The sequence below is a fragment of the Netta rufina genome (assembly GCF_964035555.1).
Source record: "Netta rufina genome assembly, chromosome: 1".
Lineage (NCBI taxonomy): Eukaryota > Metazoa > Chordata > Aves > Anseriformes > Anatidae > Netta > Netta rufina.
In genome coordinates this window covers 148313184-148455928 of record NC_140123.1, presented here as the reverse complement: position 1 = coordinate 148455928, position 142745 = coordinate 148313184, and the positions used below count along the sequence as shown (strand labels likewise).

Sequence of the window (142745 nt, the reverse complement as noted above, 5' to 3'; positions counted from 1 at the left end):
TTTGACATTCCCAGTAACAGCAGCAGTAAGGTAACATATACAGTTTTAAACATCCATTAATTCCATCTGTGGCATTTTGACAGAATATGGGTTATAGATACATTTGTTTTAATACAGTTTTATTTTTCTTTCTCTTGCAAAGATGCAGTTAATTGCAATTTGTGAGACAAAAGATTTTAAAAGCAGTTAAAGCATACATAGGCTCTCAAACCATTAATGATTCTTCCAGGTAATTATTTGCAACAGTATAGGTAACTTCTTTTTTCCTCCATATAATGCAGTATGTAAAATTTAGCATATCAATAATACACATATATCAAACAGTATGTAAAAATCTCTGTTTTATAGTACAACGGTGCTATTTTATAGTTTGTTATATGAAAGGGTCTGGCCAAAACGGTAATAGGTAAAAGCAAATATGGAAATATGAAGCCAAAGAATAAAAAACAAAATAGTTTTAAGAATATTCATTTAAATGAACTAAAATGGCTTTAGATTCCAATATGAAAATAACTTTCCCGTCTTAAAAAAAAAAAAAAAAAAAAAAAGATATTTTGCTTTTTTCCTTTTAGATGTTTAAATAATAGTGTTTTCTCTTACAGTTATATGAACAGAATATGAACAGAATTATAGATGACTAGGGTCAGAGAAGATGATAAAACAGTCCTCAAATGACTTCAAAGTGTAGTGTGCCAGGGCCTAAATCTTTCTCAAATACCATCATTCTCTTCAAAAGTAACAGAAGGTTAATCATGTTCTTTACCATTTCAGTTCTTCCCAAAATCTGATGTGACTGAATTGACTGTTAATTAGGCCACTGCATCTCTCTGTAAATCAGAAAAAGCTAATCTAATCACAAAATTACAGTGTTGAAAGTCTTCAAGAAGACATGAACCATAACGTCCTTCAGACTGCTACTTAAGCTAGCATTTCATGCATTCTTACAGGAGACACATACATATTTCCAGATAATCTCTGTCATAAAACCTTGGCATGTAATGTACTGTTTCTAACTTGAATAGTACTGTTTCCTATGCCCCACTTTTGTAAATCAATTCAGTGCTAGATTAGCCATGCAATAAAGGTGGATAGATAGCCAACAGTGTTCCAGGGTGAACAACAAAAGTCTGTATGTGAGAAAGGAAGAGGAAGCAGGGAAGAATGCATGGCTCCATCCTGTGCATGGCTCCACATGACTTCTTCCATCTCACCACCCTGCACGCAAGCAAGCTCAGACAAGGGAAGAAGAATCCCTTGGTCAGCTCTAAAGAAGGCATAGAGAATAATGTATAAAGGAAGCAATTAGGGAGATGTTAGATCAGATCTGTAAAGGCAATATTTCTCTTCAAAGGCTCAAACTTGCCTAACCTTCTACTACATGCAAGGGAGTAGACAACCGAATTGATTAAAATACAAATCAGAAGAATTTCTGTAGGTTGTATGTTTTACAGCTCTTTAATAGTTTCTTGTGAAACATATAGGAAATTTAGGTCTTAAAAGTCTAACAAATTATTTGCTTGTTCCCATTTTATTCCCTTAGGAAATCTGGGTTTCATATTTTTTCCAAGAAAAGTGCAATGTATTCCTGTGTAATTCTTTAAGCCCTCTACTTTCTGTGAAATGCATGTTTATATGCACAACAGGCTGCTATCACATTGTAAAAGCAGAACAGTAAATGAATAAAAAGAATCTGCCACAGCTGTCACTGACTGAGATAGGTATGTTGAAAAAAGGAAGAAGGTACAGAGAAGTAGGTGGGAAAGGTAACCTAAATTATTTACTACCAATTCAATACAAGGAGGTAACAATTCTGATACCTATCACAGCTCTTAACAGACTTTTTTTTTTTTGGTGGGAGGGATGGAGAGGGAAGTGGTTTTAATTTCAATAGCTGTTAAGAATTCTTAAACGCATTCTAAGAATAAGACATTATTTTGAAGTCACAAACATAATACATACTTCCATTTTGTGTACCTTGACTCCTTCTGTCCCTACCTGTTCTGAAGTTCTATGAGGAGGAGGGAGGAAAGCCATGAGCACAAAAAGCAATTTTCAGATCTCTGTGGTGGAAAATTTCTTCATAGGTAACTTTTTGCTTATGCAATGTTAAGAAGATTTTCTGAATAGCTATAGCTATTTGCCATTTAATTCCTGTAAATTAATCCAAATTTTGTTCTCATCCTGAGATTCATGCAATCACATTCATGACATCATGTATCTCCATTGAGAATGTCTTTCATAGCAATACCTGACATCAGAATTTGACAACCATCTAAACAAATTACAATTATTGAAGGAAACAACAACAAATAATGAATAGCTTCAAACGAAACTTCAAAACCAACACTTGGCATTGCTAGAAGATAAAAAATAAAAAGTCACAAAATGGAGACTAAATCTACCACTGTAGAAGTGAGAATGCATAGATGGAAAATGCATACTTGCATGAGAATTCTCCAGTCATATGGCAGTGAGCACATGATATACCAATCAGTGTGAAAGAAAAGGGCTGCATGAGCTTAATAAGCTCAATAAATCCGCTACTTAAAGAAGTTGAAACATGAGCCAAAACATCTCCCTCCCAAATGTACAAGTAGTCTGACTTGAAAAACTTCTTAATTAGAGAAATTGATGGGTTCAACTGGATTTTCAAAAGCACTCCAGTTATTTAGGACCAGGGCTCCCACTGGATACAATTTATTCTCATAAATCACTTAAGTGATAAAGAAAATCCCACTGGCCATCCTTCCATGTCATGTAAAACACATGACAGAAGTCACAGATTTTTGCATTCTAGAATTGACATAAAACTCCAATTATTACACAGAATGTTGCTAAAGTGCAGAAGTTTTTTTTTAAAAAAAAAAAAAAAAAGTGAATTAAACTTCATTATTTTCAGTTAGATCAAAATGGACTTCACATCTAAACCCACTGAAGTTAATATATCTTTTTCATTAAGATAGCAAAATATGAGCCTTGTCTCCATAGTAACCATAATTAATCATTAAGTGTTTCAATGGCAAGTGAATAAATTCTATATTCTCCTGTAAATGTACATGTACACGTGTGTGAAAGACCTGTATGAGTCTTATTTGTACCATTTAATGAAAGAAAAGAAAATCGAATAATGGGATACTGCTTTTGGTCCCTGTACATACAGTAAAGTAGCTATATTTTTTCTGAGACAGATTACATTCCCAATACCTTTTCTAAGATAAACAAGTAAATTAGTGGTAAGCTTTCTTTACAGAAGTAAATTCCATTAATAAGTAGTTTCCAGTTGCGCCATAAACTGCTTTTTGAGTTAGCATCAAGGATGTTGATTAAGGAAGACTTTAGGCCAAGCAAGCACCGTGTCTTCTCGGCTCTGTTTTAACAAGCAAGTGCATGATAAGACAAGTTCAGAAAAGCGTATGCATATTTGCTTTACCTTTTACTGATTTGGCCAAAAATGCCAAAGTGGTGCTATTGTTTTGTTTAAGAAAGTACTTGACTAAAATATAAAAGAAAGCATAAATATTTTTTTAATGTATGAAAATTACAATTATATAGATATGGTTATTAAAATAGAAATACAACTAGCCATAACTTTTCAACTTTTTATCACTTGAAAATGGCAAAGAAATCTTAAAGTAATGGAAATGGGGCAGGAATAAAAGTCAAAATGCCACAAAAATTCATAGACTTGAAATGCAGTTCTGAATCTTTACTCCAAGTCTGAAATACAGATGAAGAAAAGCATTTAAAGTCAGGGAACAATGGATATGAATGAAAGCCTGTTCAGATTACTGGATATCCTGTATTGTACCAAAGATTTTTAAGCCACACTCTAGACTGAAATCAGTTTTGAGTTTGGCTTAAAGTCAGTGGCATGATACAGTCAAGATTTTCATTGAGCACAAGTTTTTCTTTATACTTGATTACCTTCTCATTTATCGCATGCCCCCAAAAGTAAATATTCTTTAAAAAAAAAAATAGGACAAAGAAATGCATTTGATGTTGACAAGGAATGAAGAACAAAATGTTCCTAACGTGAAACTGATGTTATTTTTAATTCTCACCAGTTTCAAATTGTGAGAAAAAGTTGAAATATATGGCTAACAGTCTGTGAATTTTATTTTTTTTTAAGTTTATGTGGTCACTATGAACATCTTAATGTGCAAAATTACACATTTCATTGTTTTGTTTTGTTTTGTTTTAAATGATAGTAAGTTAAGCCCAAATAGAGATTCTTGGAACCTATAGGCTAGATAGAATACTGATGTTCTGATGAAGGTATAATCAATATATTTAAAATGTTTTATTTTTAGTCTGAAAAGGAATAGTAATAATTTATTTGGGGACTCAACCTATACTGGTCCCTCTTTTAAGGATACTGTTCAGTAAAAACAAGCCTTCCAAATGCCAAACTTCTATACAAAACCAACATTAATTCCTCCCTCCCCCAGCAAATCTTGTTAAAACACTATTGCAAAATAAGTTTTATTGTTTGTCTGTTTGTTTAGGGGGGATGTTTTGCTTTGCTTCACTTTGTTTTGATTTTGGGGGGCAGGGGTAAGGAGGAGGAGATGAGGCCTTCAAGTGATTAAGATTTTTCCACTTGGATACAATCCACAAAAAATAAAGAATTTGCCTTCATGAGATTACTAATTATCCAATTCATGTGTGGAAGTAGCATTACAAAAAGTAACTGGATTAAGATTCAGTTTTAAAAGAGGAAAAATGTCATTGACACAAAGGTTTTACTCATTCTAAACTTACACTATACATTTTGCTTGTCACGGCATTGTAATATTCTACTGGACTTAAACTGTCCAAACGCACAGTATCTGATATATAAATGTTTTGTGTGTTTTTTTTTTTTTTTTTTTTTTTTTTTTTTTTACATGAAGGGTGTTATAAGAATATCTGAAACTTGATTACATATAGTACAGTAAAGAGATACCAGTCTAGCAGAGACCAAAACAAGAAGGACCTCTCTGATGCTTATATTACATTAGGAAATCTTACATTAGTTGCATAAAATGTGTGTGTATGTGTGTATATATATATATGTATATTTATATATATGTATATATATATAAATTGTTATAATGTATGTGCATGTGTGTGTGCATGTCTATTATGCTTTTCCTCTTTTTCCTCTCATGCAGAAGTTGAATTTATTGTTTTTTACACATTACTTATGGATTATATTCAATAATCCAATTGGAATCTAATTTTAGAAGAGAAGAACATTGCGTAATATGGGTGTCACAAGTTAGATCCTATATTTGTTTTTCACACCTGATTTTAAGACACTTCTCTGCTGTCATAATGCAAATCTATTAATCTGTTTGAGTATGGATGTAAAATACAAACTCTGGGTACTTTATTTTGAAAATATAGACTTAGGAATTTTATTTCATTCTTCTCAAGATGACTTCTGTTAAGTGAGATTATTGAAGTATAAGCATCCCTTCAAAGTAAGAATAATGGGTAATACAAACAGAGAAGAATGAAGATTTCTGACATTTAATAACATGACTTCAATTATTTAGTTGTCAATTAGATACTCTTTGTAAGTAGAACATGTCTCCCTGTATTACCCTTAAATATTTGAGAAGTGGAAAAGACTTAGTACTGTAAATTCCTGTATTCAAATTTTTGTAACTATTTTGATATCTCTTCAATAACTTTTTATTTTGCCACCTTGGCTCACAATAGTCATAAAATCATGAACATACTTCTGCTGCTAAACATTCTTTCCCACAAACAAATATTATATACACCCATTTACAATATTTACATTCACACTTGATAGATGTTCTTAAGAAACAGCATAAATATGGTTGGTTGATATTTTATTTTAGTTTTTCACCTTTTAAAGGTATGAACCATTTTTTTAATTAAATCAAAGACATTCTACCTTACTGTATTTTACATTCGTTACTACCATCTCATTGCTTGAGAAGCAACAACAAAATACCTGATGAACAAAAACAACTGCCTTCTATCTTGGTAAATAGGATCATGCTTCATGTACTCTTGTGTTAAAGAAAGGTTTAACCAGATAACTATAATTACAATTGATTTCATGAAATTTGTGTTTTGTAGTGAAATATGTAACTTTGTACATTTTAAAATCAAATGAATGTTCCATTTTTCCTGGTTTATTGTCATTAACCAATTTTGTGGTATGAAAAAGTCCACTTCAGTAACGATCAAAGGCAAAGAATCCAAGACCAGTAGACTAAAGTGCTATCAATGTAAGGCACAATGGCCTTATTTCATGCACAGGATGAATTCCACTTTTTTTTGGTTTTCCTTTTTTATTATTATTTTTTTTTAATTTTAGATTAGAATTTCAAATCAACTTGAAATAAATACTATATAAGAAATATAATACTCTTCACCATTTCCACTTAGAGACAAGTTTGAATATAATAAAGCACATGCAAGCTACACTGCATGATACAGTAGATAAAACTTACCTTTTGATTCATAAACATTTCTACAGAATTAGTTTGAATGAATTCTATAGAAATCCAGTGCAAGATGAAAAAAATATATATTGTTAAAGTTGTATAATCATAATAGTTGCCTGATTAAATTGTCTCACCAAACAAGTCATAAAGTGCTCCACTGAAAGCATACTGATACTTCATAATATTCTGAACGACTTTATCTGTAGTCTGATATTTCATGTTGCTTTTATCAGAATGTGATTGTGCCATTTTAGTTTCTTAATGCTTGGAATCTTTGGGTTGAATATTAAACATGTTTATCAATCCTCAGGATTTTAGGAAACAATTAAACTAGAAGAAGCAGCACCACCTGCTGCTGATAATCATATCATACATGGGCTTTTTCTCCTACCAAATTATTTGCATAAGACATGCAAAAGTGCTAAATGAACAGACCAATAGCACTTATTTTTCTGGACGTAACCCTTCCAAATAGAAATATTAACTATCCCCACTTTCTTCACTGTTGGGCTTCAGCTGGTATCCTGACTAAAACTGGGGTTTCCATGATGCAAGCATGAATGTGGATACATGAATTTCTGATTTCACTACTGAATAATGCTACTATTAACATTTCAAGTCATTATCACCAAACAGTGACAAGTGTTAAGTGTTCATTAACTAAAACCAATTTAAACTCTCTATTAAAGTTCTAACTGGATTTATTCTTTCTTTTTTATTTTCTTGTGCTTACTCATAATACAATGTCACTACTTGATGACAAATAATATTTCATACTGTGTATGTAACATCATTGTGTTGCAGAATCCCCCAAATACCTCAACAATGTCTTTGTTGCGCTATTCTCCCCATTTAGCACTTAAAAGCTTTTCTAGTAATGACCAATAAATCAAAAAAACAGAGCTCCTAATATGTACAAATATAAAAAAAATCAAGAATTTTTGCTAGTTTGCAGTTCATGTAATGCCATCTTGATGACTCTCTTCCCCTCTCTCTACAAGCTGTCTACAACACTAAACTCTGCTCCATAAATAATAGTGTATTCATGCTTTTAAAGGCTTTTATATGCTTTTATGGTAGGTAAAGGTTGGAAGAGGTAGTTGACTGATTTTCACTTTTATCTACTTTGATTTCAGTAAAGGGCTTTGTCACTCTGTATACATAAAGGCTAATGCACCCTTTGGTTTGTAGAATGTACTGAAATGTTTGAAGCCCTCTTGGTATCAGGTCCAAAATGTGAAGCATTACTGTTAAGAGGGTATCTTTCTAATGTATTTGTATGTATAGCTTACACCTCTGTGAGGTCTAATAAAGGATTATGGTTAATAAAAAATGTCTTGAAAATTCCTCCACCACACAGATTTTGCAGTAATTTAGTTTTCTTTTTTCTTTTCTGACATCTCTGACATTTCAATTCTCAAAATACACCAAAACCAGGACACACCTAACAGAATGAGCAGGCTTCACTACCAAGATAGAACTGACATAGAAAGTTAAATGGTGGCTCAAGAGCCTTGAAAAAATAAAGTGTCACCAGAAGGAATTATGGAATCTATAGGCAAAATGAAAGGTCATGAATGAACAGGAACAAACTGGTATCTGAACACTGGTACATAGCCACTTACTCAAAAGCTCCTTGATATATGAGAACTAGGTAACATATACTGAATCTTTCAAAGATTTCCAAGGGGGTACTAAAGTATGCCTTATAACTCTGTCAGTTCAGTTGTTCTCAAGAATGTAATCTGGAGGTATGTGAATAAATATTATATGGCATCTTGCAGAAAAATGAAGATGATTGTTGTGAAGTTATGCCTCAAATCTTCTGGGAGTTCTGTAGAAGAAAGAACAAGCATGCAGAGTGATCTTGGGTTTAAAAAATACTTGTAAATGAGGTCCTGCCTCAAAAGATTTTATAAACACTAAGCTGTCATGGAATGAGAGGGATATTCATATAAGTTCATATATGCACACTACTAACTTAAAAAGAGAGGGATAGGGGGAGAGACAGAGAGAGAAAGAAAGTAGGAAAACTGGCCAGTCAGTGGTGGAGGGGGACCGTATGTGTAATCCTGCTGCTATCTGTTTCCAGGGCCCATGCTATTCAAATTTGCCTAGACAGAAAAGGGGTAAACTGTAAGAACACTAAGTTTATGGCAATATTAAAGCAATCATGTTGCCTTGATAAATGCTACCTGTTCCCAGTCATCTTCATATCCTTCATGTGCTTGAAAACAGCTTCCAAGATTTTTTCTGTAACTTTCCCTGGGACTGACGCCAACCTGAGCTCCCCAGGTCTTGGTTGTCTCAGATGGGTGCAATATTTGCATTTTTTTTTTTTCAGTCATCAAATGTCTCCCACAAGTGCCATGACCTTTCTAATACGATGGAGAGCAACCTCACAACAATACTACATAACTCCCTTGTATGTATCCCATCTGCCACAAGTGCTTGGGTATCTCCATTTGGCTTAAGTACTCCATAATTCTGTCTTCCTTCTTTTGTTGTGGGCAATGTTTCACCCACAGATATTCTGCTAGTAGACTCATGGTTCTGGGAGGCTTGTGGACAGCCTAACCACTACAAATGCAAATAAGGCGCACACACACACAAAAAAAAAAAAGAGCCTCTGGCTCAGGAAGTCCCTGAATTATAAAAAAATCAAGGGTAGGAAAGTTTCACTACATATTGCCTTCTTCTAGTGTTTTTCCCTGGACATTCAGTTTGGTTACAGTGTGAAACAGTTTCCAGGACTGCTTTCCCTATCTTATCTTCACTCTGATTTCCCATATTCTTATATTGTTACCCTACTGACACAGTAGCTGTCCTATTATCTAAGTACACATTTTGTAAGTCCACAACCCCTAAAGTAATACCTTTCACACAAAATTCTCTATTTTATATTCAAATATTCACAGCCAATAATTTTTAAACCCACATTGTCTTTCATAGTACTTGAGAAACGTATGGAGATTTCAGTTAAAAAATATTCACCCAACAATAATAAACGTATTTTAATTCTTGCTGTCTGATAACGAGATACAGAGGCCACAGCAACTTGTAGATTTGGCAACATGGCTAAGAAACAATTTAAAAATCCATCTGTATATAAACTTAATCACAAATTAAAAAATTTTTAAATGTATGTATTGCATACATTACCACAAGTTTCCAATCCTGCATGAACAGCATGTACTTGTTAATAAATATGACTGTATGGCAATGTTAACATAACCAAAATAAAAACACTCCACAGGGATTAAGAAAATGTTGAAGCAATGACTAATAGCTCACACAAATCAAAGCCTTAGTGGCCAACTCTTTTCTTCAATCGTACATTTCCTCAGATGCAGGTAGTTTAATTTATAGAACATTTGATTAAAGAGTTCTTGCAGATTAACCAGGTTTGGTTATTGGCTTACTGGGGAATTATCTTATTTATCTCCTGAAATTGAAACTGGTTTTGGATCACAGCTAAGGATAAAAATCAATCTACAAATCAATTGCTACTTAGAGGCAAGAGGACTTCCGGAAGCTTAGTAAGAATTAGGACTATCAATAGCAGCTGTTTAAAATGTCATGGAAGAAATTCATATTTTACTAGTATAAAGTCGATATTGTGTATGTAAATTTAAACTGATATTTTTTTTTTCCTTGGGAGAGTTTATTCAGCTACTTGAGTTTTTTTTCCTTTACTGTCTTAGTGTTGTTTGGTTTAAAATATCTTTATACATAAATTACCTTAATTGTGGCTTAAGAATTTATGTTTTTACTTACTATATCTCTGTTAAATATCTAGATTACGTTGATTAGTAATGATTCTAAACCTTTCATCTCAGTGAAAAGTAGCTACCTCTGAGAAGTATGTTTTACCAACTGAGAGGGTGACAGAGCTATTAACATTTGTAACAGCTTGCACATGGTGTGCTACATATCAGTGGTACACAGATTTTATGCAGTCTTTCTGAAAAGAAGTCAAATGTCATGTCTATATTTTGACAACCAAAATGTAGAGAAGCAACTGATTAGAACAGGAAGAGAAGCATTAGTCAAACTGAGATAAAACAAAGATGAAAGCAGGATTTCCAGATTACCATGGGCTTAGTTTTGTTTGTTTGTGGAGTGTTTGGTCTTAACCTTTAATACAACAACCATTTCAATTAAATTAAATTTACCATAAATTAAATTAACCATTTCAATTAAAATGCACTGTCTTTGCACCAGCCACCAGGCCCCACAAGACTCTCCTTCTCAGCATGTACTCTATTCTCTAGGATTTATTCAGTCTTTTTGCTTTTGTTTGTATTATTTTTTTCCCTTCTCTTCCATATATCATACATGTATTCTTGCTACATAGTGACCTGCTTCAATAGAAGCAGGAAAAGGCACTGGCACAGGCTGCCCGGGGAAGCTGTGGATGCCCCATCCCTGGAGGTGTTCAAGACCATGATGGAGGAGGCCCTGGGTAACCTGTGGTGGCATCCCTGCCCATGGCAGGGGGATTGGAACTAGGTGCTCTTCGGGGTCCCTTCCAAAAAAAAAAAAAAAAAAAGCTGGTTAAGTCTGCCCAGAGTTGGGCACTATGTCAACTATGTCAAGAAGTGTGTCAAACCCTTCAGGCTGAAAATGGAATCAAATCAGATTTCCCTTCTACACATATTGCAATTATCTTGCAATTTTGGAAAAAAAAAAAAAAAAAAAAAAAAAAACACACAAACAATGTCAGCATTTTTGGGGTTCCTGATAAGCATTAAAAGCATTAAAAGCGTTAAGCATTTCCTGAGCCTCTCAATAAGATCAAGGCTTAAAGACTTAATAAGATCAAGGCTTTGAAGACTTAAAACATTATACAGGATGGTATCCAGATCCTACTTTGGATTACAGGTGAGGGAAGTACAACACATCACAATACTGTTAATCACTTCTAGGTCTTTTATGTTAAAAGCATATAGAGCAGGGAAATTTATTTTTTCCTCCATTAATAAGCTCAAAGAAAGTTCTTGATTTTTGTCCAATTTTGGCCTAGGTGTTGTCAATTTAGATATCTATTTTCTTTAATTCTTTCAAATAGTTTATGTTACCATCACATCCAAAATTTGTATTCTAGTTCACATTACATTGGTCTGTTACCTATGTTTGCATACTCTTGACTTCAGAATCTTTATTCACACTGTGCTAAAGAGATACATTTCTTAATTTCATGTTCTTCCAATCCTTGGTTTTCTGAAAAGACTTTATATTATTTTTGCCTTTCCTGCAGATCTTCATCTGTATATCATTATCATTGCTGGTACTTCCCAGCTTCAAATATTTTTTAGTAGACATAACTCATTCCTGGCTCTTAAAGCCAAATTAGTCAGTAAATTTTTTGGTAATTTAGCATGCTGAACACAGTCCTATACTGTTTTATTAAGCACATCCCATTATTGTTTCAGTAATCAATAAACAAGCAATTGACTTCAGACAAAACACCTGAATTAGCTTTTTCTGCAAATACAACTTACTGTTAAACACTTTTCCTGCTGTTCTTTTTCTATCCAAATAGCATGAATTTTTTATGCAGTTTTTTAACTTAGGTCAAATACAGACTGTTTTTTGATATGCCAGCCAAAACACCAACAGCTTCAGTTAATATTAGAGCATCTCCTCCTCCATAAAGTTTCACTTTATGCTCTTTCTATGTCAGTGTCCATGCTGTCTGTAACCACAGATACAAGATAACTTAATAGCTGAACTTGCAGTGTACTAACCCTATCACTACACAAGGACTTCAGTGAGACAAGCAATTTTGTCATTTAAATCAATGTTTCTCCTTAATAAAACCTATATTATGAAAATTATAATGATACCTTCATGAGTATTTGTCCATGTCATGTATTGTAAGTCTACTCCTATATTTTATCTATTATAATATAATAGATATCTATAATATAATCTATTATATTATACAGGTATATATTTATTCATTAATGCATGATATGCCTTTAGCTACTTCAACAGAAACCTATGCAATTGTATTTTATTCTTTATGCTTTTGCTCTCTCTTGCTTCTCTTTTTAATTCCTTCACTAAGGTTTTTCAATCATATTTAATAAGAGGCATATTTAAGCCTCATTTTTTTTTAAGGATTTTAAATTGCTATATGCATTTCAAATTAATAACAAAGTATAAACTTCATGCTTCCTATATTTCACATAACTTTCAATTCTTTGCCATGTCAGGGTGTAAAATCCTTGATTTGATTTTGTTTTCCTAGTTATCATTCTTATGTATGCTGCCCTACTTCTTTTCCCTGTTCCTTTACTTCTTCCTTTTTTCTGTTCTCTTATCTAATGCAAAAAAACATCTATTCCATGTATTTCCTCTGTTTTTTGAAAGAGGATTTTTACAGGGAAAGGTTTTTGCACTGCCTCCTAAAAACGGACAGACTTAATTTTTTTACACAGCTGGATTTTTTGACAAAGTATGATTTTCAGGTAACTGTCTTAATGAAGCAGCTGCCAATGCCATTTATTAAAGTTAACCTCCAAGAAGATACCTTATAATCCCATTTAGCTAATACAATATATCTGAGATAAGAATATTCTGTAAGTGTGTAGTTAATGTTTCATCTGAAAGCACTTTTCCAATGTATTGGCAATTTATTACCTCAGAAAATGTAATTTATTATGTATCTTCTTTTAAAACCATCCCTTTGGGCACATCTCAAGCATTCATTGGTACTGTAAGCACCTTATTTCTCTCTTTTTCAAATGTTGATTCATGACTGCGCATGTTTCTTTGTACAAAAACTTGTTAGTGCCAAACATTCTTTCCCCATCCCTTTTGCTCTAGTAATTATACATACAGAGAATCTCTCTCGAGAGTATTTTCCATGCTATCTGGCTTCTGCGTGAGACAGTAAGTCTAGGTCATGAGGAAGAAGCTTTGTCCTCCCCTTTGCGGTGCTCACTACTCCTTCAAGCTTCCCAGCAGCAGATAAAAACAATAATTTATTCAGTTAAAGCTGAAAATTTCCAAAGAATCCTCAAATGGCGGAAATGAATGGCAACGTTTTAATTCTGTTTTGGTTGGACAGAACAACTTCCCCAGTATCATTCAGCCTCCAAGTATCAGATTGACCCTGGTACCCTGATTAGCAAATCAGTGTTTAACCCATGCCACTATGGTGCCTCTCCAGGATCTTTGATTTCTTTCTGATTTGTTATTGTTGTTCCTTAAATTCTCTCAAGCATTTGAAATGGTAACAATCAAGAGCATCTAAGAATTTACTTTGATTTAGATACTCCTAGCATTATCATCACTTAGAACTACTTCCAGCTACCTCTAACTTCAACTTCCCTGCTGGCAAAGGAAAATTACCAGAGCAAGAAGGCACAGTGTTTTCCTTCCATCCTCTTCACAAATATATTCTCCACCTTTTCTTAACTACCTGCATAGTACAAGTGGTCCACAGGTCTTACTACCTTCAATTGCACAGGATTTTTCCCATTCTCTCTACAGTGTGTGGCAAAAGCAAGCACACATACCTTTTCTTTGAGGGCAATCAGCTAATAAGATCTGGAACAGTATTCCTGAAAATTGCTGGAGTTTTGGGATATGAACACTTCATGAAGTTATAAAGGATTTTGCTCTTTTTCCACCACAAATTTCTCATTACTTCAGGCAAGCTCATAAAGTTCTTGTACCCAAGAGTATCTAGTTAACAAATTGAAAGTGACAATATTTTTGTATTATGAAAACATTTCAAACTTTCATGGACCATGACTGTAAAGAGCTAAGGCCTGGCAATAAAAGCAATGAGAAGAAAATAGCCAGTGCTGTGTTCCTTCTATTTTAAAAGGACATTACATGAAAACATAATCCCATTAACCTGATCCTGTTTTCTTACTGATTAACAGATTCTGAATTTTGGGGAGATTAATTCAAGCAACTGTAAAATTTACCAGTTTTTTAGAATTACATGGACTTACATAAGCACAAGCTTATGTAGGTGAGGGATATTGCACTGCACAAAAAGCTGGTAAAAATGTAATGTAAGATAAAACTTTGAAAGGTTCATAAATCTATCAGGTCAACAATGCAACAAATCAAATGTAACTTGCATTTGGAATGTCTATCCCACTCTAAAATATTCTGTTCAAAATTTGGATAAAAACATTCTTCAAGAATTTCTAATAATAGGGAGGATTCTTTCCTATCCAGCTTGCCCCCTAACACAGGAATGGCTATTACTTGTCCAGTTTAAGTGTACACATTTCAAATTTTCATGGACCATGACTGTAAAGAACTAAGGCCTGGCAATAAAAGCAATGAGAAGAAAATAGCCAGTGCTGTATCCCTTCTATTTTAAAAGGACATTACATGAAAACATAATCCCTAATGTAGTTACATAATCTAGTTACATATGACTAGAGATAGTACATGGGAAGAGAAAAGAGGGAAAAAAAAAAAAAAAAAAATGAAGGAAAAATGTTAACCTCAAAAGTTTCAGAAAACTGAAAGACCACATGCAAAATTGTAAAAGCTGAAACATAACAGTAATTACATAATACCCTACGATGAAAGCCCCTCTAAAACTCTCAGTTTAGAAATGTGTCATGTGGTGCCTCAGATTACTGAAGACTGAACTTATTATCAAGGTGGTATGCCATATAATTTGAACATAACATAAAAAAAATGACAGCAACTAGTACAGATAATTACGTTATGAGATCATGAATGAATAATTCTTTCTACTTAAGGAACATCTCAGATTGTTTTTCAGAAGAAAATGAAGCAGAATTATCTTCATTTTGCATCAGAGGAAAGTGAAGGACAAAATTCTAGTTAATTTGTTCAAAAATATAACAGAACCAAGTGCAGCATTTGAGAATTCCAAGTCTGTTAAAAACAAGTATCTTGTTACAGGTATTCTATTATTCTAGACTTGGGAAATAAAGCCTCATATGTAAGATAGCTCTGATGATAAACTTACTAAAATCAATAGGAAGTAATATCAAGGCCTTTGAAATGTTTATGACATCCTTTTCTAGTTACATACAGATTATCTATTATACATTATGGGACAATGCTACTTCATACACATAAATTTGCTACCTTCTTCTTTAATATTATATTGTGTTTCAGTAGCTTGAAGCCACTGATTCAACTTTGTCAATAAAGAGTTTAACCTGTGTACTAAAATACTTAGATAAAGTTAACCCATACTTTTCACAGTAACTTCAAAGAAAAATTAAGCCATTACATTCATTTGAACATAGTGTTATGTAAGCACATCATGTCTATATATATATGGAATATATTTATGCAACTTTCAGCATACCAATTTTAAAGTTAGGCCTGGAAGTCTCCAATTGGTGGAGGCTCCAAAACTAGTGTTCTGACATTATTGTGGAAGTCACATTGAAAGCACTACATAGTGTTAATCTTCATTTATCACAGACTTCTTAAAAAGTCCTCCAAACAAAAAGAGTCATTGTTCTTTTTTGAACACTGTAAACTCTTCTTTGCAGCTCTTTGGACTGAAATCTAGGTTATGTAGATATTCCTGAGCAGGTTAACTTTTATTACTCTTCTGCAAAAACATAGCCTCATTGGTCTCCTGGTAAAACATTCAGCTACCACAAGAGGTGGTAAAGGGGCTTGGTATCTCTCTTTAATAATCTCTTGAGAAATCAATGGCTAGATAATAAGAATTAAGAATTTACATCATGTAAGCAGACAAGTGACATTGAATTGGGAGGAATCGGCACCTACCCCATATTTCTCAACACTTGTTCTTTCAGTAGGGCTACACTATAGATATTACCATTCAGCAAAAGGGTAAAAGCTTTAAAACAGTCAAAACCAGAAAAACAGGCTAATTCAAGAAGATAACAAACAAATACTTTGTGAATCACTGCTGAGATCCCTCTTATAATCACAACGTGGTTGGTAAGTTTTGCAATGTAATTATGAAGGAGAAAAGAGAAGGCTGCAACAGACAAACAGTCTCTAAAAAGTATGCACTAAATTACTATCTGACTAAAGTTTCCAACTTTAATTGAAAAATGAAATGCTTAAAAAAATCCCAGCATGAAAACAACTCCTTAAGTCTATGGAGAATAAACCTATATTCATGTAAGAGGACTAACAGACAATGTAATAATGTATCAAGAAACAAACAGAAATAACAAAAAACTGAATATTCATCCATATTCTTACTGGCATTCACAAAGGTTTTTTATGCTTAATCAAATGAGTCTCGGACAGTTTTTGAACAGGAAAAAGATGATACACAAAATTCATGTGTCAATTATTTATCATGCACTTTCCTCAGAAAAGGAATAAGATTTTGATCATTTTAAAGCCCTGAAAGTGACTTGTCTGTTTACATATTGTGTTAGGGAGAAAGCAACGTAAAAACATGTAAGCGTCTGATTATTGACTGAAGGAAAACTTTGTCTCACATTAAATTCAAAATCTGAAGAAGATCAGATTCATAAGAAAAAAATTATAGTGCACATTTTCTTACTTAAAATAAATAAATAAATAAAATAAATAAAAATCAGACTACTGCCCCAATCTTACATATGGAAAATATAGTATGGAACATTTCAAGAATTTAATTTGTCATTAAAAAAAATATTTTGACATGAAGTATTATGTGTGTAGTTTATGTATTGACAAATCATCATTTTCAGATGATAAAAAAGAAGTTTTAAAAATCTCATTTTGATGTTCTAGATCATGCAGAGGAGCTAATTCATAATGTGAACTCGAAGACGAATGCTGCAGATCCAGGGAAATCTCTAAATGCCTAATTAAAGCTCTGGGTTTAAAGTAGTAATTTTGGTCATCCATATTAGAAAATGTACACCTCCAACTCTAGAATTTGAGACACTATGGGAGACTGAAGTAATTTCTGATTTCTATATTAGGATCCATTTCTGCTAACAAAAACTTTTAGCTTTACATTAGCATCTACTTGACTCACTAGAGAGAAAATAGAGAGAGGAATTTACAAGAAATTTCCATCTTTCTCCTCTGTGAATTCAAACTTATACCTTTCACCTACATGTCAGCATTGATAATTTCACTTTCCAGACCTTCTCTGTACGCAATAGAAGATGCCTAAAAAGTCTCTGAAAGTATCATCATTTTGTCCTGCTGTACATAGGATGAACTTTCCCACTGAGATTCTTCTTTTTACTGTCAACAGAAGCAGCACGAACATCTAAATGTCTGCAATTAAATGAGACAAATCTTTTAAAATCTACAACATATGTATGGAAGATGATTATCATAGCTTTTAGCTGTTGATGGTAAATGTTTTCTAATTCCTTTATACATCAAGCCAGCCATAGGCTATATCCTGTTAAAATTCTTACGTCCTCTGTGAATCTCACAGGATCATGGCCTGCCATCTGATTAGTTTTTACAGTTGTACTGATTCCAAATTTACAAAAAACTCACTTGATATGTGAGAATATGTTCTCTGGTACCCTCGAAATGATAAATTACTTTGTAAGTATCTACTCAAAGTTTGAGAAAAACATGACAACTATTTTAAATAATATTGCTTAACCTTCCTATTAGCACAAAATCTAGGATGGAGAAATCATGACAAGCCTCCTGATATAGCAATTTAGAAAGCCTCATCACTTGTGTAGCATGATGCTTTGGATCCAAAATTATAACTCCTCCACTGAGGAATTTCTCGCATACTAATACAAAAAGACCACACTGAAGAAAAAAAGTCTTCTAATACTTTACACATAGATTTAATGATACAATAAAAAAAAAAATCATCTTTAGCAAACAAGATTTATTCAACTACTTATACAGTTTCCTGATGAAGATACGTTATATGCTAATTAAAACAACATACCAGGAACTGTACATTAACTTCCTTCAAATCTTTAAAAAATGTTCCTCTGAACTGTAGTGAAATGTAACATAGTAAGCCTTAATTTATATCTGACAAACAAGGAACAATTTTCTTTGTGCTGAAGCTGTAGCTGAAATTTGAAAGAGGCACAGATTTCAGCTTCATTCAGTTTTTTTTCTATGGCAAATATTAATTTGGGTTCAGTCACCAGTGCAAATTCTCAGAAAGCACTCAAATCTACACTCAGCATGCAAAAAGTTCTGGTCTCTAAAATACTGTTTTTAAGTGCTTGTCGCCTTTCAATAACACAGAAATCAATGCAAGTTCTTCACCTTCATAGCAATAGAAATCCTAAAAGTTTAAACACACTTATTACAGTGCCAGAGTAAATATATTTGCAGCTAGAAGGGTACTTCACTGTTACATTTGTTGTCGATTGGAAAAAAATCATCTTGTTTCTCCCCTTGGAGATCCAATGGATGTGAAGCAGCCAAAAGCTTTTTAATTTTTGCATAATGAAGAATAAAGGAAAACCAGACAGGAAAGGAAAGTGAAATAAACCAGTGGAGTGGGAAACTAAATAATAGAAAATGTCAGGTTGCTGTGAGCAAGAAAGAGGTACAGTGATATCAGGGAGAAACTGATGCATGGGGAAAGTATATACCAGGGATGACTGACCAGACTATGTCGAAGGAAGCTTAAGCACTCCACATTTGGTTCCTCTCCTCATTGATTTGAACAAATTCTTCTTTGCTTGCTTGCTTGCTTACAGCTCTGCCTTCTTATTTTGGTCCCCTCCACCCTCTACTCCCACTTGCTCTGTAGCTTTACTTCACTTAATTTGTTGCAGCAATTGTAGCCTCAATATATTCAGCTCTGTTAGCTTCAGTGAATTTGGCACTCACCTGAATGTCTAATATGACAGACACAGAACCTCAAGAGAGTTTTGATAGGAGCTGCAGCTCCCTGACTTCAGTATAGCTGAATGTATGACAGCTCAAATGTGATGCAAGTCTGACTAACAGAATAATACCACTCGGATGTGCAATGTACATTAGGTGACAGCAGCTCTGAATATTTCAAATGCACATTTTTTCTAATAGAAAACTAAAAATAGCCCAGCTATAAGCCTGCATAAGAACCCTATGCAAAATCTAACATGATCAATGGGAACTTTTGATACTAATGAAAGTAAAGAATGTCCTTTGGTTGACTGCAGTTTGGTTTTGTTAGTTTTACAAAAAAGATATTATTATTATTCTGCAAAGCAAGCATTTCTACAGTCCACCAAACTTATAACAGGTAAGTATAAACATAACTGTGGAAAAAATCCAATGCAGTAATTCTGAATGCATTCATGTCATTCAGTTCAGAGAAAAAAGCAACCATTTCAGTTTTGGGGTATTGTTTTGAGACTGAATATTTGAACAAGTGATTGCTCTGTCTACATTACCAATTAGAGATTTATATCCTACACATGACAACTGGTCAAGGCACCGTTAAAAGAAAAATCTTGAGTCTGTGCACAAGAATAAACTGGAAATTCATCCTTCCTGACATTATGAAAAACACACTCATGATATGGCACTGAGCTTTGGAGTTTCATTCCAAGGCTCATGCACTCTGCAAAACTCCTGTCAGCCAATTTTACATGCCAGGTGTCTTAGAGGAAACGGGATCCTGGAAAGGAAAACCAGTAGAAAAGAAAAGAATACTGGGTTTACTTCATGTAAACATGATGAGGTTCTTTAATACAGGAAAAAATACAGGCCAAATGCTTCAGGTCTTAAATTGAGCAAAACTTCTTGTACAGTCAAGAACTTTACTTATTAGAAATCACAGATTTTGGCTCAGCGTGATTGATGCAAGACAGATCTGGAGAACTGTGTAGCTGACAAAAGAAATTATATGAATAATACTATCATCACATTCCCCACATTAGCAAAGCTCATAAACACATAGGCAAAAGAAAAAGGGGGAAAAAAAAAAAAAAAAAAAAAAAAAAAAAGGAATTTAACCATTTACTTAAGTGTTTTTTGAAAATAAGACTATGTTTGTTAAAAAAGTGCTATTTCAAATTTCATATGAAGAACATCAAATAGCAGAATCCAATAATTTACGTAAAAACCACCACTATAGCCATACCTAAATTTGCTTAATTAAAACCTGGTAATCTTCTTCATTCTTATAAAACTACTATAAATTTAAAAAAAAAAAAAAAAAAAAAAGTAATGACAAGAGAGTCCACCAAAGGGTGGAGAGACACTATGGACTTTAAGAGACTTGGCAAAAAATAGTTGTTCTTGTGTGCTTGAGACTTTTACTTCCAGTTCTTCAGAAAATAGGAGCAATTGCTGAAAAAAAAAAAAAAAAAAAAAAGTAAAAGTAAGAAAGAAGATAAATTCTAATGAACTGGTAAATATTTTACGTAAATATTTTACATTTGAATCAAGAATGAGAAGACAAAAAGTTATTTTTACATTATTTTATCCTTGCTGTATCCCATGACAAGGTATGTAATGGATACAGTTAACTGGCCTCATTTCAGTTACTTTTAGAATGCAGGGGAACCTACCAACAATAAAATGAGATAAAATTCACGTATCTGCATTTTCAAATCAACAAGAAAAAAAATGAGGATGCGGTATCCCTAATTCTGAATACTTAGAAAATCACAACGCCGTGATTTATTTCATAATGTATCTTTTTTTTTATATATACTGCAATTTGCATAATATAATAAAACTTTTAAGGCATACTCCAATTAAAAAAATATTTTTTCTATCATTTCTTAAGTGTTTTAATTTGTGGGTGTATAAATTTGCAAGAAATAGTCTGAAAACCTATTTTCTTACCTATTTCTGCAGGACGAAATTCTAAGATGCTTGACCAGAATGAGACATCTCCTAAGGAAGCAGCTGAATTAAAGACACAGTAAAAATCTTAAGATTTAGCACTTGCTACTATATGCAAGCCCCATGTAATGCCTTTTGCCTGGTCCTTTTCACTTGAGGTTATATTTCTTGTCACTCACAGACCTTTATCTGTTGAAAGTGCAGAGAGGATGGCAGTTAAGAATGCAAACTTGCAGCATTTAATATGATAGGCGAACGTTTATCCTGAGAAGTTACAAATAGTTCAGGGGCCAACAATTTTGAAGAAGGGAAGCTACTCAGAAATATGATACAGTGTTACTGAAAACCAAAATTAGGGAAAAACATAGATAGCTTCTGTCAGTGGTTTTGCTGGAATTTTAAAACACTTAAATAAAAAAGCATTTTCATATTATATATTAACAAACAGCAACAAATTTAGAGGTCCAAGAACTAGAGATGAAGTTCTCACAAAGTCTTCTAATAAGAAATGGGAGCCCAGTTTCCTGGGGCAATTCTGAATAGCCCCAGCTGTTGACATTTACTGAACACTTTCAGTTCCCTGCATTCACCTGATCTTAAAGCATTTGGCTGTAAAGAGATAAGGCTTCCAATGTGAAAGATTTTTTTTTTTTTTTTAATATATATATATATTTGTAAGTAAAACAGAATTGCTGGAAAAGGTAAAAAGAGGAAATGTTTTTAGGCCATTTTGAGGGAGGGAAGAAAAGATTATCAAACAAGAGGAAATGATTGTGTGAACAGGGTGAGCCACAAACACTAAAGAACTATTATAAAAGGAAAACCAAACGTATCTCATTACCATTCAAAAAAAAAAAAAAAAAAAAAGATGGTGGAAGGATATAAAACGCAATGAACAAAACAAGATTTTACTAGTGCTGATTATTTGAAAGGCCACTTTCACCTCCTAGTGGTGAAAAAATCAAAAGCAGAGTAGAGTTTTAAAATAAATATCCACAATGTTAGTTCCAACCACTGCATCTTAAATGTAGTACAGCTGCAGGCATTTACTATAAATTTTTTTTATTTTTTTTTTCAAACTATAATGAGAAATATTTGATGGGAAGACATTTCCTTTCACTTTAGACATTAAAGAGATGTTCTGTAGACACAGGAGATATTTCAATAAGTGGGGATAGTAGAAGAAAGTGAACTTGTTAAGTTCAGCTCTTCCATAAGTATAAAAAAAAAAAATAAAATAAAAAATGCAAATACATCAATAAAGCAGTTGGAATAAACTTTAAAACCGTGTTAACAATTATAAAATATGTTTTCCTTATTTATCAATATATATATATATATCAAATTTCTGACATATGAGGAGAGGCTGAGCAAGCTGGGACTCTTCAGCCTCCAGAAGAAAGGTTCAAGGGGGAATCTTATCTAAGTGTACCAGACTGCAAAGTAGCAAAGAAGACAGAGACAGTCTCTTTTCAATCGTATCTAGTGAAAGACAAAGAGGCAATAGGTGTGTGAAACAAAGGAAATTCTGCTCAAATGTAGCAAAAATCATCCTACTATAAGGGTAGCCAAACACTGGAATGAACTGCCCAGAGAGGTAGTGAATATAATCCTTTGAGATAATCAAAATCATTCTTGGACATAATCAATCATCTTTGGAGATAACCAAATCCAGTTGGACATGATCCTGAGCAAAGTGCTATAGCTTACCCTGCTTTGAGCAGGGTTCCTTCTTACCTCAGTGATTCTATGGTCCTGTAACAACAGAATAAAATAAAATAACTTCTCTGGGGAAAACTACAGCTGCCAATTAAACTAATTCCTTAAATCTATGTTTATTAGAGGAAGGGCAATGAAATTACAGATATTTTAGCATTATGTTTTTAATTGGAAAAATCTAAACAGAAAACATATCCTATATCACTTTCCAAAATCATCTAAATTCAAAAAACTCATTCAAAAAGAACTTTGAAAGGAAGAATTCACATACATTTCTAGGTGTAACAAACAGCAAACAGGCCATCTTAAAATACTATCAAAGCAATTTATCTGTATACTTCATTTTAGCAGAATGACTGTCATTCTTTACATCATCTGCAATGGGATAGCCTAAAATAAATGAAGAATAGGACAAAGCACTCAGATGATCTAACACTGTTATGTACCATAGAGCCTGTACCATCATTTCTGACCTATTTGGAAGCATTTCACAGAATCACAGAATTGTCCAGGTTGGAAGAGACCTCAAGATCATCAAGTCCAACCTCTGACCTAACACTAACAAGTCCTCCACTAAACCATATTGCTAAGTTCAACATTTAAATGTCTTTTAAAGACCTCCAGGGATGGTGACTCCACCACTTCCCTGGGCAGAACATTCTAATGCCTCACAACCCTCTCCGTAAAGAAGTTTCATTTCATTGTTGACCATTTGGGATCTTCTATTCCCCAAAGTTATGTTGAATTGTTACCAAAAAGAAGTTGATGGGCATCTAAGAGAGCAGCTACCTCTTCATGATATACTGAAATTTATTGATAATTTACTGTAAAAGTGGAATCCCATATACATGTATTGCATAAGAAAAGATAAGCAAAGAACACTCCTACAGCATCACACCTTCTAAACTGAAACATCCAAATTCTTCTACTTTGTTGCCAAGCTTCAGATAACTAAAATGTAGGCTGCTGGCTGTCAGTTAAGTTCGAGTTGTCCATGCTTAATGTTGCAGAATGATTAGAGACAGCTAGAATGTGATCAGATTTCAGTTTGAAGAGCTATTTGTGTTAAAACTGTGTACATCCCAGGACTTAAGTGTATTAAATGAAGATGTTTAATATAAGACATAAAGATCTAAAGGCACCAATTTTGCTAGGTATCCCTAGCAAAATAAAATGAAATTATAAAGAAAATTAAAATTACCAATATAATGAAGATTCACCAAAATTATAAGAAGAAATTTTAATTACTTCCAAGATATTTCATATTTGATCAACACACACATTCCAATAGGGGATGAGCCTTCCCCAATATTTTTAATATCTTACTTGACCTACATTTTGAAAACAACATTGAAATACTCATATTTCTGTGTTTTGCAAATTAATAAAATTCTCCTGGAAGTTTCTAGTCTAATGTCCTTGAAAGCACTTTGATGGAGAAGAAAGCATTAACCAGCTGCTGCTTCACAGATGCTGAAAAAGCATAGAACAAATGATACTGATTGTAATGATATGTTGCAGAAGCGATAGCAGTGGAGCACTTCTGTTGAAGACAGTCTTCCTGTTAAACAGAAGACCAAGCACAGACTCTTCCTCTTGTTCTGTATAATATGACTAGTACAGATTGCAAATCTCTTTAAAAGCCTACAGGGTTTCTGACTAATACTGAAAAGAAATTAGAAGAAATCCAGCTAAGGGCCAAACAATATGAGCTGAATCTCATGTGTTATTGGAAATTACATAAAGCTTTCAGTTAGCTAAAAGGAAATAAGAATTGCAATCAGAAAACATCCAAGTACATATTTCTTAAATTTAAGTTAATTTACTAAAGTTATTTTATTTCCTCAACTTCAGCTGCTTGAGACAAACTTCCAGTGACAGCTACAGGTCTTACTTTTCAATAAAGCTAATTTCCTCACTTTTAACAGAATCATCAGTTTTACTTAAAATGTATATGTGATTGAAAATGGATATTTCCTTCTGCATAGAAAGTATCAACACCAAACAAATACCAATCAATTATTAGTCAAGAATTCACTTTTCCATTGGAGGAGTGAAAAAAAAAAAAAAAAGGAAAAAAAAAAAAAGCATTCTTACATGAGTGGTTGTTGGTCTTGACTAAGAACTTAATTTGACATGGCACTGAATAAATATTTACTAATCTTGGAGGAAATAGAGAATGTTGACACATCTTAGGAGAAATAAGCCATTTCAAGATTGAATCTCAGAGTCAAATTTAATCTATACAAAAACACTAACACTGATAGTAACACAACTTTTAAGAGGGTAGTAAGTTATACTGAAATAAACTACTTCATGGAGTCTCTCAAAATTCTCCTTTGTACAACGATGATAAGCATGCAGACAGGAATTTATGCAGCTGTTTTATGTGACAATTCTCTGAAGAAATCTAGAACTTATAAATTTGGAATGATGAAACATGTTTCCAAACATAGTTAAAACAAATTAGAATTTTTCATTTCTGAACATATATTTAACATTGTTAATATTACTCAAAACTGATGGGAATGGCAGCACGACTAAACAATATAATCAATGGGTATACTTTTTTTTAGCAGAATCGAGCATGTTAAAAGGGAAAAACAACAATTTTCCAACACTGTCAAAAATAGCAGTTTTGAGATTACTGACATCTTGAAAACAGATAATCTTTAAATCTTATTAAGATCCAAAGTGCAATTCTAATTAATACTTGAGTGCCAAATCAAAAAAAAAAAGGAAGGAAGGAAGGAAGGAAGGAAGGAAGGAAGGAAGGAAGGAAGGAAGGAAGGAAGGAAGGAAGGAAGGAAGGAAGGAAGGAAGGAAATGAAAGAAAAAGAAAAAGAAAGAAAGAAAGAAAGAAAGAAAGAAAGAAAGAAAGAAAGAAAGAAAGAAAGAAAGAAAGAAAGAAAGAAAGAAAGAAAGAAAGAAAGAAAGAAAGAAAGAAAGAAAAGAAAGCAAGCTGGGGCAGTTTCACTTAACTCTCAATCCACTACATCTGCCACAAGACATCAGTGACCCTTTGGGCTTAAATGCCAGGCAACAACTGGACTATCTAACTATGACAAATATCACTTCTCTGTGCTGCATATGCCATGTTTTGGAAAGGTGATATCACATAAGCTTCCCCAAAATAAGACCAGTTTTGCTGAGTCTGCAGGTATCCATTAATTATCACCAAGGCCAAAGGCACTGCCAGCTATGATACATATTTTACCAGATTGAGGCAGATTTAAGGTTTTACAACTTCCTCCCACCTCTTAGCTGTAAGGACTGTACTCAGACTTCAGTTTGCACTAGAAAGTCTTCGAAAGCACTCACATGACTTTAAGGTCCACTTTTCCTGACAACCTTTTTTTTCCATCTGCTGATGGCATAAGTGCAGTAAAACTTTAGTGACCTTAAGTGGTTTTGCTGCACTGAGGAAAACTATATCTTGGCATCTACACATAACACTAGCTGAAGGATTTCAAAGCATGAAATCCATCTTGCTGGCTGCCCTCTGCCCAGGAAGTGGACTACTTCCTAAAGTCTAAAAGTAAAATAGCTGGTTAAAAGGTGAACCCAGATTTTTAAACCATTTACCTGCTTTCTTTTATTTAATTAGCTTTTTTTCATGTGACTCTTTCTCAAATGTACTATGAGTGAAGAGCCTGCCCTCCACTTGTCCCCATGACAGTCGCCATGCCTCCAGCCAGAACAGATCATCCAGCAGAAGCTAAGTAACTCTCAGCAGCAAGAAAGAAAAAGAATTACCCAGGATGCTGACAAAGTTCCACACAATAACTGTGGAAGAAAAATCTGTCAAGGGCAGGTTTTCTCTTATGATGCTCTTTTTGAAGATTTTCTAAAATACTTCCTTCAACCACAAGTTTTCTACTACATTTTCAACAAATAAATAAATAAATCAACGTTTCAATCAAACTATGTTTTCTCTCAATATAAGTCACTCTTACCATGTCTGGAATTGTTTACTCCTATAGCTGATTCTTGCACGTTTATTGATCAGGAAAGGTGCTTAGGAAAGTTTATTGAAGGACAGATTTGGGCCTGTATGGTATGTATTCTTAAACAAAGAAGGACATATCAGAATAAAACAGAACAGAATAATCAGAACAGATCAGAATAATGAAATAATGCAAGAAACTAAATTTGGTAGCTTGGTGCATGTTCTAACAACTGTTATTTTGATTGTTTGGGGCATGAAATATTACTAAGTAAATTATTTATTAATGAATTGCCGAAACTACACATTCATCCAGAAAAGAGACAACAATGTCTCCGGTTCAAAGCAATTTAAAATCATGGGTTTAGAAACTTATTTCAATATTGCAATAGCAAGGAAAAATAAGATACACTTATGTATATAGCCATGACTTAGAGGTTGTCAGTGATGGTAATTCTATAGCCCTCCCTGCAATCTTTTCCAGTATTTTTGCATCACACTCAGAGAGAAATCCAGAAAATTCCAAGAAAAGAATAAGGTTATTCTACTAACTACAAAATAGCCAGACACAGTTTATGCTTCCAAGTGCTATGAGTTTATTAAAAAAATTCCAAAGACATATTTTTGTACTACAATTACGCACTCACATAGATTTGGAGCCCAATTTAGATCCAGTCTAAATTTATGTTTAAACAGCTCTGGCCTTCCCAATGTACGCTGATTGAGGCTAGTTTATTAAGGACTGAATTTTTGAGGGGTTTATGGTTTTGTTTGTTTTTGGTGTTTTAACCAATTAAAAATATTATTAAATGAAACCAGTACATCAAGAGGTTGTACGAGATGCTAGAATAATATAAATTCTTGTAAGTGACTTTGTTGTTGCTGTTGTGTTTGTGTGTTTGTCTTTCAAATTGTTTATGTCAAGGCTGGCTTGACCAGGTGTTGGGACCTCCCAGCAGTATACAAAGCTATCTTCTTGTCTCCTTTTGGCAGCTAGATCAGTTGATCCTATAAGTTCTCATTTCTATACCTGAATGTTAGGTGTTTCTATCTGTCCTCCAGCCATGTGATCTTTCCAGAAATAAAGAAATAAAATAATTAAATAAAGGTATACTATTGAACATTCTTTCTCCATTAAATGTTTATGAATTTTTTTATGCTTATGAAAAATATCACATTAGTCAACTATTGGTGTAAAATGTGAAGAAACATGACTATAAGCAGCACCATTGTATAACATGATTATACAATACAAAAGTGTCAACAAATATATGGGCTCTATGATGTTAATGCCACCATATCTATAAAATCCATGCTGGGCTTTAATTTTGTTAGTTTTAGAAGACAAGGTCACCCAGCAGCAGTGATTTATAACAGCCTTTCCTATTATTGGTGTCTGTTCAAGGACAGAGAGGAATCATTTCAAAAGTCTCAGTCAGTACCTTTTTTTACCCACACTAAATTTATATGTTGAAAAACAAAACATAAAAAGTCGATTCAAGTCTAAAGTCAATTCAAGTCTCTGATCATAATATACTAATTCAGATGCAGTAGTCTCAGCAAACTATATTTTTTCCCTCAGGCTGTAACTTGTTATGTCACTAAACTTTTGGTGACTCAGAACATCATATTGTACCAACACTGCTCTCAAAATGCAAATTGCTAATGACTTCTCTTAGACCAATATAAATCTGGAAAATATGTGCAATTCAATGCAGCATTTCCAGGAGTACCATCAACATCCTTCCTCATAAGTCTAAAATAATGGCAATCAAAGTTTTATTTCATTCAGTTATTCAGCTACTGTCATGCTGAATAGGTATGATGTAACATTTGGAAAACATTGTCACTCTTGCATATGGTACACTACTTAACAGAGTTAACATACTTTATTTTTATTTGAACAAATATCAACAGAACAGTAAAAATCCTCCTCCTCCCCCTCCCCCCCCCCCCCCCCCCCCCACTGCACACACACTTTTTTTTGGACATTTTCTATTATTTTTAGGACTTTGCTGTTTTATAATATACCTAACTGTGAGCAACAGCAAAACACATTTGAATTTTCAGGCTCAAAGTTGTCAATATATTAAACCCATACATGCTACTAAATAAAAATAACAACATAACAATGAAATATACAAAATGTAAGAATTCTTTAAGTTTATAACGTTGGCATGAATTATGGTGTAAGTTAAGTTTTACTTTGCTTAGAGTAAAGGAGGTTGAATTATTGTTTTGCAGGCAATTATGACAAAATAGTTATGACAACTAACTGTGTAATTTATGCAGTAAATTCAAGATTTTACATTAGACTGAACTGTAGAAACCCAACCATTTAGTTTGAGAAAGGTTAATAAGTGACATAGTGTTACACAGTGGGCTTGAATAGGAAATCCTAGTTACCCAGGACTGTTGGAACTGATCATGGATTGGCCAGAAGACAAGGATTTCAGAATGTTGCCAGAGGACGAGGTGATGCATGCTCAAGAGGGCACACTGTATAATAAATTAGCAGAGAATGAGAAGCAATGTGCCCTGTTCACTTATGGGTCCTGTCGTGTTGTGGGAAAGCTTAGAAGGAGGAAGGTAGTAGTGATGGCAGAAGTGAAGGCCATCTAGATGGCTTTAGATACTGCTGAATAAGAAAAGCAGCAAGTGCTATGTCTCTCTATTGACTCATGGGTGGTGGCAAATGCCCTGTGAGCAGTGGAGGCAGAGCAACTGGTAGTGCAGAGACATCGAAGACTTAGTTTTGGTGGTAGAGAATCATATTAGAGAATACTTAAACAAACAGGCCATACATAAGTCCATGGACCCTCACAGGACTCACAGGGCCCACACAGAATCTCACAGGGCCCACACAGTACCCATGTGCTGAGGGAGCTGGATGATGATTTGAGGTCACTCTCATTAATCTGTGAATGGTCATGAAAAATAGGATAGGTGGCTAAGGACTGTAGGAAACCAAAATCACTTATCTTCAAAAAAGGAAGGAAAGAAGATCCTGGAAACTTACCACTTCTGTGCCTGGGAAGGTGGTGGAACAACTAATCCTGGAAACAAATTCTGGGCATGTGAACAAAGAGAATGTTATCAGGAGTAGTCAGCATGGTTTCATCAGAAGGAAGTCATGTTTGACAAGCCTGAGGTGAAAAGACTGCATATATGAAGGGACAGTAGTAGATAACAGACTTAGTAAGGATCCCATAAGATCCTCACAGCTGATGTATTGACTGGATGAGCAGACTGTAAAGTTGATTGAAAACTGGGTGAATAGATGGGCCCAGAAAGTGGTGAGCAATGGTACAAAGTCCAATTTGAGGCCAGTACATAGTCTTGTACCCCAGGGATCAATACTGGGTGCAGTTCTCTTCAACATCTTCATTAATGACCTGGATGATGGGGCAGAATGTACCCTCAGCAACTCTGCTCACAACACAAAACTGGAAGGAGCAGGTGATACACCAGAGGACTGCGTGGCCATTCTAAGGGAACTTGACAGGCTGGAGAAATGGGCTGACAGGAATCTCACAGAGTTCAACACAAGAGGAATGCAAAGCCCTGTACCTGGTGAGGAATGCACTCCATGCTGGGTGTTGACAGCCTGAAAACAGTTTTACAAATGAGGACCCGTGTCTCCTGGTGGCGAGCAAGTTGACCATGCACCAGCAATGTGGCCTTGCCACAAAGAAGGCTAATGGTCTCTGGAACAGCATTAGGAGGAGTGCTGCCAGCAGGCCAAAGTGATCTTTGCCTCTACTCAGTGCTGGTGAGGATGGATATGGAGTATTGTGTCCAGTTTTGAGCTCCCCAGTACAATGGAGACACAATGGCATACTGGAAAGAGTCCAACAAAGGGCTAATAAGATGATTAAGGAATGGGAATATATCTCTTATGTGGAAAAGCTGCAATAGCTGTGACTGTTTAGCCTAGAGGATGCAGAGAGGAGATTCAAGAAAGTCTACAGGAAAGAAAACATAGGTTTTCCTAGAGACAAACCCATAGGGCAGGGCAGCCCCAAACCTAGTATTCAGTTTCAACCCAAATAAATGGTTTTATGATTATTGGAACTAATGACACTTAGTTTGCTTCAAATTTATGTAATTATTACGAGCTTCAGTGGAAGCTTTTCCTGTAGGTGAAACTCTCATTCACATTCATTCCCTGCAGTCTAAAAAAGTATAAGCTCAGACATAAACTTGTCCTTCAGTTGGGAAACTTAATGGGTCTCTCTTCGTCCAGCTACTTACTTTAATGAAACGGATAGGAACATTCCTACCTCTCCTCTACTCCCTGAACAAATTTGGTTGAAAGTGTCAGAGAAGCAAAAGCTGACGATACAGTCCTACAAAATCTACACATCGTGTGGCTGCCTAAATCTTATTTCCATAAGAGGTCAGCTAAAAATACTCAGGTGAATGTCAGAAATTTTAACATTCCATTTTTGTGTGAGAACACTGTGAATTTCTTGTGGAATATCCTTCTTGTGCTCAGTTAACTCAAAGCTTGTTTCATCTCACTATATTATATACAATGATCTTAAGGGGACAATAGGAAAGGATGTTCACAAGAGCCATGATCAGCTGCATTATTTTCACTCAGTGAAAACTGAAAGATATAATGTCAACAAGAAATTGCATACAAATTATCAGACTATTGACCATGGGGTAGAAGAAGACTAGCATCATTATCAGTTCATGAATTTTCTCCCCCATATTTCTAGATCAGATAGGGTTAGGGTAATAAATGCAGCTTCTATTCAGATACAATGTTAGGCCACAAGTATATTTCTCAATTAATAATCTACAGGTAGGAGGATTACCTAGGTCTAGTGAGGTACATGAAAGATTTCCTGTGCAAATGCTTACTTCCCATCAGTTTATTGAACTAGCCTGATATACAACTAAGAACTGAGTAGGATGATGTATATCAGATGTTCCCCAGAATGCTTCTAAAGAAACTTTTTGATTGTTTTTGTTTTTGTTTTTAATCAATGTAGGGTTATATTATAGTTGAATTACACTAACATAGTTTTCACAATTGGGGTTAAATTAAATGCCATCTAATACCATAATCTTAGCAAATTTCCCTGATTACACATGAAATCACCAAACTAGAATTGGGAAAGAGCTGTTGTAATGTTACTGGTCATCCTATTACAATGTACTACCTGTGCCCATTATGCAACAGCAGTTGATGAGCAGATATTTATTGGCATTAAAACATTGGAGGTGCATTGATGGCAACAGAACAGTGTAATCATAACACAGGGCAGTAACACAGGTCCAGTGCTGCAAAACACAAGTTGCCTGAGTTAATCATTTCCTATACTGTCAACACGTTTAAACTAGAAATGGGTCTAAGTACTTTGTTGATACCAATCCACTTTTCTTTTTATTCTACAAAAGAGGATGAAGAAAATGTGATTATTTACCAAGTCTCACTTGCAGCAGGGCTTTGTCACATCTTCCATGAATAGCATTCCTGCTACCAGCAGTCTCTCACATTCAGAAGCACTTAGCACAAACATATTTCCACAGAATAAATTCTTAACTAAAAAGTATTTTTATGGCTGTATATATATGTGTATTTTACATGACAGGTCACACTTTAACAGCTGCTCTGGTTAAAATGTGGTAATTGTATACCTGTGAAAGCTTCAGACAGGCTTTATTTGAACTCTCTTCTTACGTGCTTGACTAACACGTTTCTTTCTCAAAGTGACAAATGAAACCCATGAATAAATTACACTAATAATTATATAATAAAATAATATAAATAATAAAAATTATAATAATAACAATAAAGTTTATAATCATTATTTTAATTATAATTATATAATTAAATAGTTGTATAATTAAATAATTACACTAATGTTATTTACCTCACCCAGATCCCGAATCACCATTACACATCAGGCAAGCGATGCTTAAAAGGATGAGATTATAGGATATAGCTTTTTTGTCTTAGCTAACTGCAGCTCCAGCTCATCTTTCAAACTTTTCCATTTATAACTTAAATTGCCACAGTTGGATTACTACTCACTGCCTCATGATTTTAGAAGGCCAAATTCTCCACACTGTTGCAAACTCAGAATATTTTCAAGGACTGAAAATAAGTTGAAGGGCAAGAAAATGCATTAACAAAGAATAAAATATGTTCTATAATTTCCTAAAAAGAAATCTAAAATCTAAAAAGAATCTACAGTACTTTTTATGATAAATGCAAACATGTTGTATTGGTGAGAGAACCCTAATTCTGAATATAAAATATACAGAGATGGTAGAATATGTAATACTACTGGAGGAGTGATAATAGGTAGCAAAAAAAGATGAAGGTGCAGGACTATTCTGTCCATGCTGGACAAAGGACAGTTCTCTCTATTTATCAATAGTACCTCTTACCTGCATTTCCTAACATTATTCTTGCAGCTGAGAAGAAGACTGGCTCCTTTTTTATTCATCTACACAAAACTTATTTATTTGTGACCTTTTCCTGTAAACATAACTTGTTTTTAAATTGTGTACCTTTCTTAAGGTGCATGGTCAGCCTGGAAATTATAAAACAATCATGTTTATTATCTCCAGTATCAGTGGATCTATATCTTGTTTAATCATATTTTGCTTACACAATGTATGAAAGGAATGCTAAGGAATCAACCTTGAGTTGAAGTTGGAAGACAACTCTGGAATTTCATGGAAAATGGCTTCACGCTTCAGGGAATAGGTGTGAAATCAGTTCTTTGTTTGGTAGGCAAGTCTCAGTTTAATCACAGGTTCATATAGGCACCATTAGTAAGTTATAAATGCATTCATGTAAGTGTTCGAATTAGGAACAAGATTCACTATGTAAATAATGAATCGGCCGCAATGCCTAAAATAAAATTTAAAGAAAATACATGCAGAAATATTTTTTTCCTCTGCTTTACTACCAAAGGCTTGGGTCAGCATGTTATATACATTTTATAATATGATGTTTTGACAGTTACAAAACTTTAATGAAAGATAATCTTTCAGGAGTCTTTTGTGAACTATATTAGGATCTATATCAAGAGCAAGAAACTGCAACTGTACAGTGGTTTCCTAACAATCAAATTTAAGCAAGACTGACAGTACATATTCAGCATTGAAAAATGTATCTACTAACAAAAGAAATAACTGCATAGGTGATTAAGATCATACTCATATATTTGAGGATGTGATTAGAGCCCAGTATTTGATCTTTGATAGCTAAAAATCTCTGGAGGGGAAGAGGACAAAAGAACTTATATTTTTAAAACATAACAGAAACAGACAGACTTCTATTTTTAATGTTTTTCATCTGCCATACGTCAGTATGCAAGAGGTATTTATTATATTTGATTTTGCATATTTTTCAGGTATATACTTTCAAATGTTATGAACTATTCATTAAATAAGTTTTGTGAAGATGAAGAAAAAAGAAGAGTCTTCTTTTCAGCTGCAAGAATCATGTTAGGAAATGCAGCCAAGAGGTACTATTGATAAATAGAGAGAACTTTCCTTTGTCCAGCATGCAGGGGTCACATCAGGAAAGGACTATTAGCCACAAATTAACCTAAAAATTTAGCAGTAATGAAAGGAATCACTCTTACTCATACAAACAAAACATAGAAGCACTCTTTTCCAAATGGGATATATCATATGATCAGCTTGAAAGGGAAAAAGCTACATTTATTTCATAACATAACCTTTCCTCATCAGCAAGACCTACAAACATCTCTAAATTGCAAACCAATCTTACAGTCTATTGACTTGACACTTTCCATCTTTGCCAGCTGGCTGTAGTGATCTTCTAGGCTTTTCCCTTGGAAGCCTCCAAAGACATATGTTCTTCTGCGCAGGGTAGCACACATATCCCTTTGCTCTTTTGCATACCAGAGTGCTCACAGTTAGGATTAATATTTACATACATATCTGGCTGTCTTCCTCATTTTTTATAAAAGTAGGCAGTTTTTTCCAAGATCCAATATTACCAGACACTTAAAGGTGATCTCATATAGCAAAATTTATCACTGACCTTTGACTGTATTATTTGCTTTTTGTCACCCTCTTGTCAAGACTAACATGGCTAGGATTTGTGGATTTCAACAAGCTGCCTTTCATTTTTATTGTTATTAGTATTATAAATAACTTGACAAAGAAACATTTACATTTCTCCATGTGAATCCCCACCCCCCAAAAAAAAAAAAAAAAAAAAAAAAAAAAGAACAAATACTCAGACACTGGTCTGAGTTCTATTCAGTCTAATGCCAACAACATCATTTTATTATTTTCAAGCTTGTGACATTTTAACATGTAAGATCAGATATTCCATTGTCTGGCCAAGCTGGAAATAACAAGCCAATACAAAGATCTCTACGAGACCTATTTCCAAGTCACAGAACACTCCAAGATAGCACACTTTAGAAGAAAACTATGCTTTCATTTAAGTGTACATTTACACACATAACTTTAATGAAAAGCTTTTTCTGATCAGTACCTGAAGTGTTCTGCATTTATATTCACTCTGCTCTACCTATGAGCAACTTTGGAAAAAGAATATCTAAATAGTCTGTTTTTCTGACCAAGGAATGTAGAAAGTTGCATTCAGACTTTTTAATTCTTAAAACACTTGTACTGTAGCGCATGGTATATGCAGAATATGTTTATCAACACCACTTACAAATGTGATTGATTTGGCTCCCACACATGAAACTTCTGTGCAACAGAGACCCATTATGTTTTCAATTTATTGTATATCCAGGCACATACACAGACGTAACAAAACATGTCATTTTCATTTGCAAGCTGAGTTCAACATATATCATTCTTTCCAAAATAAATGATGGAATGCATCATCAATATAAATGGCTTATTTCTATTTCTATATTTAAAACTATAATTAACAATTACTTCAGGCATAAAAACTGCCCGCTGTCAATTTTACTACACTTTCACAATTCTTGTTTATTATCTGATGACCAAATTCTATTGTTTCCTAAAACGAGTATAAATCTAAGACTAATTATAAGTTTTAGTTCAGAGATCTCTTTTGGTTGATAAAATGTTTATGATTTAGCAAGCCCCATCTCTAAATGATTAAAAGAAGTAGCCAGCCAGTGTTAAAAATGATAGGAAATGTTATGTAAGTTTCTCTTGATAATTAAAACCAATTTTTCATTAAGCATAACAGCTCTCACAGAAATATGTAAAGCTAATGACAATACCTAGCAAAATGCAGAGCTTGCCTATTTCTAATTAAAAAATACTTAAAGGAATGCAATCAAGTACGTCATCGGAAGCACGATTTTGCACAATCATCATGTGGCAAATACTGCAGGGACAATCTTGTTCAATATAATCAATGTCATATGTAACTATCTAGCTTTTGCACCCATTTTAGTATGCTGATGATAAACAATTTCCTTACCATTCTAGAAATGTTTGCCTGTTTATGAAAGAAAACTCAACAACAGGAAAAAGTCCAGATGATTGCAATTGATACATTTTTCTAACACCAAAACACTGTTGGGTTTTAAGATTACCTATGACTTCATCTACAAAAATATTCAAGAGATTATGTAATCAGAAATGATGCTGCAATGAGAGTGACAAATAGGGGCCAGTATGCTAGTGCTCTTAAGCACCTAGACTATAGAAAGACTATTAAAATATTGTAATTGTATGAAATATTTTTTCTTTAAACTTATATATTTGAGGAAGCAAATGGACAGCTTGGCATCTACCCCAGACATCTTTGTATCTTACCATATAGTTCTTCACATATTAATCCATGATTTCTCTAACATATATATTCCATTTTCAGCTAATGTTACATATTATGCATAAATCAGAAATTAGATCAGATTCAGAAGTCAAGTAGGTCCCATTCTTTGTACCAAATTGTCAAGAACTGTGGACCTATTCCACATAGGTTGACTTTTCTGTATTTTCTCTGACTTCTGTTTCTCTTACTGCTTAATGACCCTATGGAATGCACTAAATATGCACTTGCTGCACATTCATTAAATATGAACAAAAAAATGGCTCTTCACCATTTCTGGCCAATGAATATTTTGACTCACTATTACGTATTTGTAGCTGTGTATGTGGCTCTCCATTACTTGCCACCAATGAACATAAAGTTTCCACATTTGAAAGTCCAGTAACATATTTTGTGAAATGGTCTATGACTTTATTAAGTATATTAATGTAAAATACATTAATTATATTTTAGAATTAAAAGTCATAAGAACTGTGTATGAAACAGGCATCACAAATGCCAATGTTTAGGAAAGTTGTTAATGATTAAAAGTTTTTTGTGCAATAAACAGTGATATTGCATGGCAGATATTTTTGACTTGCAAGACAGAAAGAACAAGTTCATCACTTCAGGTTAAAAATACTTATGCTAAGTGTTAAATTCAGAGATTTCTTCATTACGGAAATTAACAAGAAAAAAAATCATTAGAAAAGATCAGAAAGAAAACCATCTCTCCTTGCTCACTTACAGGTTATGTTCTTAAACTCGTTTCCACTCATTTTTACATCCTGGAGAAAGCATTTGTATTGATTATTCCAGATTCTTTGGTAGATGAACTAATAAATCAGAGACAATTCGAGTTAAATATACATCTGCTGGAGTAGGATCTATGAATTAAAAGAAAGTTAAGATAATTTTATACTTAATTTAGGAACCATAAGATTCCACTGAGATGTAAAAATTAATTCAGAATTATAAATCACAGAATAGATTAGGTTGGATGGGACCTCAACTGATATTTTAGTCTAGCCCCTGCTCTAAGCAGGGTCAACTACAAAATGTTGTTCAAGGTCTTGTACTGGAGAGTCTGGAACTTCATACTCTACTCACTACTCTAGATGTAGCCTCATAATGGCTGAGAAGGGAAGAATCGCTTCCTTGACCTGCGGACAATGCTCTACCTAATGTAGCCTGGCATGTTGTTGTTTTTTCTTACAAGGGCATATTCCTGCTTATAGTCATTATTATAGTCAACCCACCAGGGTTGCAGAGGCTTTTCTGCAAAGCTGCTAAATAAAAAAATGCTTTTGCTAATGGTCAAGAAGTGAGCCATTTTCTTCTTCTTGGTATGTTTGGAAACGGTTTGGAGAATGAGCTGCCCCATCACCTTACAATTTAGAAAACAAATCTTCTTTTCACACTAAAGATACTTTGTTACATAAAAGATCAAATATGGAGCTCCAGTCACACTCTCATATCTAGGTTCATAGACCTACTCATGTACATAGGCAGTTGTTAACAGGACAAGTTTTTAATGAGTGATTATGTATAACACACTATAGTATAGTGTACTATAATACTTATGGTACCCAAGGTCTTTTTCCTTCTTCCAAAGTCTTCCTTTTGCTGCTAATAAATTTATAAAACACATCTTTGCCCTTCAGACCCCTCACCAGATTCAGCTCCAACTGGACTTTGCCTTTTCTAACCCAGCTGTATATGCTCAGACAGTATCTCTATAGTGCTCCCAGATCACCCAGGTCTTCCATTCCACTCATGAGTATGTTCGAGTTATATCAGGAGTTCCTTGTTGATCAATGCAGATCTCCTGCCATATACTGTTGACTTTCTCTGCACATTCTGATGAACTGCTCTTGAGCTTCGAGGTGGTAGCCCAGCTCTCCTAGACCCCGCTTCTCTCCAGGACCTCATTCCATGGGTTTATTCCAAGCAGAACCTTAAATAAGCCAGTCTGCTGTTCTGAAATTAAAAGTTGTGATCCTCTTTGCCCTGCTGTCTTCTCTCAGAATCTTGTACTCTACCATTTCATGGTCACTACAGTCAAGGCCACCTAAACCTTCAAATCGAGTTCCACAATATTGGTGTTATGTCCACCACAGTGTTACCTTTCATCATTTCTCATTCACCTATATCAAGAAATCATCTTAAATGCACTCCAAATGTCTTCTGGACTGCTTCTGCACTGCTGTATTGCCCTTCCAGTTGGCAGAAGTGTACAGAATTGACAGTAGAATCCTATCTTAAAACTTGACTTCTTTGCCAGGAATTGCCTATCATGTTTATTTAAAATTAAGATTTGCAATTACAGATGGCTTCTTTGAATCAACAGGTAGTGGTAACCAATTCTTGCTCATGACTGTATGCTAGTCATATCTTAGAAACTGCAAATCAGCTTCCAGTTGAACTGAATCCAATCTTAGCAGTTCAGAAAAATATCCAATGGTTAAAATTTCATTAAACTGTAAATTCTAAGCATGAACTCTGTTAAATTATTAGAAGTTCAAGATTGTAACACTTTCTACCAGCACTATTATGTGTATGTAGTATTTCAGAAGCAAAAATAATTTCCAGTTTATCTACTTTATTATCAAATATATATTGCAGCTTGTTCAAAATGGTAAGTGTTCTGTTCTGTGTCAAATGACATTACTATACTATCTTAAAAAATAATTGAGAAGACTGTCTCCAAATTTATGTCTGGCTCTGTCATATGTAGGTGAACAGAAAAAAATCAAGAAAAATTATTGACGTATGAAAAACTATGTAATAGAATATTACATGTCAAAGAACATGTTCAAGAAAAGAAACAAATTCCTTTAAAATCTGCATTTACATGTAAATTTTCAAATGTAATGGATTTCCCTTCTCTTGTAACATTATTAATGGAACAACAGAACTTCTGGTCTAATCCTGCTTGTTTATCAGGCTGCTGCTGAACTTATTAATGCCATCACTGTTAGCATTCATAGTAATTCTGATAAGGCTAGAGGAATGAGTCTTCCTTTATGCATAAAAGGCAGGATGTGGAGAAAACTTTCAATCTCATTCTTTGAAAAGGTCAGAGAAATGTAGACTGAAGAGTTAGTTTCCTGAAGCCTTTCTCACCAGGTCTTGTTCTACTTTGTCTTGCTTTACTTTACACATTTGTGAGACACTGAAGAAGAAACAATCATTTGTTCTAAACTGACTGTCAAAGGTATTTCCTGTAGCTATATTCCATTCTTATGTTCAAATTCTCAATAGAAAGTACAGACAGGGAGTAGGATAAGAGAAACTACTGAAGAACAACAGATTCCATGTAAAATTTTAAATGAGAGTAAGCCCCATTTATTAAAATGTACTTCCAACTCTTCTACATAGTTCTGCCATGTGTTCACTTCTCTAAGTCAACTAAGCTCTGCTGGAGTCTGATCTGCATAAAAATAAATAACATAGCTAACAGAGAGCTATCTTAGAAGTGGTTGAAATGATGGTAGCACTTCTAATATTCAAATGCTAGTTTCCAAAAATTTGGAATTAGGTTTTTGAGTAAGCAATGGATAAAAGTAATCTCCACCTCACATTTTGGCCAAGAAAAACATTTCTCAAAAATCTAGAGGTAAGAAAATGGTAAAATTAATCTCTGTCTTTCATTTTGATCAAGAAAAAAAAACAAAAACACAAACATCTAGATGAGATTATAAGCTTGTATTATTTCTATTTAATATTAAGGCAGTGCTGAATTTTTAATGTATAATTTTTATATATGTACATATATATATTATTTTTTGCAATAGGCAAGTTATTTTGAATGACAAGCTGGCTTAAAGTGCAATACAGTAAACAAAGATTCAACAGACTGTGGAACAAAACCTACCATTGAGTTCAGATCTCAAATAGAACAACACTGGCAAATTGCTATACATCCAATGAGAATGTACATTCTGTAGAAAGCATCACTGAGTCACCCAGCTAAAGCTGTAACCTACATTGGTTCTACTCTTTGTGTATATGTACCACTTCCACTTAAAAATAAATAAATAATAAAAAAAGAAAAAGAAAAAAGTACACGCTTATCCTGTGTACTCATCTGCCTCATGTACACATGTATAGCAAAAAGGGCAGTGAACTCTTGCTCCTTTCAATGTCACTTACAATTCAATGTCTACATCAGGCAGTGACAGCAAAAACAAACAAACAAACAAACAAAAAAAGAGTATGTTATAGGATGTACGCCGATAACATCTCAGAGAATCGGATGTACTGTCAGCAGTTAATTATTCTTTGAATATGAATCAGTGAGGATTCAACTGTGAATGGCAGACTGCATCTCCCAAAATGGTGAGACAGAGTAATATGAGCTGCAAACAGTACTTTTATTCAAAATTTGACATGTAAATAAATGACCAAATTGAAACAGTAATGTTTGGCAAAGGTAACTGCAGCAGTACATTTCCCAAAGAAGACAACTGATGTTGCTTCCCTTTGGGCAAAATGACCCTTGGTGTTCAAACAAATGCTAAACACAGGGATATACTAGGCTAACCATTTTTATTTCTTGCCAAGAAATGAACCAGACTTTACAAAATGTAACTCTTGCTAAGGCAAATCTTTCACAATTCTTTATTATTGCAAATAATTTTCTGATATTTTTGAGTTCAGAACAAGAATTCTAAATTCCATAAAAACATCCCTGATTAAAGCAACACTAGTTCAAAACTAGAACAAGACAATTTAAAAGTAGATTGGTTTTGCTTCTATTTAACTAAAGTTTTGTGTATTTTTTTTTTTAATCTTGTGGTATTGATCTTTGTAGACCACATTGTTCACCTGTCCAGTGGACTGCTCCTGCACATAACAATTCCAGCACCAGTATTTACAAACTTGTTCAAAGCTTGCTAAAAACACAGGATAACAATAATCCACCCATCTGGATTGTCAATATTAAGGGTGCAGACATCTGCCAGAGTAATTTGGCTGACTCCACGAGGCCCTCATTTATGGGAATTACAAGGCATGCTGGCATAGAGGTGCATACTATGTCCAGAAACTTATGTGATTTCTCCTGGACAGCTTCCATTGGAATCTCCAGTGTGACTGCCATTCTGTGCAGCAACTCTTGAAAACTTTTTAAGTATCTGGCTGTACTTTTGAATATCAGGGGTAGCACAGTCTCATCTGAAGACAAAGGTAATGCAGTGTAGAAACTCTATGATTAACAGCCTGCAACTCCTCTTCCTCAGAGCCTGTGAGCCATGATTCATCATATACAAAGTTCATATGTTTGGGATGAAAAAGACCCGACTGTAATTGAGATAACAGAAACAGGTACAATTTGGCTAGATTGCTGACATAGATAATATTCAAGAGAAAGTTTTGCAAGGATTCAGTGATTACTAAAACATAATGCCAATCCTAGATCTTGGATAACAATCATAAGCACTGAAATAATAATCTACAGCTGTAATGAAGATATCACAAATATTGTAAGGTTCTGGACACCATGTGCACATGAATGGCAGGAATAAACAGCAGAATAGTTAGTATGAACAACTGGAATGGGAAACAGCAGAAAAAATACCAGGTAGATTCTGTGTGGGTATTGAATTTCAATTCACAACAACAAAACCAAAAGACCCAGCAGGAGAAATCCAGAACCATGCCTTAAGTATGTGACTCAGCCTAACATATGAAGTTTATAGGAACATTTCTGTGCTCTCTTTAGGCATCACAGCTTCTTGTAAACACCTCTGACTTTTGTGTTCATTTCAGGAATTACTTACAAAATAGCATATCTCAAGAATGTATGTCGCGTCCAAAGCACTATAAAAATACTTTGTGGACACATAATGCAATGTTATTGCTTCACAAGAACCAAGATTCTTAAAACCTGAGGCTTATGCTCTGCCGTAATAACAAAATATCAGTAGAAGAAAAAAAAAAAAAAAAGGAAAAAAAAAAAAAACAGGAAAATGAAATTATTTTTAAATGGGAATGAAATATAAAAGAGAACACAAAAGTCAATATTGATAAAAATTTCAGATAAAGAAGATCCAAGTGTTTTGATTATTTTTTTTAACAAAGTGCTGATTTACTATACACCTGGTCTGTGGAAAGCAATTGTGTCAGAGTTGGGTTCATTCATCTTACAGCCCCACATGAGCAGTATATCATCTCTCTTAATGCAAACAGACTCAGAGGATTCAGCTCACTAAAAGAATTTGTAGTTACGTGCATGGAACATAAATACACCTTCAGTAGAATTTATGGACAAGTAAAAGACCTGTGACAATATTGGTAATAAAGTCCTTTTACCTCAACTAAATCTCTTTCATATGAATTTGGAAGTAGAGGAAGTGTTCCTGCTCTCAAATCCAAGCCATGGTCAGTCGTAGGATCACTGTATATCAGCAACAGTACTCACTGCCCTTTACAGGGCTTGATCCAGTAATGGTTCCGGGAGCGCTGGTTCAACACTTTCAAAAGTCAAATCTTCTAAAGAAATTCTCCTGTCTCAGTGCTAGTTATCTAAAACAAGTGACTCATTTCAGCATTGTCAAAACTGTATGAATGTTAATGGTAAAGCGTAGAAATTTCACAAATTCTAGCAGACTTGCACAGGATAGCCAGGCTCATGGCTTCCCCAAGACATCATGAAGTCAAAGGCAGTTCAGAATTTCAGTTGCATCTCCTGTTTTTTTGTTTGTTTGTTTGTTTGTTTTCTGTTTTTATTTACCTGAAATTTACTCATCACCCTGCAAAGAAAAGGGACTGCAGTCTTCCTCAGCCTCTTTTATTATGCTTACAAGGGAGCTCCTTCTGTTAGACAAATTAACTGTCTCATCCACAGTAATTTTGTGCTGTATCACAGAACCATAGAATTGTAGGGGTTGGAAGGGACCTCAAGAGATCATTGGGTCCAACCCCCCTGTCAAAGCAGGTTCCCCAGACCAGGTTGCCAAGGTTGGCATCCAGACAGGCCTATCCAGAAGGATATTGAACAGGTGTGAACAGGTCTGGGTCAGGAAACAGGAATGCACAACTGCTTCTTCTTGTTTTGAGAATCTTAAGCACTATACTTCTGAGTACGATTACCATGCTCAGACATTTCCACCTCTGCTTCTCAGTTATCATGATCACCATATTAAGTACATCATTCTTTCTGTCACATGTATACAGGGTGACCCGTACACACCTGAAGGGCTCTTCAGATCAGAGGAGACTTAAAATATTCCTATCTATGATGCCTCTCAACTAAGATTGCTAGCACTGCTAGGAGTGCACACAAGCAAACTTTCATGCACTAAAGGACTTTAACTGGAGGTAAATTAGCTAAAAGTGCTGTATGGACTTGGGGGGTGATGGAAATTTGGCAAAGGTTAGGACAACACAATTAGGGACCACCCAGGTCCTACTCCAAATCTATCTGCCTTGCTTGGATTGAGCTATTAGCTCTTTCAAGAGGAGAATAAAATCAGCTTAAAATTAGGTGATTATTAAAAGCCAATGCCTGTATGGAAGAAGGGAGAGATCTTATTGCAAGCTTGGCAGGATACCTCGGAATGAAAGAGAAACCCTTTACTCAATATAAAAAGATGCTACTGAACCCCATGGTGGAGAGTTCATGAACTGCTTGCATTCAAGAAAGGGAATATTTTTAGAGTACCCAGCAGACCTGAATGTCACAGAGAAATTGATAAAGGTAGCAAAGAACAAATTAGGGGCTTTTCTCAAAAATACAGGTTTCTATATCAAAACAGACTAATTCAAACTCTTATTACAGAATTAAAACGTAAGTGCAAAAATGGCTATATAAACTACAGTTTGCTTGATGAGGTACAGTTGACTGAAGAGAACCAAATAGTCTAAAAAGACTTGCAAAACACCAGGCATCCTGGCAGACATAGCAAAGCAATCTCAAGGCAGACTGAGGTTAATAAAACTAAGAAAAGGATGTAAGTATTTCCTTTATACTCTGAAGTCCAAAGTTGCTCCTTGGGTTATGAGACCAAAAAGCTTCTCTGCTTACAGATTTATGTTGAATCTAGTAGCAGGAGGAAAAAAAGAAAAAATATTAAAAAAAAATCCTACCTTATTCGAATTTGCTGTAATCAAAAAGCCAATATTTATAATTTTGCCATTCAACATTTGACTAGTGCTGTAGCTTTTAAGCAGCATGCTCAGAGTCATGACTCTTTTTTTTTTTTTTTTTTTTTCCTGCAGTAAGAAGCCAATAACCAATACTCGTTGAGGAATATCTTTTCCTTCCACTTTTCTGATTGATTGAAAGTCCCTTAACTGTTACACATATCGCCATATCATCAATGGACAGTTTTGCAGAAGGTCTTTCAGAACAAGAAACTTAGCTGGGGGAAGATAAGGAATAGTTTTTGATTGTCTCTTTGTTTTTAAACAGAGAAAAGAACAGTTCAATTAATGTTAAGCAGCATATGGGCAAATTTTTCCCAACAGACTACTTTGTCAGCCCACCTGTCCAGCCGTCCAAAATCCCTCTGGTTGGCTGAACAACCCCTCTGGTGAGTCAGCCACTCTCTTTCATGTTAGCTGCAAATTTACTGAGGTGCTGCACTCTACCCCATTGTTCACATTGTTAACGAAGATGCTAAACGGGACTGGACCTCCTGGGGTACTCCAGTTGTTGCTGGCCTCCAACTACACTTTGCACCACTGACAGCTACCCTCTGGGTTCAGCCATTCACTTAGTTTTAGATCCACTTCACTGTCCGCTCATCCAGGCTGTACTTCAACTTCTCTGTGAGGTTCTTAATAAGAACAAGAAGAGATAGTTGTAGTTTAAAAGTGTGCCTGAAACTAAATATGTGGACTGGCACTCAGACATATAAATGGAAGGTTTCATTTTTCATGTTTGTATAAAGACATAATGTATACTTGTTTGCAGCTACCACTGATATGTTGTAGGCTGGTCAGTCTTTCTCTTTCACTCCACATCAGTGGCAGGTACTTCTGATGGAAGACCATCGGAAAACAAGAACAACAACAAAAAAGAGAAGCAGTGTAAGAAATCACTTTTGCTAATAGAACAAAAATATTGCTAATATATGACAGAGAAAAAGCATGAAAAGCAAAACAGAGAGTGAGGGATGAAAACAAGGGGGAAATGGTGCCCCTTCTGTTCGGTTTATTGGTCAACTTTCTAGTGGTTTGCCTTGAATAGCAGGATGCTTGGTTCTATGCAGTACCCTGAAGGTTAAAATAAACACAAATTTAAGGGATGAGAACAAACTCAGAGACACACAGTCAATTAATAGGTGGTTTGAATCATTGACATAAAGAGATTAGCTAAATTTGAGCTGGTCCCATTTGCTTTCCGGATGAAATAAAAAATGTTATACAGAAAATCCTGCATTTCCTTCTACAGAATAAAAGATATACTTCAAAGACTTTTAACATAAAAATGAAGTTTCTTTCTACTTTTCTATCAAGCATATCTGACTATATTTGTAGGTGGTAAATGTCCATTTTTGGAAAGAAAATGCACACAATTACTCAGGTATTAAAGAAGATTTCTAACATGACTCCTTTGAATAATGAAACATAATGGACAAATTAATGACTTCAGCTCCAACACAGTAGTAGTCCAAGACGTTGTTAAATTTGAAGTTTTCCAGCTCTTTAATAGATCACTTTTGATCAAAAACCACGATAAATCACACCTTTACAACAGTCCTGCTTACTTATGTAAATTCTCAAATTGCCTTTTCTCAAATTGCCTTAAATGGATGCCAAGCTTTATAAACACTACAAATGGACATCCATGTTTTCTGTGAACTTTGCTACCCTGATCCCTCTAAGGAGCTAATCTATGCTATTCTAAAAACATACAATGAAACAAATTACCCATACTAAAGAAAAGTTTAAGTAGTTCTAAACAATAGATGGGATTAGAAGGATTATACAAAAGGTTACTCCTTAATATGACTCATTTAAAAGAACTCATCAGCAATTGAAGTAGTTTCCATTCACTCTGTAACATATATAAAGTGGGCACAGATGGAGAACATGTTAATTTACAGCTGAAAAGCTTTCTTAGAACTTGAAAACTGCTTAACTTCTATGCAAGCATTAAGTAACTAAGAATGTATATCTCATCGTATATGTTAATACTCTCTCTCTCTCTCTTTTCTCAAGGATTTCTACTCTCAGTTTCAAAATCTCTGCAAAAGGTTGAAGATGAAGATATGTTGCTAACCACATTCAATCTAGGAAAAACTCTTCAAAATGGAGATAGAGCTGGAAAGAGAGGAGCCATACCTTTGCTGAAGCATTATAAGGCTGAAGAAAGCTTTTTGGATGAAGAGGATGACAGAAACGCGAAGTTTTTTGTGAGTTTTCAGTTTTACATTTTTTTATTAAGTGTAAAACAGAAATTCTCTTTATATCCCTTTATAAGACAAATACAATAATTTAAAGCAATAACCTGGTGAATATAGGAAAAAAACAACAGCTAAGCATAATACATTCAAGAAGCTGCAAGTACTTAATTCCAACTTTTTAAATGCATAACCTGGGCAGTTGAATTAAAAAAATAAATAATATCAGATTTTAACAGATAAATACGCAGTCAAAAGTAATGGGTAAAAAGCATATGTTTCAGTATGTCATTATATAAAGTAACAGGTTTCCAACTTCATCAAATATGACAGACATTATTTTAAAGTATATTTTTCCATAAAACTGTTTCAGCCAAAGATGTAATGCCAGTCATTACTTGGTTTTTAGATATATTGAATGATAAAATACTTGTATTGACAATATAAAAAGTCAACACAACTGATTATATCTTTTTCAAGACAAACTGTTACTCTTGTTTTCTCTTAAAACAGGGTACAGGCTCCAGAGATGATTTCTTAAGTCATGCTATGCCAATCAACATGGGCAGAAAGCAACTACCTTATCTTGCACTGAAAGGAGCCATGGCTTTTCCAGCTGACACTGAAATTCAGAATATTGAATCAATACAGGAAAGAGAGACTGCAGATGAAGAAAATTCAGCTAAATTCCCCATAGGAAGGAGAGATTTTGACAGTAAGTGTATTTTCATTTTTTAACACACATTATTTTTCTAGCAAAGTATAGTGCAATGTCTCTGACACCATTTGATAACAACTCATTTAGAAAATACATGGGATATTTGGGATTTGTCAGGGCTCATTAAATCCCACATTTCCAATTTACTTCTGTTGTATTTGGTTGGGTGTATGAAAGGCATTTGTTAAATTAACAATATTTCCAGAGGCCGTAAAGACTCCTAGTTCTTTGCTGTTTTAAACTTTCACATTTTTCCTGTAGTGCTCAGGTGTATGCTGGGAAGAGTCTATCGACCTTGTTGGCAAGTCTGAAAATGACTGACGTACACCACCTTCTTTGAGAAAGATTAAACATTTTATTATGAATTTAACATGATTAAAAGTTATTGTGCTTTAGTGTCGCTATACATATGCATCTAAAATACTTTTACATCACAATGTAGAGGGAAACGTAATTCATTACCAAAAAGAGAACATAGTTGTAACTACTGTTGTACTGTAATCAAAAAAAAAATAAAAGACTTCTGCATAATCCAGACTTGTAAATATTTGTCTAATATTACACACAAGCTATTTTCACTTATTTGAGTATAAAGGGAAGCAATTAATGATTTTCACCCTTGCAAAATTTTACAACTTCTGAAAGAGTCAACAGACCATGTATGTCAAAATAAAAAGTTACAGTCGAAAAAATTGAGTTAATTTTGCCTGACCAGCAATCAATTTATTCTTGCTTGCAGTTTTGTTGTTCTTTCCTTTTCCATCAAATTTGCTGTCCAATTTCTTCTGAGGGTGGTTTGAAGTCTTACGTTTCTTAGCATTTCTTGGCAAAGATAGTTCGTTTTCCTCATCACAGATAACTTTGTCATTATTCAAATCCATCTGTTCATTCCTGGAGTTCTTGTTTCTTGGCCGACAACTCAATCTTCCCATTTCTGTATAATTTCTATTCTGATGAACATTTTCAGAAATAGTTCCAAGCACTGGTGTGTCAAGACATGAATTCATACCTTCTGTCATATAAGAGTATCAAAAACATATGTGAAAAATTAAAAATATTACCTGGAATTATTCATCTGTTTTCTATTAGAGTACTGTCAAGTGATTTTTAATCAAAATGATTGCTTTATAAAGCAAATAAAAACTATTCTGGTCATTATAATTACATTTGCTATGTGTTAAGTACACTGCCTTTTTAAAACGATATTGCTAAAAATATGTTATGGCACCTGAATTAGGGAAGTGTATTTAAAGTTTTAAGATATTGGAAAAGATACTTAAAGAGCCTAGAAATTACAGATATGATATTGCTTCTACTGGAGTAACCCAAATGTGGCTTTTCTTAATTGCAAAAATATAAATTTCAGGTAGTTTGTTTACGTAATACAAGAAGAAAGTGTATATTTTACACTATATTGTGTAAAATAAATCTTTTTTTTTTCTTTAAGATAGCATTAATACTAATACACATGTTTCAAAGATACATAAATTTTTAAAACATTAGCATTCCAATTTTAATGTAAAGGCATTTGCATCACACAATTTACAAAATAATGAGAGGTCAATTTTTTCTTGAAAACATATTTCTACTTCAGTTTTACTAAAGCCTTCTCTGATAACGCTTGAAATATTAGCTATCACATTCACTTATTCAATTGTACTACAGCTTAACTGTGAAATATTTACCTTGTAAATGTTGCTTTGGTGCAGGATGTTCATAGGTTGACATTCGGCTACTGTTGAAGAAACCATGACCCTTTATCTCACTCGATTCATTTTTATATGTACATGCAAACTGAGATTTGATCGAAGATTGCTTCATCTGTAAATAGTAATTGATATTATCTTTATTATAGAAGTAAAAGGCATCACTTGCAAGACTAATAAAATACCAAGTTTCCATTCTCCTGTCTTGAAAGTTTTAGATCAAATACTAGAAAAATGAGTATACTCACATCAAAAATGTTCATATGAAGTACTCATTTACAAAGTATATAGCCTTTCAAGAATACTTACAACAGTAACACTGAAAAAAGAATGACAGCTAATATAAATTAAGCTTCAATATACTTGTACCTAAAACTTCAGTATACAGTATTATTTCACATCTCTCTTTAGTAAATTTCAGATTTTCCATTTAATCACAGAATAAAGGCATTTCTATATTGAATGCCTATGCCCAAATCCATATTTGCAAAACATACCCACACACCCTAAATTGACAGAAATCTACAATATTGAAGAACGCTACTGTATCTGGTTCTGCATGTCCATGTCTTCCTTCTAGTCCTGGAAGCAGGTAACCTAGCTCTATAGCACAAACAAATCAAAATATATGGTTTATCTACAAAAAATTGTACAGAAATTTTAATAGAGTCAATATATCTATATTTACTGGAAGCAGTGGTTCCCAGTCAACCTTCCTCAGTTTATGGTTAGCCTACAGTTTGTCTATCATTTAGAATTTCAGGGTCAAGCTTTGTACTTTCTGGTCAATTTATCACAAATTCTACATACTCTGCAAGACAAATTGTGTCCTCACTACCATTTGAAGTTCTACTGAATTATATAAAATATATTGAAAGGTACGGCATGGATTAGGAGTTTTAGCTAATAATTACAATAGCACAGGTAAATTCAAGTAAATGTGAACTGCATAAGTGATGCAATAGAAATATCAGCAAAAAAAGAAAATGCAAGAAATGTCACAAAAGGAATACTATTTTTTTTTTGGACTGGATTTGGTGAATAGGAAGTTTACAGCTACTTTTCAGGTTTAAAAGTTTGCATTACACAACTCCACTTTTCTTCTTCGAGTTCAAGTTTCAGCCCTACAGACGTTTTAGTTCACACTCAAAATTTCAAATTTAGACAGAACAGAAAAGAATACATTGCCAGAAACCTCCTTTCACAGGGGCCTTCATCCACAAAATTCAGTCACAGTTTATGCCAGTCTGGTCAGATACTGCTTTTATCCACATAAACCAACAGACTCCAGCTTTTTACCACTGAGATGCAGCCTAAGTATCCACGATAGTGCAGGTTTTTGTTGTTGCCATTGTTGTTGTTTTTAAAGAAACATTTTTTTCTGATTTAATATGCCCATACCCATGTAGTCTTACTTAAAGCTTTGCCATGGGCTGTAGGGGAATCTTTAGTCTGGCACCTTGAGCATCTTCTCCTTCTTTACTGATGTTGGTGCCTGCAGAGCTGTTTCTCTCATTTTTCTCACTCCTTTCTTACTGCTACCATTCAGTGTGTTTTTTTTTTTTTTCTTCTTTGTTTTGTTTTGGTTTGTTTGTTTGTTTGTTTGTTTTTACCCTTTCTTAAATATGTTATCACAGAGGTGCCACCAGCATCACTGATGGGCTCAGTTTTGGCCAGTGGTGGGTCCCTTTTGGAGCCAGCTGGAACTGGCTCTGACCAACATAGGGGTAGCTCTTGATCTCTTCTCATAGAAGCCACAACCGTAGGCCTTCTACCTTACCACATAAACTCAGTACAGAAGAATAAAGCAACTATACCCAAATAATCAGAAAGATAATTTGAAATAATTATAAAAACAACTCTAATCTTGTTTGATTAAATTTAACATCCTAATTTATATGATTATTTTAATCAGAATATAAGGGGCTTAAATTTTGTTTAGTTTAAGAATTAATATTAATAGAAATATTAAAACATAATTTTAATTCCTCTGGGCTTGCTATTTTTCTTCAATACTTCATCATAATCCTTCTAAATCCACTCAATCCTCAATTATTGTTCAGTAAATGACACAAATCAAAATTTATGCAACAATATCTTGCACAGAATTCTATCACATATCCTTATTGCAAAAGGCAAATAAGCTACAATTTATTCTGAGCTGATGAAGATATAATATATGCAGCACAAAAAAAATACCAAAGAAAGCTCGATAGTTACTGTTCTATAAACAACAAATTCAGTTGTTTTTCGGGGTATCAGGGTTTCTTTTTACCACTCTCACCTGACACTTTACTAATTTAGTTTGCAGGGACTAGAATATGTGGCTTTAAAGGACTGAAGTAAAGATCAAATACTGAAAAATTTCACAAACTCATCTGTCTTCATTTCAACTGCACTGAAGCTTGAAATATGCTTCAAAACTTCATTCTGTATCATATTGCATGCCATTTAGTCATTTACAAACATTATACAAAGCTCAAATATAACTGTTTCAGCTGATGCTACTACTAACCTAGAGGATTTATATGAATTAGGAGTGCAAAACCAGACTTGTTGAAACAGTCAAACTTTCCTTCTGGTCTAGGAATGTATATCTGCCAACTGCATTACATTGAGTTAGCAACAAGCAAATTTTAATAGCTTGAAGGCAGAACAAAAGAGCACTAGTGTAGCGTTGAAATAAAATGTAAAGCTTTTCTGGAAAGTTTTTAAAGAAAAAAGAGCAACTTAGAATTTGATTGAAAAACACAAAATGAAGCCTTTCAACAACCTGAAATAGCCCTAAAAATGAGAAGTTTTGCACATTAAATTCTCTGAACTCCACTCACGTCACCATCCCAGTAACCCACAGCTCTGGGAGAGTGAAAGGATGTTGAGAGCTCAACTTGCTAATCAAGTAGTTGCGCATAAGTTGTGTGCAATTAACTCATACTCAGTGTCCCTGTTCCTTTTCACAAGCAAGAAGGATGTTATTGTTGTACTTATATGGATAAAGAAATTCTGTTGCATTTCATATAATGGGGTTTACTGTTACTATTGTTCAGTGGGAAAAAAGTAAAACAGAATATAAGACATGCTGTGTTCAGCACATGTAGGTCAGTTAGTAGTCCTAATGAACAGAATATGTAACGCATTCTCCCACCTTGACTTCTGTACCTAAAGGAACATTTCAATTCCTTGAGATGCCAACATAAAACATTCACATTTATACAAAATATTAATGGTGCATGCTCTATTTATTTCTAAAAGTTAGTTGATAATCTATTCCAGATCTCCTTCCACCATCTGCATACAGACAGTACTGCCAATAGTTAGTCAGTAAGAATGTTGAGATTTGTTTTTTATACACTGGAATAGCATAATAGAATTTGAAAACCTACATCAGTAACAACAAACACATGTTTTTATTTTCCAGCCAAACAATTAGAGTACTATTTGGAAGAGGAAAAGAGAGATAAAAAGGAAGAGAAAATGTATTCTCTGCACCCTTACCCTTGTTATTTGAGAAAAAGTAGTAAAGGTAAATTGAAAAAAGAGAGTGCAAAGGGAAGAGAATGAAAAGAATAAATGGTAAATGTCCTCACCAAAGCAAAGCATCATGTTATACAAACATGAAAAAGTCTCCTCATAGCTAATTACCTAATAGCTAGCTTTTATTGCTTATTTAAGCTGCTATTACATTAGAGAAGTTGTGGCAATTCAGCAAAGTTCCTGCTGACTGGAAGAAGGGAAACATAACCCCCATTTTTAAAAAGAGAAAAAAGGAAGAAACAGGAAACTACAGACCAATCAGTCTCACCTCTGTGCCTGGCAAGATCATGGAGCAGATCCTCCTGAAAACTATGCTAAGGCACATGGAAAATAAGGAGATGATTGGTGACAGCCGACATGGCTTCACTAAGGACTGATTGTGCCTGACAAATCTGGTGGCCTTCTACAACGGGGTTGCAGCATTGGTAGGTAGAGGAAGAGCAACAGATATCACCTATCTGGACTTGTGCAAAGCATTTCATACTGTTGGTAACATGGACAGTGGGACTGAGGTCACCCTCAACAAGTTTGCCAATGACACCAAGCTGTGGCCGACATGGAAGGGGTGCTATCCAGAGGGACCTTGACAGGCTTGAGAGGTGGGCCTCATGAGGTTCAACAAGGCCAAGTTCAAGGTCCTGCATCTGGGTCAGGGCAATCCCAAATACAAATACAGGCTGGGCAGAGAATGGATTGAAAGCAGCTCTGATGAGAAGGACCTGGGGGGTGTTGGTTGACAAGAAGCTTGGCATGAGCCAACAATGTGTGCTTGCAGCCCGGAAAGTCAATTGTATTCTGGACTACAACAAAAGAAGCATGGCCAGCAGGTGGAGGGAGGTGATTCTGTCCCTCTAATCTGCTCTCATTAGACCCCACCTGGAGGGCTGTGTTTGGCTCTAGTGTCCCCTTATAAGAAAGGCATGGACCTATTACAATGAGTCCAGAGGAGGGCCACAAAGATGATCAAGGGGTTGGAGCGCCTCTCTTATGAAGACTGGCTGAGGGAGTTGGGGTTGTTCAGTCTGGAGAAGAGAAGGCTCTGGGGAGACCTTGCGGGGGCCTACAGGAAAGCTGGGGAGGGACACTTGTCAGAGAGTACAGTGATAGGACAAGGAGCAATGGCTTAAACTATGATTTTGCCAAATCCATCTTTTTTTTTTTTTTTTTTTAGTGCGACATTATGCCAGCTTTTTGCTATCCTAAATTAACTCACTACTGATTTGAGAACAGCCACAAATCACATCATTATTGGGTTTTGAGAGTACTCAAAATTCACAGGCAGGGATCCTTGGAAAGTAGTCTAGGGGTCTTGTAGAAACAAAAATGGTATTTTCGACACAAGTAATAAAAACTTTCTTCAGATTTTGTGCAGACATAACCTTTGTCTCCCCTTCCCCTTTCTCCTCCAGGTACTCATCTTTTTGGCAAACTTCATACCCATAGAAACTAATGAGTTTAGTGTTCCTAATACTCATATTCCAGTCAGAAAATTTCTTGCTACTACAGATGAGAGAACTACCTAAGCAGGATTATTTTCTCTGTTGCTATGAATTTTCTCTTCACAGTTATAGTGGGCATACAGAAAACTCTTGATAACTTCCTGTTGATGGTTTTCCAGGTCACAGTTTATTTTTACTGGAATCACAGATAGGCAAAAACAATTTTCTCAAGTAACAGCATTTAGGGAACTAAGCAATGAAGAATAACAGAAATGGATGAAGCTAGATATTAAGTCATTTTACATAAGCATGAACAAGTCACATGAGAAAGGCAGACTGTAATTTTTTTGCTTTGTGGAGCTTTTTCTTTGGAAGGATTTCTATACACAGTAAAATTACAATGAACTTAAAACATGCCAAGATTTGCTAGAGTTCTTTAGCCACAAATTCTTTTAAAACTAAAACTACAGTTATGTTCCCAATTGGAAGAAAACAGTGCCTCATATAGGAAAAGTTATCTACAGTTACATTAAGAAGAAAAAAAACCATGCCAAACTACTGAAAGCTCTTGCAGCTGTTATGGAGTAAATGTGTTAACAATGCAGCAAGATTTCTAAAACAATGCACCAAAAGGCCAAAACAATCCTGAGTTAAAAAATAAAATAAAATAAAATAAAATAAAATAAAATAAAATAAAATAAAATAAAATAAAATAAAATAAAATAAAATAAAATAAAATAGTTACTCTCACATATTATATACTCACAGCCTAATATGTTTTAATTCCTTCCTTCTTAACTGCTAGTGTTCTCAGCTTCACCCAACCTCATTAGCTCTATTATAATACTTTCCCTACAGCTTGAAACTCCAGTTAATCTTTTCAGGTGCAAAAGAAAGACTAAAATCTTTATTATGCAACCTGTTTATTGCCTTAAGTTGATCTTTAACCTAATTAAAGGAGATGATTGTGACAGTCATTCCATTCCTCTCACACAACAGTAAGTACTGCTTGCATTCAGCAAAATCAATAACCAAATAATGGGGTTTTACATTAATGAAAGTATAACTCCTTCCACAATACACCACTCCCCATTAAGACACTTCCCTTTAACAACAGATAGCAACCTTGAAACACAACTGATTTCTTAATTTCATCATCCTATGAGAGGATTGAGTTTCTTATTATTTCTCTTTCTTACTTCTGCTGGAGGGAATGAAAAAGTACAACACACTAATTCCCCAAATTTCTCCTTCTTCAAAGGACAAAGTGGTGGCATACAAATGCCCATATAGTTAGGTGAGCTTTTTGCATCTGTTCCAGTATTTAATGATTGCAAGATGAAATATTTCCTTGTTTCTTTCATTGTTGCCAGGAGTTGGTTTTGGTACAATGGAAAAAATCATAGGTTTATCTTATTTTTAAATACAAATTCCAATTCATAGCTACCTGTTTATTTTTCCACTCTCCATATTTTTAGATACTAAAAATATGTTCATGATATTATGCCATAGGTTTAAATAGTATCGATCTGCAGTTCTCCACGTAATTCTGCAGATGTGAGAAATCACTTCCTCTTACAGAAGGACAGGGTATAATTTTTATTTTTATTTTTTATATATTTTTTTAATTTAGTGAAGTGTCCCTTTCTTCCTTCATTTACTAGTTTTTCCTAAACTTCTTTATTCATGCTTCTTGATGGGACTCAGCACAGAACCAAGCTACCGTGTTTTTCTACTACTCTGGGTATTCACTACTGAATTTTTCTTCCTCTCTCATATATCATGGAAAAAGACATTTCTATGGGACAAATCCTATAGTTAACAGACTAGGAATTTAATCACATGCCAGAGGCAGTCTGGACAAAGGGTCCTTAGGACAATTTTATGGAACAAACACTACCATCACATACACTGAATAAGAAATTTCTCAAAAGAATCACTAACAACAAGAAGAAAAATCATGTTTCTACTTTCCTTATTCAGAATATATGTACAGCATCTCTTCTGAGTCAATTGTTAAAATTAGTGCACCATACATAATAAAATTTAGAAGTGTGAATTTTACAAGCAACCTGTACACATTCTCAGACAGTTGTATGAAATAATTATGAAAACTGACTTTCAGCATAAAAAGGTGATAAATACTACGACAACACTTGAAATCTGTGGTTATGGACAAGGAACGTATTGTGTTATGTGCTGCACAGTAAAGACAGAACAAAAATTATTTCTACCAAGAGACATTACAATCTAAGACAAGAAATATATGGATTCATAAGGAAAGGAACCCAAATTAGTCACTGTAATAGGCATCCATCTCAATACATAAAACTGCTAAGTATTGAGGAGAGGCTGATTTAAAGGTACTAAAAAAACTTTAAATGAGGATAATGAGTTTTGCAGATATCCACAGGAAATCTCTTCAGCCATAAGAAAAAATATAAAACAAGACAGCTGGAAGAGTTAGTCTCAAAATTAACAAACCAACAGTGAAAACTAGTATTGTAGGCTGAATGTAAGTAAAAACAGATATCTCGGGGCAGCAAATCAGAAATAATCAATGTGGCTGGGATGGGTTAAACCAAGTAGCTTGTATCTACTACAACTTAAAGAAATAGACTGATACACAAACAGAAGAATGGCATTTAGCATCTAGCCACTTTGCTGTTCGGTTGTCAATCTCAGTGAAGACAGGCCAAAGCTGCATCTATCAATTCCAAGAAAAATATACCACCGTGGTCAAAAAGCAAGATGAATTTTTAATATATTATAGCTGACTGGACGTATGGATAGAGCTTATGAATTAATACATTCCAGAGCTGTTAGGGCACAAAAAAAGTAATAGAAAGGATACTGTCCCCAGTGTTAAATATATGAAGACAAACAGACATACCACTTCAACATCAACAGGTGTTGATTCACAGGACGCTATAGAAAAAGTTACAAAATCTTTAGTTTTGACAAAAGATATACTTAGATTAAGTGTAGATTTATGAACAGGATGATACTTGAACTTCTGTTTGTAGATACATCATTCCACAAAGAAGGTACAGAAAGAGAAAAGGGAAAGACAGGATCCTGTAAGTCTTCACAATAAAAGGAAGAAAAGAAAGGAGAAAAAACATGCAGAAGAAACCCTGTAAAAATGTTAGAATGGTAAAAAGACAAGCAGGAAAAGACAAAATAAAAGATGAATAATGTTTCAAGAAGGAAAGCAGGATTTTCTGTGAGAGGATGGAGATCAATGACAAAGGGCAGTGAACTATCTCTGAGTTTCAGTTAGAAAAGTCAGTAGATGTTTTGGCAACAGTAATTTCAGTTGACTGCAAGAAGTAAGCCTGAAGTGAGCATAAGAATAGCAGGAGAATAACTGTCAACTTCGCAAGCATACAATGTAGTTTGGATGGCAATGTTTGGCTGATACACAGAAAAGAGAATTGCAAACAATGTGAAACATTCAGGTATCACAACCAGAGTAAGAATTTGAGTCTATACTCATACATATTTACAGACTATTTACATTTTGAACTGTATGATTTTTATTTTCACTTTTTTAATATGGAAAAACATTGTGAGATATTTGGCCTCAGTTCCAAGCTGTACATTTTCTTTCTCATATAATAGTGATACACTGGAAGAAAGCCATGAAGAATGCTTATAATTACTAGAGTCAGTTTAGCAGCCCCAATGATGCTCTGAAACACTTTAGTTTTGTAGATCCAAGTGGCCATTTATGTTAACATTAGTAACACACACCTTATCATCCACATTGCTAAAGTATGTAAAGAGTGTCAACCATCACATATATAATCTACAAAAGGTAACACTATAAGCAAACTTTACAGTCCAAGACACCAAATAAAGTCTAGAAGGGCAAACCATAGACTTTAGACCTGTCGCTTGTTCCCTCTTAATTTTGCTTTTCTTAAGATAAAAGATCTTATAAGATAAAAGTTTATATTTCAATATAGCCTTCCCCATTTATAATAGGCACTTTATGAGTATCAAAATTGGATTTAGAAGTGGATTGAAAGACCTCAAAAATTATTGGCTAAAAACACTAGATACTTAATTCTATTGCTACAGGCATATTCAGTGTCATGGTGAAATCAAGGCTAAGACAAAAGTCCTAGAGAAAAATAGACTCTTGTACTACGTTAACAAGGGGCATAGGAGTCACAGCAAACTTGTTAGGATCAGCAAAAGCAGCATAAGAGATTGTCATATCAGAGACTTTTGATGAGAACTATTATTTGCACAGCAATTCTCCATGGTAGCTAATCTCATGTTTTTGATTAGCAAAAACATATTTTTCAAAAAAGTAAAAATGATTTCATAATATGAATCAATCTCAAGTCTCATATTTTTGACAATTTGTATAAAAAACTTTGTATGTTTCCAGTAAATCATGATAAATTAATTGTAGATATTTTGGATGTTGAATAGAGCTGTTCATGAATCGAATTACAAAACCTCTGTTTAGATGAGAAAATTATTTCAATGTATTATGCAAACAGAGTATCACATTTTTTTGCTATTTGATGAATAGAGCTGCAATTTAAATATGCTATTTATAGCGAAATTATCATGAAGATTTTTTTATCAGCTCCAGTCTTTTCAAATGTTATCCTACTAGTTTTAAGCTAAATTTCACCTTAATTAGTGCATGTATCCAAACCACCCACCCTCCTATTTACCCCTCTAAAAAAAACACAGTCTGTATGGAATTGGAGTATGCTTAAAACACATGCTGGAAATATTGACAGTACTTTTCATTTTAATTCTTTTTAATGACTTTCTATTTCTCATACACATAATATATTAAAATTCCCTTCATCTTCAGTGGCAGAGACGTATGTTTCATTATGCTGTTCCAAAACTAATTCTGATGGCCTATAAAACCTCTGTTGCCTTCCTACATACTAATTATATTTGTGCTTTCATCTGTTGTCAGAATAAAGTTTGTAAAGAATACTAAGTCACTACTTTCACATTTAGCGCTCTGTTGAAATCCTGTGGAAGATACAAGCTCTCTTTCCAAAGTCCTAACATTAACATTTGACAGTTTTGAGAAAAAAAGACTATGTAAAATGCGATTTTAGAAAGCCCGCAATATTCAGAAACACTGAAGTTGGTCTTTTCATTACAAACACTCACAATATCAACATATTGTTGTAATGCTCAATTTCATCTACAAAATAGCATGGATTGTTTGTTTTTTTTTAAGTGTTCTGAAAAAAATATAATGAAAAATAATTATTGTTTCAGAACTGAAATCAGGTCCTTATGTTCAATATTATTTTTGCTTTCACATAACCTGTTTTAATTCCATAGTCCTGACATACATAGATGGTTAAATGAAGAAATATAGACTAACTCAGCAAATTGCCATTAAGATATCTTCTTCATGAGGAAGTATTTTTAAGTTTAAAGCCTCTATCTTCCAGAGTGTTAGATGTTTTCATTTTAATATTGCAGTACTGTTTGAGTTAGGCCACTAACTATTAGGTAATCACTTCTTTAGCTATGGACTACCTTTCAGACAAGTGTTTGAGATTTTTAACACTATTCTTCTCATTTTAGCATTATTATTTCAGTGTATCCGTCTGTGCATAATGATTCTTATGAAGTACCTTAATTATTTTTTCATCCATAGATTTCTGAATACGCTGTCTAAGAGGTTTTGGGGAAGATCCATCAGACTGTGCTGGAGATCTATATTAAAAAGAAATAGCAAGTATTCAGAACATATGCATGCAATTAGTTAAGAAAAATAATTACCATAGCAAGCTCCTCAGAAGCAGAAAGCCAAACATTTTCTCTCTTCAAACCTTACTTTGTTTTCTTCCTTCCCGATTAACTACATGTACCATGACAACTAAAGACTGCATAATGAAATCAAACCTACAGTTGCAATTTCTGGTATCCTTTTGCAGTAAATTTACAATAGCTCTGCAACAACAGTGTTATTGGTAATGTAATGGTGGGTTACCAACCTAGCATTCTACTTCCATGTCTTCGAGCAGCATATTGCTGACATCCAGAATAACTTTCCTCCTTTTTACATGCTTTTCACCATACACCTCTGTGTATGAAGTACTCTTAAGTATATTCACTTCTTGTGAAGTACTAGTATGTATATGTATAGTTACATAAGTTAATGAAAAAAATTGAGGTATAAAATGCAAAAAGATGATGCATATAAGAGGGACTTTTGTTTGCTCTTGGAAAAAAAAAGAAATCTGTGCATATGTAAATAATTCTCGGTTTAAGCTCATGGCAGGCCTGTGCATATGAAGACAGTTGTTTAGTTTCAGAAGAACTCATTCTTTATTTAATTTATTTACCTCATTCTATTCAATTATTCTATTATTTATTCCATAAATAAAATTTAGTGTTTAGTTCACTTTCTTTTATTTCCATTTTTCTGTGGTGCAAAATTTCTGGATGCCCTTACAGTATATTTGCCATTTAAATTGCCAAAATATGTAGCTTTGGCAAGCTCCCATCTACTCTCTTTTTACAGCTCATGAGCCCTCCTTGTAACCCATAGCGACAAAATCCTCAGTGTCCCACTTTTCCAACACCTGATGCTTCCTCAGGATAAGTGGTTGGTTAAATTATCACTGCTTCTCCACTGCATGGATATGTGAGCTTCCTTTTCAGAACCTACAAAATCAGTTTCCAAGAGATCTGTTGCTTTGTGAACCAGGTCAACATGTTAACTTTCCTTCTCTATATAGGAAATAAAAAAGCAAGGAAAAAAATGAGCAAGTAATAATGACTGGCTTTAGTCACACTTGCCTTGCATGCAGCCTTGAAATAAAATAAGAACAAAAAACATCAAAAAAGAAGAAAATTTTATTTGCACTTCTATAATGCATACCTAAAAGGAATATTTTCAAGAAGATTGAAATGTGGTCCTTATGACGGGAAAATATTTGAGGTGTACACTGAAAGACTCATTAAGTAAGAAAAACTTCAGCTTGGTTTGGATGTTCCAAAATATCAAGGATGTATCATCATTGCTTACATTTCCACTTCTGAAATATTCATGTATTCCACAGAATTACAAAAATATATTTTCCAGTTAAATAAAACCAACAAAGCAGTTAAACAACACACAATATCTGCTTTTCAGCAATAGTGTTTTTTATCAGGATTTCAAAACAGACAGATAAATCTACCCATTTAATTTAATCTCACAGTTTATTAAAAAACAGTAAATCAAAGAAAGTAAAAATCCTGAAATGTTCAAGTTTTAAAAATGAGATGCTCTCATTTAATTTCAGCCTTCATCTGAAAGCAGCAGTGTTCTCTTAAAATGACCTACACAAAACTGCCCACTGGAAAATAAAATCTAAAGCAAATTGTCCACTAGGAAATATTAAGGAAAACACAATAATTTTGTGTAGGTTACAATATAAATTTCCAGATAGCAGCACCACCTTACACCAATAAGGAGAAGATTTCAAGTCAAACAAATGCCTTAAACTTTTGGAGAAAAAATCAAGAAAGGCAATTTAGCTGAAAAATCAAATGTGGTAAGTGAAACTCAGTAGGCACTCTTATTCAGATATAGGTGGTTTTAATTTCATTTTAAATTAAAAAGAGTTGTTCAAGAAAACAAATCAAGACCTAGCTTTGAATAATAGCAACATTTATTTGGAAGAAGAATTCAGTCAGGCCTTGAGCATTATTCTAAAATCAGATTAAGCTCTTTTTATTTTGATAAAAATACATCCCAGTTAGGGTTTATCAATTTAATGAAACAACTTTAAATGTTAAAATGTGGATCAATTTTCCTGAATCAGAAATATTGGAAAAATAAGAGACTTAAATATTGGTTATTTTAAACATGTTCCTTAATGCAATAGTAATGTACACAGCTCTAGATATTTGAGCAGTGAAAAATATGTAAATATGTTGTTCCAGTCTGCCTTCTATATTAAAAAAAATATTACAGGGTTAATCAGAATTTTTATTAATGAAACTATTTTTTTCTAAATTTTATTAGACTGTGCTTGTTTGGTTGGTTTCGTGAAGAAGGTGGAACTATAAATCTAATGGAACCCTTAAATTGTCCTAAATTTAGGATCATCCATCGTCCAATTCAGGACTAACAGACAAAGGTGATACAGTTCTTATATAAAAACAAACAAACAAACAAAAACATCAGTAACCTAGAGTTGCACAGTGTCTTAGACCTTTGCCTTCTGTATTGCTAAGGGCCTTATATCTGGAAGTCTAGTGCTTGCTTTCCACTCACAGCTCTGCATCTTTTCACCCAGGCTGCTAGGGCAGAGTTTTCTCTGTGGCATTATTTGTTATTCTTGTTATTCTCTTCCTTTCTAATTACTTGTTATTCTCTTCCTTTCCTGTTTTCCTCATGACCTTGCAACTGCACACTCTGATAGTGTTGCTATAGGGGGTTCTCATGGAACGTAATTACCACCAGCATAAGAAACACTCCTAATTCCCAACTTTTCCTACTCTTTCATTGTTGCCTTTTTTTTTTCTTGTTTCTTTTTAATGCTAAGGGACCAAAAAATGTGTAAGCACAGAGCTTAAAAGCTGTGTAGCCCCAGCCCTGATGAGTAGATGCTCCAGTCACTGCTAGTATCATCAAAAAGCAGGTACAATAAGCAGTGGGGTTTAGGAGGTCCTTATGAAAACAATATAGTTATCATGGGAAAAGTATTACTGGGGAACCAGCTGCTGTATTGTAGGAGATGCTTGTATGGGAACCCTGGCTGGTAACTGAGGAGAGTTTTATTTCTTATCCTCTCACTCTCAGTTTTATTCTTCCCCCAAAATAAATTTCACCATCAGAGTACCATATTCTATCAGCTACAGCCCCTACCAATAAATCTTCATGCATATGGATTTGTTTCAACATGCTTTGTGTGAAACTATCCTGACTGGTGGGTCACGATATGAAAATCTATTTAACTATTTTAAAATTTTCACTGCAAAATAATGACTATGTAGGAAGAAAACAGGATATCATTCAAAAATCTTTTGTACCATACCTAGACAAAGGAGGAATCTTCAAACTGAATATAAATGCAATCAGCTACCAAACACACATTATTTGAACTTAAGAATATAGATGAATATTTGGAAGACCTGTTGCAAAGGATACTCTTTATGGGTTTTGTGCAGCCCAGAAAGGTAATAGCCCAGAAAGTCCATATTACAAAACCACGCTGAAAATAACGAGGAGGTAGAATACTTCCAAGAACTGGAAACTGTCCTAAGAACGCTTACCTTTCACACCTACCCTCACAAGAGACTGCAATTTGGTCACTAGCTTAGTGTAAGTAATGTCAGTTTTTTATTAGGTCACTCAATGTAAGATCTTTTCTTCAAACAAACAAACAAAAACCTTGTATTACTCACCTGAAGAGTGTCAAAACAGAGGTGATTCCAAACATATTTAAGTTTTCATCTTCACATAATAATAATTCTTTGTTCTCGGTAGGAGCACTGACTGCTTCTTCATCCAGAAGAACTAGTAAGACCTTTACAGTATCTCTGCCACAATACACAGTGCCATGGTTTATGGAATGCAGCTTTGGCTGAAAGTAAATGAAATTAAAGAAAACATACTATTGAAAAGAAAAAAAAAAAAAAAAAGAAAAAGAAAGAAAGAAAATAATAAAAAAGAAACACAGATAGTATATCAGCCCCAAAAGTAACCTGTATCAGCAGAAGACTGGAGAATCTTTCAGCTCTGGTGAGGCCGCACCTCAAGTACTGTGTTCAGTTTTGGGCCCCTCACTACAAGAAGGACATCGAGGTGCTCGAGAGAGTCCAGAGAAGGGCAACGAAGCTGATGAGGGGTCTGGAGAACAAGTCATACAAGGAGTGGCTGAGGGAGCTGGGATTGTTCAGCCTGGAGAAGAGGAGGCTCAGGGGTGACCTTATTGCTCTCTACAGGTACATTAAAGGATGCTGGAGCGAGGTGGGTGTTCATCTATTCTCCCACGTGCCTGGCAACAGGACGAGGGGGAATGGGCTAAAGCTGCTCCAGGGGAGGTTTAGGTTGGATATTAGGAAGAACTTCTTTACCGAAAGGGTTGTTAGGCATTGGAACGGGCTGCCCAGGGAAGTGGTGGACTCACCATCCCTGGAGGTCTTTAAAAGACGTTTAGATGTAGAGCTTAGTGATATGGTTTAGTGGAGGTCTGGTTAGTGTTAGGTCAGAGGTTGGACTAGGTGATCTTGGAGGTCTCTTCCAACCTAGACGATTCTGTGATTCTGTGATCTCCTCCCCTTTCCCAGGAAGCATTTATGGAATAACCTGACTACAGGGAAGATTCTCCTTCATCCCAAGCAACTATTAGAGTTTAGGTCATTGCCAGCTGGAGGCATACACTGAAGAGCATGTCACACAAATTTTCAAATCTGTAATGAAACCATACAGCAGAAATTAAAGTATTATTTCCTCACAACCAATTTGAGTGCTGTGGGGCACACAAACTTACTAGAGAAGTCCAGCTCCTGTAACTGAATCTGCAAAAGTAGTTGGTTAAAAGTGAGATTTCCACCAAGATTTGACAAGAGGCACAATCCCCTATTGTTTGGAACAGAATGAATTCCTCAGTTTTCCACAAGAATCAAGAAGTCCTTAAAGAAAATAATAATCCACATCTGGAAGTGTTCAACACTACAGCCGGTAGATATAGAACTTCATAGCCACAATGGGACTGCAAGAATTGCACGTTTGCAGCACTTCTCTTTAAAATTTCTAGGAGTTCTGTAAGGAAATTTAGTGCTAAATACACAGTAGTAGGTTTTAAAAACTACTGGCTTTCTTATTTACCAATACACAGAAACATATAGTAGCCTGACTTTGTTCAGGACAGGACAGGCAACAAACTGCATTTATCTAATCAGTTAACTGCTTTTAAACACAGTCTTGAAAAGATCAAATTCTATTTCTCTGCCTATTTGATTACATCAATTATGTATGTAGCTTTCAAGAAACCATAGCAACACATGTCAGTCAGTTACTATAAGTTATAATCAATAGCTAGAAATAGCAATTACAGAAATGGTTGTTATACTTGGTTTTTCAAATTTGGCTTATTTCAGTAACATTTAATTTCCTCAAAATTTATTCTGAACTTCTTCATTACATCACCACATCACAGATTTTTATAAAATGTCATGAGCGTCATGGTAAATTTGTCTTAATAAAAAAAGTATGAGTTTGGAATCAGCTTGACTGATTATACACAAAGAAAATATAATAATAATCTTGAGAGTATAGCATAACCTCCTAACTGCCAAATGATGACCTTCAAAAATCTCACGTTGTACTACAACAATAGCTTGGTATACTTACCATGGACTAAAATTCAATTGTCCAAATACAATAGAACTTTAGGCAAAACAACATTCTCTGCCACAAAAATCTTGTTTGTTATTAAAAATCATGGTTCAAAATATTTTTCAATAAAATTATTATTCATCTTTCAAGGGTAGTAACAGTTATCTACTTCAGACTATTCTGTCTAGTTCCAGAAATGCCAACTGGATTCCATTTGCAGCAGTGAGTTTTTCAGGAAGAAATTAATCACAATTCCTATTAGTCACTTATGAAGGCTTCAACACAAAGTTGTGCTTCGTTCTGCATGAAATACTGACTTTTTCTATAGCTCTATGTTCTTATAAAACAGATATATGCAGGAAAACTGAGCACTGATGTAATTTGTTCTCAAAGTAATAAGTCAACCTCTGATATACAAAAAAATACCCAATCAAAAAAAGAACTTATTCTGAATACAGAATGAGTTTTGTGAAAATTGTAACATTCTTGTTAAACAAAACAAAACGGTATATAGAAAGCTCAGCAGAGAGTATTAATCTTTGCTGTCCTGAGATCTTAATGAAACTATACAGATGTTCCAGTTTTCCTATATGGCTCAAATTCATTTGGAAAACTTAAGGAAATTTTTCATTTCAAAATCAACAATGGCAATCTATATTAGTACAATGTCCATCTACAGAAAGCTCCAATAAAGTCTGCAATTTGATATAATAGCTTAACTTTTGTCTATGCTTTGAGAGAATACTAGATTTCTCAAGCCAACCAGCATACCGTTCATATCCAGACCACAGTCATCTGTGACAGCTCTCAGTTATACTACATGTATGTTGCATACAGATATACTGTGGTGAATATGGTGAAAAAGATTAGCTTAAAGCCCATCATCCTCTGTTGTATACTCAAGTTTCTTCACAGAGAAGAGCTATAGTAGAATCTTCCCATTCACAAGCAGATAGATTGTTCCAACAATTGTGAAAAATTTCAACATAAAACCACAGACTCACATTAACATAAAGTTCATAAGCTGCCCGCAGTTGCCCATTTTGTGAAAATGTTAGCTTCATTCTGTTCTTAATGGAATTAAGTAATTCCATGTTTCCTGGCATCAGGATACAATCATCTATCTTCTGCCCCTACAAGGATACCGGTAAACAATTCTACACACTTATTAGACTACAAACTTGACCTATGCAGAACAATAAGAAACATGAACCACTTTTGGTATTGTTGGTAAATCTTTCTGAAGAAATGAAGTCTTATCAGAACAGCCATACAACCCAAACCTTTTTCAGAAAAATTTATCAAGCATCCAGGTAGTCAGGTGAAGACAAAGAGAAATAATATGGCGGTCACTTTTTCAGATGACACAGATAGAGAAAAACACAAAGACACCAAAGGGAAAATGGGAAATGATAGATTCAGAAAAATGAGGATGCTGTTCAGTGGAAATACATATTTAAACCAATTGAACTACTCACTAGTCTCTGGCTATTTTATTTCTTACTAAGAAGCAAAAGCATATTGGGGAGTCTGATAAAAATCCGTTAGAAATCCTGTTACTGTGGGGTAATTCCAGTGATTTGACAATACAAAGCATACTAAGAATATACACACAATCAAAAAGTCCAGAAGTTTCAAAAAGTTTCCTAGACAAAAATACATGATGTTAAACAATATTTTGAGTAACCGTTATATAAAATACAGGTAGTTGACATCTTCATTAAAAAAATATTCTAATATAAACCTGAGTTGATTCAAAGTACAGAAAATAAGGTATTTAACCTTATTTTAAGTTTCTTACCGTTAATAATACTTGACTCTGAGCTAATTAAAATCTGTGTATTTTAATCAAAATTATTGACGTGTTCTCAAATCTTAATTACACTTTCATTAGCACTGTTTTTGCCTGGAAACATAATAGCTATACTGCCTTTAAATTTCAGTGAAATTTAATAGTTATAAGTATTTACATTCAGAACTGCTGCAAGAACAAATTAAATTTTGAAGAGTACTTGATTTACAATTTTGATGTAGGAAGTTTAAATAAAACATCTTTTTGAAATCCACACCGTAATCCTTAAGTATAAGTCTTTCAGGAATTTAAAAACCACAGCGCAGAAGAAATGACCAGGAAAAGAGATAATGTTCTATATAAAAGTCTTTTAAAAATAAAAAGAAACAAAACAGGAGAAGGACATTTGCTTTCTTGTAAAGTTAAATAGTAAGAAGAACAAAAGAAGTCCCATTACCCGTGTTGGACTAACTCCAGTGGTGCTGGCAGTCAAGACTTCATGTTGTGAATCGATAATATTTTTAATCTTCAAATCCAAATCTTGTACAACTTCCTCTACTGCCTGACAGAAAGGATCCCCATTGCTTCGGCCTTTTATCAAATGCATCTTCACTGTTGACAGAATTCGCCCCCCTGCGATTCTGAAAATAGGCACGAGGTCATCTCCACATTAATCTTGGCAGCACTTTAGTATACCTATTAGTGTTGAACATAGCCAGTCTTCACAGTTAATCAAAACTCTTCAGAGAACAGCTTTGATCTTTTAAATCAAACAGCAGTGTAGTAGTATTGTCCAACACATAATAGCTTGCTTAAGAAAAATAGAGATTATAAGAAAAGGTAATGAATTCAGCATTTGTAATACTCTGAGCTGCAATACAAAACTAACTTTTCCATGAAGTTCAAAGAAAAGTACTTTCTTTAAACCTACAATTTCTGTTTTGCTCATAAACTGTTAAGTGTGAACAAAATGATTTGCTGGAACATAGATTCCAATTTAACATCATATTATGTTTTTGAGAGTTTTGTGCTTCATGGAAGTGCTCTAAAACATCAACATGCTTTCAATTACATTTAAGTAGATAGTAATTAGACTAGATGAACATTATTTTTTGCCATAATGCATACAATATTAATCCTCTTTTTCATCAAGAGAAAAAATACCTACAGAAAATAATGTACTATTTTAATTATGCAATATCCAACATCAAAAATACAAATAATTTAATATGATGGATATAGGAGCTGTATTTCAACAATTCTTTTGGAAAACACCTTCTCATCTTATGAGTACACCTATACTATAGGCTGAGACTGTTACTTCATTGTTATTTCATTGTCCTGTAGCTTGAACCATCCACACTGCATGCATAGACTACTTTGGGGATTGCTTTTGGATTAGAACTACCAGGTCTCTCCATCAAAACTCTTGAGCTATTAACAGAGGATGATCCAATAGGCAGTATAGAGAGAACTTCACCATGTTTCGGTCTTCAGACTTGCAAGACATATAACAATGTCTATAACAATGGAAATATAGCAGGCTCCCAGGTAAAGCATACATGTATTATCCTGAGTATGCAAAAAACAAACAAACGACAAAAAAAAAAAAAAACAGTTCTGGAATAATCACAAGAATACCCAAAGATCTTGGAGTCTACAGAATGGCTACGGGATCCAAGGCTCTTGTAAGAGTGTGCCTTGAATTATCTCTGACTTGGTGAATGAGGAAAAGCAGTTATAATTCCAAGAACTTCACTGGCCATTTATAAGCACATCTTTCCTCTCAGGTATTGGAAGTGCTGCCCTGAACAATACTGCTCAAACTTAATAAATCAACAAGAGTGAGTATAGTCAGTCACATCACAAGAATGGAAAATCTAAGTGTTAGGAGTCGTGAATTGTTCAGTGTGCAAGTGTAAAGTGTAGTGAATAGGTGCAAAAACCATATAGAGATATGAAGATAGGATTCCACTACCACGAATGATGCCTATGAAGCAGGCTAAGCAAATGAGTTGGGGATGACAGATCCTGTCTCAGAGATCACAAACAATATAAAGACACCAAATTTGTCTTGACTACTTTAATTAGATAATAAGGAAGTGAAAGACAGATTAAATCTCTTGAGCTTAAAGCTTAATTTTTTCCAGTAATTACACTAATGATGACTATATTTTAATCATTGATTACAACAAAACTCAAACATTAAATTAATGTTTCAAAAAATCTAAAAAGATCTCCAGAGGTGTAAAACATTCACATTAAGTGAGAGACTATGTTTTTACCATTACTTGAGTTTGGGCAAATAAAAAGCAATGCAAGAATCATCAGCTCACCTACACCCTAATGCATCTCTTTCCCAAAGCTCTTTGAAGTTGCTTGCTGTTTGGAAACTTTATCATCAATTCTACAGCCTACTCAAAACAGGAACACATCATCCGGTCTGACAAAGTTGATTATAATAAAGATTCCCCTCAACCCACTAAGCAATCATTTATCTTCTGTTTAATATCCCCTATATCTAAGGGCTTCATTATTTTCCCATGACACTTGGTTTTTGATTTCATTCCCTTTCTGTTTGTTTTCTCAACCTTTTCAGTATCTGGTACTCTGTACTTTATTTTATCTCTAATTTATGTGTTCATTGATTCCCTGCCCTTTTACTTTTTCATTTACAGAGTTACTTTCACCCTTGAGCACCAGCTGATACACACGTAATAAAAAGGAAGAAATAACATCATAACAAGAGGCCCAAAGGATTCATTCTTTAAAAATCTCATTCCCAGAAAAAAACAGGCAGAAGACTGTGTTCAGAAGATACCTGAACTGAAATTAGAGATTGAGACAGCGCTCAGGAAAAGTGTCATATACGTGTGCTTTGTCCTTACAGGGCATTTAATTTATTATCGCTGTTGGAAACAAGACCCTGTGCTTGTGAATCCTTCTTTTGAAGAAGTATATTCAAATTTTATATCCTTAAAAACATGCAAATTCTCTTCAGTGACAGCAGTGACTCTCAAAAAATGTAATGAAAACAAGCAAAAAAAAACAGCATTCCAGTCACATTTGTGACAAAAACTTTCCAATGAAGTTAGAGATGTTTGTGATGCTAAGTTCAGTTATGAGACTGATTTCCTGTCAGAAGGTTTTTGTGTGTGTGTGTGTTGTGTTGTTTTTTTTTTAAACCAGTTTTGTAAAACCGAAGTATGTCAGGCATCAAAAGCAATTCTGTTCATTCTGAACTCTGCTCTACGATTTTTTCCTCTACAGTCTCTCTACTTCAAGATCTATTGCAGTAATCCATCTTTCTTTTCCAAATAACCTACAGTTTCTTTTTTTGGAATTAAAGAAACATTAGCTACTTTACATCTAATAATTGTATGCTATGGCCAAACCTAATGAAAAATATAGGCCATTAAATCTTGCCTTCAACAAAAGACTTACTAAAGTTTTAGTTTTATTTATTTATTTTTAAGAGTTAGGTTTACAGTCCAAATCAAAGTAGAAATGCACCGTATTAAGTGTAGCCTAACATTATCTAGGTCAGACAGTTTTGGTTTTACTATACCATGGGCTGTACAAAATGACTCCATATTTATTCATACATCCTGAAGTCTGAACTACTATTGGCACCTGTGGTAGAAATTGTAGATACATCTATGATGCTGCAAACCACACCTCTGCCAAAAACCACAAAGCAATGCCAACACCTTTGATACTCTGCATGCCCTTGCCAAGAGTGAGGTGATGGCTAACTTTTCAACTTCCTCCACGCTTATTAGCTCCTGCTTAATTCTCCTAAAAGGATACCTTGCAAACTCAAAGACAACTATGTTTTCTACACATTAAATTCTGAAGTGGAATTCTAGAATTCCTCTTCGTGCTGGGAGCACCTCCATCAAATGAAATTCTGCCTGTCTAGATTCATGATCCAAAATATAAAATAAGTGGGTTGGGCTTGAGAAGAACAAGGACTAAACCAGAGGAAAAACAGTTTGTTTATATTGATTTCTGTTAAAATACATGGAGGGAATGGTGCCAGAGACCTTGCTGTTTTGGATTATTCTGGCTTAACAAGACTCCTGGTAAATAACTTGGAAGCCCTGAAGTTAATGTGAAACATTTTTGGCTTTTCTCCAGGTCAGAAACAGATATTTCTACACAATTCTCAGCTTGAACTTTTACAGATTAAAGATTATTCGGTTCACATTAGATTTGCAGGCTTGGTTAAACAGATAAACTTTTGCTTTCCAGAAGTTCAAGCACAACGTATGCACTTAGCCAAAGGAAAGTCACCATGTGAAGTCTCTCTGCACACGGGTCAAGAACCATCCAGATCTTAAAAAGGATAGTTTACAAAAATAAAAGAGAGAGAGAAAAGGAAAAAAGATGGTGGTGTACCTCTGCTCCAAAAAACACAGTTCAGTCTAACCACAAGAGAATGAAAAGTTCAAGAGGAAAAAAAAAATCATTCAGTGCAAGTTGTCAAGAGGTAAGAAGAGAGCATTGCTGAAGAAAGTTCTGCCTCAGAGATGCATACAAGAACTCTAGCCAAGTCTCCCGATGCTTCTTGCCAAACTGTTTTATTTCCCTCAGCACTAAACTGACACTTTCCAAAATAATACCCTCAAATGAAAAAAGCATTGTACTAATTGAGTAGCATCTGTTCCATCAATACTGCATGGAGCCTACAACTCTAGGACAAACAAGCAGGTGAAGTGATTGACCAAAGCTGCCTTTGAAAGCCAGGTTCAGACCCTTCTGCCTATAGAAATCTTGAGGATATCCGTATCAGTTCCACAAATTTTGCATGTGTGCTTGTGTGTGTGCATATGTAATATATACGTTATGGGTGTGCATATATAAATATATACATGTATATAGATGCTGGAAGAAAAAGAAATATATATTATTCTATATATAACAACATTGGACTACTTAAGATAATCATTTCCTTAATTTTAATGCTATGTGTAATATGTAACTCTTGATTACCTTGCATTTTTTCCTCTAAGGAAAAAAAATTGTGATAAAAACATCTTCTATGTTTATTTTTTTGCTTCTACTGCCCAATGCCAACTAAGGATATTTGCTATTAGAAGTAAAGTTCATTTAATCTCTTTTTCTCCCCATATTCCTTCTTCTTTTCCAGGAAAGAGTTCCAGTTCCCCATCTGATATACACAGAACTAACTGGAGCAAAGAAGAGGAAAAGTTTATTCATACTTCAATTAGAATTTATATAAATAGGCCAAGACATAAAATGCTGATCTAATGTGTGTGGATTAGTTACTGAAACACTGTGCCATAGCTTACACCATTTTACATCAGGATATGATATAGCAAAAAACATTATGTTGTGAGTTTCTTCTTGTTAAAATCTTGAATACATTTATACATTTATAAAATGTTGAATCTACTTTTTTGGTGCTATTTCATAAATATCTTACAGCGTACTACAGAAAGCCCTAACTGACCAAGTCTTATAGCTTCAAAATGTACAGTCAGGCCAGTCTAAGCAGGAGAGGCAGGAGAGGCATTCTTCTGAAAGTTATATATGCCATCTACATTACAGACTGAGATGGTTAGGGCACTGTCCAATAGAATCTGTTCAGTGGTAGAAGAATATCATCTGTCTACCAGAAACAACAATTAATTGTAACAGAAAACATTTCAAGAAACAATCATCTTGAAGGTGAATTTATAAATTAAACAATCAATGTAACAGTTCTATTTCCAGTGATAAAATAAGTGACCTGAGCAACTCCAGATCCACTAGTAAGACTTCATTGTTACTAACGTTAATAGAAAGTTTACCTAAAAAATGAGGTTGAAAGGAAAATGTGGTAAAAACAGATTTATTTTTTTGGGGGGAGGGGGAGGGAGGAGGAGGAGGGAGAAGTGTGGGTGGGGACACCCAATGCTAAACTACTCTGGTACATCACTCTTCTATAGGTTTTTATTTCCTGAAATACTTGATGAACTTAAATACACTGTAGAATATCTGGTGTAGCACTAGATAGTAAATGTTTACATGAACTAAATAGGACAGAAAACTGTTAGCTATCTTGCAATTCCTAACAGCTAGAAGGGCAGCAAAGGCTTGTTTTGAATATGAAATTACATGGACCAAGTTATCTGAATTCAGGTAATTTTTGCATCAGCATAAGGTAAGACTTTTAATTCTTCTTAATTCTGAAACAGGAACACAAAACCTTGAATTCAAGAATAAACCTGGTACATTAAACCAAGTAATGCCATTCCTCTAGGACAATAGAGACCTGGAGAGACCTTGTCCCCTTCCAGTTAGTATGCCTGCTAACAAGATTCCTCTGATGTTTCATTCAGATCACAGGCTGCTGACATGAAATATTCTAGAACAAAATGCTTCAGTCTCACATCCTTGGTCTTTAAAGTCATATTATAGGAGGGATTTCTATCAAACTCAGTTAGCAGTAGACATCTGTCAGTTAATACTATGACAGATGTTGTAAAATAGCAATTGTTTTAAACCCTAGCAACATAATTTCCTGTTCAGACTCACGAGTAACAATATTTCTTTGTTCAAAAGATATGTACTGAAAGAAATGTCAACTAGAAAACCCAATGCTATCTTTAGCTATAATAAAAATAACCAAAGATAATCCAGAGTAATTATAAACATTAAAACAAAACAAACTTCTAGAATCAACCACCTTGCACTGACTGGCAGGGAATTTTCAGACACAAAGCCTAGATCCAACGATACAGTGGTGATCTTCCACCGAGTGGACTCAACTGACCATCAGCATGGCTGGTCCAGGACTGCACAGTAAATCCACAGCAGAAAGGAGCTAGATCGAAATATTCCTTCCTTTCTTTGATGGCCTGCATTATTCTAGCTGTTGAAACAAAGAAGGTGCCCAAAAACACCATTACCTTCTATTACATAGTCCCACTTAATTCTTTTATTTTGTGCCCAAAACAGTTAGGACAGAAGGGTGAGAGGGAGAGGGGAAAGCATGTGATCACACAATTCAAGACTATGTTAATATATGCATCTCAGGTGACTGAACTAAGACTTCACAGGAAGCCTCTAAGTGTTTAATTTTAGACTTAATGTTCTGTTAACATTTTTTAAATTAACAAGTTCCCATATATTTTAGATTAGTTGATCTCCTGTGTAGCATGCTCTAGGTGACCCTGCTTGAGCAGGGGGGTTGGACTAGATGATCTCTGGAGGTCCCTTCCAATCTCAACCATTTTGTGATTCTGCGATCACTGTCACCTGTTGGCTAATTTTGACCATTGCTGATCCTTACCATCAAATATTTAACCAGGAAGACTTGTAAAAGTAATCTAAATGATTAATTAGATTCGTTCTTATGAACAGCTCCAGATCATAATTTCAGAAATAATAAATTAGCACTTACACTTCTGTAGATTCTGACAGCAGTCAGGAAAGCATACAACAAAAACTTAACATATTTCCTTATTCCCTTAAAAAGTTCCCTCCTGCCTTCCTTCTTCCAGCAATTCTCTACACGCTCTCTCAACATGGGAGGCCACCGTCCATTCTCAATTCTCCTGTGACAAGGTGACTGTTTGGAAAGTCTGCTTAGGAACAACTATACAAGAAGTGAACAAGGCTCTCAAATAAGACAATTCTTACTTTCTAAATTCTATCCATTTTTAGTATCCTGCTTATCAGCAGAGTGTAATATAAAATACCTATGATGGTTAAGTTTTAATAAGAATTGACAGAAGGAATGGCTTACTATCATCAACATGAACTAGCACTAAAGGAGGAGCATACAGTTCATGTGGGATTCATCTCACCTGCCCTGAAGACAGAGAAAAACAGATGTCTACATTAAGATAAGAATAAATCACATGCTAGAAATGTTTTCTTTGCATCAGTGCTTCTAAAGGGAGGTTTTAAAAATAAAAACTACAATGTAAAATTTGTACAATTGAATAAATCATATCTTCTGTCTCTGGTTGTTTCTATTAAAAATATTTTCAGATCCTGAGCCTGCTTATGCCCTTTTGCTTTACATCATGTGTCCCAGTCCTATCTATTATCTAAATTTCTTTTTTAAAACTGTCTTTTCTTATGGTGAGGTAGCTAAATTGTATTTAAAAACTAACTGTATGCCTTGTGTATTTTGCTCTTACTGAGATTATCAAATAAACAAGCTTCTCTGCCAACCTAGCATCTAAATGACATCAACAGGAACTCTTCTTACAGAACTGGGGCACTAGTGTGCAAAGTTAATATGATGCAGAAGCGCTTTCATTTATTTTCTGGAAATACATCTTTTGCAGAAAAAAAGACTAAAGTAACATAAAAAAAAAAAAAAAGAGTTGAGGATATGGACAATATTCAAAATCTGATAAAAAGCAGAACAGACTCATGAAGCCTATTCCAAGAACAGGAAAGAATATATCAAAATTCTATTATATTAGGTTGAGCATTTTTACTTTTTCATTTCAACTGCTCTAAGAGGAAAAAATAGATGACAAATGTAGTTATCTAACTTATGTAGTGGGTAAAAGTGTCTTGAAACAGATTACAAACACCTAGTCATCATGGGGAAGAGGGCAAAATCATAGCCTTTTTGTTTATTATAGATTTAGGAAGGTACTTTAGAATTTAAGAACTGAACAGATATCTAATATTTAAACTGCAAATTAGATGAAGAGAGTAGCAAAATAATTCTATTCTCAAAAAAAAAAAAAAGATTTAAACTAGAGTTTCATCTATCAGGGTAGAAGAGCTGTAGAAAATAAATCTAAAAAGCAATACAAAGTATAGATACTCTTAATAGAGTAGTAACTGTGCCTTTAAAGCCAACCAATATTTTCGCTAAGTATGTTGTTAAAAAAAAGAGCAGTTCATGTTAGTGTAGATTTCAAATTTTCAACAATAAAGTTTTTATCAGTGAGCTTATCTATATTTAAAAAATAACAGTAAAAGAAAGTAAGAAGTATATCAAAATACTCATACTTTAAAAACTTCAGCTCAAACAATGAACATTTATGCCTTAATACCTAATTTTTTAAACCATACAGAACTACATCGATGGTGAAAATCCTTTGGAGTTTTGCAGGTTATTACATCCACACCAAAAAAAAGCACAGAAAAAAAAATACTTTTCCTTAGTATTTTTCTATGTTTCTACCATCTCTTTTGCTAGATTGCCAAAAATGTCTGTCTTCAGTATCTTCCACCAAGCTAAAAACAACCCTTCCTCAGGAAGTGTCACCGTCTAAAACATTTGGTACCTTCTCAAGAATTTACTGCCAAAAACAGAGTTGGTGTTCTCTCAGTGTCTGCTCTCACCAAGATTAATTTGGGGTATTCTCCATACCAAGCAATGTTCCTCAAGTCCTGTGATGTAGCTACTAAAAGACTAAACAAGTATTCTTCTCAGAATAAGACTATGATGAGCAGCCCTGCATGTTCCATGTTACAGTCCCATTGTTCCACCACAATATATCCAACTTTACAGTTGGACAATATATGTAATCACATATGTAATATGTAATCACAGTTTCCTGCAATTTTCTCAAAGTTATCAGGATTGGAATTATGGGCAGGAAGCTGCCATATTAGTTCTCAAATCTGGATTAAAAGAAAGCCAGGGAAACAGATGAACAGTTTATTATCTCTATCATGCCATAACAGCAAGTTCCTTCAGTGAAGTCCAGTACTGATACAAGTGCCATAGAACCACAGTCTACGTGTCTTCACTTTAATCATGGGAATATACTTGAACTTCTACATCTAGGACATAATGATCTGTGTATTCTCCAGCACCAGCATGAATTATGAAGTTAAAGGACAGCAGATTACAGTAATCATGATTTAATTAAATCCCAATAATAGTATCGTACAATTGGAGCACTTAAGATACCACACTTCCACTGTGACGTCATGAGTCAGACTTGCCCTTGAAAGAATGTTTGAACTGATTTGTAAATTTTTTTTTCTGTTTTCTTGAAAAAAAAAATCTAAAACATTCTCAATATTAGGTTGAAATGAATTACAGAAGACAAAATATATCAGTATTTCCATTATGAAGTTAAATTCTTGAGTAAAGCAGAATTTGCTTCAAAATTATCTTGAAACACATTAGACTAAGTGGCAGGAATTTTCAGGGAAAATATTTCAAGAGTCCGATTGAAACCTAAGTTTTGTTCTTATAATTTCTTTTTCTTACATAAGCCTTTCTGATGTTTTACTATTTCTTTACAATGCAATAATATTTTTAATTAAATTACAAGCACAATGTTTATTAACATGGTAGAATGGTGATATAGTCTAATTTGTGTCATTATATATGTAACTTTCACTGTAAAGATTTATAGACCAAGATATACATTTTCAATTGTTCTATAAATTAAGACACTAAGAAGGTTAGAGCATCTAAGTTAGTAGTCTTTCACTTTGCAAATACTCTATACAGTGTAAAGAGATTCACTCAGTTAAACATCGAATAACAAGTTAGGAAGAATACAAGCTCCAAATGTGGTTACAGAACTACAACTTCACTGGTGAGACTGACAGCTGGAGTGCTGCAAAAGATGAATACAAGGTCTTCAGAAATACAGGTAGGAAAGACTAGGTCAGAGAGTGCCCTTTTTATGCAGGAGCAGCTCAGAAGAATGGAGGACCTCTTCCATGGGACAGACAAGAGACTGGTTGAGAGCTTGTGAATTTGGATCAGAAGAGAGACTAGTAAGTGTGTCAGCGTAATCGTTTTGGTACTGATCAACCAATCAATGTTAGAAAATAGGCAAAGTATTATTAAAGCAACTCTCAGAGGACTCTATGTCACAGACCCTGATTTTTGTGGGGAACTTCAACGCCACCCTGGACATCTGCTCGAAGAACATCACAGTAGGATGCAAGAAGTCAAGATTTCTAGAGGGTGTCTGGGATAACTTCTGGGTGAAGGTACTAATGGGCCAACCCCAGTTACACAGCTGGGTCCACTATTCACTAACAATGAGGAAGTGACCAGGGATGCAAAAAATCAATGACAGCCTTGGCTGTAGCAATCATGACGTAGCAGAGTTCAAGATGCCGAGGTAATAAGGAAGGCTAGCAGCAGAGTATAGGGCATTGCTTTAGGGGAGCAGACTTCAGCTTACTCAGTGACCTGGTATGTGGACTCCCATGTGAGACAGCTGAGATTAAGCTGATATTTCGTTAAAGACAGTGTATTACAAGAACAGGAACAGTCCATCACTATACTTAGGAAACTATGCAGAACTACCAGTAGACCAGTGGGGCTAAACAGTGAACCTATGACAGAGCTCCAGTGTAAAAAGGCTTTGCACAGAATGCTGAAATAAGGACAGGTTACAAAGAAAGAATTTAGAAACAGTACCTGGGTATATAAGGATAGTGTCAGGAAAGCCAAAGCTCAGCTTGAGCTGAGACTTACAAGCAACGTTAAAGGAGCTTCTACTGAAATTTTGCTTTAACACACTGAACAAAGAGAATGGGACGTACTGAAAAGCAGATGATTTTACAACAGCAGACAGATCACCAAGGCAATCAGCTCCAGTGCAGGCACATTCCGCAACAGAGCAGGAGTTCGCAGTGCACAGGGAGGTTTCCTGAGCTAGGGAAACCCTAGGGGAGCACAGAGACCCTCCAGGAGCTGGCAGCCCTCATGAGAGCAGCTTGGGGCGTGGCAGGACCAGGAGTAGCAGTGGCCACCCCTACGTGTACAATAGGCAACCCTAGGGAGCCAACACAGGAACCCGAACAGAGCTCCCGAGGGAACACGCAGCCCTCCAGGCCTCAGGCTGCAGGGTGGGCCAGTGTCTGATGGCAGCAGTGAGGACACCTGTGGGAAGTTTGCTCAGGTAGAACTGCTCGGCCAGAGGTTCAGGAGAAGGTGGGTAGGCTGAGGAACATCAGGGAGTCAGAAGAAGAGAACAACTGGTAGAATCATACTCTACCATCCCAGAAACGGGTGCATCGGCCAGTGACAACACAAGTAATGAAGGATCCCCTACCCTCTTGTCACCAAGCAGAAGGAGAGGACCTATGAGACAGGGGGCATAGAAGCAGGTTTCTGCTCGGTGAGGCAAGCAAACCCCCTCCTTGCCTACCTCACATTCCCAGGCACCCATACAACAGGTATGAGGCTCTGGAACTTGATGGATGGGCAAACAATGACATGGATGAAGGTCAATCCAGGTTGGAAGGGTCACCTAGGGCAAGTCAGCCTATTCCTGCTATCAAAACCCTACCTAGGCCCTAGCTATACGCCAACTGGGCCCAAACCATAGGGAAATCCACTGCCTCCCAGGTAAGAGACGTAATTGGAACTTCACTAGCCTGCTACTGCCCTCCAATTATTATCCATTATTGGTTTTTCACGTTGGCAGTGAAAAAGTAGCAAAGAGAGGTCCAAGGACAATGAAAAAGGGACTTCAGGGCCTTAGGGCTATTGTTTAAAGGACTGAGGCACAGGTAGGGTTTTCCTCTATCCTTCCAGTAGCAGGGAACAATATTCAAAGGAACAGACAGACTCAGCTGATCAATATGTGGCTTGGAGGCTGGTGTCATCAGCAGAATTTTGGGTTTCTTGATCATAGGATGGTGTGTAAATGATGCCAGGCCTGCTGGCACCTGATGGGTTGCACCTTTCTCAGAGGGGAAAAAAAAAAAAAAAAAAAGGATTTTTGCCCAGAAGTTAACTAGGATGATTAATAGAGTTTTAAAAGAGATTTGAAGGGGAAAAGGGATAAAACCCAGTTTGCCAGTGCTAAGCTATGGAATGGCATGCCAAAATCTGAGGGACTGCATGCTAGTGAGATCCTTCAGCCTGCTCCACGAGGTGCGGGCAACAACAAAGTACATTTGAAGTGTTTCAACAACAACATACACAGCATGATGAACAAGCAAGAGGAGCTAGAAATCTTGGCTCAGTCCCAGAGCTACATCATTGGCATATGCAAAAACTGGTGGGAAGAGTCCTGTGACTGATGTGTTACAGTGGATGGTTACAGGCTCTTCAGAAAGCATGAACAGAACAGGCAAGGCAGGCGGGTGGCATTGTAATGCAGGGGCTGGACTGTATGGAGCTTGCAGCTCTCATTAACATGGTTGAGAGCCTCAGAGTAAGGATTAAGGAAAAAGCAAAAAAAGCAGATGTCATTGCGGGAGTCTACCATAGGCCACCCAGCCAGGATGACAACATCAATAAATTATTTTTTAAGGAATTAAGAGAGACCTTTTAATCAGAAGCCTTTGTCCTTATGGGTGACATCAAAACTGAGAATACTGCATAGCTGGTACAAAAAGATCCAGGAGATTCCTAAAACATGTTGATTGTAACTTCTTAGTACAGGTACTAAGGAAGTCAACTAGAAAAGGTGCCCTCCTAGATTTGTTTGTAAAGAGGGAGGGTCTCAGGGGTGAAGTGGTGATTGGTGGCTGTCTTGGCCACAGTGACCATGAAGTTGTAGAGCTGAAAATCCTTGGTGATGGAAGGAAAACTGCCACCAAAACTTCAGCCCTGCATATGGGGAGAGCAAAATTTAGGCTGCTCAGGGAAATAGTTGGTAAGGTCCCCTGGGAAACTACTTTTGAAGGACCATCAGTGCTGGTTGCTTTTTAAGTACCACCCTTTAAGAGCACAGGAACAGACAATCCAAAAATTGCAAAAGGCAAGCAAGCAGGTGGTCAGCTTGGCTGAGCAGGGATCTTCCGGAGCTTATAGGGAAAAAGAAAGTGTCCACTGGAAGCAAGGTCAGGCAACAGGGGAGGACTACAGAGGCGCTGTTTGTCATTGTAGGGAGAAAATTTGTGTAATCAAAGCTCAAATGGAATTAAGAGTGGCCAGTACTGTGAGGGGCAGTAAAAAGGGCTTTTTAAAGTATGTTAAAAGCAAAAGGAGGTCCATTAGTTGATGAGGATGGTCACCTCACAAATAGGCAGATAGACAAAGCAAAGACTCTTAAAAAGCATTAAGAGTCTCCAACATCAGTGATGTGCTCTGAAATCCCTAGGGCCCTGAGATGGAAGACCATGACTGTGCTAATAATAAATTCCCAACTCATCCCAAACTTGCACAATATTTGCTGCTCTACCTGCTGTTTGTAATTTTAAGGGGTCCAATTGGATTCAACTGTTAGAGAGTGTAAAAATGAAGGCTATAAAAATGGTGAAGGGTCTAGAGAACAAGATGCATGAGGGGTGGCTGAAGCCACTTGGTTTGTTCAGCCCAGAGCAGAGGAGGCTGAGGGGAAGCCCGATAGCAGCCTGCAGTTCCCTCACAAGGGGAGTGGAGGGGCAGGTGCTGAGCTCTGCTCTCTAGTGACAGCAAGAGCATGGAACTGCAACAGAGGAAGGTCAGGCTGAGTGTTAGGAAAAGGTTCTTAAAAAAAAAAAAAAAAAAAAAAAGCATGGAGCAAGACTTCTTGGAAGTCATTTTTGAGTACATGAAGGAAAAGGTGGTGACTGGTAAGTATAGGCATGGATTTTAAATCAGCTTGCTCCCAGTTATAAAATTACTGGTTTTACAAACAAGGTAAATGCCATTCACCCTTCTTCCTTTGCCTAGAGGAAGGCTTTCACTGTCAGACAGTACTGCCATACGCGACTTTAGATATTGCAGACTGAATAGATAGACAAGTTTGGAAGTTAAAGTCTGAATGAACAGACTAGATGAGTGAAATGGACTGAGAGCAGTAGTTAACACATTCTGTGAAACACCATAGGGGGCTAACCCAGAACCTGCTTTTTTATTTAAAAATATATGTACTTATATTTGTCAGTGGCCTAGAGGTGGTGATGAACTATACGCTCATCACATTTACAGATGACACCAAATTGGGTGGAACAGTCAACATGCTTGAGGGAAGAGCTGCCATGCAGATATACCTAGGTAGACTGGAAGAAAGGGGTGACAGGAACCATACAAAATACAAAACAGGAAATACAAAGTCATACAAAGGGATAAGTCCTTGCAATGATACTGGCTGAGCAGCAGCTCCGTGGAAAAGAAGTTGGGAGTTTTGGTGCATGTTCAGCAAGCTAAACAAGCCAGGAGTGTGCCTTGGCAGCAAAGAAGGCCAACAGTATCCTTGGCTGCATCAACAGTAGCGTAGCCAGTAGTCTGAAGAATGTGATTATCCTTCTCTAATCAGCACTTATTGGACCGAATTTAGAATACTGCATCCAATTTTTGGCCCCCCAGTCCAGGAAAGACATTGATAAACTGGAGTAAATTCAGCAGAGAGCTGCCAAGATGGTCAGGGAGACATGCCCTATGAAGAGAAGCTAAGGGAACAGCTTGTTCAGTCTGGAGAAGAAAAAGGCTTCAGGGGAATCTACTAATAGCCTTCTGATACCTACAAGAAAGTAATCAAGAAGATGAAGCCAGGCTCTTCATGTTGGCTGTTAGCAGACAGAAAAGAGAGAACAGGCACAAACTGAAACCAGACAGGTCCCAACTGGTTTCAGGGAAGAAAAAAGTCACCATGAGGACACTCAAGTAGTGGAACAGGTTGCCAAGAAAGATGCTGCCGTGTCTGTCCTTGGACGTTTTCAAAGCCTGACTGGATAACGCCTTGATTATCCTAGGCTGACCTCATAATTGACTCTGCTTTGAGCAGGATGTTGGATCAAAAACTTCCTGGTGTTCCTTCCAACCTGAATTATTTTACAATCTTAAGTTTAAAGAGTCTTATAGACACTGCTTTGCACATACTTACAGTTTTCCAGCAACTTTAGAACACAAAACTCTAGGGCTGTGTGAATGCTAACCAATTAATCCAAACATTCAGAACAAGATCAGATCAAGTCTCATGTGCTTTCTATCCTAAAATACTACTGTACCTACAGCTACAATCACAGTTTCACAAAAGCAACTTGAGTAATAGCATTTTCCCTACTACCAGACAGCTCAATGCACTAATTCACAAGCATGGTCAAGTAAAATTGTATAACTTCTAAAATCCACTGTAGAAGACTATTTTTGGGCCTGAACCGAAGACCCTCTCCAAAGTATCACGCTCACTCAAAGGTGTTGAATGGAACACTTAATACAGCTGTTAGGCTTAAACTACTAGTACTGTGAGCTGTGCAATAGTGTCATCTAGTGGCCAGTACTCTTACAACGAAGTCAGGGCCCGATTCAAGAAGAAAACTCTACTGCCTACCAACTGTGCTACTCCATAAAACTAGTATATATGTATATTTATATAGACACACATGCATACGAAGCAAAAATCACAGCAACAAATAAGACTAAACTGAGTCATGGAAAAGCATAAGTTACACACAGCTTTTATGACCTTGAAAAATGTCATTCCAGAAATAGAAAAAGTTCTTTCGGGAAGCAAGAAGCATTATTGGTCTAAAAGAAAAGGATTTCCAGAATGGTGGATGAGTACTGCAGTCTTTTGTTTATACCATCATAAATGAGGCTCAAGATCACCAGGTGTAAAATCATCTACTTCAATTCCAAACACAACATTGATACATTTCTTGTCAAGAGACAAGAACAAGTAAATGGAGATCTTGCATAATATACTTCGTGAGCGTTGCCCAAGTCTATGTACAGAATTTATAAATAGTTTTAGGGTTACAAGTATTAGAGCACCCCCAAACTTTAAGGACTGTTCATGCTACTGATTTTTGAAGTATTTGTAATTTCTTCTGATCTTACACAACTGAAGAGGAGAGGCAAACTTCAACTATTTCAACACTCCAGAGATTTATAAGAATGCTTGTTCTGCTCATTGCACATTCCTCAAAACTACTGAAATTCGTTGAATCTTTGCATTTCTGTGGCTAACAGGTCTGCTTAAACTTTGTGCCACACTTGAATCAAATAAGTTTCATTAGATTTCCACTATCCTACAGCTTTCATCTCATCTACTGTTCACTTTCTTTCTTAGATGAAAGACTTGAGCATGAGAACATTTGTTATTCTCCATAGATTAGCAGACAATTGGTTGCACCATATCTTCCACATTCAAAATATTCTTAAGCACATCCCATCAATGTCCAACACTCTCAACTAAATTTCTAGGTTTTAAAAGAAGGAACATGACTCAAGCAGATGAAGAAAGTCTTTTTGACAGATTGTGTTCCACAATCAACTCAGCATTTATTTGGCTACTCTGTATTTTACAGAAGTTCAAGTTTCATAGGGTTTCCACTTTAACAAGCTCAAACAGTGAAGTAACAGACTTCAAATTATTAAGTAAACAGCCAAAAATACTGCATGTTTCTTGTAGCATAGAAAATACCAAGACCTAATTTTGTAGCTTGGCTAACATTTACAGCAAAGAAATAGCAATGTCACAGACAGATTGCCCAGTTTGCTCTCAAATTTCTGAGCTGGCTTCTAAAGACTAAGCAACAAAAAATTTTGCACTGTTGCTTTTTTCGCTGCTCTTCAGACTGCAGTAGAAACAGAAGTAGAGAAATTTATTTTGCAGAAGTACTTCTAGAATTTGTAACAACTGTAAAAAAATCACAGGCAGGACATGCAGGCTGTCCCCACTCACATGGCTTACTGAAAACTTCAGGAAAATTGAGTGGTTTCTTTTTGTTCACCAATGTTGTAATCCTTACGGTTTTTGAGGACTGCAGCAGACTAATGAAGATTCTTCTGAAGACAGCCAACCAATTAGTACATTTCTATAACCACTTAGCTACTACATAAATATAGAAACAAACAAACAAAATCGTAGTATTTTACATCTTGTGGTTATAAACCCCATAAAGAGTACAAGAACAAAAAATACATAGTACAGCCTGCTTTTATGCTTGGGTCGGTGAAACAAACAATAACACCTACACATATATATGCAATTTCCTGAACACTACTGAACATGATAGAATTTTCTATTTACAAAACTTATATCCTAAAGTGAAAGATATTGTCATACCACCTATATGGAATGAAAATAGGAACTAGAATGATGAAGAAAAGGACAGCAGGGACAGCAACAGGGATTAGAAAATAATTACTAAGCTCTAGAGAATTCTTCCAGTTACACTGCAATTTTTCCAGATACTTTGATTTTTCTTACATGCTTCAAACAGATGGGTAATTAACACAATGTAGCATTTTATGTTACACCTTGCTGAGTCACACAAACCTGCAAAAGTGGTCTTTCCACCCTAAAAGATAAGTTGGTACATAAATGTTTCTCCTTTTTTCATTTTTATGACTGTATAGTGCCAGACATGATTTAAACAGAAAAAAAGCATACATTAGAAGTTGACTTGGAAGTTTTCTTTAACCATCACCACAGACAGCATGTCTCAGGCATTCAAGATGTTCAAATGAAAGAAACAAGTAGCAACATTAAAAATTAAAACAAAAACTGAAAAAAAAAAAATGAAATTACAAAGATACTTCCAACATCAGTGGAATCTGAATGGTAATAATGTCTATTGTTTGCTTACAACATTGTTTTCATGGCTGCATGGATTAGACTCAATTTAACCAAAAAAATTTCCTTAGCACATAACTATTACAGGTAGTTGGCTAAGATTCTGTTTAGAAAAATTACTGATTATAAATGAAAGAGTTGCTAACTTGTATAATACTTAAACTGTTCTTTTTTTTTTGGTTGTTGTCCTATAGACAGCACTTACCAATTCAAATTACATCATACTACCACTTGCATGTAATTAATCTCACATTTATAATCCTGCCCAAGAAGACTAGCTTCAGGTCTTCAGAAACATGCAAAACCAGTAACTTTACAAGAGCCTCCCTAAGAAACAGTTCTTACATTTGGCATATGTAGTTAAAAATAAGAGAACAGAACAGCTAAATAACCAATATTATTTATCGGTTCTTATTACCAAAGAAAGGAGTGGCAATGAAGAATCCTTTATACGAGAATAAATACAGTGAGTTAAAATTGAAGTAATAAATGAGCAAGAAAAAGCAAAACAGTATGTATTCATCAGACCCACAAGACTTAATTTTTCTAATTCAATTATGATTAGGGAAATATTCAAATACATATATGTGAAGGTAAAAATTTAATACAAGGACCACCCTCAAAATCTAAAAGCTTACCCCACTCGCTTTTCAAAATCAAACTTTCTTTTCAAAACAATGTTTAAAGTTGAGACACTTACTCTGAAATAAGTAAATGATTAGATCTTCTTTCAATCTCCCCCTCCCCGGCCCAAGACACACACAAGAAAAATAAAAGGTGCTCAACAAGACAAAGACAACAAATTCTATTACCTTGGATCCAAGATTTCACCAAGAATTTCTTCCAGCTTGTCAATAAAGTTAACAAAGTTTGAAAGTCCCTTTACATGGGCTCTTAAGGGATCAAATAATGAAGCTGCACAGCCTTTTCCTCCAAGTTCTACAGTTCGGATAAAAGATGTTGCCATCTATTAGGAGAAACATTTGGGAATACAAAATGTAGGCATATCCAAAAATGCATGTATGTTGAAGTGATCATCTCCTACAGATTTGCAAGCAGTGTATACAGCTGGATAATAGCAGAAATAAACCAAAATCAATAGAATGAATTTTAATAGCAAGCTTTTTACATCTCATTATACGTATTTGCAAGATCAATGCTTAAATAGTGCAGCAGTATAAAAATCCACAAGCCAAACAAAAGTGACCCAACTAATCTGATTTTTTTTTTTGACAGCTTGGTAAAAGCTTTATTAATAGAGTATATATATTTTTGTTGTTGCTCTCTAAATGCTTGTGCTGACATCAAAAAAATACTCAAACATTCAGAGCCTTGTCTATGGCCTAAGAGCTTATGAACATTTAATATAAGCATGTAAAAATTGATTCCAGTAGCATATATATTTTCAGAGGTACAAATAAAAACTATGAATGCTCAAAGCTGAAAAAATGTGACCATTAAAAGGTCATCAGATATTCAGTTCTGAAAGTTTCCATATATCTAGCATACAATAGAGACATTGAAAATAAGAGATGGCCTCAAAGCAGTACACTTTTGATCATGACCCCTCAAATTTTAATGCAATGATCAAAACAAACAGTTTAGCATTTCTCCATAAAAGTTAGATAAGAAACCAATTACAACTGCTTGATGCCATAATGCTGATTCTACATATTAATTTCAGACTATACAGCTAAATCATAAAGCTCTTGGGACTGTAACAAATACAGCTGGAATTATTCTAGCAAAGAAAGTAAACCTGCCACTATTCCTGCTTTTGCACTAAAGACTTCTTGTGGATAAAGTATGGTTCATAGGACCTTGCTTTCCCAATGGAAAATATTCTGGCTTTGCAGGACTTCTACAAGACATAGATGCCAGAAAAGACAACTTCTTTATACAGTAGAGAAGTTTCCCCTCTGGCAAGTATGAGGAAGAGGCAACAAATCCAGTCCAAACAACTTTTTAATATACAATTTTAATGGAGCATTAGGAGCTAAGATAATTAATCCTGGAACTGAGATTTCAGAAGTTTTCCATATTTTTCAACCATAAAATCTGAGACTGCAGCTGCTTCAGTGACTGTTACATACCCATACTGTTTTTCCTCTGTCTACTGTTGTCTGCACTGTGTATGCAAAATTTGATTATTTTAACTATGAGGTAACACAGTGGTTCTTTGGAGAAAGAATTCTTACTTCTTATAACTATTTTTGAGATGGCTCTATGGTGGCTATAACTATTCTAAGTATAAATTCACCTCACATGCTCTGAGTACTGTAATTGATGCTATAGCTTTTTATGTTCTTATGCAAGGGAGCATACCTCTTTTTCCTCTAGCTCTGTGCCTTTGAGAATAACATAGGCAGGAATATCCCATATCATATCTTGGAGAATATTTCAAGACTAATCAAGCTATAGACAACTGACAAGCATTACCCTCCAAAAATTCTGCCAAAGCTGAAGAAGCTGCAATACAGCTACTCCAAATTTTGGAGTCTGTTCTCATGTACATGTCAAAGGCAGTATTTTTATCATTAGATTGGTCTACAAAAGCGATTTTGTGCAAAAGAAATACTTTAAAACTTGAGTTAAACTGAATCTAAAAGTGCACAAAAAGTGTTTGTTTTTAAAAAAAAAAAAAAACAAAAAAACATTTAGCTAAAGTATCTTCAACATTTAAAACAAAAAAGGTAAAACGCATTGTAATGCACTGTTAATGGATTCTTTTTGTTAACAGTCCTGATTCCTGTTTTTGAAATGCCACACTTTAGTGCTCTAGAGGTACACATGCACACATTTTTCTGTGTCTTTATATCTCACAATCAAGCAAGCATCCATTTCTTCAGGCTGTATCTGTCACTTTTTTTGTTGTTGTTTGTTTTAAACCTAGAAACTATATTTAGGTGGTATTCAGCTTGGCTTGCAAGTGTCAGTCTTGTGTATGAAACTAAAGCAACATTTCATGTTTACAGAACTATTCCATTATCTCTGATCTACAGCAAGTTTCATTGGACACACATACCAGGAAAATGGACATTTTTCTCTCCTGTGAGGCATGTTTTAGCTTAGTAAAGGCTTCTCTACCAAGTCCTCTGTCAGGAACATTTAGAATATGAGCCAATGCCAGATCATCCTTAGAATTCACCAACAGGCTTAAATATGAATAAACACACTTCTTTGCCAAGAACATCACCTGTATAAGAAAGCATCAACATTAACTGGTCATCTTACTGCTCAATTACATGCTACTTTTTTAAATCTAATTACACATGTACTAATAGGACTCTGGAAAAGTAAGAATCTTACCTTACATAATTTCAAAATATTACTTCATGTATGGCAACTATGGAAGCACTGACAAAGGCAAGCATGATTAATATGTTAAAATTAGATTCACAAAATACCTAAAGTTGAAGGAACCCACAAGGATCATTGAGTCCAAATCCTGGCTCCACATAGAACCACCCAAAATTCAGACCATGTCTGAGTGCATTATCCAAACACTTGAACTCCAGCAAGCTTGGTGCCATAACCACTGCCTTGGGGAGCCTGTCCCAGTGCCCGACCACCCTCTCCCTCTGGGTGCAGAACCTTCTCCTAATACCCAGCCTCATCCTCCCCGTCCCAGCTCCATGCCATTCCCTCAGGTCCTGTCGCTGTCTCCAGAGAGCAGAGCTCAGCACCTGCCCCTCCACTCCCCTCGTGAGGGAGCTGCAGGTTGCCATGAGGCCCCCCCCAAAGCCTGCTCTGGGCTGAACAAACCAAGGGACCTCAGCCACTCCTCACCTGTCTTGCCCTCTAGACCTTTCCCCATGTTTGTAGCCTTCCTTTGGAGGCTCTATAGTAGTTTTGTGTGTCTTATACTATGGTGCCCAAAACTGCAAGCAGTACTCGACATACTATATACTGTACTTGAGTATTCACAAAATATTTGAGAACTGTATCTCCAGTTATTAAAGTTGGCTTTCTATTTCTATTTAGCAATCTCTCCACAAACATCCCTTTTACATCTCAAGCCAAAATAGTAACACCATTAAACCACAATGATTTTACATTAACTTCAAATAAGCTAGACTTTCAACACCTCACCAGCTCCAACTCAGATGCACTAATTTTTCCCTTGGTTGGTTCCCTGGGATTTAAATAACAGAAGTCCCACTGATTGAAGTTTTTGAGTTTATATTAAATTACAACCCAGCTCTACCCTTATATCCAAAAATATAAAGTTATAATTACTTATATTGCAGTTCAGGATCCTATAAGAACAAAATTCTCAGAATTTAAGAATTTATAGTTTTGTCATAAGCAAAGAAAGCAAAGACAAGAAAAGGCCATTAATAGAAAGAAAGATATAAACCTTTTGTAGCTGTGGAATTTCTTATTCAACAGGAAATAGGACGAATGTAAGCAGTCAAAAAGAAGGGGCCAAGAATATTTTTATTATACATGTCACAGTCAGAGCACCAAGCGAGCCTATTGGTAGAAGTGCTATCTAGGGCACAAACTTAGTAACAAAGAGAAAAGCACCTAAGTGCATTTAACTGAAACACTCTTATCCTGATGTCAGATTGCTGGGAAGATGCTTGCTCACTTGTTGGGAACTATTTTGAGTTGCACCCAAATATTGTATTGAAATTGACACTTAATGAGGAAAGCAAGCTTGGAAATGACTGAAGCTTCACCATTTCAAACACTGTTATACTGATACTGTTTAGGTGGTTGAATTCAGTATCCCCACAAAGTCCTCAGTTGTCTACTGCAACAGATCAGCATTGTCTGCATTTCTACAGCTACCACTACAGTTGGTGCTCAGATTTCTTCTGAAAGTAAATAAGCATTACTTAAGTTGAAAAGTTAAACCTATATTTATCTCTTACCATTTCACTTTGCAGCATCAGGCAAATTCTTTAACTCACATCCAAGACAATGTTTGAATGATAATATACTTGCAAAAAATATGTATTCCCTATTGTTTAAAGGCAGATTAAATCTATGTCAAGTGCCCACCATAAAAGGACTGTCTTCCAGGGAATAAGTTTGTGCACTTGCCCCATGCACACACTCATACCAAAGAGATACAGAGCTTGAATATACTTTAAAAACCACAACAATATCTTAATAGAAATAACTGCAAAAGAAAACTTGTATTACATATTCCATTAAATTTTCTGTATCTAAAAAGCACTAAAAAAAGAATTTATAGACACATTTATTATTATTTATTTATTTATTACCTTCGCATTGCTCTGGTCCTGTCTGTTGACTGGTGTGGGAGTAGAAGGAACACAGCCACTATTTTCTGGTACATTCATTATGCCAGAAATAAATTCCAGCAGTTGAACCTTTAATAAAAAGAATTGCATAAATTTAAATACAAAGATGACTGTAACACAAAAGTAGTAATAACACCAAGTAAAACTATGATTTTCTCCAGCTTGCTAATGTTTTGAACACCAAAAGCTACTTTTTCTTTAGTCTTTAGAAATACAACTGTTCTAAGAGAGAAATGACATGTAAGATTCAAATTAACTCAGGAGAACTTTTACAGTTACTGCCCTAAAAGCAGCTATTTTAAAAAAAAAAAAAAAGTTAGCACTATGCCATAATTATAAAGAACTCATCAACCCTCCAAAGTTTTCTACCTTTCCCATGAAAGTAGCAAAAAACAAAAGAAAAGCAATTACAGCTTCCTAAACTTTAGTCCTCCTTTATTTCTTTTGAAGAACTGTTTGAGTGCAGATTCTCTAAACTTAAGTAGGCAAGTTTGTTACAAGCATACCTGTCATAGACTCATACAACAATTTAGGTTAGAAGGGATCTTTTGAGATCACCTAGTACAGTTACTTGCTTGAAGCAAGACAAGTTAGACCAGGTTGCTCAGTGATGACTTTGCCGAGCCAAAGGCAAGATTCCACATCTTCTCCGGGCAACCTGTTCCAGTATTTGACTACTTTTTCATGGACACAGCTTTATCCCCAACTCAGGAGGAAGAGTTATTCCAAGCAATTGAAATATCCTGTCCTTTATTGACTAATTTTTCCTCTAATAATGCATGTTACCTTCCTGCAAGCAGACAGCTAACTCCTCTCTGTAATTTTTGTTACAAGCTAGAAATAGGTGCAGCTAAATCCAATGTTAATTAATTTTTCATTATATATTTCCTTTGTCTTTTAATCTTCCCATACTCTAGAGAGCACAGAATCAAATAAAATCATGTGGCATGCTTGTATTTTAAACTTATTTTAATTGCTACTAATACACAACCATCAGACCCAGCAACATGGGTTCAGGGAAGTCCATCTCACTAATTTGATACCCTTCTATGGTAAGATCACACTCTTAGTAGAGGAAGGGAAGGCAGTGGATGTAGTTTTTCTGGATTTTCACATGGTTTTTGGTTTTGTCCCTCATGGTCCTTCTAGACAAATTGCCTAACTGTGAAAAAAACTGACTCACAGTGTGACATTTGGACTCAATTTTTGCAGGTCCCTTCCAACTGTATCCATCTTATTCTGATCTTTGTTATCAGATCAAAATATATAACCAAAGTTTCATTATTTTCGTAGTCAGACTGCAATATGTACTACAACTTCTCTAGCCTGGAGCATGGCCTCATGTGCGGTGTTATAACATCTGAAGCACAATAAACTGCAACAGATGCTTGACTGAGTAGCTGAAGTGGAACCTCTTGCAGGCTCTGGAAAAAATCAAACATGAAGATACATGAAGAATATGGAAAATTTTTTTGCCTTTAGGAGCGAGGTATTTTTAAAGTGAAAACCAAAAATATTTGGACTGTCTATCAACATATATCCAAAACTCCATGACACATTAATCACTAAGCTTTGATCTATCTACATCAAGTCTCTACAATTCAGTTTTCAGTTCTGTTTGTGAGAAAAAACAATATACTCAGTGGAGCTGTGATCTACCCATCCAGCAGGACAGCAGAAATATGCAATTTTTGAATGGATCTATGATATCTTAAAGATTTATTAATTTAAAGTCATCTGTTCCTCCAGAGAAAAGGGAAGTCATTTGTGAATAATTCAAGACTTCCGCATATATTTTAGAAGCGCTGTAAATCCATAACTGGAATCAGAAATACGGTAAAACAGAGATCAAACAAGCAAAATACTTACAGGGGCTATGCTTTCCTCTTCAGATACAAGTGCAAGAGCATAGCACTTCTGACATATATCTATGATATCTAACATATTGCTGCTTGCTAAGAAGGAATCATAGGCTTTTTTAACATCAGCATAATTTTCTCTTTCTTCCATGTTTTCATGTGATAATCCTAGTTTGTCATGTAGCAAATATTTCCAAGTTTCCATCACATCATTAAGTAATACCGTGAAGTCTCCGTGGTGCTAATAGGACAGAAAAAACAATGTTTTATGTTCAGCATAGCTTTAAAAGTTACTTTAAAACAAGATATATATATGTATCTTACAGAAAAAAAATATAAACTAAATATTTGCATTTGTAACAAAGTATTACTTATAATCGAAGTTATTCCAGTGCTTTGGTCTTAGCTCTAACTTTTTGTAATTAAGTCTTTTATCCTGATCTTTAAAATGCCAGGCATACATTTTGAACTTTACTCATAAGAAAATAAATTGATTTTCACAGGACTACTGCATAAATATAGTTAATTATTTGCAGAAATAGTGTTCTTCACAGCAGGCATTTACCTTCCAAAAGCAGTAAATAATATTAACATGCTTCAAGTAGTGATCTGAGAAAACATATGCCATCTCCCAACAAAAATGAACTTTTTTCCCCCCTCCCTTATTAATAGTTTACTATAATGTTGATAGCATTGCTACACAGATCTAACAAATGCATTAAAGCAACACACACCTAATTATATCCATATACCCCTTACTAGTATCATAAATAACATCAACCATATGACACTATCTTATACCCAGCTTTGGGCCCACACTCCCTTACAGAATGATTAGATTACATTCCCATGCACCCATCTGCCTCCTTCCCTTTAGTCCTTCCCCCTCTCTCCCCCAAATGAAAGAGAATTACAACTTGACAGTCAAATAGAAGATTTAATAGCAATTAATAGAGTTAAAGTGCAAATAAAGTAGGCAAAAAATGACAAAATGTGGGTAGCACAATAACCACCAGCATGTTTTCAGCAACTGGAGAATCTTTCCCTATTCTAGGCAAAAAATAAAATTCATGTGTATCCAAGTAATGTAAGAGGCTGGTTTCACAGCTGCAGTTCCTTTCCTACTCTCGAGAGAAGAGCACTCCGTTGACCTTTGATGGACAGAAACAGAAAATACATCAAGAGGAAGGACTAAAATCACATTTTATTTATCTATCAGTTACCCCCCCCCCAAAGGATTTACATCAAAATAAGGTCATCTGCTATAAATGCATTTATATATAGGGGTGCGTCAAATAATGATCCCTAAGCACTTCTGAGATGTGCAAACACTTAACTGTAAAGCAATAGCTTGCAGTTTTATTATGCAGAAACCAAAAGGGAAAATATAGAAAATGCTTTTTATTAAGTCTTTACGTGGAAGAACAGAAGAGACTAAAAATAAAAGACTAAACATAGCATTATGGACTACATATAATCTTATAAGTAAGTGGAAAACTAAAGGACCAAAGCTGTTAGCAAAGGTGCCATAGTCGGGGGTTACAAGAACAACAGCAGGGCACAAGTGAAAAGCAAAAAGGTAAAAGTTACTGAAGGCAGGAACAAATAGGGATGGAATTCACAGTTTTAAATCAAAAAGAGTAAGTGACACATCCGTCTTATTTGAGTAAAATTGAATGATGTGTTAACTGGATTGCAGCCTACAACCTTCATCGTCAGCAAGAAGATGGGAGAGCTTAGGTAATGCTGCGCTTGGGTACAGTATATAACACTACTTAGAGGATCTCTTATTTAAAGGAAATGAGTATTATCAGCAGTTAAAGACTGCAATAATGAGAAAGCCTTAAAATAAGTTCAATCCCTTTAAGCAAAACTACATTCACAAAGAATTACAGTCAGAGCCTGACTAAGTTAAAATACATAGCAAAGGCTTCTGCTACTCATCTGGGGGCCCCCATCACAAGAAGGGCACAGACCTATTAGAACGAGTGCAGAGGAAGGCCACAAAGACAATCAAGGGGTTGGAGCACCTCACCTACAAAGACAGGCTGTGGGAGTTGAGACTGTTCAGAAGAGAAGGCTCCAGAGACCTTAAGGGGTCCTACAGCAAAGCTGGGGAGGAACTCTATCAGGGAATGTAGGGATAAGACAAGGGGGAATGGCTTTACACCAAAAGAGGGTCGATTTAGATTAGACCTTAGGAAGACATTCTTTGCTGTGAGGGTGGTGAGGCACTGGAACAGGCTGTCCAGGGAAGCTGTGGATGCCCCATCCCTGGAAATGTTCAAGGCTGGGTTGGATGGGGCTTTGGACAACTGGGCTGGTGGGAGGTATCTCTGCCTGCTGCCAGGGGAAGTTGGAAATAAATGGCCTATAAGGTCTCTTCCAACCTAAACCATTCTATGATATGAACTCTTTCCACTTCAGCCCCTCCAAAAATTAAATATATAATATTATAAACACAACTCAAAGAGATCAGCAGTTGGTCAGAGGAAAAAAAAAGTCATTTTAGCTTGGTACTTGTGGAAGAATTTGTTTCAAAACAAAGTAGAACCTCAATATAGTATCTATTAAACCAAAGCTATTCCTTGCAAGACAAAGGACATGCAGAGATTAGCAAAGTTAAATTTCAAATATTTTTGCAGCTCTAATATAAGTAAAATCGCACTCCAGATATTAGCTTTCATGATCAGGTGCTCACTGTGGCAGTGTATTCTGTTACTTACACAGTCAGTTGTCACAAGTCTGATGTTAAATGAAAAAGTAAGTGTGTGATGGTTTCCAACAAGCATATGCCAGCTGACTAATGTCTAAAGGAAGTTCAAAAAGTTCTGGACTTTCATTCCATGATAGACATTGCAAGCATTGTGTTTCATGGGCATAGAAAAAAGATGTTATAAAGCATCTTCACTTCCTTTGCTTCTTGATAATTTAGCACATTAAATCTCCTTGGATTCTTATTTTAGCATGTTTGAAATCCAGTAGCAACATTTCATGCCTAAATACACCTTTTTAGTATTTTCTAGGTATTGTGAACTTTCTAGGGCTAATTACATAGCAAAGCCATTTCTATTTTGCCATAGAGTTGTTAAGAAAAACACAAACACGATGCATATTCCAGCAATATTATGGTCTCTCCTACCTTCCCTAAATAAATGGCCACTAACTGCTTTTGAAACATGTGCTTTCAAGATTGCTATGTTTAACCACCATCCTGGTGTTGTCTCTAATTCTAGTTTTTCAGGCATACTCCTAGATTGCAGTATTCCTGTCTGGTACTCTTCCTGATTTGTGAGATTCTGCAATCTTGCAGTCTCCAACCCTACACTGAGCTTTTAGTGCTTGCATGTGCTCTCTTCTAAGAGGGAGGCTCCCGGACTGTGGCCTATAAAGCACATTAAGCAATATAAAGCAACACTTCAAATGGGTTTCCTATTCCAGGAAATGTTGATAGGGCTGCATGCAGATTTAGAAACCCATCCATGTAAGAGCAAATATAGAGACATAAGCATCTGATAGCTGTGACATTGAAGTCTGGCAGAAGCAAAGGCAATGAACTTTCAGGCCAAGATCCCAGGCTTAGAAAAGCCAGTATAACTTGCAGAGCTAGTTGTTTGGGACTGCACAATGTTTTAGAGGATAGTTCTCAGTACAAGAGGCACGCTGACATACTGAAGAGACCCCAGTGAAGAGCCACAAAGATGATCAAGGCACCCCTCCTCTGAAGAGGGGCTGAGAGAGCCAGGGCTGCTCAGCCCTGAGAGGAGAAGGCTCAGCAGGGAATGCATCAATGAGTACAGACAGCTGAGCAGAGGATGCAAGGAAGGGAGCCAGGCTCCTTGCAGTAATGCCCCACTGACATGAGAAGATAATAACAGGCACAAACACAGGAAGGTCTATCCGATCATCAGGAAAGTCTTTGTTACTGAGGGTCACCGAGCTCTGGCACAGGTTGCCTATAAAGGCTATGAAATCTCACTCCCTAGGAGGGATAAATCTCCCTCCTTGAGACTTAAAAGGTGTCTGGACCAGTCCTAGGAAACAGTTTCTAGGCGGCCCTGCTTTTATACAGGGAGGTCCACAGGTACAAACATAACCAACAAGACAGTTACTCTCAATTGAACTTCACCTTGAATTTTACTTCTATTTCAAACCTCAAGAAAGGTGGCTCTTCTTGAAAGTTTACCTAAGTTTTGTTTTTTTTTTTTTTTTTGTTTTGTTTTGTTGTTTTTTTTTTGTTTTTGTTTTTTTTTTAGCATTTACCTAGATTGATTAGTAACTTTCACTACACACTATATGCCACCAATGGCTTTATGTCTTATAGCTACAACAAAAGATACATTCAGAGGAACTCTAATAACACATTTTTCCCCTTTCATCACAACTATTCAGTTAACTTCTCATGCTGTTTGCTACCATTATACTTGGTGAAATTTAAGTCTAAAAGTATGAGACTTAAATGTTTCTGGAGTTTTCCAAAGCTGGGTTGGGAGCAATCTCTTCTTCATCCCTTGATGTATCTTATACACACGCAAGGAACATTGTACACCTCCTAGAAGTACTGGTACACACTCACAGCTCAGATGCATAGGACTTCAACTGAGGAGCCTTAGGAAAAACAGCAGCCAAGAACACAATGTTGCAAGCAACTTGTGCAGCCTATACCCAATCCATCTTACATTCATTCTTCTCATGTCATTCCAAAGCATTTCCAGAACCCTTAGCAAAAAGATAAAAGGAGAACCTTGAGCTGAGCAGTGGACCAAATGAATTGCCTTGATGGGATAAGAACATCCCAAATGCTAGTTACCTCACTCTGCTCTACAGAGAATGAGAAACACTCAGTAGAAATAAACTGAAGTTGCACAAGCAAACAAAATACACTAGTATTTAAAGCTGAAGACTCAGATACATACTTAAAACACTTCTATCCTCTCATCTGTCTTGGTGTTCTTTTTCTAAGCCCTAATTTGACAAAGTGCTTAATCATTACTTTTAGAGCATCTCATGGCATCAAACATTCAGATGAAACATTGAATTGACCAAAATGGTTGTTTTAAATAGGTGCCCAAACAAAAAGTCCAGTAAGTGAACCCAGTTTAAGATGCACTAAATACTGTGAGAAACAAAGCTGTGTTTTTGCAATGAAAGTTGTTTTTGCAGTGGAAAATCCACTAACCTTGAATATTCAAAAGTGATTGTGCAGGCATGACAGTAGCATAGCAGTGGGGAGTATGTTAAGCAGATAAGGGGAAGGTCCCACTGTCCCAAAATAATTAAGATAACTAAGAAAACCAGGATGAGCAGTACAAAATCCGTAAAAACAAAAATCACAGGCCCTCTAGTCACAAAAGAAGGAAAAAGGAAAAGGAGAAATTAACAGTTGCTCAAATAAAATTGTACATATATGGCGTAGAAGTGCATCGAATAGTGTGTGAACCTGTAGTACTCAGCCAATGAGGGAACAGGAGAAATCAGGTGTCAAGTAATAGGGAATATAAGGTTATAATGAACTTCTATTGTGAGCTCCTGCTTGAAGGACACTCACCACTGCGACTAAAATAGCTTCACAGAAGACTCTGTCTGAGAAACTTGAGATTTTTCACACAGTACCAAGAATGTTCTGAAAGAGTGCTGACCTGTTTATTGACTTCAGCCATTGACAGTTGTAACACCATCAGCATGCAATCTGCTCCACATACAGTAGTTCTTTCTGAGTTTGAAAATAAGTGCCATTGTCTTCTGAAACGTTTGATCAAGTTTAAAATCTTTTGCTGGAAGTCAACCATTGTCTAGAGTAGAACACAAAATTAAGAGAAATAAATGTGAAAAATAAGAGAGGCCCAACATGTTTTCACCTTCCATTAAGCTGCACATCTGCTGTTGTTTATTTTTTCACATCAAATCCAGAGAATAAGTTCTTTCCGTTAAACACATAGTGCATTAAGACTCACCTCACTAATGACAGAGCAACAATGAAGAGGCAGGGTAAAACGTACTTATGCATGATGTCTTCACAAAGACCCCTTATTCTCCTTGTATATTTTACTAACTTGAAAGAATTAAAGTTACTACAAAGGACACTCTTTTGTCTCAGCAAGGACCCAATCTGATACCCTAAAGTGTATCTTCAGTACTACCTGCTTTCACTGCTTGTCCAGTCCATATCTATTAAAAGAGTTTAAGACTGGAAAGTTTTATTCACTGTTGTTTTCAAGTTATTAATAAGACATCTGATTTTTTTTTTTTTGTTTTTGTTACCTATGCACAAAGCCTTTTTTCCTTTCCTCCCATAAGTCATCATTCTCCCTATTTCCTTTGGAAATGAGTTTCAACATTGGTTTTGTATTTGACTACTTCATGCTTTGGTCTTTCACCTTCTTGCATTTACCAAGCCAAAAGTACCTGAGACTCAAACTGCCTTCTCTAAACCCATTAATTTCTGAAACACAATTCCCTAACACTGCATACAGTACACAATGAAGACCCCCGTCTTTTACTTTCAGACCACAAACCCAACCTTTCCCCTTATTTCACCTTGTTAACGCGTAGGTCACTGCACTTATTTATTTATTGGTAATTAGTATGATCAGGAACAGGAGAGGGGCGGGGAAAACAAAGCAACATCTTGCAACAAGCAAGACAAAGCAACAACTTACCAAGATGTTTGCAGGGGAAGAGTTAGAATCACATTTGGGTTGGAAGGGACCTTAAAGACCATCAGTTTCCAACCATAGGAAGCCATGGGCAGGGACACCTCCCACCATATCAGGTTGACCAGTGCCCCATCCAGGCTGGCCTTGAACACCTCCAGGGATGGGGCATCCACAGCTTCTCTGGGCAACCTGTGCCAGCACCTCACCACTGTCTAAGCAAAGAATTTCTTCCCAATATCTAATGTGAAGCCACAAGTTTTATTTAAGTTATTAAAATTATAAGTTATTTAAGTTTTTAGCTATTCCTCCTTGTCTTATCATTACACTTCCTTGATGAAGAGTCCCTCCTTATCTTTCTTGCAGGCCCCCTCCAAGTAAGTGAATTCGCTTTACTTTATCCCATTTTACTTTGAAATGAACAAAAAACAGGAGTCATAGCAAACAAAACCGTTGGATAGGTACAAATCAGCCCAGGGCAAGCATAACAAACTCTCGATAAGGGGTTTCTGCCCCCTCACCCTCCTCAGTGCGGGAGGCTTCTGAGGAACAATACAAGTCACTGGGAGCCAGCACCCACCCTAACAACCCCAAAATAGCCCGCAGGACAAGCCCTGCACCCTATACCCGGTATTGCCACCACCGCCCGGGACCCACCCCAAACTCCGAGGGTCCCACCCCAAACTCCGAGGGTCCCCCCCCGCCCAGCTCCCCGGGCACAACGCGAGACCCCAGCGGGCTGAGGCTGCCCCCGCTCACCCACCTCCAGCCCTCGGGGGGCCGGAGCTGCCGGCAGGGCTCCGATGCGAGGCGGCTGTCAGCCCTTTCCGCCGATTTTAATTTAAATCCTCCGCTGCCGCCCAATTAGGGAGCGCAGGGCCGCTGCCCCGGAAGCATAGGAGGTGGCCCGGGGCTGGGAGGCGCTGCCGGGAGCCGCAGCCGTGCAGGGCCGGAGAGGTGCGTGGGGAGGGCTGGGGGGAGCCGCAAAGGGCTCAGGGCTTCCCCCCAGACCCGAGCAGGAGCGGGGGTTGGGTCCTTGCTGGTAGCGTTGTGGGGCCGCACGGTGTGGGGTGGGCTCCTTTGGGGCAGCCGCTGGGCCCCCAAGGGGAAGGGAGGGAGCGGGGAGGTGAAGGGTGTGGGGAGGGGGGCTGGGTTGTCCCCCTGGTGCTGCCCCAAGGCATGGGGTCTGCCCTGGTGGGGAGCCTTCGAGGTGGCTAGGAGTTGTGTTTGGCCTTAGGAGCGTGGCGATGCGAGTTATGTGGCTAAGATACTTCTATCAACGTGGTGGTTTGTTGTGTTGGTTAATAAATACACGCTACAAACGTGGGGAGCCTCTTTGAGTCCCCGGTGATATCCCCATCAAACTGTGGTGGCTCCCAGGCGTGATGTTCAGCCTGGGTGCTGAGCCCTTCAGGTCATTAACGCAACAAAATATGACGAGGGTCTGAAGTTTAACGCTGTCTTTCCATGCTGCACGTGGAGAAAATTGTCATTTCTCAAAAGGCGTGCACTGATGTCAAATCTGGGATGATCCCAAAATCAGTTGTGTATCTCAGCCTCCTATGTGCAAGCACAGGAGTCTGATTTTCTTGAAAAGTGCTTGAATAGAGTAAAGCATTGATGTTTAGGTATACTTTTGATCCAGTTGAAAATTAACTTTTTCTGTGCAAATTCAGAGGCATAAAGGCACTGTCTGCAGTTGGGTTGGCTTATGTCATGAAACAAGTATTCTGCAAAATAGTGTTTGCATTTAGAGTTTGGTGGTTTTAATTCTGCTTTTAGTTAGATACCTATTGTCCTTTAAAGAGATACACCAGGGAAGAGAATTTGATAGTAATAATACATAATTTGTTGTCATTTGGTTGAAATTTTTAAAATTACGTATGTGACTTTTCTGGTATGTAGAGTTACTTAACCCCATGTCTTGATAGGTTGCCATCAGTAGCACAAAATCTGCAGTTGTTACTGATGTCTGTAGAAAAAGTTTTGAATGTCTGTTAGTGAATTAGGTCAGTTAGGTTAGTTAATCTCTTGATTGTTGGAATTACATGTTAAGTCTGTATATAATGAGCTTAAATTGACCTTTTGTGTCCAGAAATACATTGTTACAAGAAATCTTGATTCGTTGCACCACAAATACTTTTTTTTCTTTATGCAAATACATAATACATGCTTTGTAATACTTTCCATATAGGAACATTGACCTTCATCCTGAAGAAGACATCACTTCCACGATCCTTTGACATAGTCCCCTGAAAATGAAGCAAGATTCTTCTAGAAATGCTGCTTACACTGTGGACTGTGAAGATTATGTGCATGTGATAAAATTCAATCCATTTGATAGTGGAGATGCATGTTCCCTCATTGCATATGGTGGCAATAACTATGTAGTTATAGGGACATGTAGATTTCAGGTTAGTTTGTGTTTATTGCTTTTATTAGTTGCTTCGTGAAACTGACAGCATGTCCTCTGACAAAGACTAAAGTCACTTTTCTGCTTCTTTCCTTCCCCATTTTGCCAAGAAGTGTTTTACTCCTTTATTACATTAATGACTTTGGGATATTTGGTCTTAAAGAGAAAAAATGTATATATAAATACATATTGGTATTAGCATCCTGCTGGTGTAAAGTTCTTTTTGAGTAGGCTGCAATGAAAACAGGAGTGCTTTACCGGAAGAGTAATCCCAGTTCAGTATTTCTTGCAAATGTTTGTGACTACTACCTGGGAACTTAAGCAGGTAGCTTTAGAAATATGTAACTTCACATTTGCTGTATGGTGTTTTATTTTTTTAAGGCTTTCAGGTAGCTATCAAAGCAGCAAAGATTTCAAATACCTGGAATAGAAAGGAATAATTAAAATTTCCAAAGTAAGCTTAGAGACATTTCTTTCAGGGAAGGACAGTGGCAAATAATTACTTAATATACATCTGCTTTCTAGGTTGTTTTTTTTTTTTTTTACGTCTCTCTCACAGACTGTTAGAAACAGTAAAATATGTTTTTTCACCTTGACATTATTTCCAGTCATCATATCATGAAAGTTTTTAAAAAGTAAAATAGCATACTGTATATTTTTATATGTAATACTTTTTTTTTTTTTTTTTTTAAACGAGGCAGTTTTTTTTTTTTCCCCTGGATGCTTGAAAATCAATAGTAGAACACCTTTATCTTTGGAATCTGTTTTTACTTTTTTTTTCTGGAGCTCACTTTTCTGTTACATGGTACTATTTTTATACTTTACTATCTGATATAGAAAACAGTATAACTGGTCTTTATTATTCCCCAAAGTCTTACTGTTGGAAATTTTCTGAAAATCACCTAGGTCCTTCCTAGCTTCTACATTATGCAGAGTGTATACAGAGAGATTTTTTTCCTTAAAGCAGAATTGTGCCATAGAGAACATTTTGTCAAAATAGCCTTCAGTTATTTTGAGGTACTATGCTGGATCTTTTGAGAACTTTTTGGAGATCAGTTGATTCATTAAGTCCACAATCCCAGCAATTGTTTCATCTTTGCCACCATCCAGTTCCCTCACCATTGGGAAGAATAGCCAAGGTAGTAATTTTGGTCATGTTAAATGATGAAGGGTACCTTTCTACCTGCTGCTGTTCTTCCAGAACAACCAGGTTGTTCTAGCATTTTTCCATAAAATGAAAACAACTGGGAGAGAAGATAGCCTACATGGCCTCCTTGCTTTTGTTCCCATTATTTCGCATTTCAATGTGTGCTTATCATGCTGTTGTCAGTGGTTCTGATTGTATCTATGCCGATATTGCTTGTGCAAAGAATGGGCTCAGCATGTTCGTCTTGCAAATCTTTTTGTGCAGTGTAGTTTTGGTTTTGTGCTATGTTGACTTCGGTCTGAAACTGCAATCATTTCATGGATTTTTAATTACTTACATATTTCAAGTAAATACTTTCTTTATTGCAGCAGATACATCTAACTTTCAACTTCATATCAATCTGACTTGTTAGAAGTCATCAACCTGTTATTCTGAATTAGCTAACTACAGTATTTCTGTAGGAAGAGGATGCAGAAGTGGAAGGCATACAATATAAGACACTACGAACATTTCATCATGGAATCAGAGTTGATGCCATAGCATGGAGTCCAGAAACTAGACTTGATGCTTTACCTCCCCAGATAAGGTATTTTGAATAAATTACTATAATCAATCCTTGTCTCATATCTGTTTTCTCTAAGTCCTTAATATTGAACTAACTTTAATGCTTACAGCTGAAATCTAACTCTGAAGAAATTGCTGTTGGAAGTCTATGAACACCATTGGAACAACAGTGTCATTCTTAGTCATCCTTATATATTTTTTTCTGCTTCCTGAGCCCCTTACTCTTTCCTCACCACAGTGGATTCACGGTAGATACTAGATCTTTTAATTTTAATTGATCTGCAACCTAGTTAGTGTTTTTGTTGTATGTATCTGTATAATGTGTATGTATCTTTGTAAGAATGATACTAGTATCGTGGCCTGCTTTGTAAAATTACATATGATGTTCTTCATAGTATGGGCTATGATTAGGAGTAAGTCGGATGCTATTTGTGAGACCTGTCAAGCTGCAAGTCTAGAAAAATGGTCAATTATTAAATATACACATAACATGAATTCAGATGTTCTCAATTGCTTGTAAGCCTCTTCAAAACTATACTGTTTGCTTACTGCTACATATTTTTACAGTCTTTTGTTTAAAATAAGTTGGAGACTGGTTAATAAATTGATCCCTAGGTAATTTAAAACACTGATGATGAGGGTTCTGTTTTTTCTATCAGCCACTTCCTCCAAGGTAAATTCTGTGGCAGTTATGAGGGATTTCAGGTAATTCATAGTTGATTCAGATTTAGCTTTGTAAAATGTTTTGTATTACTTTCCATTAAAAAGTGTTCTTGGCACTTGATACACCATATTTTATAGGCAAGTTCCAATTATAGCTCTGAATGCTTGATGCTAAAGCAGAAAAATTAGAATATACGTTTGATTGAAAATCGAAATTTCCTTTTGCATGTCATTTTGCAGGTTTAAAATGGGGTGAAACTCTTGGTTGATCTGGTTTGGTTTGTTGTTTTATTTGTTTATTTAAAAAAATAAAATAAAATAAAAAATCAGCCATTACAGTGCTACCTGACAGAAGGGCTTTTCTTTTTCTGTTGAGTGTAGGTTTTGTACAGCAGCTCCTGATAGGAAGTTAAGGCTATTTACTTCAGACCTGCAGGACAAGAATGAATATAAGGTAAGGGTAACTGAGCTGATTTTGAATATTTCTTTAGTCTCTAGTGGAGTCTAATCTTTCACTGACCTTGTGCTTCACTTTTCTTAATGTACAGTATGATGTAGAACACTAAACTCTGGCAGACCCATCATCTCTAGCAAAGATCAGTGTATTGAATATACCTTTATATCTTTAAAGTGGGCATAACTGATTATCAGCTATATTATATTTTGATTTTAAAGTATTTATGTAACAGCCAAATTGACAAAAAGTAAGTAGAGGTTTATTTGTGGTCTAAAACATGGTCTAAAAATATTCTACAGGTGAATTTGAAGTACTGTGTTGGAAAAGGTTCCTTTACATAGAGACCTGTAAAATATTATGTGGTATTGTTTATTAGACTTGTCTATATGGAGAGCAAATTTAATGATCTGTCTCTTTCCTTGGGGAACAGGAAAGTTGCAATGAAACCATTTCATACAGTAGAAGATTTAAAGAAAGAATACTGAATTTTTTACGTAACTGCAGACAGTTATATAAAACATGGCCATGGGCCAGCGCTTGTTTATGTCTAAAATAAAAAGAAAGGGAATGACTCCTTCAAATACATTTTCGCTTCCTGTTCTTTCAGTGTAGTGTTCTTTCACCAGTGATGTAAGAGGTGTCGGGTCTAAGAGATTTCTTTTGTTTGTAAGACATTCTTGTCTTTGTAACTCCTATGTCACTTGGGTATGTACATATTCTTCAAAATTTTGCCTTTGAAACAATACCCCAGTCCAAATATTAATATTAATTAGATGTTCGTTTGAATTTGTTTTGTTGAGGTTTCAGACAAGAACAAACAAAGCTAATCAGTGCTGAAAAATCAGGGGTGAGGGTTCCTTCTTCAGTGCTTTGGAATATGATAATGCCTCTGAGAGTTGTGTATTCAATATGAAGGGGAAAAGAACTGACTTTCCTTTGTGGTTTGGCAGTATGTATTAGTAAGACAGTATTTGTCATACAGAAAGTAAATTAATTGCAGATGTCACTCTTGGTCAAATAATAATGGAGTAAAATAAAGCTATATATAAGTAAAAATGGACATTACTAAAAAATAAAAAGTATTTCAGTTTCAGAAAAGATGTTCTATGTTACTTCATGCATGCACCTTCCCATTTTTTCTTTCCTTCATGCTTGGTCCATCACCTTGTATGGCCTTGTCAGCCAGGAAGTAGGATAACTGACACAGTTGCAAACAGCTTGGCTGGCACTTCTAGCAAAATATTTCTAGAAATTGTTAATGTTGTTTGCTTGTAAGTTGATGTGTGTCACTCCTTACCAAAGTTACCATTTTATATAATATCTGCCAGTTTTGTGATATTGTAGACAAGCAGCTTTGATGGTGTGAGTTAATCTTTCAACTTTTTTAGCAGAGTATAAAGTTACTTTACTCATTACGTATGTCTGTTTTAATTTGAGAAATTTATAGAATTGTCTGTAAGCACGCGGAAGAAAGAGAATAGGTAGACTCATTAATAACAGTATAGACAATGGAATGGTTAATCAGTGGAAATAATCAAACACATAGAAGAACCTGGTACTACAGGCTCTAAATTCAGCTGTCTAGTCTCTCTCTTTTTTTTTTTTTTGGATTAACAATGGGCCTGGTGGACTGTCTGCTAAAATCAGTGACAAGTCTCTTAATTTCAGCATGGGTCAAGGCATGAATAAGTGTTTTTTTCCTTGTGCAATGAATATGAAATCTTTAATTACTGGGTGTTAATGACCAACAAATTTTTGTGTTTTTGCCAAAAATTTTGAAAAAGTGACAGCTGTGGTAGTTCATAGCCTTCATACCTCTTTTTGTCTCCTGTCTCTTATCATCTGGTCTTTAGCAGAAGGTGTTCTTTTATACATTCCGGAGCAGCCTTCATGTCTATACTAGCTTTCAGACTGTTGCACATTGATTGAGGGCTCCTTCTAGACTAACGCTAGGAATTCTCAATGGGATGTGTTGTTTTCCTCAATAGGAACCCATTGCTTCCAGTTAAATAAATACGTATGATAAATATTCAGCCTTACAACTTCACACAAACGCATTTTTGATAACTTATGAACTTAAACTTTTTTTAAAAAGAAGTTTAAATAAGCAAGTTTATTCTAATGAAGAATTATATTAAGCTGTTTATTGCTGAATTATAATAAGATTACAAAAAAACACACTTAAAACAATCATTTTGAATATACCTGATGAGACAGTTATTTTGTAGTTTACTGTCAACGCATGATCAATATTAAAACCAGAGAAGCAAAGGAGGCAATGCAATAGCACAGTCTGTGCTACTATTCTATTCTATTCTGAAAAATGCTGTTTTTTTCAAAATAGAATTTCTGTGATGGGTTACTGTTTTTCCCAGGTCTAATAAGATTTTTTTTCTGGTATGTGACCAACACAACTGAAACTTTAAAACATGTATTTCTAATTTAGCCGAATATATTATACAGTAGCTTTGTCTGGGTGCCTACAAATAATTTTAAAATGCCACACTTATATTTCTATTAAGATAGCAATTATTGTTCATACAAAAAGATTCTTTGAGGAACTGATTCTTCTACCCTTAGGACTTCTTTCTAACACAAACTGTGCTGACCTGCAGTTACAAGCTTCTACTGCAAAAGTATGTCAATTACGTAACGAATCTGAAAAAAAAATTATGATAAGTCTTGACTGTAATGATCACAGAGGATGTATTAATACAGGAGGTGTTACGACTACGTGACCAGATGAAACTACAATAGATGGTTTATTTTTGATGCAACAGAATACTAAAGACCATTTGGGGCTTATGCTATGCAAACGAGAAGTTTGGGCTTCAGTTTAGCAATGAAGTTATTAGCTCTGTTTATGCCAATTTCACCACTGGAACTTAGTCTAAGAACTTCATCAAGGGTATACTGAGACTGAGGAAGAAGTAAAAATTCCTGTTTTTACTGGATCGGGCTTGGTCTAATGCTTAAAATGATCAGAAAACAGCTTAAAATGTGGATTATTTCCTAATAGTGAGAATCTCATTAGTGAAAAGGAATAGTGTGCTTATATTGGGGGATTGGACTAGATGATCTTCCAAGGTCCCTTCCAATCCCAAACATTATATGATTCTTTGATTGGTAAAAATGTCTTTAAAAGCACGTTCCAGGCTTCTGTTTGTTTGTTTGTTTTGTTTTGTTTGTTTGTTTTTTGCTTTTGTGTGTTTTTTTTTGTTGTTGCTTTGACAAAAAGCGGAGAAAATACTTTCTCCAAGTAGTTATCATAATTTCTTATACTTGGATGATCATTGAGCTATATACTTCTTGTGATTGGAAAAAAAATAACACCTAACTCATCTAAAGTATTCGGAAATCTCAGAGGTTCGCAAATATCCTATGAGCTATGCCAAGTTAATTGTAAACAGTTTGATAGAATGGTTTCTTAGTATTAGTCAATCAAAACCTCAGAAAAACTATTTCATGAACCTAAGGTTGAATACATAATGAACACATGGAAGACTTTGATCCATTGTACAGTGCACACTTTACACATGAGGTTTTCAAGGGAGGTACAAAATGTGCAAAAAAGCTGAGGGAAGTATGTCATTACAGTCAAAATGTAATCTCTGAACATTTTCTTTTATATTAAACAATTAGTATGTGTTGCTTCTGGAGGGATAGACAGAGTAATCTTACTCTGATTTCCCAGTGGAAAAACTGTCTTGATGTAATTATCAACAAGGAACTTCAAGCATACTGAGTTTTCCATTACTTTGTCAACACAACTAACCCAAAATTTATGGGCTGGATCAAGCCCAGAACAACAAACAAAAGGTAAAGTACGGTTGATGGATCTTCATGAAGTCTTTTCTTGTTCTGAGGTTTTCATTTGGAAATGAATTGTGGCTTTCTTCTCCTGCTTCAAATTTTGTTTAATAAAAAGCATATTTCATCAAAACTATGTATGTAAAATGAGGCAGGATATTTGAATTCTGAATGCTGAAAATTTTCAAAAGACTTGCATTTCTGTCTAAATAGTTTAGCATCATCTTAGGATGTATTAGTTCTAGTAAAATCCACACGGTTTCATTGAAATTATGGGCTGTTGGGGGAAAAAAAATAAGTTGGCTGCTGAAAATGGTTCTGTATTGAACTGATGTATTGAACATTCATAACTTTTTAAAGGGGCAGCTTCATTATTGTGCATGGTTTACAGATTTATTTTTTTTCTTTTTGATCAGTTGCATAGCTCATTCTGAGGAACAAACACAGAGAACAGTATTTTGTTCTTTCAGAAAGCTGAGAAGTGATTGTTTTCATTTGACCTGGTTTTTCCTTGCCATCTCTTCATGTCATGCCATTATCCAGTGGATATTTCTGTGTCCTTTTTATGATACTTTGGGCAAAACAATAGCAGCTATGCCTAGTGACTTACTCAGTGAGAGTAAAGAGGATGAAACAGTAATAGATCCAACATCTGCATGTGGGCTTCAAATAATTGAGTTCAAATTTTAAGTGATTTAAGTAATTATAATTGATTTTTTTGGCATAAAGACCATAGTGAGAGAAAACACACACGAATCCTCAGATTGAACAAACTCTGATACTTACTAGCTGCAGATTTTCTAATGAGATCAGAGATGATGTACTCATACCTAACAACCATGTGAATGAATTTGAGTCATAGCATCATAGAATGGCCTGGATTGAAAAGGACCTTAAAGATCATCTAGTTTCAACCCCCCTGCCCTGGGCAGGGTTGAAAAAGTATTTCAGCAGGGTTGAAAGTACTTCAGACTCAGCCTAAATGAGATGAGTTTTGCCTGCTTGCTTAATGCTGAATCTGTATTTGATCTTTAATTTAGATGTTTGAAGATATTGTAAAGCTTAAAAGATTACTTATATCTGTAGATAAGTACAAAACACTTAACAGAATTGAGAAGAAAATGGTGTTGTGATTTTATGGCTAAGACGGTTGAAAAGCCTTCCGAATATGTAAAAAATATCCTTTTAACTTTTACTAAGAACTGTGATTCTGCTTCTCATTCAGAGAAGCTATGTTACTAAGTTGGATTTCATTATAGATAAATTATTCTCAGTACTTTGAAATAAAATGTCATGATTAATAAATTTCAGCTGAGGACAATTACATAGTAATAGTTTCCTTTGAAATGACTTCATGCTTTCTGATACAACTGTGAATGTTTGCTTTTGACTGCTAGTTCATATGTACATTCACACCATAGGTAATTATGTCCTATTATTTGAAAATGGATGATCTATTACTTTCATAGTAACAGTGTGCACTATACCCAATTTTCCTTACTCTTCAGTACAAGAAAGCAAAGAGCATAAAGTACTGTGTCAGTTTCTCTCAAATGTTTAACAGAAACTGTGATTAATGGCTGCGATATTGTGTGGCCTGCTTGTTTTTCATGTGCTGTTGTTCCTCACTTTTAGTTTTCATGAAGCGTTCAGCATGCATTGTTACTTGTTTCATTGAGACTTTTTTCACTTTTTATTCTAAAGGTAGCCTTTTGGTCCTTTGCCATCTCTGGTGGATATCTGCTCTTGAGGAATTTATGTATTGACTGCTTAGGAAAGGGAATATACTGGACAAGTGATTGGCTTATTGCTCCTTCAGGAAAAAACCCTCCTGCTGCTTGCAGGAATTCCAATTAAAAACTCTTGTTTAGAGATAAGAGTTACTTATGAATAATTGGAGTTCTTTAAAATATATAAATTATGTGTACATTCACTTCCTGCTGATTTTCCTCTTTCTTTCTGAGATTTATTATCTTCTACCTCCAAAATTCAGTGGTTGAAAAAGAATAAGAAGTTCTGGTCTGATCCACTTACCAGAGCATCAAGCTGACCTCTGTGGTAACGACAAGGAGCAGTGGGGTTCTGTTCTCCTACAGTGTAAATATACACAAGCATTAGAGGTTTTAAATATCTCCAGTTTTACTAATGAATATTTTTCCCTTCCACGTAGAAATTATAACTTTATTTTACACTCAAATCTTTCATTGTCTGGATCTGTTGAATATATTGTTGACTAATGGTGGAACAGTCTGCTCAAAGTTAAAAACATTTCTTTTTTTCTGGTTGACAGATGTTTCGTGGCCACTCAGATTACATTAATGATCTGGTGTTTTCTCCCAAAGAAGGTCAAGAATTTGCAAGTGTAAGTGATGATCACACTTGCAGGTATGCATTTTGCTCAAAATATCATTGAAATAATAGTTTGGCTTTTTCTGTGTGTGTATATGCTTCCTTACTTATTTTTAGTAGGTCTTCATTTTGAAAGGAAAGATTAGTCATGTGAACTGGGTTGTGGGGGGTTGTGTTTTGCTTTTTTTTGTGTGTGTGTGTGTTTTTCTTATTGTTTGTGGGGTTGTTTTTTTTTTGTTTTTTTTTCTTTGTTTTTCAAAGCTATCTGGTTTTGAACTTCCTAGATGAATGAGAAGAAAAATGTTCTGCCTTGGTATTATGGAGAAGATTATTCTGGGAGTTATTGAAAAACACATGAAAGATGGTGCGGTTATTGGTGATGGCCAGCACAAGTTGATGAGGGAGAACGTTCTGTTCAGTGAACTGAATTTCCTATTGTGACAAGGTCACTCATCTAGTTGACCAAGGAAAACCAGTAGATGTGATGTTTTCGTATTTCAGCAAAGTTTTCACTACTGTTTCTTTCAGTATCCTTCTGAACAAAATGCCCAGCATACAGCTAGACAAAACCATAATGCGATGGGTGAACAGCTGGCTGAGTGTCCTGCTAAAAGGGTTAAAGTAAGTGGGGTTACATCAGGCTGGCTGGAGGCCAGTCACTAGTGGGGTTCCACAAAGCTTCAGTCAAGGGCCAGTTCTCTTCAATGTTTTCATAAATGATCTGGATGCAAGACTCAAATGCGCACTAAGTTTGCAGGTGATACTAAATAAGGAGAAGCTCTTGACTCTGTCGAGGGTAAAGAGGCCTTGCAAAGAGATCTTGTCAAACGAGAGGGCTGAGCAATCACCAACAATATGAAGTTTACAAGAGCAAGTGCCGGATTCTGCACCTGGGAAGGGACAACCTTGGATGTATGTACAGACTGGGGGACAAAAGGCTGAAGGGCAGCTCTGCAGAAAGGAATTTGGTAAATGGCAGGGAGGGCCAAGCACATCCTGAGGTGCATCAGGCACAGCACTGCTAGCTAGTCAAGGGAAGTGATTGTGCTGCTCTACTCTGCACTGATGCAGCATCACGTTCAGTATACTGTGTGCAATTTTGGACACCATAGTATAAGAGTCATACAACTGTTAGAGAGTATCCAAAGGAAGGCTACAAAGATGGTGAAGCGTCCAGAGGGCAAGACAGGAGGAACGGCTGAGGTCCCTTGGTTTGTTCAGCCCCGAGCAGAGCAGGCTGAGGGGAGGCCTCATGGCGGCCTGCAGCTCCCTCACGAAGGGAGCGGAGGGGCAGGCGCTGAGCTCTGCTCTCTGGGGACAGCGACAGGACCTGAGGGAACGGCATGGAGCTGAGACAGGGGAGGGTCAGGCTGGGGGTTAGGGAAAGGTTCTGCACCCAGAGGGTGGTCGGGCACTCGGACAGGCTCCTCAAGGCAGTGGTCATGGCACCAAGCTTGCTGGAGATCAAATGTTTGGATAATGCTCTCAGACACATGGTCTGATTTTTACATAGTTCTTTGTGGAGCCAGGAATTAGTTTCGATGATCCTTGTGGGTGTCTTCCAACTCAAGATATTCTATGATTATGTACACTGTCAATTTCCCCAGGTGGGACAGAAATAAAAAAAAAAAAGATCTCCAAGAATAGGAGACATAAGACATGATGTACAGCTCTGAGCTGTACAGACTCTGTCCATCCATTCTATCTTCAGATGAGTCAAGTTTAAAACCAGTATACTCATGTGAAATTGTTTGCTTACCTGAACTTATTAGCCTTACTGGGAGATGCAATTATATAGCCTAAGGACAGTATCATACTGACACAGTGATACTGGCAGCTCATAATACCATGATCATAGCCATTCCAAAATGATATATTTAATTGTTTGCAGCGGGAAATAAAAGGCAAACACAAATCACAATCATTAAGGTTGAAAAAGACCTCCAAGATCATCTGGTCCGACCATCCCCCTACCACCAATGTCACCCACTAAACCATGTCCCTAACCACCACGTCCAACAGGTCCTTGAACACCCCCAGGGACGATGACACCACCACCTCCCTAGGCAACCCATTCCAATGCCTGACTGCTCTTTCTGAGAAGAAATGTTTCCTAATTTCCAACCTGAACCTCCATGGCACAATTTGAAGCCATTCTCTCTGATCCTATCACTACTAATCTGAGAGAAGAGGCCAACCCCCAGCTCCCCACACCTTCCTTTCAGGTAGTTGCAGAGAGCAATATGGTCTGCCCTTAGCCTCCTCTTTTCCAGACTAAACAACCCCAGTTACCTCAGCCGCTGCTCGTAGGACTTGTATTCCAGGCCCTTCACCAGCTTAGTATGCTAAAAAGCACTGTTTTGTAGTGCACAAGTTTGTTTTTCCTTGGCAAAATGTCCCCCATCTTACACTCCTAATAGTGCTTGTGAATCTATAAAGCTGTTGGTCTTCATCCTTACAGTGCAGCTCACAGCTGGAGAAGGCAGCACGGCAGCTGTGCAGGCTTAGCAAGCCATTGCAATAGGGGAAGAGGCTTATGAGAAAGCATCATCATTGACTTTTCTTGGTATAATTGTGATAGCCTAAAATTTGTCTCAGTTAAGGAACTGTTTTAGTTTTTCTCTGATTATATGAATTATATATTTGCTCTTTGAAGTTATGACCATATTGATTGCTATATACATGACCATTTAATGTTCAGGGGAAGAAAAAAAGTGCTATAAAAACAAAGGAAATGATCTTGTGTTTGAAGCAATCTGCTACCTGGTAAGAGAGAAAGAAATAGCTGTTAGAATGATTATTCTGTGTATGAGATTTTGTAAAGGGCAGAACATCAACTGGTGTAAATCAGTCTAGTAGCATTAATAGAGCTACTCTGTCTTACGTGAATTGAAAATCTAAAACGCCTGTGATTTTTCAAAACCCCTAGGGAACTCAAAAATAGTACTTTAACCAGCAGGCAGATTTTCCACAGCTGCCCTGTCTCTATTTCCAACAAAATCATTAGGAATAAGTAGTAAAAATGTGTATGACTTATTCCTAGCTTGTTCCAATTTATTCTCTATTCTTGATTTTTTTTTTATTAGATCTAAACTAATGTTGGGTTTATTCAGCAAAGAGGTATTTGAATATGTGGCATGTTTTGTTTATTTTTTGAAATGCTCAGTGTTTCTGAGATAAGAGGACTGTTTTAAAACCAATAGTCTGATACTAAAGGAGAAGGAAATACAAATGATTTAATTAGTGTATGCTATCAGGAGTTAATAACGGAAGGACAGTTATGCAGTAAACCATAAAATCTATGGTTCAAAGCCATGTGAAGTAAGCAGGATTTTTTTTGGCTGAGTTCTTATTTTTTCCATTTATGCATGTGGAGCATGAAGATTTTTTTTTACTGAACTTAAAGGTTAAACTTTCAAAAGTAATGGAAAATGCATTCCCTCAGACTTACCAAAATCATTCCTTACTTACTGTGTAATTTGCTTCAGCAGTAATGTAAGAAGAGGAATAATTTTTCTGTCTGTACTCAGTTTCTACTCAGAAATTTTTCTCAGGATACATCATCTGTTAATACCTTTGGAATGAAGTAGTAGAACAATTAGCACAAGAACAAGGAGTTTCAAGTGTGTCAGAGTTTTTCTGTTAGAGTTCCACCTCTGTGTCTTGATATAATTAACACTGTGCCTCAGTATGTATATCATACAAACAAGTTCTTCCCTCCTCTTCACTCCGGTAAGTTTAGCAGAGATTCATAAGGAGCACAAGTTTTCAATTTTCATGCATTAAACAATCTTGCCACAAGCTGCTGCAACAGTTACATCTCATGGCTGGCTTTGGTCTTTTGTTGTTGTTGTTGGAAGACAATGTTAAGTCAGATACCAGTTGAGAAGAGGCTGTGGTGATGCCTTCAGCGTTCTTACCTCTAAATAGTTAGTTCAGGAGTTCTTGTTGCTTTTACATGTAGATTTCTTGGTCTTGTTGGTCTCACAAAACCAGCTGCAAAGTAGAACTGATTATTTGAGACTGTTTAAAAATACTCGAGCATCAAAATAATTGCAGTTGTCTTCTGTGCCATGTAGTCGTAAATTGAAGGGCATTCATTGACAAGACGTGTTGGTTTATAAATCTGATGTACACTTGAAAATTATCATGATTCTCTGCACTGACAATCTCAAAACTAATATAACCTTAGAAAGTATCTTTTTTTTGAAAGAATACACCTTTGCAATATTCATAAACCCCACCATGTTACAGTTATTCACAACTGTATGTATATACAAGATCAAAATTCCCACAGCTGTAAAAATTACAAAATAAATAAATAAATAAAAGATTAGAACTTGCAAAAAAGTTGATTGAAAAATTCAAACCCTGTGTTCTGTGTATTGTGCATTACCTTCCCAAGGATGGCTAGATTCCAAGATGGATGAAGCAGTTCACAAACCTATGGTTTACTTATGTCTTTGGCAGCCTATTGCAAATTTCAAATTTTGCTTATTCTATATTTTAAAGTATAATATAGAGTAAACTAATGAAGAACTTGCGGGATATTTTCCTGTATTTCACTTTTTTAAGCATTTCATAATTGTTTTACTCTTTCATTAAGAACAGAAAAAATAATTTTTTTAAATTTGATCGCAAAATTGTAAAGAAAATAGTTAAAAATGCTGGTAGAGGAAATAGCTAAAATAACTACTGTTAAATTATTAATTGCAGTAAAGAAAAATGTGAATCAGTTTTATCGATGAGTCATATGTGTTAATGTGGAGCACAGTTAAAGTAAAATATAAATAAAGAATCATAGAATAGCTCGGATTGGAAGGGAACACCAGCTAACTCCAACATTTCTTCCATGGGCAAGGAAGCCACCCCACCATATCAGGTTGCCAAGGGCCTCATTCAACCTGGCCTTGAACAGCTGCAGGGATGGGGCATCCACAGCTTCTCTGGACAGCCTTTTCCAGTGCCTCACCACCCCGAGTGAAGAATTGTCTGACTGAGCAAAAAATTGCTCTCCATCTTTTTTATACGCCCCCTTTAAGTATTGAAAAATTGCAATGAGGTCACCCCAGAGCTCTTTCAGCCTGTCTTCGTAGGAGAGGCGCTCCAGCCCTCTGATCAACTTCATGGCCCTCCTATGGACCCATTCACACAGACCCACATCCTTCTTGTGCTGGGGGCTCCAAACTTGGACACAGTGCTCCAGGTAGCATCTCTCAAGGGCAGAGTAGAGGGGGACAATCACCTCCCTCGGCCTGCTTTGATACAGCCCAGGATACGGTTGGCCTTCTGGGCTGCAAGCACGTGCTGCTGGCTCATGTTGAGCTTTTCATCCACCCCCATGTCCTTCTCTGCAGGGCTGCTCTCAGTGAGTTCTTCTCCCAGTCTGTACTTATGTCTGGGATTACCCTGACCCAGGTGCAGCACCTTGCACTTGGACTTAGGTTCACATGGGCCCACTTTGCAAGCTTGTTCAGGTATCCAGGCTTGTCAGTCACTGTCAATTCCAGTTTTTGTTGCACATACCACAAATATCAGTCCATCAGGAGGTTAGTTTTAGTCTCTATACAGAGATTCCTGGGGAAAGGTTTGATATCACTGGAAAATAAATATAACTAAAGTCACAAAGTTTATTATATTGCTTGTAGTTTAGTTGTTTAGTTTTGTTTCATTTTTCTACCTACAGCGTGTTTGTTTACATGGTACTCTTATGTCTTAGTTATTTTGCATGGGTATTTCACTAGACAGTAGACAAGAAAAGTCAGTGATAAATTATTTATTTTTTGTTGGTTTTATTGGTTGATTGGTGTTTTTTCTTTATTTTTTATTTTTTTTTAATGTTTTCAGTGCTTGTTGCATTTGTGTCTTACTTTGTTAGACCAATTCAGTCTCTGGCCATATTGTGAAATTGCCTTTCTCACCTATTCCTGCCTTAAATTTATATTTCATTTGTATCTTCCCATTTTGTGCTGTCAACTATAGATTTTTTTAATAAAGTATTTTATTCCATGTTGTTCTATGTTCATCAGTTTGTTGTGATAGAATTCCACAGTATTTCTTCATACAAGAAATATGATAGCAAAATAGTTATCCTTTTTGAGCTATGCTGATAGCGTTTATCAAACTAGCTGTGCATTATAATTGATGAAAATAATTGTGAGTCTTGAATTATTTTTAGGAGTCTAGCTTGTGGCTTTGCATGTTTTTTGTATGCATCCCTGTGTGTCCCCCCAAAGTCTTACATGATACTTCTTATACCTCGCAGTCAAAACCGAAATATTAACCATCAATTTTTTGTTATACTTTTGGTTATACAATTGCAATGCAAATATGTCTGCTGGAGATACAAAGAAACTTTAAGGATATTTAAGTCAAATTTTAAAAAGAAAAGGAAAAAAAAACAACAAACAAAACAAAAAATACACACAAAAAAATTGTTGGTCATTTATAAGAGTAGGTCAGACAGTTCAAGGATAGCCAATCCTGCTTTGTGGTGAGGTATTAGATGGTATTAGATGTCACAGAAAGATACTAGATGTTCTGTGCCCCAGCCCCACTCACAAAGATTGCTCGAAACCTTATGTTAAAATATTTTTATTTTTTTTTTACTTCCATTGTCTGAAGATTTTAGAAATGCCTTAAAGTTACAATATGGTTTTGTTCTTATACTATTCTTTTTGATGACTTTTATTCATTTATAATTTGGTTTTGCTCTCTAGCTAGAATTATTCATTATTCAGAAAGTTAGAATGTACAATAAGGGTAATCTCTATTGCCACAAAACAGGTTTTCAGATGTTCCAATGAATACTTTGGCAATTTTAATAAAAGTCCATTTTGTGGTAAAATTGCTGCACATACGCCGCATGTCATCATCCACATTCATGTATACTACATAAAATATAGTTGTTCCAACATAGTTTGAATAGCTCCATGCTTTGAGATAACTGCAGTTATCATTTGTTCGTTTAATCACAGAATGTGAGTGATAAGAGGAATATACTAATATTTCAAGAGTTCTCTTGAATGACATTTGTAGCTATCTCTAACTTTGTATTAGTTTAAATAGTGTGATCATTGCAGTATATGATTTCTCAATTCTTAGTTATGTAAAAATGAATTAATTTACTGAGCAGATTATGTGTAATTTTGAGGCTTTCCATTATTCCAACTTTGGCCTTCATTTCAACTGGGGTTATTCAAACTTATATCCTTTAAATTTATTTTGGAATCTTTTTATAACTATTGGAAAAAAGAATTAATAATACCACAAGCTCAGTAAGTCTGTTCAACAATAGTTGATGGAGGGAGGAGGGTTGATAGAGGGTGATGCAATGCAGAGTTACAAAAAAATAAGAATGTTTGGATAAAAGTAGACACTAGTTTGAGTATAAAAACATGGTAATATTAGTGAAGTTTCATGGGGTTTGAATGGGAACCAAGATGCTAGGTCTTTATAGATTGATTTATGTGATAGGAATGTGGAGAAAACAGGAGGCTTTTTTAGCATCTGTAGCTGATTTGGTTATGATTACTGAGTAACTGAAACTCAGTTTGGCTAAAACTTGTGTCTGCACATTTGTAACTTGTGCTAGTCAAAAAGAAATATTACAGAGTTAATTTCCATAATCACAAATACATTTCCATAACAACATGTTCTTGATGCATTCAGTCAAGGATCTATTTTGATATGTATTGTCAGTTTCTTTCCAAAACTAAATGATACCATGTTTGTTATCAATAGAGAAAGAAGGAAATACATGAGGGGCATTTATCCTTTTTTTTTTTTTTTTTTCTTTCTTTCTTTCTTTCTATAGTGTTTGTTACTAGCAATCCCAACATCCTGACAAAATAAGAGATACTAGTTTTGGCATTTCATAAATAACATAGTTAGGGAGGTAGAAAGCATAAATTTCTGTCTCAACACCTAATAATCTCACTCAGTTCAGGGAAGGAAACATGATGGCATGCTTCTTTGGCCAAAATGATTCACCGTCTTCTGTTATATCATAATTTTCTCCCTGCACAGTAAATACAAATGGAAAGTGTTGATTTGACTTGGACAAATCTACAAGGCAAAATTTCTGGCAATAGAAGAAAGTATTGTATGTTTCTAAATTACCTAATCAAGTAGATATTTCATTTTTTAAACAGTTGTCAGGTTTTTGTTTTGACTTTATTTTAATAAGGACGCTGATCCTTCAAGATTGGAGACTGTGTTTTCTGCAGGGAAAACAAATATTTGATCTGTTGTGGTTTGGCATAAGAAAATAACATTGTTCATTAAATATATTTACTTTGTTCCCATATATTTTGTCTAGACTTATGATGTATTATTTAAGAATTTTTTGAAATCTCTTAAATATAAAGTTCTCAGCACCCTGGTGAGATATAAACTAAAAAAGTCTGGAGGAAGTCAGCAAAAATCCCCTAGGAAAAAAAAAAAAAAAAAAAAAAAAAAAACAATAATAGTATATAGCCACTCATCTAAAGACTGAGCAGAACACTACACTTGAAAATTTGGCTGATTCTAAGGTTTTGTATGTCAGTAAGGAAGGATGTATGTATATATATTTGTGTATTAAAATGCATATAAATACCACTCTAACTTGTGGTTAAAATTTATGTTCACAACTGTGATGTCCTTGTCCTACAACTGAGCTCCTGATTTTGTAGGAAACAAGGCAACTGAGCAGTGGCTATGAGGTAAAATAGTGTCTGTATTGTTTTTGCTACATTTTATAAGCTGTGTAGCTTCATGGCTCAGTAATGCTCACATGGAGTGCATCCAGAGAAAACTCACTCATCATATAACCTAGTTTTGGTGTTTCAGCATACACTTCCCTGTCAATCTATGTTGACCCAATACTGCAGTGTTGATTTATGAATAAAGAGAGAAGGTATCATCTAGATTTCACGTCTAGACAACTAAGCTTGTCAAATTGTTTGGATGTTGCCCTTTCAAATCAAGGGTGTACCTAGTTCATTTTTTAATTACTCTCTTCAGAACTGGCTTGCTTTTACTGACTCCCATGCACAAATATTAAGCATCTGCAAATTTAATTCTAGGTGTTCCATTAGTCTGTTTTCTTCTTGAAGTGATAAAGCATGAACAGTGTTTCATTTGATCTCTTCCTTTGTTGGATGTATTGAGGCACCAAATCTTAACTTATTTCAGTCAAATGGCAATACACGGCTAATTACTTGACCTTTTTTTCTTTTTTTTCTTTTTCCTTTTCTAGAGTCTGGGATTTGGAAGGAAATGAGAAGGCCCATTTTGTTTTACGTTCTCCTGGAATGAGTGTGTGCTGGCATCCTGATGAGGCTTTTAAGGTTGTGCTTTACAGCTCTTCATCACTACCACCCTTAAAATAACAGGAGGATATACTTCCCTAATTATGGATCTTTGATGCTATAGTAAGATTTAAGTTTGGAGAGCCTGTGGATATTGAAACTAGATATTGGAAAGATCTGCTAATGTGAAATCACTGTAAATAAATTCTCAATCAGATTCTTCTCTTTTTACTGTCAATCCCTTGCTCTTCCCATGAGAAATACTCCTTAGTGATTACATACATCAGTCACTGTTGATTGCATAATAACTTACCAGAGGACAATTTGTATCAGTCATGATAGCAAGATTCACTGATAACACAGACTCCTGTAAAGCAAGCCAAGTATCTGTTTGAAGTTACCAAGAGAAAAATATTCAGCTTCATTAGCTGAATTACTCTAGTCTTTGCAATCTTGGATTTATTATTCCTGTTGTGTGAATCAATAACTGCCTTAAGTAGCTGCAAATAGCTGTTCAGGTTACCACAAAAACTCACTGAACAACAGAAAAAAAGCAGTCAAATCAGGTATCAAAATATTTAGCTATAGAGAGGAAGGCTTGGTGTTCTTCCTGTGGTTTCCACCAGTATCTTAGGCCTTACTAAGAAGACTGTTGACTCCAGTGTCATCAAACTCGAATGTTTGCCACTATATTTGGTGCGGGGCAGTTTAGTTCACACAACAAATTTACTAGATTAGCCCTAAGCTAATTAGGGCCCTGATAAGCCCTAATTAGCCCTATTTTTTCTGTGCAAAAATATTTAAATATTACACCAATCTTACATATTAGCTTGTTTTTAGTCTGACCCTTATCAAAGAGCACGCAAAGGAATTTATTTTTTTTTTTTTAGTAAATAAAATCCCCTTTAAAAAAAAACAATAAAACCTTACAGACTGGTGGTTACTGAAAAGTTTATTGAAGTTCAAAATCCTTGGTGCACCATGTCTTCTAGTTTGCAGCAGAGTGTGCTTCTGTGACAGCCATGTTTTCCGAAGCAGCTTTGGATGTTGGGGGACGGGAGTAGGTGGGGATGGGAGAGGAGGGAACAGAGTATTTTTAATGCTGCTTTGCCTTCCTTAACTATTGTTCATGACTGTCTGAAAGGCATCCTCCTCATTCAGAATGCATTTTTTAATCATTTAATAAGGAAGCTCTTTCTACATTGCTTAACAAAAAACAAATATATTCTATTTCAACAGCAAAAGCTTAGATAAAATCTGATTCATTACAGTCTAAGTTCTATTAATTTCTCTTACAGCTGATGGTAGCAGAGAAAAATGGGACAATACGATTCTATGATCTAATTACACAGCAGGCCATCCTCTCCCTAGAATGTGAACAAACGCCACTGATGTCAGCAGACTGGTGTTTAAAGAATACTCTTAAAGTTGGAGCAGTTGCAGGAAATGATTGGCTCATATGGGATATCACTTGCTCCAGGTATTTTTATGCAGAGGACATGTATTTCTTCAGAATCTCCTTAAGCAGCCCATGAAGTAATGGGGCTACTTTGGTAAAATAGCAGTTAAATGCTCAGTGTATTACACCTCCTTTTCAGTAAATAAATGAACATTCTTCAGCAGCTATGGCATCAGTACAGATCATTCTTTTTCATGCTTATTTCTATCAGTGTTTATCTGTGAAAAATACTATGCTGTTTCTTTTGGTCCACTTCAGACAGCATCTCTACTGTTTACCTCTCATTGTAAGGTTTATGCATTTATTACAATCATAAATATCTCAGTAGAGTAACTACCTACTTCAGTTTTCTTCTTCCAAATTGAAATGTAAGCTGCAGGAAAGCTGTTTTTCCCTCAGCTTCTTCACAAAGAGTAGACAATGTTTCCCCTTCATTGCTTAAAAGTATGGTTTGGATACTTAATGCATAGTTGTTTGCAGAACAGTTTTTTAAATGGAATGTCTGTTTTAGTTATCCGCAGGATAAGAGACCTGTCCATGTTGATCGAGCCAGATTATTCAGGTATAAGTGCTATCTATATTTCGTTATCTAAGTTTTGTTTTTGATATAGTCTGTGTATATGCAAGCACTTACTTGGGAGTTTAGGGACAACTGTGTCTCTTCACTCACTATTAGTGGGACCTGCTCCATAATCTTAGTGAAATTTATGAATGACCATTAACTTTTTCTGTAACACAACATGCATACAGGGCTGTGGGCGATGTATTTATTTCTTTGGTATCAGTGGACTATCTGATAGCTTCACACAGTTACTCACAAGGGAAAGAACTCCAGCATGTGTGCACTTTTGTTAGGAATATTGTAAAGGTATGTCCCTTTAATTCATAGGTGGTCCCGAGTGAATGAAAACCTGTTTGCAACCACTGGCTATCCAGGAAAGACAACTACTCAACTGCTTGTTCATCATTTAGGACATCCCCAGGTAAATTTTGAATTCAGCTTTCAGATGGAATTGCATCTGTCCTTTTCAAATCAAACTCATAAATAGTTAAAAGCTGTAGCTAAAAAGTAGCCCAAACCATCCAGAAATGCTGCTTTGTCATTTTTTTTAATTATTTTTTTTTCTCTTCCTTTTAAAAAAAAAAAAACTCCCACACACTATCCAACTTGTTATTTAAAATGCAGTTTGATCTGTATGTTTTATTTTACTTTGTCTCATTCATACAAAGAGAAAAAAAAATACCTATTTATTTAATAAGTTCTTTTTTATTTGTAATTCTAAGGATGCAAAAATCATCTGGTTGTGTATTTTTGAGGTTTGAATTAGTAATGAATTAGTAAATCATATGTTCAGAGACAGTGCAAGTAAAGCACAGGAAGTATTTTGGTTTTGCTGATGTTAGTGTACATTTGCAAAGTTTACAATAAAAATATTATTTGCAAACATAGTAGTTGTGAGTACACATAATGACAGGAAGTTATTACAACAATTTCTAGGTTTGAAAGCATGCATTAAAAATAATAATGTTAATAAAAATAATGAAAATAGGTAAATAGTTTGTTATCACGGAAGTTTTTGATTCATCTTCCTTAAGTGTAGTAAGTAGCTACTGGAACTGGGTAGCAGATAATCAGATTTTTCAGTGTGATTTCTGTTGTATTTTCACTGTGTTTATTAAGGAGTATTAGATATGTGGGGTTTGCTCGTGTAACTTGGTCTATGTGGTATAATAATCACTCATGGTAAATTGTATTGATATCAGTCTTGTTCTTTTTTTAAGCCCATTCTTACTGGTACTGCAGCTGTAGGATCTGGACTGACCTGGCACAGAACTCTTCCCTTATGTGCAGTTGGAGGAGATCATAAAATTTTCTTTTGGGTAACTGAAATGTAAAATAAGCATTTACTTCCAATATTTGTACATTTGACACTTTGTTACTTACCTTAAAACATACACTTTTTAAATGTTGTATTTGGTGTGAATTTATTTTTTAAAAGTTTTTTAAAGAGATTTTGTATCTGACAGTCTCAGTTGTTTTCAGAGAGTACCTACAGCAAGAACAGCTGTCTTTGCCTTAACTTTCTGTACCATCACTGTTCTATAAGAAAGAGATACAATATGTAATATCTTAAAATGTTGTCTGTGCATGTGTTTGTTGAATAAAGTATTTCCACAAACTGGGAAGAAGCTAATGGTGTAATCATAATAACTTTAAGCAGTATTATTTCTATTAAGATAACATAGGGTTTCAGTTCCAGTATACCAAACAGCTTGTGTGGTGTTTTGTTTGTTTGTTTTGTTCTTGTTCTTATTTACAACCTTTTACAGGAAAATCAAAGTTTTAAAGTTCTGCTTATTTATTTATTTTTTCAAAAAGATATTATACTGCTGCCCACTTTAAAATATAAAATGTATAAAGTTGTTCTGTAACATTTCTTCTCCTGGAAGTCACACTCCATTTTTCTGTATGTTCCTATACACATTTAAAATATGTTCCTACTTTTTAATGAGTTATCTCTTAAGGTTTTTAAGTCACCTTGGACTGTAGACTAAGTTAAAAAAAAAACGATTATTTTAACACAAAGTTTTTGAATATCAACAGACAAAAAAAAATCAGGCTTAACTCTTGTTTATTTGTAGATTTATCTGAGCTACCAGCAAACTAAAAGACATATTCCAATCTGTTATCATTATTGATTTATATTTATCAATGTAAATATTTTTTTAGAAAAACTATTTAGTAATTGAATTGGTACAGTTAAAACCTGTAAGGTCTTTTTAATTTCACGGTTGTCCTATGTAGTCTAAACTGAATTACCCTCTTCTAAGCAGGAGAGATTTGCTGTATGTTACCACCATTTGCTTCCGTGTGAACTTTCTTAATATTCAGTAAAAACTTACCACAATACAAACAAAAAGCAATAATTAGCCTAGACTGGGAACTTCCAATTGTTTAGATGGTAATGCCCCATCTCCATAAATCATGATATAATCAGGCAACTGCAACAGTCTGAAAGACCTTGTTCCACTTTCTCCAGTGGGGTTCCCATTTCCTACAGCTTCATCTTCAGTTATCCTTAATAAGGGAACAAAACCTGCAGTTATCACTGAATTTACTTCTCCTAATTTTGGAGGAAATTAACTCCAAATCCCAAATATAAACAACTTCTATAGATAGGAATGTGAGGAGTCTCTGGAGTTAATCTGATTGAACAATAAAACTTTTGCCGTTCCAGTTGTCTTTTTTGTCTAATTCTGAAATGGGGAAATCTCAGATTGAATGTGTATTTTGTCTCTCAAAAGGAAGTAGAAGCAACTGTTCTAACATCAATTGGATCGTTTTCCAGAACAGACCAGCTCTCTAGCTTCTTAGCCGTAGAGAGTAAAAGACTGGAAAATGTCTGCAAGCCACATGCACTGAGGATGCTCTTCCTAATGATGACTTCTAACGGAAAGATAGGAGAGAGGAATTAAATAACAGCATTTTAATTATGGAAGACTCAGACAGGGAATGTCACAGAATCACAGAATTGTAGGGGTTGGAAGGGACCTCAAGAGATCATCGGGTCCAACCCCCCTCCCAAAGCAGGTTCCTGAGAGCAGGTTGCCCAAGTAGGCATCCAGAGGGGCCTTGAATATCTCCAGAGAAGGAGACCCCACAACCTCCCTGGGCAGCCTGTTCCAGTGCTCTGTCACCCTCACTGTGAAGAAGTTCTTTCGCACGCTGCTGCGGAACTTCCTGTCATCCATGTTGTGGCCATTGCCCCTTGTCCTGTCCCCACAGACCACCAAAAAGAGGTTGGCCAAATCCCTCTGCCTCCCACACTTAAGATATGTGTCACATTGATAAGGTCCCCAATTCACCTTCGGGTGAATGCTTGCAAAGTTCACACTAAATTGGCAGGCAGGAACAACCGTGGATTCGATTTCTGAGCTAACTTTTACGAAGGAGCTGAGAAACCAATGGCTTTGGAGAGTCCAAACCCGAAAAAACAGAGAACAGAGTTCAGAAGCTATGAAAAGAGTCATCTTGAGCCTTTCCTCTTCTAAGAATATCATAATGGCTGCACATTTGAGAAGTCTTTTAAATTGTAGAACCCCATTCCTTTAACGTGCCAAATACCATTGCTTTGGATCTTCTGCTGTGAGACTTGGGGAAAATCAGGTAAAGAGCTGTCCTGGTTTCAGCCAGGATAGGGTTCTTTTTCTTCATAGGGGCTGGTATGCGCATTTTGCAGGAAAGTAACTCCAAATCCCAAATATAAACAACTTCTATAGATAGACATGTGAGGAGTCCAAAGTCGTGAAATCTGAAAGACAGCTTACTTTGCTAGGCTTTCTATGAAAGAAGTCATTCTTAATCCAATATTAGAGATCCTTCTATGGAAAGCAAGAATATTATGTAATCCAAAAGCCAGGTGCCACAAAGAGTAAAGAGATTTGGTGTAAGGGTATCTAACAGATTGAAATGTGGGTAAATATTTTGGTACTACCGTAACATCCAATAATAATCAGTTGCATGCAACTTTTTGACCCCCACCCCCTTTTACTTTTTCTTTTTTCTTCCCCCAGTCATTCACCCACCCACATACAATGCAACAAAAACAGATTTGGTAATAAAAGTAAGTATTCAGATAATCTTATAAAAACGTTTTGGTTACAAAAAAGCTGGTTATAGGAAAGCACCAAAAGTTCAAAACATGCAAAATAGCACAGAGAAGTTGTGCAAATAAATCTCAAAAGTGCATGACTGCTTTGCATGCAACCACGAATTGTACAGCAGTGTTCTAGGTGTCTTTGCTGAAGTGCATTGTGTTTCGGCATACAGGATCAGGCTGCTGGAGGCTTTGCCTTTGGTTATTCCATTTCACCAAGCATCTCATCACTTGTCTTAATGTTGGCGTTGTCCAGTGCCTGTTGGCTTTCGATTGTAAAAGGGCATGAAAGACAAGCTGTGGTAATGCAGCTAGAGCTAGGAGCTGCCTCTTCCCAAGTAATGTCATTGTGCCTCTGCTGTGACCTTCTCCATTCACTTTTGACCATGTTCCAACATAACCAAAGCATCTCTCCAGCTCATCTCTCTCCTTATCTTCTGCTTTTCCTTCTATCTCTACCTAGTCCTTAACTCTGAGCCAAAATGCCACGCTGCACTTTCTCTGAGCTCTTTTCTTACCTGGGTATGTCTTTTCCAAGACTCCGGGGAGACACCCTCAGAACTGAAAGTGCCTCTGAAGTCAAAGAAATAATGTGTTATTTCTGGATGGTGGAATGACAAACAAAAGTAGGCCTCCTTTGATTATCATGACAAAGCTTATCCCGGTTTTGGCTCGGAGAGAGTTCGTTTCGTAGGTAGCTGGTGTGGTGCCGTGTTTTGGATTTAGGATGAGAATGCTGCTGATAACACAGAGGTGTTTCAGTTGTGACAGAGCAGTGCTTACCCAGAGACAAGGACTCATCAACTTCTCGTGCTGCCTTGCCAGCGAAGAGGCTGCAGATGCTCCAAAACAAGTCGGGAAGGGACACAGCCAGAACAGGAGACCCAAACTGGCCCAAGGGATGTCCCATTCCATATGGCATCATGCAGAACAACAAAACTTTGGGGGTTACCCATGGATGGAGAGGTGCTGCTTGGGGCCTGGCAGGGTATCAATTGGTGGATGGTAAGCAATTGCATTGTGCATCATTCCTTCTGTAGATAGATTATAATTGTAGTTGTTATTGGTTTTATTCCCTTTAGTGAACCATTCAACTGTCTTTATCTCAACCCACAAGTTCTAACTTTGTTGTTTTCCCAATTTTCTCCCCCGTCCCACGGGGAGGGTGGGGGAATGAGCGAATGGCTGCGTGCTGCTTAGCGGCCTGCCAGGTTAAACCACAACAGGAGAGTAACACCACTGTATATACACTGCCTCAGAAATGTTTTTGATACAAACGGGTACTGTTTGGGGTATCGTAATTGAAGTCCAGTCTGGCATTCCACCTAGCATGATGTAGTGCTGGCAAGTGAGACGACCCTACAGGAAAAGAGCCACAGACTTTCTGGCTGACAACTGCAAACTTTTCAGGAAGCATTTCATCATTGAACCATTCTGCTTCCTACCTGGAAAAAAAGAAGTGCTCCTGTGAGGCCTGCACTAGTGAAGTAGCTACAACCAGATGATGGCATGAAGAATGTGAAATATATGGTAAAAAAAATGACAAAATGTTAAGTCTTGATGAATCACTGGAGTCCTAACTGGTAAGGTCACTGTGTCCTCTTTGCTGTCTTACTCCTCTATGGGAGACCTACAGAAAATAAAAGATGGGAACTTGGTAGATATCATCTTGCATGTAACCAGACTGTGTTCTGACACATACACCAAAACCACGATCTCCAGTCTTGATTAGTTAAATTCTGTACCAATATTTCTGAAGAGAAAACTGCTTCTTCAGAAATGAATGAGTTCCCCTTGATGTAACACACTCCTGAGTGTTATTTCAGAAAAAAAAAAAAAAAAAAAGATTATTAAGTTACAAACAAGTCTAAAGGATATTTCTTTTCCCCTTTAGCAAGGAACAAAATGGGTACAATCATCTGGCCAAGCTTTTAGTTAGAAATGATGCTGCTACTATCTTGAGAGAGCTGGAAGCGAGTTTTCCTAGAATAAGATAGTTCAGTTGGAAGGGACCTTCCAAGATCGAGTCCAACTGTCTGACCTCTTTGAGGATAATCAAAAGCTAAAGCATATCCATGAGGGCATTGCCCAAATGCCTCTGGAACACTGGAAGTCCTGGGGTGTCAACCACCTCTCAAGGATGCCTGTTCCAGGGTTTGATCGCCCCACAGTAAAGAATTTTTTCCTAATGTGCAGTCTGAACTTAACCGTTGCAGCTTTTCACCATTTCCATGCATTCTAGCATTCTTGCTTCAGAAGATGTCAAGGCTGTAAACTACTGTTTCTCTTAGCATGGGTCCAGATGGTTCTGGATGCTAACTGGAAGTGTGTCACCCTGCCAGATGACTTGGGTATGCCATTTTGTTACATTCTTCACTGGATTGGAGGAAAGTAAATGAGCTATATCCAGCATGGCGATCAAGCAGTTGCAGAAGACACTTAGTCATTGGGTACTTTGTTCTCCCAAACCACTGCAGATTTAGAAGAGAGTACGCCTAGACAATGCAGTGTTTGGAAAACTGACTGAAATATCTGGTGTATTAATCTCCTGATGGTGGTGGTTGCCATGTTTTGTCTGCCTACAATATGGGAATCAGAGATATGAAGCTGGGGATATAACAGCATCCTCTTCTGAATAAAGTAAAGTCAACTTTGTGGAAAGACTGACTTGTAGCTTTTTTCTCATACTAGCCAAAGTGTATCTATATTACTATGCAAATAAGACTTTACTGAGTTCTACACTAGACAGAAGTTCTAGACACATTTCTAGAGAGAAATTATTTTCTAGGGTAATCATCAAGAAAGCTGGCCAGCTATAGGACAGCATCTTGAAAGCAGTAGTAATTCCGTACTTAATGTATGCAGTCTAAGTAGGGCTAGTACGGAAGTCTCCATTCTGATTTTAAAAAACAATAAAAATCGGAAGACTAGTTGCTTAATCTAAGGAAGTCATGCACCTTACTCTCTGGCATAAGGTGACAGTTGCTCCAGTTATTTTCAAGAACGTAGTGTTGTTATTACGCTTTGGGTAATAATAAATAAAATTGGTGCGAGAGGGGGGGAAACAGTGAATTCCCAAGGTGGATAAACCACTAGAATTAAACTGTAATGTAGAGATCTTGTTCGTAAGACACACATATGTGAATTCAGCTTAAAGGTCTAAATTCAGGCTTCTCTCATGTTGCAGAAGGGACAGTGAAACCTCTGCACACTGTCAAAATAGCACAGAACCAATAACAAGGATGTCTAATGGATGTTGCAGGGGAGACGTTCGGGTCGTTGTGATTTTTTTTTCATAGGTGGTTGTGCTTTTGGCTTTTAGTGAACTTACCCAGGTAAGTTAAACCGTATTGCTTTCTTTTCCTACTTCATGCATTCAGTGTATCTTTAGATATAGCTTCAAATTCGGGAGCTTATACAGGACGCACAGGAAAAACCAGGAGCTGCAGTCCAGGTGAGATGTTAGTGGCCAAGATGTGTGACTTCTTTTAAAGGTCCAGCACCCTGCTGCAGAAATGCTTGTGAAGGTTTCCCATACGGAAGAGCAAGAAGTTGGAGATGGAACTAGCTTCGTCCTCGTTCTTGATCAAGTCCTTCAGGAAGTAGCCTAAGCCCTTCTGAGGCTGGGATTATCAGTCTCAGGGGCAAGCTCTATTGTTACTGCCGTTCTGGAGATTTAGTTCACACTGCCATTGGACATAGAACTGCGACTAGTCTGCTTGCTTCCAAATGAATTTTTAGTCAGAGGTGTATGGAGAAGAGCACTGTATGTTTTTGTTGCTTGTGATTGTTTGCTTCCCTTGTAAGCTTTTCCATTTGTTTTTGTTGTATGGCCCTTTTCCAAGGAGGTAGAAGCAATACGAATGCACAGCCAGGTGAAATATTTGTTGTTTGCTGCACAGGTGAGGGAAAGATACAAAAAAGTTGGCAAGGAGGCCCTAGAAATTCTTCCAGACATGGTGTGCTGTTCGCAATGAACCTTGGAGATTTTGAAGTGGCATCTGTGTTGCGTCTTTCAGTGATACGCAGAAAGGATGGCACTGAAGGCTTCTTTTGTTGAAGCTTATTGCTCAGGCCTGTAGCAGGTGGATAAGAACATACCTGTGCACGCATCTAAAGACTTCCGTGGCTTGACTAACTTCTTCATAGAAGACAAAAGTCGTGGCTAGTTTATCAGGGTAAACTGATGGAATACATCAGCCTCTGAAATTAGTATGACATTGAACTCTTTGCTGACACGGTGGCTCAGAAAAGACCTGTACTTTCTACTAAATCTTTACAGAAATAGCTTACTACTTTTATCTTTCAAGCAGAAAACCCTTTTTCGTAGACTTTGTTGGCATTGCGAGGGTACATGAAGAGAATTCTGCAGAGAGGGGGGGTGTGATTTAAAAGGCTAAGAGAACACCCTGAGTGTGTCGGCTTGCTTTCTCAATTGCTAACATATCGAAGCATAGGAACTGAATCAAGAAAGGAGGGGTTGCGCGTCATCCGTTTATGGCATTCTCCAAATGTACGTAGTGTCTCGTTCTAGTTGGACCTACAGAGCAGCCTCTGGCAGACCACTGCCATTGCAGAGCATCACCTTGCTGAAGAAGCGCTATTGAAGTCACTAAGCATTTGCACGTAACAGTGACAAAGTGGGAAGAGATTGCTGTTTGCTTGTGTCAACCTTGCCTGCCTGGGAGACTGATTTCCCTCCCCAGCTGGAGAACCCGGAGGGACATCAAGGAGGCCAGAAGGGGGCTATTCAGGGGAACACACAGGGAAGGGCAAGCAACGGCCAGGTGAGGGCTGATCCCTTTTAAATAGCTTTATTTGCTTCTTGGCTCTTGAGTCAAAACACCCATAGCTACGTTGCAGGACCAGCATTATGCCTGCTCCGGCTGCTCCAGCCAGAGCCACACTGTGATATCATCGTGGTGACACTGGGTCGTCACGGTGACGTTTGAGTTCCCCCACCAGAACCCCCAGGCAGTCCGTTGAGCCTCACTTGCTGACTGGCAGCACCAGCAGTAGCCTCTCGCACAAATGGCTGCAGATGGAAACTCGAGTGACAACGAGATAAATGAAATTTATCAGGAGCCACTTCCCGAAGAGATGTCGTACGGTTTTGCTCCAGATGAGCTGTTTGAGTCTTCGGACTCCCCTTCTCCTGAGCCTCTGCGACAAGATAAAGGAGCAGCTTGTGATGCTCCTGTAGCATCAACAAGGGGAGAAAAAGATCCCCAAGCTCTCCCTGATGGCCATGAGACCAAACACCTTCCTCATCATTCTTCTGAGGAGAACGCTGGCCAGGACAACATCTTCTCAGCCCTCAGCTTCCCTAGGAAACTCTGGCAACTGGCGGAAAGTGACCAATTTAAGGCCATCTGGTGGGGTCACTCTGGAAACTGTATCGTGATCGACAAGGAAATGTTTGAAGCGGAAGTGCTGGGAAGGACAAGACCTCCGAGAGTTTTTGAGACTGAGAGAATGCAAAGTTTCATCCGTCAGCTGAATCTCTATGGATTCAGAAAACTGCAAGAGGACCTGCAAAGATCTGCCTCGCTTCCTGATCTTCCTAAAGAAGAGGATGCATTTTCTGCTCGTAGGAAGGTACCTCCATTGCTCCACGCGTGAACCAATTCTCACAATATTCTGGTGGGAGAGATGGGTGTGCCAATACAATAAGCCTTGGCAATGGAGGAGATGAGGATAAGAGCAGATGTTCTGCTCTTAATTGCTTTTTCAAGCTACTTCCAGGTGTTTTAGAGCTAGCATTGCTGAGGGGTAGAAATGCAGATAACATACATTTGGGTGGTACCCAATGAGTTTGAACCCATGGAACACAAAGATAAATCAATCAGGCTATGATGAGTCTATTTATTTTCAGCCATTTGCAACGGACCAGGACTGTATCATCAGGACTGCATCATTAATTTCGTGTCAGCCTAAGTTTTAGGCTTCAACTGACCAATAGATCTTGCTAACCCAGGATTGCCTTTACCAATTAAAATCCTCAGCTCTTCTCTCTTGCTGTTTCTCAGTCCCAAACACGGAGCAACTAATTCTTCTCCTTTGCATTTTGTAGCTACTCTACTACTATAACCCCAACTTCAAGAGAGGTGCTCCCCACCTGCTCAAGAACTGCAAGCGACAAGTTGCCCTGAAGAGGAAAGCCCTGCAGGCGGGGCTGGATGAGAGCTGCCCCAGCAGCAGCCTATACGCCCAGCCTGGGTGCAGAGACGTCGATATGCATGAGGAGGACCCCATGGCAGCAGCTCCAGCAGAAACACAGCCAGCGGCACGCGCAGGGTCCCCAGTCCCCAGGCACTGGGCAAAAGCCACCCCTCAAGCCAGCGCTGCCCCGACAGCCTCGCAGGGAGCTTCTCCCACCCTGCCAGCTCCTGCTGCAGCAGCAGGCAGGGCCAAGCAGCGGCGTCTGGACCCCTCCCTGCTGCTAGCAGGCAGCAGCCAGACTTCAGCTGCCGATCCTGCGCCCTCCCCACACCACATCCTCCCTTCCCACATACCCCTGTGCCCAAACGCAGGAGCTCCAAAGGCTTCCTCTTCTGCCCTGCCTCCCTTCCGTCACCTGCTCTTTCCACTGGCCTTGCTGGCAGTAGCCTCGGCTGCAGCCATTTTGCAGCCATACAGCTGGCAGTGCCTGGCAGCCCCACACTGCCCGACCTGCACCTGTGAACAAGACAGGGCAGCTGCAGGTGACACAATGGCACCCAGGCATGGCACCCGCTAGACATAGCACAGATAGCAACACCCACTTACATGTTCATAGTCTTTTAGTTCATAGGTTGATAGTGCTGGAGTTAATCTGTTAGAATAATAAAACTCCCTGTTCCACTTGGTTAGGTCATAGATTGATTGCTCTGGTGTTAATCTGTTTGAACAATAAAACTTTTGCCGTTCCAGTTGTCTTTTTTGTCTAATTCTGAAATGGGGAAATCTCAGATTGAATGTGTATTTTGTCTCTCAAAAGGAAGTAGAAGCAACTGTTCTAACATCAATTGGATCGTTTTCCAGAACAGACCAGCTCTCTAGCTTCTTAGCCGTAGAGAGTAAAAGACTGGAAAATGTCTGCAAGCCACATGCACTGAGGATGCTCTTCCTAATGATGACTTCTAACGGAAAGATAGGAGAGAGGAATTAAATAACAGCATTTTAATTATGGAAGACTCAGACAGGGAATGTCACAGAATCACAGAATTGTAGGGGTTGGAAGGGACCTCAAGAGATCATCGGGTCCAACCCCCCTCCCAAAGCAGGTTCCTGAGAGCAGGTTGCCCAAGTAGGCATCCAGAGGGGCCTTGAATATCTCCAGAGAAGGAGACCCCACAACCTCCCTGGGCAGCCTGTTCCAGTGCTCTGTCACCCTCACTGTGAAGAAGTTCTTTCGCACGCTGCTGCGGAACTTCCTGTCATCCATGTTGTGGCCATTGCCCCTTGTCCTGTCCCCACAGACCACCAAAAAGAGGTTGGCCAAATCCCTCTGCCTCCCACACTTAAGATATGTGTCACATTGATAAGGTCCCCAATTCACCTTCGGGTGAATGCTTGCAAAGTTCACACTAAATTGGCAGGCAGGAACAACCGTGGATTCGATTTCTGAGCTAACTTTTACGAAGGAGCTGAGAAACCAATGGCTTTGGAGAGTCCAAACCCGAAAAAACAGAGAACAGAGTTCAGAAGCTATGAAAAGAGTCATCTTGAGCCTTTCCTCTTCTAAGAATATCATAATGGCTGCACATTTGAGAAGTCTTTTAAATTGTAGAACCCCATTCCTTTAACGTGCCAAATACCATTGCTTTGGATCTTCTGCTGTGAGACTTGGGGAAAATCAGGTAAAGAGCTGTCCTGGTTTCAGCCAGGATAGGGTTCTTTTTCTTCATAGGGGCTGGTATGCGCATTTTGCAGGAAAGTAACTCCAAATCCCAAATATAAACAACTTCTATAGATAGAAATGTGAGGAGTCCAAAGTCGTGAAATCTGAAAGACAGCTTACTTTGCTAGGCTTTCTATGAAAGAAGTCATTCTTAATCCAATATTAGAGATCCTTCTATGGAAAGCAAGAATATTATGTAATCCAAAAGCCAGGTGCCACAAAGAGTAAAGAGATTTGGTGTAAGGGTATCTAACAGATTGAAATGTGGGTAAATATTTTGGTACTACCGTAACATCCAATAATAATCAGTTGCATGCAACTTTTTGACCCCCACCCCCTTTTACTTTTTCTTTTTTCTTCCCCCAGTCATTCACCCACCCACATACAATGCAACAAAAACAGATTTGGTAATAAAAGTAAGTATTCAGATAACCTTATAAAAACGTTTTGGTTACAAAAAAGCTGGTTATAGGAAAGCACCAAAAGTTCAAAACATGCAAAATAGCACAGAGAAGTTGTGCAAATAAGTCTCAAAAGTGCATGACTGCTTTGCATGCAACCACGAATTGTACGGCAGTGTTCTAGGTGTCTTTGCTGAAGTGCATTGTGTTTCGGCATACAGGATCAGGCTGCTGGAGGCTTTGCCTTTGGTTATTCCATTTCACCAAGCATCTCATCACTTGTCTTAATGTTGGCGTTGTCCAGTGCCTGTTGGCTTTCGCTTGTAAAAGGGCATGAAAGACAAGCTGTGGTAATGCAGCTAGAGCTAGGAGCTGCCTCTTCCCAAGTAATGTCATCGTGCCTCTGCTGTGACCTTCTCCATTCACTTTTGACCATGTTCCAACATAACCAAAGCATCTCTCCAGCTCATCTCTCTCCTTATCTTCTGCTTTTCCTTCTATCTCTACCTAGTCCTTAACTCTGAGCCAAAATGCCACGCTGCACTTTCTCTGAGCTCTTTTCTTACCTGGGTATGTCTTTTCCAAGACTCCGGGGAGACACCCTCAGAACTGAAAGTGCCTCTGAAGTCAAAGAAATAATGTGTTATTTCTGGATGGTGGAATGACAAACAAAAGTAGGCCTCCTTTGATTATCATGACAAAGCTTATCCTGGTTTTGGCTCGGAGAGAGTTCGTTTCGTAGGTAGCTGGTGTGGTGCCGTGTTTTGGATTTAGGATGAGAATGCTGCTGATAACACAGAGGTGTTTCAGTTGTGACAGAACAGTGCTTACCCAGAGACAAGGACTCGTCAACTTCTCGTGCTGCCTTGCCAGCGAAGAGGCTGCAGATGCTCCAAAACAAGTCGGGAAGGGACACAGCCAGAACAGGAGACCCAAACTGGCCCAAGGGATGTCCCATTCCATATGGCATCATGCAGAACAACAAAACTTTGGGGGCTACCCATGGATGGAGAGGTGCTGCTTGGGGCCTGGCAGGGTATCAATTGGTGGATGGTAAGCAATTGCATTGTGCATCATTCCTTCTGTAGATAGATTATAATTGTAGTTGTTATTGGTTTTCCTCCCTTTGGTGAACCATTCAACTGTCTTTATCTCAACCCACAAGTTCTAACTTTGTTGTTTTCCCAATTTTCTCCCCCGTCCCACGGGGAGGGTGGGGGAATGAGCGAATGGCTGCGTGCTGCTTAGCGGCCTGCCAGGTTAAACCACAACAGGAGAGTAACACCACTGTATATACACTGCCTCAGAAATGTTTTTGATACAAACGGGTACTGTTTGGGGTATCGTAATTGAAGTCCAGTCTGGCATTCCACCTAGCATGATGTAGTGCTGGCAAGTGAGACGACCCTACAGGAAAAGAGCCACAGACTTTCTGGCTGACAACTGCAAACTTTTCAGGAAGCATTTCATCATTGAACCATTCTGCTTCCTACCTGGAAAAAAAGAAGTGCTCCTGTGAGGCCTGCACTAGTGAAGTAGCTACAACCAGATGATGGCATGGAGAATGTGAAATACACGGTAAAAAAAAATGACAAAATGTTAAGTCTTGATGAATCACTGGAGTCCTAACTGGTAAGGTCACTGTGTCCTCTTTGCTGTCTTACTCCTATATGGGAGACCTACAGAAAATAAAAGATGGGAACTTGGTAGATAGTCATCTTGCATGTAACCAGACTGTGTTCTGACACATACACCAAAACCACAATCTGCAGTCTTGATTAGTTAAATTCTGTACCAATATTTCTGAAGAGAAAACTGCTTCTTCAGAAATGAATGAGTTCCCCTTGATGTAACACACTCCTGAGTGTTGTTTCAGAAAAAAAAAAAAATAGATTATTAAGTTACAAACAAGTCTAAAGGATATTTCTTTTCCCCTTTAGCAAGGAACAAAATGGGTACAATCATCTGGCCAAGCTTTTAGTTAGAAATGATGCTGCTACTATCTTGAGAGAGCTGGAAGCGAGTTTTCCTAGAATAAGATAGTTCAGTTGGAAGGGACCTTCCAAGATCGAGTCCAACTGTCTGACCTCTTTGAGGATAATCAAAAGCTAAAGCATATCCATGAGGGCATTGCCCAAATGCCTCTGGAACACTGGAAGTCCTGGGGTGTCAACCACCTCTCAAGGATGCCTGTTCCAGGGTTTGATCGCCCCACAGTAAAGAATTTTTTCCTAATGTGCAGTCTGAACTTAACCGTTGCAGCTTTTCACCATTTCCATGCATTCTAGCATTCTTGCTTCAGAAGATGTCAAGGCTGTAAACTACTGTTTCTCTTAGCATGGGTCCAGATGGTTCTGGATGCTAACTGGAAGTGTGTCACCCTGCCAGATGACTTGGGTATGCCATTTTGTTACATTCTTCACTGGATTGGAGGAAAGTAAATGAGCTATATCCAGCATGGCGATCAAGCAGTTGCAGAAGACACTTAGTCATTGGGTACTTTGTTCTCCCAAACCACTGCAGATTTAGAAGAGAGTACGCCTAGACAATGCAGTGTTTGGAAAACTGACTGAAATATCTGGTGTATTAATCTCCTGATGGTGGTGGTTGCCATGTTTTGTCTGCCTACAATATGGGAATCAGAGATATGAAGCTGGGGATATAACAGCATCCTCTTCTGAATAAAGTAAAGTCAACTTTGTGGAAAGACTGACTTGTAGCTTTTTTCTCATACTAGCCAAAGTGTATCTATATTACTATGCAAATAAGACTTTACTGAGTTCTACACTAGACAGAAGTTCTAGACACATTTCTAGAGAGAAATTATTTTCTAGGGTAATCATCAAGAAAGCTGGCCAGCTATAGGACAGCATCTTGAAAGCAGTAGTAATTCCGTACTTAATGTATGCAGTCTAAGTAGGGCTAGTACGGAAGTCTCCATTCTGATTTTAAAAAACAATAAAAATCGGAAGACTAGTTGCTTAATCTAAGGAAGTCATGCACCTTACTCTCTGGCATAAGGTGACAGTTGCTCCAGTTATTTTCAAGAACGTAGTGTTGTTATTACGCTTTGGGTAATAATAAATAAAATTGGTGCGAGAGGGGGGGAAACAGTGAATTCCCAAGGTGGATAAACCACTAGAATTAAACTGTAATGTAGAGATCTTGTTCGTAAGACACACATATGTGAATTCAGCTTAAAGGTCTAAATTCAGGCTTCTCTCATGTTGCAGAAGGGACAGTGAAACCTCTGCACACTGTCAAAATAGCACAGAACCAATAACAAGGATGTCTAATGGATGTTGCAGGGGAGACGTTCGGGTCGTTGTGATTTTTTTTTCATAGGTGGTTGTGCTTTTGGCTTTTAGTGAACTTACCCAGGTAAGTTAAACCGTATTGCTTTCTTTTCCTACTTCATGCATTCAGTGTATCTTTAGATATAGCTTCAAATTCGGGAGCTTATACAGGACGCACAGGAAAAACCAGGAGCTGCAGTCCAGGTGAGATGTTAGTGGCCAAGATGTGTGACTTCTTTTAAAGGTCCAGCACCCTGCTGCAGAAATGCTTGTGAAGGTTTCCCATACGGAAGAGCAAGAAGTTGGAGATGGAACTAGCTTCGTCCTCGTTCTTGATCAAGTCCTTCAGGAAGTAGCCTAAGCCCTTCTGAGGCTGGGATTATCAGTCTCAGGGGCAAGCTCTATTGTTACTGCCGTTCTGGAGATTTAGTTCACACTGCCATTGGTCATAGAACTGCGACTAGTCTGCTTGCTTCCAAATGAATTTTTAGTCAGAGGTGTATGGAGAAGAGCACTGTATGTTTTTGTTGCTTGTGATTGTTTGCTTCCCTTGTAAGCTTTTCCATTTGTTTTTGTTGTATGGCCCTTTTCCAAGGAGGTAGAAGCAATACGAATGCACAGCCAGGTGAAATATTTGTTGTTTGCTGCACAGGTGAGGGAAAGATACAAAAAAGTTGGCAAGGAGGCCCTAGAAATTCTTCCAGACATGGTGTGCTGTTTGCAATGAACCTTGGAGATTTTGAAGTGGCATCTGTGTTGCGTCTTTCAGTGATACGCAGAAAGGATGGCACTGAAGGCTTCTTTTGTTGAAGCTTATTGCTCAGGCCTGTAGCAGGTGGATAAGAACATACCTGTGCACGCATCTAAAGACTTCCGTGGCTTGACTAACTTCTTCATAGAAGACAAAAGTCGTGGCTAGTTTATCAGGGTAAACTGATGGAATACATCAGCCTCTGAAATTAGTATGACATTGAACTCTTTGCTGACACGGTGGCTCAGAAAAGACCTGTACTTTCTACTAAATCTTTACAGAAATAGCTTACTACTTTTATCTTTCAAGCAGAAAACCCTTTTTCGTAGACTTTGTTGGCATTGCGAGGGTACATGAAGAGAATTCTGCAGAGAGGGGGGGTGTGATTTAAAAGGCTAAGAGAACACCCTGAGTGTGTCGGCTTGCTTTCTCAATTGCTAACATATCGAAGCATAGGAACTGAATCAAGAAAGGAGGGGTTGCGCGTCATCCGTTTATGGCATTCTCCAAATGTACGTAGTGTCTCGTTCTAGTTGGACCTACAGAGCAGCCTCTGGCAGACCACTGCCATTGCAGAGCATCACCTTGCTGAAGAAGCGCTATTGAAGTCACTAAGCATTTGCACGTAACAGTGACAAAGTGGGAAGAGATTGCTGTTTGCTTGTGTCAACCTTGCCTGCCTGGGAGACTGATTTCCCTCCCCAGCTGGAGAACCCGGAGGGACATCAAGGAGGCCAGAAGGGGGCTATTCAGGGGAACACACAGGGAAGGGCAAGCAACGGCCAGGTGAGGGCTGATCCCTTTTAAATAGCTTTATTTGCTTCTTGGCTCTTGAGTCAAAACACCCATAGCTACGTTGCAGGACCAGCATTATGCCTGCTCCGGCTGCTCCAGCCAGAGCCACACTGTGATATCATCGTGGTGACACTGGGTCGTCACGGTGACGTTTGAGTTCCCCCACCAGAACCCCCAGGCAGTCCGTTGAGCCTCACTTGCTGACTGGCAGCACCAGCAGTAGCCTCTCGCACAAATGGCTGCAGATGGAAACTCGAGTGACAACGAGATAAATGAAATTTATCAGGAGCCACTTCCCGAAGAGATGTCGTACGGTTTTGCTCCAGATGAGCTGTTTGAGTCTTCGGACTCCCCTTCTCCTGAGCCTCTGCGACAAGATAAAGGAGCAGCTTGTGATGCTCCTGTAGCATCAACAAGGGGAGAAAAAGATCCCCAAGCTCTCCCTGATGGCCATGAGACCAAACACCTTCCTCATCATTCTTCTGAGGAGAACGCTGGCCAGGACAACATCTTCTCAGCCCTCAGCTTCCCTAGGAAACTCTGGCAACTGGCGGAAAGTGACCAATTTAAGGCCATCTGGTGGGGTCACTCTGGAAACTGTATCGTGATCGACAAGGAAATGTTTGAAGCGGAAGTGCTGGGAAGGACAAGACCTCCGAGAGTTTTTGAGACTGAGAGAATGCAAAGTTTCATCCGTCAGCTGAATCTCTATGGATTCAGAAAACTGCAAGAGGACCTGCAAAGATCTGCCTCGCTTCCTGATCTTCCTAAAGAAGAGGATGCATTTTCTGCTCGTAGGAAGGTACCTCCATTGCTCCACGCGTGAACCAATTCTCACAATATTCTGGTGGGAGAGATGGGTGTGCCAATACAATAAGCCTTGGCAATGGAGGAGATGAGGATAAGAGCAGATGTTCTGCTCTTAATTGCTTTTTCAAGCTACTTCCAGGTGTTTTAGAGCTAGCATTGCTGAGGGGTAGAAATGCAGATAACATACATTTGGGTGGTACCCAATGAGTTTGAACCCATGGAACACAAAGATAAATCAATCAGGCTATGATGAGTCTATTTATTTTCAGCCATTTGCAACGGACCAGGACTGTATCATCAGGACTGCATCATTAATTTCGTGTCAGCCTAAGTTTTAGGCTTCAACTGACCAATAGATCTTGCTAACCCAGGATTGCCTTTACCAATTAAAATCCTCAGCTCTTCTCTCTTGCTGTTTCTCAGTCCCAAACACGGAGCAACTAATTCTTCTCCTTTGCATTTTGTAGCTACTCTACTACTATAACCCCAACTTCAAGAGAGGTGCTCCCCACCTGCTCAAGAACTGCAAGCGACAAGTTGCCCTGAAGAGGAAAGCCCTGCAGGCGGGGCTGGATGAGAGCTGCCCCAGCAGCAGCCTATACGCCCAGCCTGGGTGCAGAGACGTCGATATGCATGAGGAGGACCCCATGGCAGCAGCTCCAGCAGAAACACAGCCAGCGGCACGCGCAGGGTCCCCAGTCCCCAGGCACTGGGCAAAAGCCACCCCTCAAGCCAGCGCTGCCCCGACAGCCTCGCAGGGAGCTTCTCCCACCCTGCCAGCTCCTGCTGCAGCAGCAGGCAGGGCCAAGCAGCGGCGTCTGGACCCCTCCCTGCTGCTAGCAGGCAGCAGCCAGACTTCAGCTGCCGATCCTGCGCCCTCCCCACACCACATCCTCCCTTCCCACATACCCCTGTGCCCAAACGCAGGAGCTCCAAAGGCTTCCTCTTCTGCCCTGCCTCCCTTCCGTCACCTGCTCTTTCCACTGGCCTTGCTGGCAGTAGCCTCGGCTGCAGCCATTTTGCAGCCATACAGCTGGCAGTGCCTGGCAGCCCCACACTGCCCGACCTGCACCTGTGAACAAGACAGGGCAGCTGCAGGTGACACAATGGCACCCAGGCATGGCACCCGCTAGACATAGCACAGATAGCAACACCCACTTACATGTTCATAGTCTTTTAGTTCATAGGTTGATAGTGCTGGAGTTAATCTGTTAGAATAATAAAACTCCCTGTTCCACTTGGTTAGGTCATAGATTGATTGCTCTGGTGTTAATCTGTTTGAACAATAAAACTTTTGCCGTTCCAGTTGTCTTTTTTGTCTAATTCTGAAATGGGGAAATCTCAGATTGAATGTGTATTTTGTCTCTCAAAAGGAAGTAGAAGCAACTGTTCTAACATCAATTGGATCGTTTTCCAGAACAGACCAGCTCTCTAGCTTCTTAGCCGTAGAGAGTAAAAGACTGGAAAATGTCTGCAAGCCACATGCACTGAGGATGCTCTTCCTAATGATGACTTCTAACGGAAAGATAGGAGAGAGGAATTAAATAACAGCATTTTAATTATGGAAGACTCAGACAGGGAATGTCACAGAATCACAGAATTGTAGGGGTTGGAAGGGACCTCAAGAGATCATCGGGTCCAACCCCCCTCCCAAAGCAGGTTCCTGAGAGCAGGTTGCCCAAGTAGGCATCCAGAGGGGCCTTGAATATCTCCAGAGAAGGAGACCCCACAACCTCCCTGGGCAGCCTGTTCCAGTGCTCTGTCACCCTCACTGTGAAGAAGTTCTTTCGCACGCTGCTGCGGAACTTCCTGTCATCCATGTTGTGGCCATTGCCCCTTGTCCTGTCCCCACAAGCCACCAAAAAGAGGTTGGCCAAATCCCTCTGCCTCCCACACTTAAGATATGTGTCACATTGATAAGGTCCCCAATTCACCTTCGGGTGAATGCTTGCAAAGTTCACATTAAATTGAAGGCAGGAACAACCGTGGATTCGATTTCTGAGCTAACTTTTACGAAGGAGCTGAGAAACCAATGGCTTTGGAGAGTCCAAACCCGAAAAAACAGAGAACAGAGTTCAGAAGCTATGAAAAGAGTCATCTTGAGCCTTTCCTCTTCTAAGAATATCATAATGGCTGCACATTTGAGAAGTCTTTTAAATTGTAGAACCCCATTCCTTTAACGTGCCAAATACCATTGCTTTGGATCTTCTGCTGTGAGACTTGGGGAAAATCAGGTAAAGAGCTGTCCTGGTTTCAGCCAGGATAGGGTTCTTTTTCTTCATAGGG

At 36.7% G+C, this 142745-nt stretch overlaps 3 protein-coding genes across 4 annotated transcripts; 2 read left to right on the top strand and 1 right to left on the bottom strand.

The window, feature by feature from the left end:
- Window positions 1-46743: 46743 nt before the first annotated feature.
- PMCH (pro-melanin concentrating hormone) lies at window positions 46744-48006 on the top strand (the record flags this gene model as incomplete). The annotated part of the gene is made up of 3 exons (XM_084288368.1): window positions 46744-46989; window positions 47491-47692; window positions 47957-48006. 3 exons carry the CDS (start codon window positions 46744-46746, stop codon window positions 48004-48006), a joined length of 498 nt encoding a protein of 165 aa, XP_084144494.1.
- Window positions 48007-48372: 366 nt separating this feature from the next.
- Window positions 48373-98847, bottom strand: PARPBP (PARP1 binding protein; the record flags this gene model as incomplete). The annotated part of the gene is made up of 10 exons (XM_084305306.1): window positions 48373-48707; window positions 49366-49516; window positions 60008-60089; window positions 63777-63955; window positions 67962-68145; window positions 86736-86890; window positions 88949-89119; window positions 91161-91268; window positions 93069-93299; window positions 98698-98847. The coding sequence occupies 10 exons, from the start codon at window positions 98845-98847 to the stop codon at window positions 48373-48375; spliced, it is 1746 nt and encodes a 581-aa protein (XP_084161432.1).
- A 1786-nt stretch (window positions 98848-100633) lies between these two features.
- NUP37 (nucleoporin 37) lies at window positions 100634-124461 on the top strand. 2 transcript variants are annotated; one of them, XM_084287935.1, is made up of 10 exons: window positions 100634-100668; window positions 101906-102125; window positions 103733-103857; window positions 104880-104952; window positions 111056-111150; window positions 120356-120446; window positions 121706-121887; window positions 122378-122428; window positions 122756-122849; window positions 123649-124461. In XM_084287935.1, the coding sequence occupies exons 2-10, from the start codon at window positions 101970-101972 to the stop codon at window positions 123760-123762; spliced, it is 981 nt and encodes a 326-aa protein (XP_084144061.1). In that variant the 5' UTR covers window positions 100634-100668; window positions 101906-101969; the 3' UTR covers window positions 123763-124461. The 2 variants fall into 2 exon arrangements, with proteins under 2 accessions (XP_084144061.1, XP_084144060.1); XM_084287934.1 differs by having other exon boundaries at window positions 123631-124461.
- The last annotated feature ends 18284 nt before the right edge of the window (window positions 124462-142745 follow it).

Excerpts from the sequence above, each read along its gene's own strand:
- NUP37 (XM_084287934.1), top strand. The coding sequence starts at position 101,970 with ATGAAGCAAGATTCTTCTAGAAATGCTGCTTACACTGTGGACTGTGAA. Across the intron at positions 111,151-120,355 it reads AGTGATGATCACACTTGCAG|AGTCTGGGATTTGGAAGGAA; the intron begins GTATGCATTTTG and ends TTCCTTTTCTAG. Across the intron at positions 121,888-122,377 it reads TGGGATATCACTTGCTCCAG|TTATCCGCAGGATAAGAGAC; the intron begins GTATTTTTATGC and ends TGTCTGTTTTAG.